General features: G+C 56.4%; 3 protein-coding genes across 17 annotated transcripts; 1 reads left to right on the top strand and 2 right to left on the bottom strand.

The window, feature by feature from the left end:
- Positions 1-12557: 12557 nt before the first annotated feature.
- On the top strand, positions 12558-19986 carry COMP (cartilage oligomeric matrix protein). 2 transcript variants are annotated; one of them, XM_081077184.1, is made up of 19 exons: positions 12558-12774; positions 13026-13117; positions 13487-13538; positions 13891-14060; positions 14728-14865; positions 15107-15181; positions 15285-15443; positions 15529-15633; positions 15737-15844; positions 16027-16186; positions 16679-16797; positions 16982-17034; positions 17137-17318; positions 17504-17682; positions 17807-17855; positions 18119-18315; positions 18978-19150; positions 19606-19745; positions 19825-19986. In XM_081077184.1, exons 1-19 carry the CDS (start codon positions 12696-12698, stop codon positions 19869-19871), a joined length of 2277 nt encoding a protein of 758 aa, XP_080933310.1. In that variant the 5' UTR covers positions 12558-12695; the 3' UTR covers positions 19872-19986. The 2 variants fall into 2 exon arrangements, with proteins under 2 accessions (XP_080933310.1, XP_080933309.1); XM_081077183.1 differs by having other exon boundaries at positions 12703-13117.
- CRTC1 (CREB regulated transcription coactivator 1) lies at positions 18918-77104 on the bottom strand. 11 transcript variants are annotated; one of them, XR_013995176.1, is made up of 17 exons: positions 76961-77104; positions 49998-50114; positions 48769-48816; positions 47227-47364; positions 46201-46262; positions 43816-43910; positions 41732-41817; positions 40001-40041; positions 39393-39610; positions 34459-34595; positions 32314-32625; positions 30525-30629; positions 27285-27371; positions 26562-26742; positions 25141-25379; positions 19110-19242; positions 18918-19022 (listed from the first exon to the last, which is right to left on the bottom strand). XR_013995176.1 is itself a non-coding variant. In XM_081077188.1 (16 exons), exons 1-15 carry the CDS (start codon positions 77084-77086, stop codon positions 25168-25170), a joined length of 1965 nt encoding a protein of 654 aa, XP_080933314.1. In that variant the 5' UTR covers positions 77087-77104; the 3' UTR covers positions 20355-22397; positions 25141-25167. The 11 variants fall into 11 exon arrangements, 10 of the variants coding, with proteins under 10 accessions (XP_080933314.1, XP_080933317.1, XP_080933311.1 ...); XM_081077188.1 differs by lacking the exons at positions 18918-19022; positions 19110-19242 and adding an exon at positions 20355-22397; XM_081077191.1 differs by lacking the exons at positions 18918-19022; positions 19110-19242 and having other exon boundaries at positions 20355-25379; positions 32314-32364; positions 32473-32625.
- An 8441-nt stretch (positions 77105-85545) lies between these two features.
- KLHL26 (kelch like family member 26) lies at positions 85546-112260 on the bottom strand. 4 transcript variants are annotated; one of them, XM_081076285.1, is made up of 3 exons: positions 112104-112260; positions 90625-90807; positions 85546-88412 (listed from the first exon to the last, which is right to left on the bottom strand). In XM_081076285.1, the coding sequence occupies exons 1-3, from the start codon at positions 112178-112180 to the stop codon at positions 86831-86833; spliced, it is 1842 nt and encodes a 613-aa protein (XP_080932411.1). In that variant the 5' UTR covers positions 112181-112260; the 3' UTR covers positions 85546-86830. The 4 variants fall into 4 exon arrangements, with proteins under 4 accessions (XP_080932411.1, XP_080932412.1, XP_080932413.1 ...); XM_081076286.1 differs by lacking the exon at positions 112104-112260 and adding an exon at positions 98280-98339; XM_081076287.1 differs by lacking the exon at positions 90625-90807 and having other exon boundaries at positions 112104-112259.
- Positions 112261-113907: the final 1647 nt, after the last annotated feature.

Below are 113907 nucleotides of genomic sequence, written 5' to 3'. Positions count from 1 at the left end.
CACCTGCTACAACCTGGATGAGCCATGAGGACATTATACTCAGTGAAATAAGCCAGACACAGTAGGACAGATGCTATGTGATTCCACTCATGTGAGGTCCCTAAAATCATCAAATTCATGGCGATAGAAAGTAGAATTATGGTTGTCAGGGGCTGGGGAAGGGAAATATGGGAGTTTGTGTTTAATGGGGACAGAGTTTCATTTTGGCAAGATGAAAGAATTCTGGACGTGGATGGTGGGATGGCTGCACAACAACGTGAATGTACTTACCACTGAACTGGACACTGACAATGGTGAAGATAGTAAACTTTATCTTATTTTACCACAATTTTTTTAAAAAAGAGAAAGGATAAAGAGAAAGTTAAGGGACATGATAACCAAATGGGGACTTCATTTGGAACCCGAGTCTAGCATACTGACTGTAAAAAGTCAACTTTTGAGACGGCTGGGAAAGTTAGAATATGGAAAATGTGTTGCAGTTATATATGAAAATCCACGTGGTTTTGGAACTGTGTAAGTTGCGAAGAAATAAAGAAATAACTTGAGGTCTGGGATTGCTTTAAAATATTTCAGCAAATAAAGAAAAAATAAAGAGGAGGACCTTGAAAATACCATATTCAGTGAAAGAAACTATACACAAAAGGCCACATATCACATGATCCCATTTATATGAAATGTCCAGAACAGGCCAATCCATAGAGACAGAAAGCAAATTAGTGGTTGTCAGGGTCTGGGGTAGGAGGTTGGGGAGTGATTGCTAATTGGGATGGGGTCTTCTTTTGAAGGTGATGGAAATGTTCTGGAATTATATAGAGGTGCTGGTTGCACAACATTGTAAATGAACTAAATGCCACTGAATTGTTCACGGCAAAATGGTGAGTTATACATTCTGTGCGTTTCATCTCGATTAGAAAAAAGAACACCCACTTTGGAATCGTTCTGCTTGTCCCTGAGCAGTCTTGGGCAGACTGCCATATTCCTTGGCCTCCCTCTGTTTTCAGCCTCGTGACATGGGGGCACTGTGGAGCCCCCACCCACCCGATGCTGATCCCCACCCAAGGGCAGGATGGATCCCCCTTGTTCTCTCTGTGTATCCAGCAGCTGACACAGAGACCTCCTCGTGGTGGGAGCGCAGCAGGTGTTTGTTGAGTGAATAAATGATGGAAAATGCATCAGCTCTGGGCTATAGCCCGAGCCTCTATTTTTCCAGGGGATTTCTCCTTAGTCTGGGGATGGGATTGAGGGGGACTTTGATTAGCTAGAAAGTCCCTGCAGAACCCGAGACTCCTAGGAGGGTGGGCCAGGTCTGAGCGGCTCTGTAGGAGGAACAGCCATGTGACGAGGCCTTTCTACTCTGCAGTGAGACTCCCAGCCCCTGAGAGCCATAAAACAGCCCTGCTTGGAGAGGAAACATTTTCCTTTATATGTTCCTGGAGACATTGGCAGGGCCAGTAAGGAAAATTCCAGGGGAATAAGGAGAGATCTTTGGCGTCCACTGAGGACCAGGATGAGGTCTTAGGAGAACCTGGCTGTTGTGAGGGAGACCGAGGGGCCCCAGCAGGGCCAGGTGGCTGTCAGCATGTTATATGGGTCTGGGAGGCTCCTACCGATGATGGACCTCGCTGAGCCCTGTGGTGGCAGGGATGGCGGGTGGCCTCCCTGTCCACTCCACAGGAATTTGTATAAAGCTGCTTCGAGATGCTCCTAGCCAGCATAAGCATGTTGAACCCACAAGCAGCTGAGGTCTGGGCAGGAAACTTCCCAGCGCCCAGCGCAGGCAATGGGATACAGGTCTGATGTGCCCTCGGCTCACACACCTCCGTGGCACCCCATCGCCCCAGGATGGAGTCGGACGCCACTGCTCCATCTCCCATCACCCTACATGAGCTGGGCCCCACCACATCGAGTTCCAGGAATGCTGCCTTGTTCTCCATCACCTCCCAACCCTGAGCACCCTTTGTGGCCTCTGACCTGGCTGATTGTTATCCTTTCTTCAGTTGGAAATTAGAGGTCCCTTATCCTGGCCCCCTCGGCTGCCTGTGAGCCCTCCCCCCAGCTTCAACCTCCCTAGTACGTACTGAGAACAAAGTTCTGGGTGCTAAATCCTGGGGTGTTGCTGGGGCACTCCTGGGGTTTCAGAGGGGTAGATGTTTCTCAAACTTTGGCATTGGGGCTGGTATATCCCTTCCTCCCCAAAAAGATACAACTCCATCTAGTATGTGCTAGGGATGATGGTAAGCAGTGGGGCTAACATACAATTTGTATTTATAGGAAGATACAAAGAAGATAATTTCAAAGAGTAAAGAGTGTTTGGAAGGAAGTTTGGTGAAGATATTTTTGCTCAGTGGTTGAAGGAGGCCTCCTGAGGTGGTGATCTTTAAGCTGAGACCCAAAGAACAGGAAAGTATCATATAAGTACGGAGGATGAGCATTCCAGACAGAAGGATGGTTCATGCAAATGTCCTGAGGTAGGGAAAGGGTTTGGCTGTTGGAGGAATAGCCAGGAGGCTGGTGTCACTGGAGCAGAGGGAGCCAAGGAGGAGACAGGCCGGGGAACAGGCTAAGGGGCCTTGCAGACCACAGGTAGGAGATAGATTTTATTCTGGAAGTAATAGGGAGCCATTGATGGTGTGTTAGCTGGACAGAAAAACAATCTGATTTATGATTTTGAGCCATCCCTTATGGCTCCCGTGGGGAAGAGATTGGGGCAGGCTGTAGGCAGGAGTTGGCAGAGCAGGGCTGCACAGAGGGGAGAAGTGTTTGCACTTGCATGTTTTGGAAGCTGAGAGAACAAGAGTCGCTGACGTACTGGATACGGGGGGCAGGGAGGAATCTCAGACACTTGCCAGGTCTCAGGCTCAGCCCTGAGTGGATGGTGGGGCCGTTGCCTAAGACGGAAAGCCTTAGAGAAGTGACGCTGGGGACCAACAGCTCCGCCTTGGCCATGAGCTCCAGTGTCTGGTCGAGTCCACATGTCTAGGCCAGGCTGGCCCCTTTCCAGATGGAACTGTGGACCTTTGACGTCTGGGCCTAGACGGGGTTTACGGGCAGAGGCAGGTAGGGGGCATGTGCCGAGCCCTTAACTCCCAACCTTTGTGCAAGCAGGTGGGGCCCACATTTTCCCCATCCCGGGCCCTCTTGCTCCAGCTGGAAACCAGGACCAAGTCGAAAAGTCCAGATGTGCAGTTGGATGTATCCCCATGACCGTGTGGCTTGGGGCGGCTCAGCAGCCAGGCATCCAGGGGGTCAGGCCTCCGTGTGGCCTCACTGGCCAGGCCTGGCCGGGGTGGGGGGTGGGGAGCGCGGCTTTGGCTTTGAGTCTCTGGCTGCAAAGGTTAAAAAAATAATCACCAGCAACGAGGTCTCGCCCCTCCTGTCATCAATTCCAGTGCTGGGAGGAAAAACAGGCCCTGGGACGGCCCCCCGCCCCCAGCGCACAAGCCCTGAGACCCACCCAGGGTCCTGTTCAGGTCAGAGGGCAAAAAGCTGGTCCCAGCATTTCTCTGGCCATGAGGGGTGACTCAGTTTCCCATACAGAAAATGTGCCATTGCTCTGGAATCACATCCACATTCAAGGTCTTATAAAGCACCTACTGTAGGCCAAGCCCTGGGCTGGGTGCTGGGACCCTTCTGTCCGACAAGCCCCGAGAGCCTCCCAGGCAAGTGGGATGAGGTGTGGGATTCCCCAAACAAGGACTGTCACATCCCTGGGCCTTGGTTTTTCCATCTCTACAATGGGAAGAAAAAGATCACCCACCTCAAGGAGCATCATTACTCCTATGAGAAGGATCCCTCGTTGGACCATCCACAACCCAGATTGGAGCACAAGGGAGAAGACCCAGGTGGCCCCAAATATTCCAGTCCAGAAGGGCAAGTTGGCTGTTTGAAATCAGAGCTGAAGCACTTTCCGGTCTTCTGATGATAGTCGCTAAGAGGAAATGGTTCAAGTGTGGATTGAGAAGATGGAGAGAGGGGGGTAGGGAGTTGTTTAATATGGATGGAGCTTTAGTTTTTCGAGATGAAGAGTTCTGGAGATGGATGTTGGTGATGGCTGGACAGTATGAACATAGCTAATGCTACTGAATGGCATATTTAATCATTAAGATGATAATTTTATGTTTTTGTTATGTATATGTTATATGTTTTTACCACAATGAAATGTAATTTTTTAAAAAAAGGGATGAAAGCAGGAGATCGGAATCAGATCTGCCTCTCATTTACTGTGTGGCCCTGAGCAAATGTCTTGCCTTCTCTGGGCTTCTGTTTGCTCCTTGCCTCTGCCTCCCCACTACCCCTCCCCCCCCCCGCCCAGCTCTGGGTCTTGGTTGCTGCCCAGATCTTGATGATTCCTACAATTCTGCATTTCCTCATTTCAACCCTTCAGGTGTGAAGCAGGGCTGGGAGCAGCTTTGGAACCAATGATGGGGTGAGGAGGCCCCTCCTATGGGCTTCTCCTCTGCCATCTGCCAGCCAGTTGGAAGTGACAGGCTGGCAGTAGCAGCTGTTTCAGGCCAAGCCTGTTTCCTTGTGATGTCCAAGGTTGCCTGGTTCTCCGGAGGCAGGTCAGGAGGCCAGCAGAGTAGGGAAGAGTTTCAGCCAGGCCTGGAGCTGCCCCCAGGGGCAGCCTTCCAGGGAGGCTGGACTGGAGCTTCTTGTGGGCAGAGGGCAGCAAGAAGTGCCTCAAACGTAGAGTTTGGAGATGGAGGCAGAGGATAGAGGCTTGGCACACTGCCAAAGTCACCCCCATTAAAAAGCAGGTTGGTCCCAACAGCCTGTGATCCAGAAAGTTCCTGAGGTAGGAGCCTGGGGTGGGAGATCCAGGCTCCGTCATACCTTCTTATTCAGCATCTGGTGCTGTCCGGGAAAGGCTGACCCCTCCTTCCTTTGGAGAGGCTAACTCAGGCCGCTGGTCTAATCAATCAAATTCCTCCATCTCCCTCCCCACTCCCCCACCACAGTGATTGGTTCCAGGGACATTGAGAGTCAGCCCTGAGATCTCTGCTGGGCCTATCAGGGGAAGAGGCTGAAGAAACATAAGCCTGGCCCATTTTGCCACCCCAAGCGGCAGGAAGAGAGATGCAAATCAGAGCCATCACAAGATACGACCTCACACCCACTAGGATGGCCATAATCAAAAACCTAAAAAACAAGTGTTGACAAAGATGTGGAGGAACTGCAACCCTCGGGCACTGTTGATGGGAATGTCCAGTGGTACAGCCACCATAGAAAACAGTGCGGCATTCCTCAGAAAGTTAAACATAGAGTTATCATATGACCCAGCAATGTCCCTCACAGGTGTATACCCAAGAAAACAGAAAACAGGTGTTCAAACAAAAACTTGCACACACATGTTCGTAGTAGCCATTAGTCACAATAGCTAAATGTGGAAACAACCCAAGTGTCCCTCAGCCAGTAATGGATAAACAAGATGTGGTCTGTGTATACAACGGAACGCTATGCAGGTATAAAACAGAATGAAGCACTGCTACACACTGCCACGTCGATGGACCTGGAAGACATGCTCAGTGAGAGAAGCCAGACACAAAAGGATGCCGGTTCTAGCATTCTGTCTATATGAAACGTCCAGAACAGGCAAGTCCATAGAGGCAGAAAATAGATTAATGGTTGCCAGGGGCTAGGGGCTGGGGGTGGAGGGGTGGGAAGCGACTGCTAATGGGACGGGGTTTCCTTTTGGAAGGAGATGAAAATATTCTGGAGCTGGACAGAGGTAATGATTGCATGATCTCATGAATGTACTAAAAACCACTGAACTGTATACTTTAAAATTGTTAAAATGATACCTTTTATATCATGTGTATTTTATTACCTTTTTGTTTTTTAAGGAAGAAGAATATATCTGGTGGAGAGACAGACCCTGAAGGAAGGCATCATTTGGGCTTCCGAATCCAGCCATGCCTGAAGGCAGCCCTGCGGCTGGGGTAAGGCAGCGAGGCATGGGCTTTCTCTCCCTATAACCTGGTTTCAGAAGATCAGCAGCATTTGTTCATGCTCCTGTCCCCATCGTGATGAGAACAGCCCTCACGGAAGGTGCTGGAGAATTCAGAAGGGTGAGAACCCCCGTCTCTGGTCCTCTGCGTTCCCATCTGTAAGATGGGAGGTGGACGAGTTCCTGCTATGCCAGCAACACCGGGTCCCAGTGTGCACTCACGATGATCACGTTTTGTACCCACAGCAGCCCTGTGGGCAAGACGTTCTGAGGTCAGTGAAGGGAAGACATCGCCGAGGCTCTCGCCCTGGCTTCCTCGCTGTGCCATGCCTGGAAGCCAATGGCTAGGGCCCAAGAAGACAGAGACTGGGGCCCCGAGAGGCAGCCTGGCTGGGTGCTGATGAGCTCATGCTTAGCATCCAACAGACCTGAGTTTGAGTCCTGGCTCCGACCCTCTGTGATCTTGAGCCTGTGGTCTCCACATCTGGGCCTCAGTTTCCCCTCTCCAAAACAGACTGGTTGTTCTGGGTGTCAGGTGTGGGGTCTGCTGCGAGAACAGTTGCTGTCCTGGGAGAGCTCATTAATACATGGATGTGTCTGATGGAATCCGAGCTGGGCTGTGAGTCCTGGCGTGGGCAGACGCAGGAGCTGGGTGGAGGGGCAGCTCATCAGCCTCCCATCCATGCCGTGTTGCTGTTGGCATTTCGAAGGACATGGGTGTAGAAGTAACTTGTTCATTATTTTTCCACTTGCTGCTGAGCATTCCGTGTCCCGGGGCACTTGGCCGGAGGCTGGCACTGTTTCCCGACATCTGGACAGACTCACTTGGCACAGGGATTCACTGAGTGGCGGATCGCTGGCTGCAGGCATTGGTGGTGGCGTGGCCCTTCTCTCTTGTCCCTAAGATAGGGGAGGAAGCACTTCACAGCTCCCATGGCCCCGGGGAACCTCCTTGGATAAGTGAGGGTATAATGAGAAGGTGGTTCTGTGGGGGTCAATTCTGAGAGTCCATCCTGTGGCACCTCAGATGTGGGATACTCCAGTGTCACGTCTCAGAGTCCCCTGGGGTCCTGGGGCTTCTACCATTTTACAGTTCTGCACTTCTGCTGACTGGTGGCCACATCACCCTGGGTCCGTAGCTCTCTATCACTGTGGTCCCGTGGCTCTAGGATCCCACAGTTCTGTGGCCTTAGCATGCTGTGGTCCTAGGATCCCATAGTCGTGTGGCTTTGGCACTCTATGGTCCCATGGTTCCATCAACCCATGACGTTATGACTCCGTCATTTCTTAGTTCTGTGGCTCCTTGCTCTGTGGTCTCGTGACTCTTGGATTCTTTGGAATGCCTTGGCTCTAGTAATTATTCAACCCAGTGGGAAACAGAGTCAGGAAGACTCCATGGGTAGGTGCCTACTATGTGCTTCACCTCCATTCTCTTATTGACTCCTCGCAGTGACCTCTGAATGGGGTCGCCACATAGCCAGAGAGGCTCCTGGGGAGAGTCCATCTGTCCATCTACCCCCCTACTCACCTATCCACTCATGCATGTGATCATCTGCTCACCCACTATCTGTCCATCCATCCACCCACTCAGCCATCCCATCTATCCATCCATCATCCATCCATCCATCCATCTTCTCACCCATCATACAACCATCCGTTCACCCACCTGTACATCCATCCATCATTCATTCATTCCATCATGTGTGCAGGCTGCTGGAGACACAGTGGGCACAAGATGGTGGGACTCATTTGACATAGCCATGTGGTCCACGTAACACAGCAGTGCCCAGGCTGTGTGACCAAGCTGTCATGGAGGAAGCTTAAGGCACTTTGGTGGCCAGAGGAGGCCACTAACCCAGCTGGGATGAGGAGGAGCGAGCCAAGTAAAGGGGCTGGAGGGCAGAAAGAGATGGGGCCGGAGAGGCTCATGAGCCCAAATATAGCTCCCAGTTCATGGCTTTGTCCCTGCGCAGGCTCCCATCCCCACACCCCTCCCTGTGGTCCCACCATCCTCTCCCTCTTCCTCCAGCGGTCACTGCTCCAGCTGCACCCGCCTCCTCACTGAACCTCCGACACATCAAGCACATTCCCCATGGCCTTTGGCCCTGCTGTGCCCTCTGCCTGGGGCACCCAGCACCAACACCCCCAGGTAGAGTGGCCTCCCTGACCCCTGGGCTCCTACATTCAGCCCCGTCAGCCCGACTGTGCAGGGAGCGCTCCATGCAGCTTGTGCGCACTTGGCCTTCCAGGCCATCCATCTCAGGGCTGAGAGGCCGAGATCGCCTCCAACCCACTGGCTGGGAGGGAAGCGGTCAGTATCTGTCCAGTGGATATGTTATTTAATTTCATCCCACTGATCGATAGTCACTTATTTGGCATCCGTTTTGTGCCAGTCTTCCCACTTTGGGACTGGGGTTCCTCCCTGCTTGGTAGCCTCCCTCCCCCACTGGCCTATGCCCCAGCCAGGCTCCTGTCAGCCAGGCAACCAGTGGGTAAACACACCCCGCCCTCAGCCTCAGCCCATCCATCACGGGGCTGAACAAGGGCCTCCTGTGAATGAACCAGGGTGGAGGCTAGAGAGGGGCCGGAGGAGGGGGCATGAGGAATTGGGGGCAGGGTTCTGTCCAGCCACCCACCCTCCCCAGACAGAGCTGCAGAAACCTGGGTGGGGGACCCTTTTCCTGTGGCCAGTCTGTGTGCCTTTATGAGGAGGGAAGGGATTATGTGAATTTCCCTCTCTGAGCATCCAGGGCCCAAATCAAAGAGACTGGCCAAACCTGCCTTGCTGAGCCTCAGTTTGCCTGCCTGGAGAGTGGGGACATTACCAACTGAGAACTCATCACTTTTCACGGACTAACTCATTCAGTTCTCCACGATGACCATAAGAGGAGGGGCCGTTACGGTCTCCATTTTCACCATGCTATTGGTACTATTATGGTGTGCAAATCTTTAGGCATTTCCATTTTTCACTTCATTAGATAGAGAGGCCCTGCTGCCTCCCACAATGACCAGTTCCTGCCTCCTGAAGCTGCAGAGGGTGGGAGTGAAACGGACGGAAAGGGAAAACCCACAAAAGTGATTGGCAAGGTTTTGAGCATTTGGTACTTTGCTGAATAAAATTGTGGCCACTGTATTTATTGTTTCCTTTTTTCCTTATCATCACCTTTCAGGGAGCCTGGGACGGAATGGGCACAGAGCTGGGGCAAATGGAGGGTGGGAGTGGGGGCAGGGCTTCCTGAAGATCATAGAGCAAGTCACGGTGAACCTACCCAGCTCCAGTGCCCTGATGGCACCCTGTCTCCCTGCCCCCCACCACTTGGTCCTTCCGGAGAGATGGGTTCAGTGGGGCTGTTAAGAGGCAGACTGGATTGGCTCCTTAGCCATGGCCTCTTTCTCTGCCCTGATGAATTCCCCAGACCCTGGGCCTGTGGCCGAGCCCGCCCAAGGCAGGGCGGCTGCCTTCCCGACATATTTTCCCTCTGGATTCACAAGGGGAGGCAGCTGGGCAAGCTAGGGGCGCCCACATGTCTCCTGGCCCAGCAGGCCTCTGCCAGGAGAGGCCTCGGGGGCCCCATCACACAGGCACCAACCTCATGGCCCCAGGCTGGCGGGGCTCCCAGAACTGCTGGGGCTGGCATGGTGGGAAGGGGAGCTGGCTGGGGTGCCAGCCAAAGGCTCAGGCCAGGAGGTCCAGGGCAGTGGAGGCTTCACAGCAAATGAGGGGTCTTGGCCAGCATCGCTCGTCTGGATTCTGTGGCCAAGGGAAGGCAGGAGGGTGTGAAGGCCTTAGGGGTCCTTCCTTCCCCAGTTCTAATCCCGGCTGTGTGACCTCGAGGTGTCTCGTCACCCTTCCCAGGAAAATGTGACTAAGAACTCTCTGAGGTGGAAGTGACGTATTGTATAATGAGGCCGACACTGGAGCCAGATGCTGCGCGCTGCTTCACTCATTCAACCCTATCATCAAGGATCTCCCCCATTTTACAGGTGAGGAAACTGAGGCACAGACAGGTCAAGCAACTGGCCTAGGTCACACGGCAAGGCTGTGCCTGACTGACATTCGAACCCAAGTGAGTCCTAAAGTACAGTGCTGGCAGGGGTTACTATTGTCGACAATGATGACGTCACAGTAATTATAAGGAATAATAACAACGTTACAGTAACAGATGCTGTCATGGCTCACCAAACCCTCCAACCTTCCCTCTCTATCCTCGGTCTTCAGGACCCCAAGGAGCCCACTGGAAAGGACAGAACTAAACACAGACACTCCCAGTCCTGGGGGTCAGGCCACCCTAACCTTCTCTGCCAAAAATACTCTGCTGTGGATCCCAGAGGACTGTCACACAAGCACTAGTTCCTAAGCCCTGCCCAGAAAGAACAGGGAGGACTTCCTGGAGGAGGGGGCAACACAGCCAGGACTAGAAGGATGGAGGAAAGTATTTAGAATGGCAGGGAACAGCAGGTACAAAGGCCGGGAAAGAGTGACTTATTCTGTAATGTGAGACTGGTGTGCTGTGCATGGGAGGAGGGGAACATTGCCTGGAAGGGGAATTTCAGGGCTGGTGGGATCCAGGAGGCAAGAGGATGAAACCAGAATGCCCATTTCCAGGCCTCTGTTGTCTGACCTACAAACGGGACATCCTCAGGGACTCTGCCTTTGACGTTCCTCTGCCTAGAGCATCCTTCCCCACTTCTCCCCATGGCCCAAACAAGGCCACGTGTGTCCAAGCCCCAGCCCCGTGCCCAGCTTGTAGTAGGGGCCTGGCTTCCATGTGCCTTTGCTCCAGCTGCATGAGGCACACACAAGCCCGGTGGCCCCACTGGAGCCATGGTTTTCCTAAGAATTCCAGCATCAGCCAGGAGCGGCCCCCAGGTGTGCAGGACGCCAAGGAAAACAGGAGGTGAGCTCATGGCCCGGCCACAGGCAGCAGGCAATGCAGGCACTTCACTGGAAATGTCCAGGCTGGGGCCAGCTGTTCCTACCCAGGCTCCCCTCCAGGCCCATCCTTTCTCACTCACCCTCTATAGCTCCCATTGCCCTCAGAAGACAGACTGAGCCCTGTACCACTGGCACTGCTTCTCCTGAGCCTCAAAATCCACCCTGAGATCAGTCCATCCACCTGACTCATTTCTGCCTCCGGGCCTTTGCACATGCTGTTCCTCTACCTGGAATGCTTTTCCACCATCTCTGCCTGGCCATGTCCTCCTCATCTTCCTGGTCCTAGTTTGGTGTTCCCTCCTTCTCTGGGGAGCCTGCCCAGACTCGCCCCCACCCCAGGCTGGGTCAGGTATCTCCTTGGAGCTCCCACTGCTGCCTGTGTGTCCCCCATCATAGTCCTGGCCGCTTTGGATGGTTAGATAGCTGCCTCGCGCTAACCTGGACTCCCCATGAGGAAGAGGCCTGATCGGGCTTGTTTACCCTGTGTCCCCAACATCTAGCACAGGACACGATACACCGTAAGTGCTTAGTGCAAACTTGTGGAATAAATGAATGTGACTGAAATTTCCCCACCTCCCAGCTCCACATACTTCCCTCTGCCAGAACTGTCTCCACCTTTTCCCTCTGCTCATCTGAGTCTCTCTTTCCTTGAGGTTTCCTTCCCATCTCCTCCAGGAAGCCTCCCTGACTTCTCAGCAGCCTCCCAGGAGAACAGATCTGGCTATGACTCTACCCTGGCTTCAGACCTCCCCTCCAAGTGGCCTTAGGCTAGTCACTTCTGCCATTTCCCTGTATTTAGAATAGAGGCTGTAAGTCTCCAGAGGGTAGGGGTGGAGAGGGTTAACTCTACAGACCCGAGGTGTTTTGCATCTCAAGAATGTGGCTAGGCTGGGGTTGGGGGCGATGATTTTACTGATTAGCAGTAATTTTTATTTTTATTACAGCCTGTTCCCACAGCAGTTGGAGCAGAACTTGGAAGGCATGGCGAAGGAAGTCCGGGGACTCCCTCAGACCTCCAGCAGGAGCCCTTTAATTTGTGTAACCCCCTGCAAGGAATGGACAGACGCACAGCCCATTGCATAGACTGGTAAACTGAGTGGGCTCTCGCCCATGGGCAACCAGGCTGGCCCCACTAGCACCCACCAGCCAGAGAACCGCAGAGAGGATAGACCAGAATGGGGTGGGAGTCACCTCAAACTCTCTGGGGTGAGGGGCCAGGAGCAGGACCCCATGGACCTGGGTAAGGAGATATAGGGTCCCCACTCTCATGCTACCCCTCATTTTCCTGTAATAATCATCATCACTAACAATGATACTTATTAGTGCCATTGTGTAGGGGGAAAACTGAGGCACAGAGAGACATCACTTGCCCTATTTTGAAATAAGTGAGGAGGGAATTCAAGGTCAATCAGCATGATCTAAAGCAGGGACAGGGGTGGAAGTGAGTCCTAACCTTTAGCCACTCTTGACTTCGTTTCCCCAAGTGAGAGTTGAGAAGGGCCGTCATGGGGTGGCTTTATTCCCAGTCGTGACCCAGGCTTGGCATAAAACAGGCACTCAAAAAATAAGTGAATGAGAGGTCTGGAGAGTGGGCCCCCCGTGAGTCAGTTTCCCCGCCAGGTCTTGGTTCAGACACAGCGGGTGGGGCATTGAACACAGAGCCAGTGCTGTCTGTTTACCCTGTGGCTGGACGCTGGGCAGGGCCGTGGTGGGCCGTCCCTGGGGCGGCTGCGCCGCGGGGGTAAATACGCTCTGCAGACCGACCTCGTGGGCGGCAGGGAGCAAGCTGCAGTCCCGCGCCCCTCCGCTGCCATGGTTCTCGCCGCCGCCGGCGTTCTCCTGCTCTCCCTGGCCGCCCTTGGCGCGTCGGGTCAGGGCCAGATCCGGATGGGTAAGCAGAGCCTTCCCCCATGCCGTGCCCTTATCCCCAAACGGATCTGAGGACGAGTGGGAGGCCTGGGGTCACGGCTCCCTGGAACTCGGGACGGTTCTCCGGAGCGTTCTTCGGGGTGAGGGAGAAAGCGGAGAGCTCGGTAGAGGCTCAAGGAATGGGGTGGTGTCCGGGGTCCCTATGGCCGTGTGAAGCAGCGGGAAGGGGGTCCCGGGGCCCCGACACCCCACCAGCACCCCCTGTCGGTGCAGGTGCAGGTCCAGAGCTGGGCGCGCAGATGCTGCACGAACTACAGGAGACAAATGCAGCGCTGCGGGACGTGCGGGAGCTGCTGCGGCAGCAGGTGGGAGCCAGGGTGGGCGGTACAGCAGTGCGAGGGAGAAGGAGGTCTGGAAGTGGGGGGCAGGGGTCTGTGAGGTAGGGGACAATGGGGGAGGGCTACGGGAGAAGAGGGCCCCGGTGGAGGTGGAGAGGGTCCCGGGTACCAAGATCCGGGAGGGAATTGTGGAAAAGGAACTGGGAAAGGGGGCTCCAGGGATAGGGGGTTCCGCAGGAGAGGGTAGGGGTCCGCGACGGGCGGGGGAAAGGGAGTCCCAGGGAAGGGGGAGAGGTGCTGGGAGGGTAGGGAGTCCGGGGGAGGAGAGGGGAGACCCGGGGTAGGAGAGGAGGGACGGAGCCCTACTGATTACACCTCGCTTCCCCCGCGCGGCAGGTCAAGGAGATCACGTTCCTGAAAAACACGGTGATGGAGTGTGATGCGTGCGGTGAGCGCAGCTGAGGACGCAAAGTCGCGGCGGCCAGAGATCAGAAGCTGTGGGGAGAGCAAAGGAGAAACGGGGAGGAAAAGAGAAAAGGAAGAGAATGAGGCTGACAGAGATAGATTGGACCGACGGGGGAGAAACAGAGACTATAGGAAGGGAACACACAAAAAGAGGCAGAGGCCGGGGGAGGTGCAAGGAGGTAGAAAGATGTGGAGGGAAGAGCTAACTAACAACGCAGGCGAGCTGAGAGCTGGAGACTGGAGAGACTGGTGGGGACGGCGTGAGCGATGCGGGGTGTGTTCCTGGGAGGCTCCGCCCAGGGGCGTGGCCCTGACTGCCCGCTCCTCCCCCGCAGGGATGCAGCCTGCGCATACCCCCGGCCTGAGCGTGCGGCCCCTGCCCCAGTGTGCGCCCGGCTACTGCTTTCCCGGCGTGGCTTGCACCATGACGCCGATGGGCGCTCGCTGCGGGCCCTGCCCCGCGGGTTTCACAGGCAACGGGACGCACTGCGCGGACATCAACGAGGTGCGCCCGCCCCCACTGCCCTTGTCGGGCACCTCCTGCCCCCACAACTCCCCACCTCCCCCACGACCTCCTCCTCCGGTAGGGGTGCTAGTCCCGGGGCCCCCTCACCGCCGGCGGCGCACGTCTAGGAGGGCACCCACCTCAACCACCGCCCTGACCACCGGGGACGCCCGCCCCGACGAACGCCTTCAAAGGCAGTGACAACTCCTCTACCGCCGGGAGTGGTCCGCCCCAACGAGCCCCCTTCACTTCCGGTGCTCGTCAGCCCCAACCATCGATCTTCCCACCACCGATCTTCCCACCACCACGGGGAGCCGGCCCCGATGACCCCCACGCCTCCACCGCCGGGCACGCACGCCCGACGACCACTTCCACCCTCTGCTGGGGACGCAGGCCCTCACGATTCCTTCCCCCGCCCATGACCACCAGCCCACGGGGTTCCTGGGACAGCCCCCTCCGGGCGCGCCCGGTCGCGCCTCTGCCCGCACCAAGGCAAAATCGCCTCTGACTCCTGGGACGATCGCCTCCGCCCACGCGGCACCCCCCTCCAAGTGTTGGCTGATGGTCCTTAGACTTTCTAACTCCAAGCCTAAGGAGCCATAAGGCGCTGCTTTGTGAGGGGCCCAGCTCCGCGTCCTCTGATCCTCCGTGGCCCTTCCTCCTCCAGTGTAATTCCCATCCCTGCTTTCCCCGTGTCCGCTGCATCAACACCAGCCCCGGCTTCCGCTGCGAGGCTTGCCCACCCGGGTACAGCGGCCCCCCACACGAGGGCGTGGGGCTGGCCTTCGCCAAGGCCAACAAGCAGGTGAGGGCTTTGAGGGGGAGCATTTTGTTGCGTAAAACTCCTCCAGCCTCGCTCCAGCGTGAGGGGGTAGGGACCAGCGTCTGGAGGGAGTCAGTGGGGAAGGGTCCGCGTCAAGGATGGTCGGGATTGGGGGCGGGATGGAGGGGAGAGGTAGTATGCAAAGTTGAGGAGAGGTAGCATGCAAAAGGAGACCTGGGGTGTCTGCGTGAAGGCGGTGATCTGTGCGCTTCCTCCCACCCAGGTCTGCACCGACATTAACGAGTGTGAGACCGGAAAACATAACTGCGTTCCCAACTCTGTGTGCGTCAACACCAGGGTAAGGCCCGGGAGAAGGAAAGGATGAAGAGGCCGGGCGGGGGAAGGGGCCGGGGGCGCGAAGTGGCAGCTCCCGGGGCTGACCAGCCGCGTCCCGCGTTCAGGGATCCTTCCAGTGCGGCCCGTGCCAGCCCGGCTTCGTGGGAGACCAGGCGTCCGGCTGCCGTCCACGCGCACAGCGCTCCTGCCCGGATGGCACACCAAGCTCGTGCCACGAGAAGGCCGACTGCGTCCTGGAACGCGATGGCTCGCGGTCTTGTGTAGTGAGTGCAGGCGCTCCGGAAGGGGTATGGGATGGGGAGGCGGGGACGGTGACGCCCGAAAATCTACTCACCACCCCACTCGCAGTGTGCCATCGGCTGGGCGGGCAACGGGCTCCTCTGCGGTCGCGACACCGACCTGGACGGCTTCCCAGACGAGAAGCTGCGCTGCGCAGAGCGCCACTGCCGTAAGGTGGGCGGGGCCAGGGCGTGGTCTGGGGGGTGAGCGTGAACGGAGGGCGTGGGGTGGGCGGGGCTCTGGTCACATCCCTCACGACCCCCCTGCCCTTTCCTAGGACAACTGTGTGACGGTGCCCAACTCAGGGCAGGAGGACGTGGATCGCGATGGTATAGGAGACGCCTGCGACCCTGATGCTGACGGAGACGGGATCGTAAACGAGGAGGTGGGGCCTAGGCGAGCTGGGCGGAGCGGGGCTTGGGCTAGGAGCACGGTCTCAGAGGTTGGATTCGCAGATCCAGGAGAGGCGACCTGCGGAGGAGGCGTGGCTTCGGAGATGGGCTGGTCTGGGGAGTGACTTTTGCCCCTCCTGGCCTGATCCCCACCTTAACCGGTCCTGTCTCCCAGGACAACTGCCCGCTGGTGCGGAACCCAGACCAGCGCAATTCGGACAACGACAAGTGGGGCGATGCGTGCGACAACTGTCGGAACCAGAAGAACGACGACCAGAAGGACACAGACCGGGACGGTCGAGGCGACGCCTGCGACGACGACATCGACGGTGACCGTGAGAGTGGCGGGGGGGAGGGGCGGGCGCCGAGGGACGGGGCTTGTCCGGGTGCGGGGCTTGCAAGCCAAGGGCGTGAGCTTACTCGAGGCGCCCGGGACCTTGGATCGTGCTCCGACTAGCAGGAAAACGCCAGGAAAATCCGATCCAGTTGTGTCGGATACTGCAGGGCAGTCTGGGGTTTAGGGCCGAAGAGGTGCCCTTTTTACACCTGGGGCATAGGAGCTCAGGCGGTGCATTCACAGGGCAAGGGGAAGTTCCGGATGAGCTGCCCACGAGTGAGGGCCAGTCCCTTCCCTGGCTGTCTCATTCATGAAGTCTCTTCGTGGCTGGACCCTGGACACGAGTACTTGGTTTAACCTTGTAGCAATTGGGAGCCAGGGGACGGGTGGGATTCTCCCAGGAAAGCTCCAGGCTTGCACCTGTCCTACTGAAGTCAGCCTGGCCCCTTCCCGATCTTGGGGTCCTGTCCTGTTCCCCTGCTTCCCGAAGGGATCCGAAATGCTGTGGACAACTGCCCCAGAGTGCCGAACTCAGACCAGAAGGACAGTGATGGTGATCGTGTAGGGGATGTCTGTGACAACTGTCCCCAGAAGAGCAACCCAGACCAGGTGAGGGCAGACGTCAGCTGGGTCGGCGCTTGGGCGTGAGCCCTTGGCTGGTTAACTGCAGACCAGTCAAAACAGCCTCAGAGATGTCCCTTGGGGTTAGGAAGACCTTGGCTCAAGAACCGGGTGTGGGTGGGAGGTTTCTGAGTCCCCCTGCCCTCATCATGGACACCTGCACCCCCCGCAGGGGGATGTGGACCACGACTTTGTGGGAGACGCTTGTGACAACGACCAAGACCAGTAAGGAGGCCTCCTGGGGTGGTGGTGGGGACCCAGGGTGGGCGGCCCTGACTGGACCCTCTGGGGATCTCACTGTCTCCATGTCTCACCCACCCACTCTAGGGACGGGGATGGACACCAGGACTCTCGGGACAACTGCCCCACAGTACCTAACAGCGCCCAGCAGGACTCCGACCGCGATGGACAGGGTGACGACTGCGACGAGGATGATGACAACGATGGAGTCCCAGACGGTCGGGACAACTGCCGCGTGGTGCCCAACCCCGGCCAGGAAGACTCAGACCGTAAGGCGGGGGCGGGGCCTGTAGTGGGGACGGGGCGTGTGATGACGCTGGGCGGGGTTTGGAGTGGGCGTGGCAGGGGCGGGGCGGGGCGGGCGAGGGCGTGACGTGGCTGGTGTGAGCGAGGCTAGGCTTGCAGCAGGTCCGTCGCTGACCTCACCGCCCGCGGGTCTCCCACCTCCTCTCAGGGGACGGTGTGGGCGACGCGTGCCAGGGCGACTTTGATGCGGACAAGGTGGTGGACAAGATCGATGTGTGTCCAGAGAACGCCGAGGTCACCCTCACCGACTTCCGTGCCTTCCAGACGGTCGTGCTGGACCCCGAAGGGGACGCGCAGATAGACCCCAACTGGGTGGTGCTCAACCAGGTGGGCGCGGGAACCAAGCGGAAGGTGGGGGGAGCCCAGGACACTCACTTAGGGTTCTAAGCGAGGGCCGGAGAGCCGAGGGCCCCACGGCCGGCCTGAGGCCCTTTTCCTTTGACGCCATCAGGGGATGGAGATCGTGCAGACGATGAACAGCGATCCTGGCCTGGCAGTGGGTGAGACGCAGGGAGGGGCAAGGTGGTGCAGGGGCCTGTTCAGGGGCGGGGCCAGAAGTGGGTGGGCGGGACCAGAGGGTGGACTGGGCGGAGTCAGGGCGGGGCTGTGTCTGGATTTAGGAGGTTGGGGTGGGGCGGGTCTACGGGGCATCAGGGCCCAGAAGGCAAGCTGGACTCTGGAGGGGCAGGGATGGGGGCAGACCCGGACCCGATTAAGGGTAGGGGCCGGCGTCCAGGACCCCACTGGTTTCCTACCTTCCCAGGTTACACGGCCTTCAACGGCGTGGACTTCGAAGGAACGTTCCATGTGAACACTGCCACCGATGACGACTACGCCGGTTTCATTTTTGGCTACCAAGACAGCTCAAGCTTCTATGTGGTCATGTGGAAGCAGATGGAGCAGACGTACTGGCAAGCCAACCCTTTCCGCGCTGTGGCTGAACCTGGCATCCAGCTCAAGGTGTGCAGGGGTGGGGGGGCCCCACCCGACCTCTTGTACCACTGCCTCTAGGAGGCCCCAAACCTTTCCCCAGACTCCCAAAGCCTATACAGCCCCCAGCATCATTCTATGGACCTCAAAGTCTTCCCACCCACTCCCAGCCCTTCCCTGAACTCCCACAGGCCCCAAATCCTTCCAATTTCTCCCACAGGCCCTCAAACTCTCCCCCAGAGCCCCTCAATCTTCCTTTGGGTCCTGAAATCCTCTCACCTGGCCCTAAGCTTTCCTTCAGGTTCCAAATCCCCTTGCCAACCTCCTAGACCACACTTGTCACAGAAACTCTCCAGCAAATTTCCCAAATTCTTTAGATCTCAGTTTATCCCACGGACACAACTTTCTACAGATCACTAAAGCCTCCTGCAGACCCCAAATCCTCCCAGACCTCAAACCTATCCAGACTCTCAAATCCTCATGAGCCCCCAGACCACCGCTGCCCCCATGACACACCTGTAAATCTCCATGTGGTCCCCAGGAAGGCATCCCCGTGGGTCTCCCATCCAGCCCCCCAGGGCCTCCATCACTCCTCCAGGACCTGCAGCTCCCACCAGGCGGGATCCTGGGGCGGGGGGCTCCAGTGCCCTGTGCATTCTCTCACCTGGTGACCCCGTCCCCGGGAATGTCAGGCTGTGAAGTCTTCTACGGGCCCTGGGGAGCACCTACGGAACGCTCTGTGGCACACGGGGGACACAGCGTCACAGGTGAGGCTGTTGTGGAAGGACCCCCGCAACGTGGGCTGGAAGGACAAGACATCCTACCGCTGGTTCCTGCAGCACCGGCCCCAAGTGGGCTACGTCAGGTGGGGTGTCTGCCTCTGCCAAGGGGCTGAGTCCCTGTTCTTCCCCGGCTGCCAGCGGAAGGGGGAGGTCCTGGGGGCCTTGATCCCCTTGTCTGTAAAGTGGGAACAATGTGGGCAGCTAGAATGAACTGTGATTGACCCTAAGGCACAATGCTGGTCCCAGAACCCAGCACCTAGAAGGTGGGGTCTCACCCACTCTCCGTTTTTCAATCCTCACTCTGCGCTGTCAGGAAGTCCACACACTCTGCTTAGTTAGCACCTACTGTGTGCAGGACCCTGATATCCATCTCGCACAGGGAAGCTGAGGCACAGGTCAGGAGCCCCACCTGCCCTGAGTGTGGCCCAGGCAGGAAGTCCCCACGGCCCCCACTCTGAGAGACGAGGGGGCCCATCTTCTAGGGCAGGTTGCTGAAGTTCTGAGGGTCTTCACTGTCCCGTTTAACTGTCCCCTGCAGAGTGCGGTTCTATGAGGGCCCTGAGCTGGTGGCTGACAGCAACGTGGTCTTGGACACGACCATGCGAGGTGGACGCCTGGGGGTTTTCTGCTTCTCCCAGGAGAACATCATCTGGGCCAACCTGCGTTACCGCTGCAATGGTAAGCGGAGGGACCACCAGGGAATGCGGGATCTGCCCCACCAGCCTCACCCCCTCACCCACCTGCCCTCTCCCTCCAGACACCATTCCAGAGGACTATGAGACCCAGCCGCTGCGGCAGGCCTAAGGACAGTGGGGACCTGCCACTAGATGACCATCCTCACGGGTGCAGCACCAAGGGCTGGCTAGCTTGGGGGAGAGGAAGGGGATCAGAGGCTGAAATAAAGCGTGTGTGGAGGGGCCGTGGCTGTTGTCTTTGCTTTGGGAAGATGGCGGGGTGTATGGCCTTGGAGAGTGGGGACTTGCAGCTGACTCCCCTCCTGGGAAGCCCCAGGCCTGCTGCTGCAGCCCACCCACTTGTGGTCATGGGCCTGGATCTCCACCCCTGGAATGTCCTCTCCAGGATCATGGGGGGGCGGGTTGCTCCCCTTCCAGGCATCAGAGCCAAGTAGCTGGCTGGTGGGGGGAGGTGGTGAGGAGCGCACCTCTTCATGTCCATGTTCACGCGTGTGTGTGTGTGTGTGTGTGTGTGTGTGGCTCTGCCTCGTGTACCTGCAGTCCCCATGTTTCATCTCTGTTGTGGGGCAGAGACAGGAAAAAGGGGAGGAGGCAGAGACGAAAACATTGGATTTTTATTCGGTTTCATTACAAAGGATGCCAAGGTACAAAGACAAAAGCGTCCGCGCCAGAGGACGGGCAGGGGCCGGCCAAGTGCACCCTGAGCCGCCTGCCCCCGCCCGACGCAGGCGTCCACACGCACAGCCCACAGGACATCCACAGCAGAGAGTACATGCTGGGGGGGCAGAGCCAGCCTGGGGCAGAGGGACACAGGCAGGGCAGGGCTCAGACTGTGGGTTTGCATATATTAGTGATGCCACCCAGCCCCGGGGGGGCAGTTTCCTGGGGAGGGCACGGCAGGGCCAATGGACCTCAGCTGCCAAAACCCTCCTGGTGGCAAAGGCCACAGCACTGTCCCCTTGTTCCCAATGGGCAAGAGGTCATAAGTGACTGAAAGGTTAGGATGGGCTGGCCATCATTTGCCCCCCAATTCCAGAACCCTGCGATATAGGGGCAGCCCCCACCCCGCAAGTGCCACATGTCCCTAGCTCCTCGGGATGGGGTGTTGGGGGCTGGCCATGACAGTGGAAGGCAGAGGAGCTCCCTGCAGCCAGTGTCACCCTGACATCCAGCCCCTGCCCCTCACCCTAATGGAGCAGTCTGGGGCCCTGCGACCCTGGGTCGGCCATTGACAGGAGAAAGACTGAGGCCGGGTCACAAGGATCTTGCTTCTACTCCCCATGGCCTCAGGAGCCCCCCAGTTCCCAGGCCTCTCCTGAAGTGGCCAGTTGCCTGTGGCACGAGGGTAATGAGAGGTGCCTGAGCTCCACCTAGCCAGCATCCCCGGAGGGGTGTTCCAAGGATCCTGTCACATACTATCAGACCCCCAGGAGGCGGGGGCCTGGGGTCCAAGGAGAACTGGGTTAGAAACAGACCAGGTGCCCAGTCACCCCAGACAGGCCTCGGAAGTGGGCAAGTCCTTCCCCCCGCTCTGCAGGCCATGTGGGGAGGGCTCAGGGAGCCACAGGCCCCTCGCCTGGAATGCCACCTGCAGGGGCGATGGGTCAGGACCAGGAGGCCCAGTTCCCTTGACCTTTCAGCCCCCACACTGCGCCCCAGGCAGCTTCTGACCACGGTTCCATCAGAACCCAGGAAGAGTGACAGGGGCTGCTGCTTTGTCAGCCCCCCAATACCTCCAGGCCTCACACACCCAGCCTGTATGGGGGTGGGGTACCTCCTCTGGAAATGCAGATAGCTCAGAGTCCTGTGGAGGGGGGTTTGGAAGAATGTTTAGTTATGAACCAACACAGGGTCCCCTAGAGGTGGTCTGGGGATGGGGCATGTTCCCACGTGACCTCAGCTCCGGGGCCCCTCTAGTGAGTCGCTCATGGGTACCCATCAGGTCCAGGACAGCAGACACAGTGAGGCCAATCCTGCTGCCCAGGCCCAGCCCTGCCTTGTCCCACCTGACAGGACGCAGGTGCAATATGACATCCATCGTCACTCAGCAGGACGCATGAATGGATGGACATGAGACCCTCCACGCAGGGTCTCCCTGTGGTGTAGGACAGAGCTGACCTCAGCACCCCACTCTGACACCTGGGCCTCCCATGGGGCGCCCTGCTGGGCGTCCTCCTGGGAGCTCAGCTGATAAAATTCAGGCCAAACACAGCAACCACGCAGAACCCTCCTTCCAGCCCTGAAAACCCATAAGCAGGTAACAGCACAGAGAGGTGGAAAAGTTCACCCTGCACACTGGGTGTGGGGTGTCACTAAGGAAGGGGCCATCAGTGCACACCCCCGCCCTGGACAGCTGGTCCCAGGAAGCCCTGTGGACCACAGTGAGGGTGGGGCTGAACCCAGCACAATTAAGCCCCTTCTGCTGTGGTTTGCCCCTGCAGGGGAGCCTGGCCAGCTTTGGGGCCGTTGGCTGTAGGGTCTCCAAATTTTGCTGAGGGGTCGACCTGCCCCCTGAGCTTCCCACTGAGGGCTTCAGGGCCCCCTTGCCCCAAGAGACTGGCATTCACCCTTCCTGCCTAGAGTGTCAAGGGGATGGGGACGCAGGACACTCCAAACAGCGTCGCCTGTCTTCCCCCTGTAAGGGCAAGCGGGGGGGGGGTCGGCATGGGCATCTGTACAGGGGACATGGTCCCAACAAGACCCTGCCTTCTCCAGGCAGCCCTGGGCACAACCCTCTTCTCGGGGGGACAGAGAGGGGCTGACCCCTGGCTCCAGCCTCTGCCCCGGAGCCACATGGGGGAACAAACTCACTGCCCTGGGGACTTGGAGGGCAGAGGGTAAAGCGAGGCAGGTGGGACAGGCCAGTCAGCTCAAGCTCCCAAGGGAAAGGTTTGCACAGCTGAGGGGGCTCGGCCAAAGCCAGGAGCACTGTGAGGTGTTGGGGGGACAGCATGGCCGGCCTCTGAGCCCGTGTGGGCCATGTGTCCAGGCCTGACATCCAGGCTGGCCTCGAGCATGTGAGCAGGACGAGGGTGGCAGGTCTATATACAAGATGCAGGCCCGGGCCCGCCCCTCACGGCGCAGCTCGCCTGAAATCACAGTATTTTCACTTCACAAGTCAAAGGACTGATTGATTCCCTTAAGCTGTCTTGCCTCAGAAAGTCTTGGCAACTCAAGAATATTTAGTAGAGAAGTGATATCTAAGAAAAAAACAAAGTTCCCTGTTGCAGACTCCATAAGCCGCCCCCGTCCCGGGCGGGATTCACCCCTTGGAAGACACGGGGACACCTGGCCACTGGCTCCTGGCGGTGGTGGGGGGAACCCTCCCAGAATAGCTCTGCACCTAAGCCCCTCACAGGCCGCGGCCATGTGTCAATACAATGTCACCTGTGCTCCTGGCCATGGGCCTCTCCTGCCTGTCTGCACTCAGAACCGGCACTGGGCAGATGGGAAGCGTGGGCTGACAAGGCTCCCTCACTGAGTTCCCAACGCCTTGTTTGAAAGTTGCATCCAGGAAGGTTGCTTGTAATTTTATTAAGGCCATTATTTAAAAAGTTCTACATACAAGTCTAATGATAACCAAACTCTTCTATATACATGTAGATTTTCTTTTAAAACAAAAATGTCCCCATCTCTATCCCCGCCTCTACTGCGGGGAGGGGACAGGCCCTGGACCTGGATGGACAGACACCATGTCCCCCAGCCCAAATGGTGGTGGGGACAAGTGACTGAGGGGGCCTTTCTTACCTGTGTGGCCGCCCGGCCACTTAGACACGTGCTAACAACCTAGCTGGGGAACAAGGAGGGATGGTTGCTAGGATTAAATCTGGTTCCCACAGAGGTGAGGGCTCCCAAGGTCCAGGCGGAGGGGTGGTCGAGACACCACAGAGAAATGCACCAGGCAGAAGTGTCAGCCTGAAGGCAGGTGAAGGAGCAAGTCGAGATGCAACTTGGAAGGGACTGAAACAGAGACCCCTACTAACGCAGCCCACAGAAAATAAAGCCAGTCTGCTGCCCCCTCACAGGGCCTGGAGGGCAGAGACAGCGCGGCTTCCTGAGGCACTTGGAGAAGCACCTGGAAACCTGCCACTAAAAGCACACTGCTCTTTGCCTCCAAACCCAGCCCTGCCAGGAGGAGCTACAAAAGAGGTGGCTGGAGGGGTGTCAGCTGGTTCTTGGGGTGGGGGTGAGAGACGTGCTTGTCTCTGGAGCATCTGGGAGCAGAGGGGCCAGGTGCTGGCAGCCTCCGGGTCTGGGAGGCACCCGCCCTGAGGATCGGCAGGTGCCTTCAGGAGGGCCCGGCAGAGCCCGGTCTTCTCTGGAGACCCTTAATAAAAACAATGACTCCTTCCCAGGAGTCTGTTATGTGGCCGGAGCAGAGGCACTTCCAACCACCTGAGCTTCTTCTGCCAGAGGCCCCACTTGGCACAACCGGCCTTCACTGGGCCAGCCGGGCAGCCGCTCGGCCCTTCTGTTTTGAGATAACTTGGGGTGAAACTGAAGAGGCCAGAGACAGCTCAGACAGTGGACTGCTTCCAGTTAGCCTAAAAAATGTATAACATAGGATTTCTGGAATAAAAACATGCTCTCAGGCAAGTGGCTTGGAGGAGTACACAGGTACTCGTCTACAGCCAAAATGTAAATACAAACCAAAAGAAACAAACAAAAAACACAACAAAAATGCCCTTGCCACCCTTCCCCCACCTATCTGTAAATAACAGTAACAACGAGCACAATACAGAGAAAGAAAGATGAAAACAAGTTCTAAAACCCCCAGAAATGACCCCTGGCAGCCCCCAGAGAGACCTGGCGGGGGGTGAGCAAGGCAGGAGGAGGCTGGGAAAATCTAGCTGCTCCGTTTACACCTTTGCCTTCACCCCCACAGGAAGGGCTCTAGCGTTCTGTGCGCTCAGGAATATAAAAGACAGCAGTCAAAATAGTGTTTATTTCGAGCTGGGTCTGCCCCTCTCTGGCGCCCTCTCCCTTTGGCGGGTGGGGCTGGCTCTCTACCTAACCAAGGGCTGGGGCTGGCAGGTGGGTGACTGGGGACGAAGGAAGGCAGTGAGAGCTGGACAACAGTCGGAAATACACGTCTGCCCACCATGTCGCAGACCCCGGTGACCCCAGGCCGGTGGCCCTGCCCAACACACTTTCTGCATCTTACAGGGATAGATGGCTCACGGCCTGGGATACGGGGTGAGAGCACGGGCAGAGGGCAGATCCGAGGGGTCAATGCTCAGCCTCCCAAGAGAGGTGGGTAGCTGGGGGGGGCGGGGGGTACTTGGCGGCATTGCAAGCTCAGAATCACAAGCTCGGCCGTTTGCGGGGACGGAGTGTGCAGTCCCCAGGCTCAGGGAGATGCCGTTGGGGCCACTGACCGGCGGGGTGATGGTGCCGGATGTCGCTCACAGGCGGTCCATTCGGAAGGTGTCCTCAGTGGCCGGGTCGGCCAGAACCATGTCAGGGTCGTTTAGCATGTGCAGTCCGTCCAGGGTCAGGGGGTCAATCTTGAGTTCATCCAGGGGAAACTGGCTGTCGGAGTCGAAGCTGACGTCGCCAACCCCAGCCAGTGTGCTGGTCAGTTCTTTAGAGAGGCTGGGAGGGGACTCTCCAGTCACTGGGGGGGGACACAAAAGTCTCAGCTTAGCTCTGCTCCCCACCTCATACTCTGGGAAGAGGAACTGGGCCACCCCAGGGGAGCTTACTGGGAGTCTGTGCTCCAGGGGACATGGCTATCGTCTGGGGCATTTTTAGTTGTCACAACTGAAAGAAGGGGTGCTACTGACACCGTGGGTGGAGACACCCCACAGTGCACAAGACGGCCCCTCCTAGAGAAAAATCCAGCCCCAGACATCAGCAGGGGCCTCTCCCTCTCTGCCAGCTGGTCTCCTCCGTTGGTGTCAGAGAAGCAGGCTGGAGCGTGTGCCTCGGGGGCCCTCCTTGTGGGCTGGAGGAAGTCTGGGTTCCCCCAGAGACCCAGGTTCAAACCTGAGCTCCCTCCTCTACTTGCAGGGAGGTCTTGGGCCTCAGTTTCCCCATCTGGGAACCAGTATGACAGTCCTGGTCTTTCTGGGCTATTGGGGAGATCATGGGGCCTGGTCCTCCTCGGGCTTCTAAAGCACCCTTGGGGCGGGGAGAAGCACCGAGTCAGCACTTGGGGTCCAGGCACGCTATCCCCACAACCGGGAGATGTCAGTGGGAACCGCCAGGGGGTGCCCCCCAACCCCACGACAGCCCCAGCTTACAAGGGAACTGTTTCCTTCTTCAACAAAACCCAGAATCTTCGGGGAGAAGCTAGGGGTGGGGAGGTCCTTAGGGGTCTGAGTTCTGTACTAGATGGAGTGGGACTTCCTCACACATGCCATGCACATCCTGGAGCACCTGAGCGCTGCGCTTAGGCCTCTTGGGGACATTTACTGCAGTGTGTAAAAGGTGTTACACGTCTGTCGGCTGCAAAAGACATACCCCATGAGTCAGGGCCCACCCCGTCCTGGGCACCTGCGTCCCCAGCACACTGACGGTTCAGGGGCCTGGGTGGAGGGTCTGGGGCTTGATGACTGACTAATGAGTTCTGGCTTTGAGCACAGGGTGCTGGATGGCTCGTTTAGGGACCAAGTGTGTGTCCCCCTGGCCTGTCTGCAGCCCAGCAGTGAATCAAGGTCGGAGGTCTAGCCGTATGGCATCTATGTCAAGGATGGGGATACCTCGGTCATGTCAGGACTCACCACGCAGGGCGGGGAGTGGGTTCCCTCCCCCTGGGACTGAGTCCTTGCCCAGGACCACATGCACAGGGCCTCACCTGTGAGGATGATGTTAGGAATACTGCTGTGGCCGGGGTAGCCCAGCTGCTGTGCGTCCGGCAGGCTCCCGTGGCTGCCTGTCAGGCCCATCATGGCTGCCTGCGAGTAGTTGAGTGTAGAGCCCGGGCTGTACAGACTGCTGGAGCTGATGGCAGTCTCCATCATGTTGAACTGCTCCAGCTGGGAGGAGACACAGGGCGTGAGGCTGGCCGCTAGCTCCAGCTGCTATGGGCTGGCCTTCCTGCGGCTGCTGGGACCACCTCCTCTATCGGAGGGCCAGTGCCACGCTCAGGTCCACCCTGGGGTGCCTGCACAGTCTCTCGGCCCCAGGGTCTCGCCCTCCCCAAACCCACTTGGGCCTGCCCGTACCCGCCCCCTCAGAGCTTGCTGCATGGATGGAGAAATGGATGGATGGGGAGTGAAGGAGCTCCGGGCACCAGCCAACCCTGCCTGTGTCTGCAGGCCTGACTCCAGCCTCCACAAAAAGCAAGCGTGACCTCCCGTAAACCCACATGCATAGCCCATGCCGAGTGCCACTGTGACAGCCACTGCCCACCCCTGCTGGCGTTCAATGCCTCAGAGGGCACAGACACCACGGAAAGCAAAGGCAGCCATGCACTCCACTGCCTGGAGACAGGAGGGGCCAGGAGTGGAGCTCACGCCCAAGGGCGGAGTCTGGGCGAGCGTCTGTTGGGGGCCCTGTGGCCCAGGCGCCCGCTCACCTGGTGGGACAGAGCATTGGCCTGTCTGGCCGCCATCTGCTGCTCATAGTACGAGTCCCCAAACACACTGCCCAGGGTGGAAGAGTGCTGCAGATAGAAGAGACGCCTGCTGTTGTCATGGTCCCTGAGACCAGGTTGAGGGCAGCTGGGGGGAGCTCTCACAGTCCTATTGAGGCTACAAGGAAGGCCCTGGGACCGCCTGGAGGATGCTCCGGATAAGGGAGGCTATCTCAGGGCTCCCAGGAAGGCCCACTCTGAGCCGGTGTCCCCCCTAATTTCAGGATGACTGCTTCTCTCCGCTGCCTGCTCCTGGGGGGCATCTGCACCTTGACACCTTCCAAAGCACCATCCCCTATCTCCTCTCCTTGAGCCCAGGTGGAGGTGACCTCCTTTCCATCACACAGAAGATGAGGGGGACACATGGAGATTGAGAACCCCATCTGATCGGCCCCACAGGAAAGTATGTGACTGGGACCCAGTGGGGAGGTGCCCTGAATGTTCAGGATGGGACGAGGACTTGGTGACCCTAGTCAGGCCCCTGGGGAGACATGGGACAGCACAGCAGGCCACCCACACAGGACAGGTGCAAAGCGAACAAAGGACAGGCACGTAGAAAGCCCCCTGCCCACCTATGGGCCCCTGGCTGCCTGCCCTCAAGACCCCAGGGCCCATGGGCAGGCATGCAGCTCCACCCATGCTTGTTCAAGGCTGGCTGGGGCAAGGGGGTGGGGGCTGCTCCCCTGGGAGAGGAGCGGGAGCCAGGAACTCAGAGGTGGTTGAGACACTAGAAAGAGGACCTTGGAGGTCCTGCTCATTGCTGAGATGCTGCCAGGGATGGCAGGATGGAGCGGTGGGGTGTGGGAGGGAGGAGAGGGGTGGACGGCGTGTGGCCAGACAGCACCTGACACAATAGGCCTGCGGAGAGCCATCCCTAGCCCAGACCCCAAGTCTGCCACTTCTGCAGGACAAGGTGGCTTGTGGAAGCTACTGCACCGTGGCCATTCTCGTGTCCCAGGCACGCCTCCTTTCAAATGTCTACACAAAGGCCCTGGATCTGGGCTCCCTATTCTAGAAAGGTCTCCACATGCTCTGACAACAGCCAAAGCTTGAGTCTTGGGCCTCCAACCCAGACGGGGTTGGCCAAAAATCTACTGGCTGCTCTGGGTGTTCAGTGGGCTGAGAGCAGAAAGGGACAGATGGCTACCCCAGCAGGCAGGGAGGCCCTTGAGGACAAACGTTCTATTCAAAAACCAGGGAAGAGTTAAAAATCACCAGCTTCAGGATTGGAAAAGGGGCTGAAGGTTTCAGCTGGGTTTGCTCATGAAGGAAGCGGGTTTGTTCTGGGGTACCTGTTCCTGTGCCCAGGGCCTTAGTCCCAGAGAGGCACAGCATGCCCAGCAGACCCCAGGCTACACAGTTTCTCTTGTGAGGGTGCCATGAAGGTTTGCTCACAATGGAAGGGGGAGGCAGCACTGGGACACTATTCCAGTTGCCTGAGGCCCAGGACATCTGCTCAAAGCCAAGTGGGGCCCCCACTGCCCCACAGATCCAGGGGGGATGATGGCTGTGCCATGGAGAGGTCTGGGCCCATGGGACTGATGAGCGTGTCCTGAAGGGCCCAAGCTGCAGTGGGAAGTCAGGGCTGCCCTCTGCCCGGGCCTGTTTGCCTCTGAACAGCCCCTTGTCCCTCTCAGCCGGTATGTCCCTTTGGGCTCTGACAGCCGGATAGCCCCGCCACACCTGAGTGAGTAGCCTGCCTTCCTCTCCAGCACATGATGGACAGACAGAACTGACACACAGGCATGGGCTTGATGAAACAGGAACACGCTCTGCCCGGAATGGACCATTTTTGGTTCAGGCAAATATCTGAGAGACATCTGCTCAACCCTTAAATTCCTGTCCTGCCTTGAATGAGAGGGTCAGGCCACCTGGTACAGGCCCCACCGGTGGCTTCTCCCACCCGCTGCATTCCACAGCACCACAAGATGAGACCAGACACCTGCCAGGAGCCAGGATAGCTCAGAACTGACGTGCATGGACCGAGAGTGTGCAGACACCAGGCTGAGCCTCGGCTTCTCCCAGGCGTACTGCCACCCTCCCCACCTGCCACCTCCTGATGGTCCCATCAGGGTCCCTGACAGCTGCAGGAGGAAGTGCCGTGGGAGAGCCCCTCCTGTGATAGATGGAGCCTCAAGGCCTCCTCCAGTGGGACACCCACTGTCCTGGGCTCATGGCTAGGCTCAAGAGTGCAAGGCTGAGAGCTGCAGAGATGGCGACAGTGGGGCATGTGTCCTGGGACAAAGGAGCCTCATGTCATTCCTGCCAGGTGCTGCTTGGAAGGGCAGCTCCACCCCCTGATCTATTCAAGAAGGAGACTCCTACCTCCCCTGGGTAGAGAAGGTTGGCCTCAGGGCCTGGGGCACTGCAGGGTTTCTCAGCCTGGTGACATTTCGGAGACAGAGGGGCGGGGTCCCGGGAAGGCTCCACTGCTAGAGTGAGATGTTTCAGGCCCCGATGTCAGCTTTGCCGGTGCCCCTTCTCCTCTGATGGAATGAGATGGATGGAATGTGGCCATGGCCAAGCCAGGCTAGGAGGAACCCTGAAGAACCTGGACAGGGTCTGTGCGTGTGTGCTAGCGATCGGGACTCAGCTGTGCTGGGTGTGGGGGGGAACCCGCGTCTGGTGGGCATGGTCAAGCCCTGTCTGTTGCCTGTGGCCGGACTCCGTCTCATCTGTGTGTGTGGGGGGGGCAAGGACCCAATAGGCTGCAGTGCTGCTCAGGGAAGCTTCCTGGGGAACATGACTTCCTGTGGGGCAGCGGGGCGGGGATTGAGGAGTCGGAGCTCCCACCACAGCTTGCAGTAACCTCAACTGTGCCCCTAAGCAAGGGGAGAAGCCTATTTCCAAAAGCCTCAGGGCGCCAAGCCTCGGGGCAAGCAGATGCAGGTGGGGCCATATGCACAGGCTGCTGGATGCGTGTTCGAGCAGCACGTGGTGTGTCCCCAGCCACTGGGCAAAGAGCCAGGGTGTGGCTAACACTGAGGTCAGTAAGACAAGTGAGGGCCCCCCCCCCCCAGCTGGGGCATCGCATAGACCACAGAAGTGCAGCACCCTCCTCTCCCCACCCCGTGGAGCGGACGAGAGGTGATGAACTGAGGCGTGAAGCACAGATGGTGGCAGGCGGGCGGGGGCACAGGGGTGTGAAGTGAGGCTGGGGCAGGGGGTGGCGGCGTCCCTTACTTGCGGGGAGCTCCCAGGGGAGAAGCCTTGATTGGAGACAGGTGAAGTGGGAGACTGGTTGGCCGGGGAGCCAGCACTAGTGCGATACTGCTGCAGAGCTGGGGCCTACAACGAGAGACAGGTCAGAACCCAGGGGCCCCCGCCTGACTCCCCACTGAGTCGCCCCCACACCTCAGTGAGCAGAGGACTTGGGGCACCTGCGAGAAGAATGGGCCCTTGAGCTCTGCCAGAGCCCGGGGCCTCACGGGGACCTACCACCAAAGCCAGCTCCCAGGTGTGGGGGCTGCGGATGGAGAACCTGGAACCCAGCCTGAGTCTCCCAAGAGGGCTGTGAGGGAAGGAGGGGTCCATTTCAACTCAGCAGGCCTCAGAGCACTCACACACACGCAGCCACATTTTTGGGCTGGAGGCTGAGCCTGGGCAGGGCACAGGGGCTCAATCAGCAGGGCATGGGTGGTACCAGCATGGTCACTTGCGAAGACCAGGAAAATATCCAGAGGGATGTTTTCCTTGCCTGGATGTATCTGCAGAAGCTCTGGAGGTGGCTGCCTGTGCTCCAAGGGAGCTAGCAGTCCCTGGGGGGGTTATACGGCTATACACACCCTAAGCTGGGGGCCTGACGAGGAGCAGTCTGTTCCTGGCCTAGCCACCCATACGCCAATGTCTGCCTGGCTCCAAAGGCAGGCCCCACTGCAGGAGAGCACCAGAGAACTGGGTGCCCAGGCCAGCCCTGGCATCAGAGCAGCCCCCACACCTGTGTTTCTGCCAAAGGAAAGCCTTAGGTGCTTTCCTGTGTGTGTGGGGGGAGGTTGGGTCTGCCCTCTGGGGGATTGAAGCAGCTTGGAAACATGGGTCTCTACTGTTAGGTCACTGCCTGCTCTGCCAGTTCAGGGGTTAGGGGTATGCTGTTCTTTGCAGATCACATGATGTTCTAATGGCATTTATCCTGTGGCTGGCTGCTGAAGGCTGAGTAGAAAGGGCGCACTGTGCCCCAAACATGGGTCTCTATTCCCCTGGATGTAGCCAAAGGTAGCTGTCACCACCCTCTTCCTACCAGGATAACCAGAGTCAAAGTCTGAACAATCAAGAAGCTTTGGGGTTGCAGAGTTAAAAACCAAGCACTCACCACCCTGAGCTCAGCCCAGATAAGGGGTCCCATGGTCTGGGCTGCAGCTCCCTACAGCTCCATAGCAGGGGGGTGCCGTGGTCTGAACTTAGCCCTTTGGGCCCCAGGTAGGGGGTCCCATCCTATAATTGAGCTGCAGCCCCCAACCTAGACAGGAGGTCCCAGGGTCTGAGCTGCAGCCCCCAGCCCCTTCCTCCCCTCCAAGTTCATCTCCATCCCTCTGGCTCCCAGAAGCCTGTTCCCCAGGTCCTGAGCTGTGCTCTCATTACCTCCAGCAAAGCCCTTTTTTGGATGGGAAGGGCAGAGGGGGAGGGACCAAACGCTATGGGGAAGGGCTTGGCAGCCAGACACAGGTGGTCCATCTTGGGTGAAGTGTGGGGCACTGACCCCCACTTGTGCCTCAGTTTCCATGTGTACATGGGATGAAAACCTTGGCTTGAGGATTCCAGGAAGAAACCTCGCTGTGTGCCCGGCCCCCAGCAGTGTCTGCTTTAGCCCTGAACACTGGCAAGCTGGCCTCCAAGTGGAGCCTTGAGGTGGCTGCAGAGTCAGCTGGGCACCAACTGTCCTTGGGCCCTGGGTGCCCAATGGGGCCTCCCACAGCCCCGGGCTCCTCCTGCACAACCTCCCAGCCAGGCCCTGCAGACCCCGTCCTGGGCTTACCGAAGTGATGTCGATCCCCATTGGTGGCTGGCCTGGGTTGTCTGGGGGGGACTGGGGGAGAGAGGACGGGACCGTGACCGAGAGCGGGGGCAGCTGGGGCCCCCGCGTCAGGCTGGTGCTCGGCATCAGGGGGCCGCCCAGGGGAAGGCCAACAGGCACCTGCGGAGGCGGTGGGGGTGGCTGCTGCTGGGATGCGGGCGGCGGAGGCGGTGGGGGCTGGGGCTGTGGTGGGGGTGGCTGCTGGGAGCCTGCCTGGGTGAAGAAGGCGTAGGGCAGCTGCTGCTCCAGAGCCAGGGCATCCATGGCCACAGCCTGCGGAGAGAAGAGGGCGTCAGGCAGAGCTGTGCTCAGCAGTGAGGGCCAGGCCATGGGCACCTGTGCCTGGGGGCCCAGCCGGCCCGGCAAGCTCAGCAATGATGTCATGGATGAACCTGGGCCCGGCAAGCTCAGCAATGATGTCATGGATGAACCTGGGAAGTGCAAGCCCAGGAGGGGCCTGGCCCAGGGCCGTGGAGGGTCAGGCTGCAGCTGCACAGGACCTGGGTGTCAAATCCATCTGGCTGCACCCTGCACTCAACCAGCCTTTCTTTCACCCTCACCACACACCGAGAGGCAATCACTGTCCTCTATACCTGCTCGAGCTCAGGAGGTCCCTGGCCTCTCTGAACTGGAGTTTCTCCACGGGGGGGGGGGGAGTTGGGGGTTGGGGGTAGCAGACACCAGGCACCACACTCCGGTAGCCCCACAGGTGGCCAGCGCTAAGCCCCTCTGTGGTCCTGGAGGGGAAGGGGCCCTCCACCACCACCCTATAGCCTGGCCCATGTGGGGAGGTTAGAGAGCGTGTGACTGTTGGAGGTACTGGTGTGGCCACGCCGTGATAACCAGTCCAGGCCTTCTCGGGAGCGGGAAGGAGGAACATCAGGAACATCATCAGAGGGAAGTTTTCAATGGTCATGAATCTGCAGACGGTCCCCGGGGCAGGCGGGACTCCTGCCCTGGGAGGGAGGTGGGACATGCCCCCGAGCTACTGGATGTAAACATTTAGCAGATACCCAGCCTCTAATAAGTGATGGGTAGTTAGTGATCACACAGGACTTTCCAGGAAGGCAAAGCAGGCCTCAGAGACTGGAGGTGGACAGAAAGGACAGGGGTCACAGATGGAGGGACTCGTGACACAGAACCACCGTGGCTCTGCTTGGACCCTGATCTGATAAGACCATCAACCATAAAAGCAGACAGAGACAAGAAAGGGAACCATGCCCAGGACAGGCATTGGAAGGAGTGCAGGAATAACTTAATTTTGTTATAAGTGGGTGACGCTATCCAGGTTATGTTAAAAAACAAACAGCAAAAATGTTATCTGTCAGGGATTTTTTTAAAGATAGACAAAATGGACAAATTCCTAGAAACATACAAACTACCAGAACTGACCCAAGAAGAAACAGAAAACCTGCGTAGACCTGTATCAAGTAAGGAGGTTGCATCAGTAATCAAAAACATCCCAGGGGAGATCAAAGCTCAGACCCGGGTGGCTTCACTCGTGAATTCTACCAAACGTCAATACTTAACATCAATGCGTCTCAAACTCTTCCCAAAAACAGAAGAGGAGGGAATGCTTCCTAACTCATCCTATGAGTCTCGACTAAGTAAACAAGAGAAGAATCAAATGACTGAAATCAGAAACAAAAGTGGGAACATACTAACTTTATAGAAATGAAAGAGTTAAGAGAGAGGACCGTTAGTTACCGTGAATAACCACACACCAACTTGCTGTGTAACCCAGACGAAATGGACCCACTGCTAGACACACAAAACTACCAGAAAAGTAGATGAAGTAAAATTACAGTAAATTAGAAAAAGAAAAAAATGATACGCTCTAAAATTCGATTTTGGAAAATTTCGACTAGATCCTAAAGAAGAAAACACCGTAATAAAGCAAGCCCACTCACACGGCATAAGCTAACATCAGACCTGTCTGGGACGGTACAAGGAGACTCCAGGCCACTGATTAACCTATTTCCCGTGTGTTTAAAAGTTGACAGAAAGCCAAAAATGCCGGGATGTTTCTGCAGCCCCCCGGAAGCAGTGGGAGGCCTCCCAGAGAGGCAGAGCTGGGCCACCCCCCATCCCACCTCGCCCTCACACCTGAGTAATGGGTGACAGCGGGGAGAGGGTGGGCGACACCTGCTGCTGGGCCTGCTGCCGTCGTGCCTCGGAGCTCAGGGACAGCGGGCTGACACCAGCTGGTCGGTGCTGCGGCGAGGAGCCTGGCGTGTTCATCCCTGGAAGGGAGGGTGGGTATGACTCTGGCCTCCAAAGGGCCACTCACACACCCACAGCCACTGCTGGAGACAGCTCAATCTCTCAGTCAGAAGCCAGTGAGCATGCCCTGATTGCCAAACCCAGGATACCCCCCCCTTCCAAGGCCCCAATACCTTGACATTGGGGCCCCCAGCTGTGTGGGCTGTTCTCCTTCCCTCCTCCCATGCTGACCAACACTCTCCACCTGACCCTGCCCCCTCTCTAGGAGGGGCATGTCCTGTGGGCCCTGCCAACCAGGCAGCACTTCCCTGCCTGTGGACCAACACGTGACTGGCCCCTAGTTGGACATGTGAGCAGGCTGATCGAATGAGTGCCTGCCCCAGGGCTTTCCATGCAAGTCCAGGAAGGGCGGTCTGGAGCTCTCTGTATGCTGGAGCCTCCTGTGGCTGGAAGGGGGAGGGCAGGCTGGAGAATGAGGAGGGAGAAGGAGCTCCTGAACCCTGGATACAGCCACACTGGCACTTCCTGTCTTTGGGAGACAATCAATCTCCTTTTTTTCCTAACCTGCCTTGAGTTTTGGTTAGTTTCAAGCAAGTCGATCCTCCCCAACACGGCGTTTCCTCTTGACCCTCCTGCTCTCCTCACCTTCCTCTGATGCACATCCCTTCCTGCAACCACTCCTGCAGCCAGATCTCTCAGCCCCAGACCTGTGTGACCTGGCAGCCCCTCCATCTCATGTCCACATTCTTCTCCCCCCACCTACCGTGCTTCCCCGAAAATAAGACCCAGCCAGACCATCAGCTCTCCTGTGTCTTTTGGGGCAAAAATTAACATATATATATATATATATATATATGTATATATGTATATATATATACATATATATATATATATAATTATATCATGTAAGACCCGGTCTTAAATTATAGTAAAATAAGACCAGGTCTTATATTAATTTTTGCTCCAAAAAATGCATGAGAGCTGATGGTCTGGCTAGGTCTTATTTTCGGGGAAGCACAGTAAGTCCTCTCCATGTTGGAGCAGCAGACTCATTGGGATGCCCAAACTAGAAACTGCTACTCTTTCTCTTCTTCCAAAACTGCTGTATCTGATGGAGCTCCTGCCACAGACTCCACGTTGCCCTGTCCTTCCCCTCAGCCCCCTCCCCCAGGGAGCTAATCCCTGAAGACACCCGTTGTGAAAGAGCTGAGTGAGGTCAAGTTCAGTGTGGCAGCAGTTGAGGCCTGCAGAGTTATCCTGCCAGGATGACAGACCCCCCTGTTGCCACGGGGAGCCCTGGGGGCCTGGCCTGATCCTCCAGACTCGGTTTCCTCATCACTGAGACGGAGATGATGACAGCTGCCCTTGTGAGGCCCTAATGCCCATGAGGCCCTAATGAGGTTGTGAGAAGCTCTGGTAAGTCTGGCCCACAGTCAAGGCCAGTGAAGGTGCCTGACTCACCCAGGAGAGCCAGGCCTATCCTGCCGAGGGCACCAGATCAACCTTGTTCCAGCGGGTAAAACAGCAGGTTCATGGGCCAGCGGGAATGCAGCCAACACATGCTACGGGAGATGACAGGCAGCCTTCTCTCTGCCCAGGGCAGCTGCTTGCAGGGGCTGTGTCATCCGTGCAAGGCGAGCCTGGTCACGCCTGCACTCCCCCTTGGACTCCCTTGGAGGCTCCTCCCAGCGCAGCACTGTGTGTGCGTGTGGGGGGGATATGGGGGGTGGGGACTGGCACTGTGGACTGCTTGCAAGGCAGGGCCCAGGGGTCCACTTTCTGCACAGACCTTGGGACCCAGAATCAGGCTGCTGTGGACACAGCCATGTCAAGTGAGGCACTGTCAAGGGGCCTGGGCAGGAGTCCTGGAGACACCTGCTCAGAGCACACAGTGGAGAGGGGACCCTGGGCCATTCCTGCATCTTCTCGGAGCGTCTACCACTTCATGTGTTCAGCAGATTGAGGAATACACGACGACATCCAGAGAGCAGATGTTGAGGTTCAGTAAGCAGCAGAGGCAGGTGCCAGAAATGAGAGGGACAGTGGGACCCCAAGGGCGGGGGGGGGCCTGTGGCAAACTGGAGCGCTCTGGCCCATCTCGAGGCACCAGGCCTCGGTCCACCGCTGCGAGGCCTTCTGATTTAAGAGAAGCCAGAAATCCAGATTTTTATATGCACTCTCCTGATGTGTAAGTGTCTATTCAGAGCGTCACGCACACATTCACAGGCCAGACAAAATACACCAGTGGGCTGGGTTTGGCCCTGGGCTGCCAGCCTCTAACATCTGCCCTGAAGACAAAGGCGTTTTTTAAGCCTTTGCTGGGCTGCAGCATGAGCTCCTGGCCTCACATGGGGGCTGGGAGGGTGGACAGACGCCTTGCTGTTGAATTCCTTTTGGCAACCTGGATCACCTTTGGGAAAAGGAGTGGGGCCAGCTGGAAGGGAAGTCTGGGCGGGCAGGGAGAGCTGCCAGGGGAGGGCGGGCCAGGTGGCAGGGGCCTGGCCTGAGGCACGTAAGCTCTGAGTGCCGGGAAGCTGGGCGCAGAGTACTGCTAGGAAGGAAGATGTGGGCCTGCTGTCCTTCCGGGTCCCAGTAGATAGCCAAGGAAACAACTTCAGCAAATGTGGAAGGGGACGGGAGAGGCCGCTGTTTCCCTAGTGGGGAGGCCTCTTCCTCCTTGGGGGCTCACGTTCTGACGGGCGGTGTGATGGGTATGGGGGCGATCTCCACATGTGCCAAGGGCCATGGCTCAGCTTGATTTAAAATGCGCCTGGAAAGCAGAGCCCCAGCCAGGCGAGTTGCTGGAGCGGCAGGTTCGCAAACAACCCAACACATGTCAGACATCACCGGCCGACACTGGAGCCAGGCAGCTCCCCCCGCCACCCCAGCTTGGGGTCTACTGCTTTCACATGTGCTATGTTTTCCTGAGCTTGTTTAGACTCTGCTCAGGCTGGAGGTGTACGGCTCCCGGCAGGCGCTGGGGGGCTGCCAAGGACCCTCGGGCGGAGCGGGTGGTGCTCCAGAGGCTGCAGCAAGATGTTGGAAAAACAGGGCCCAGGAAACGGCAGTGTCTGCACCAGCAGGGGGCCCAGTGGCCCCAGAGACAACCTTCCTTCCAATTGTTTTCTTTACACAGCCTGGTGTATGCGCTGCTGCCTACCCATCTCTGGGGGCTTTGGGTCTCAGGCTCCATGTGTCCTGTGTGCCTTCCCTGGGCGGGGGGTTGGGGCACGGCTGGGTGGATGCCCTCTGCCTGGTGGCTATGCCTTGGCAGGCATGGGGCCAGGCGTGTGGAAGAACAGTCTTGACACAATCAGGCCAGAGGCCCCACTCCACTCTGCACTGTCTGGCCTCCACCCCTGCTCTGAAAACCTAGGAACATGGCACCAGAGCCAGGGCTGACTCTCCTTTGCTCACCCCATCAGCCCAGCTCCCAGGCCGGACAACTGCCCCTGCAATCTCTCTGCAAAGTGTCCAATGGGGCCCTGCCCTGGTCCAGGGGCTGCCGCCCTCTCCAACAGCCTGTTCTTTCTGGGGGACCAGAGGGGCTGTGACAAACAGGACGCTAAACATGTGATTCTCTCAGAAAATGCTGTATGGCCCTGCCTACCGCACTCAGGGTAGACCGGTGAGTGTGGGCCATTCTGGGGCCCCTGGGCAGGATGGAGGGCAGATGATGTAGTGCTCTCACTGACCACCAGGTCCCAACACGTGTGGGCTCACAGAGGGGCCCCCTACCCCCGGGGCTGCTGGAGGCTGCTCCTTCTCCTGCAAACCCGCACATCCCACAGTCAACTTGATGCAGGGGTCACGACAGGGACACAGGAGAGTCAGGCCCAGCCCAGGGGACGAGAGAAAGCAAGGCAGTAATTCAACAGCAACAAGGCGAGGACAGAAAAGCAAGGCTGTGTGAGAGGCCCACGGAGGGCGACGAGGCCAGGAGGCCTCCCTTGAGGGGAGGAGGTGTGAGAGGAGATGGGGCAGGTGAGAAGCCCCCTGCCGCCTACACGAAGAACAGGACCATGGGGGCAAGAACAGCAGGTACAAAGGCCGCAAGGTGAGCTCATTGACTGGAGAGGAAAGGTATAGAGAAGAGGTATCAGAGGTAAGGGGCTAAGCAAGGTCCCGAGGAGAGGAAGGCCACGAGCTGACAGCTGTTCTGGGTGGAGAAGAGGCCAGGACTGGGAACGGGGTGGCGTGTGGAAGCTGGGAAGAGTGAGGAGGGTCTGAGTTGGGCTCAGGACATGCCAACAGGTCAGGGGGTGCAAAAGGACAGAGGGATCGAGGAGGACAACTCCAGGTCTCTGGCCCAAGCCACAGAGAAACAGTGCCACTGACCCCCAGAGAGAACGGGACTGGGGCAGTGCCAGGAGATACTGGGATGGGCAAGGGGCCCATGGGTCATCCCTCAGGACACGGCTGGGGAAAATGAGTGTGGAGCCTGGGGAAGGGTTCAGGCTGGAGTGTCCAAAGCAGGCAGCCACAGTCAGCTGGGGGGTCGGGAGAGCATGAAGGGCAGGGAAAGCCTAGTCTACCCCTCTCTCTGAAGCCCCCAGCACCCCTCGGACCACTGTCCCATCCCTGGGGGCACCATGAGCTTCCCACCGCCAGTCTTTGCTCAGGCAGTGCCCTCCGCCTGGACGCCCTTCTCCTTAGGGCAGCCTGGTAACGCTGAGCCCCTGCACTAGGCTCTGCCCCCTCCCAGGCTTGGCATTTGGGAGATGACCCTACTCAGTCACTGCTCATACACACATGCTGTCCTCACTAGGAGGAGAGCTCTGCTGGGGAAGGAAGTGTCCCCACCCACCCAGCCTTACCCTGGCCAGTGCCGATGCCCAGGTGTGTCAGGTTGGCAGCGAGATTGCCGGTGCTGCTGGAGCTGCTGAGAGCGGGGAAGGTGGGCTCCTCAGGGTCCAGCGGGGTGGGGAGCGGGGAGGGGAAGTGGATGTTGGTCAGGTCGGGCAGGGAGCCCCCGGTGTTGTGGGTGGCGGGGATCAGGGCTGTAGTGTTTTCCTGGTCAGCAGATGGAAAAATGCTGGGAAAAGGCCAGACATGGGGGGGTGAGCTCTTTCTTGGATGGTAGCTGCTATGTTCCCCCAGAAGCTGCAGCAGTGATGGGAAGGAGCTTGTGAAAAAAACTAACAGGTGAAAATGACACCCTGCTATTAGGTTCTACCATGCTCAAGAAACAACGATCCGCCTACACCTCCAATGGGACCTTAGGAAGCAACCTATCCCTGGAGGATGGGATGGGGTCAGGGTCCTCCCGCTGCCCGGGGACAGGGTGTGTCTGAGGCGTGAAAGCACTCCCCCCAGCCTTGCTGGGTGACCGCCAGCAGCTCTTCTTGCCGGGACTTGCAGCCTCGTGAGTATCCGGGGACTGGGGGCAGTCCGAGCATGCAGAGCGGGCCTCGCTGTCACTTACTTGATTCCAGGGACCTCGCAGGACTTGGGCCTGGACCCTGTCTGAAAGGAAAGACAGCAGAGGCTGAGCAGCCTCCTCATGCATGGCCCAGCTCCCCAGCAGGGCCGAGGGACGCTCAAGAAGAAGGTTTATGGGGTCCCAGGAAGTCCCACAGATGAAGAACAGGTGTTCCCGAGGGATTGAGGGCGCTGCCCCAGACATGCAACACCAAGAGTCTCGCTATGGCCCCTCCTGGCTTCGCTCCGTCTGCCCAGTTGAATGGCACAGTACAGTGGTGAGGTGGCACCTTGTCAGAGCCAGCTTCCCAGGGGAACGTGTTGCCTGCTCTTTACATCTCAACCCTCGAGGACTGCTGCCAGCTCTGTGGCGGGGCCACTGGAAAGCTGAGCACCTGAGGTTAACCTCCCATATATTCCTGGATCAGGGCAGGGGCCACCTGAGCAGGGGCTGCCCCTGCTCAGTGTTTCTCTGTCTACGCCAGGAAGGGCGTCACGTAAGGAAGCCTGAGGTAGCTTGGACAGGTTGCCCTGAATACACAGAGGCTGCCGCCCTGCCGCCAGCTGACCCACCTTCCCATGGTGCCACCGCTGGGACTCCCTTAGGAACCCTCGTGCCCCACTGTCTTAGGACAGGGATTCTGGCCACCAGGACTGGTGCTTAGGACAGACTGGCCTGAGAGAAACGATGCCAGGGAAACCCTATCAGCAGGAAGACCCTGGCTTCTTCTCTGGGAGCAGGGGACCTACGGCCACTCAAGAACTGCAGCCTCCAGGCCAGGCCACTAAACTCTCGTTCAAGGACAAAGCAGGGACCTCTCTTCCGATGGCAGCAGACATGACTGGACGGAGCCTGTGTGCTGATGGGGGTTCCACTGTGTCACGTGCCCTGATTCCTGTCCGCCCCTGAGGCCCTGGGGCAGACAGACACTCCTACTGGTGTGTTCTTTAGGGATTATCAGACAAGAACGTGGACCCACTGGGGAGGGCAGGGCCAGCGCGCCCACACACCCAGTGAGGGGAAAACACCCAACTGGCAGTGACTGTGTCACCTGAGGGGGGGCATGCGACCAGCAGACCTTGAGCCTCTGCAAGGAACAAGGGTGGAACGGGTTTCTACTTGGCCACTGGGCTCCTTAATTCTGGGAGTAAACATTCACTTCATTATCGGATTTTTGCAAAGCACCTTGACAATGACTTTCTAAACACTCTTTTCAAAAGCATTCCACATCAACAGTATTAAGAATTCACCCATCATTCCCCTGCCCTGCCCCCAACGAATCCAATGGAATCCCTTTACTGACATTCTCACAGACGCATAGTATCACACAGTAGGGAAAAGGAGCCTGCCCACGTGCTGGACTCTGGCATCCTCTTCTCACTCCCAGATGTCAGGGTGTTGCCCCAACACCTGCCATCTTCTCTTTATGGCAACACCACATTCGGTTGTCTTTGCGTCATCCTTGCACAGGGGCCATGCTAATCCCTAGTGTCCAATTTTAGTGTACGTGCTGCGGGCGTGAGTGCAGGTTTTACTTCTTTACATGCTTTTCACCAGTGTAACAGGCCTGTGTCCACGGTGAATCGGCCGACAAGAGTTGTCAAATCTGAGTGAGGGTCTTACTTCAGGGAGGGGGAAGCCGCCCCAGGGTGCTGTTTCCCCATTGTTACACGGCTAAGCTTACAAAAAAGATCAAAAGGGAAACCTCTTTCGCAAAAGCGTACAGGCTCTTACCTTCTTAGTGTCCCACGCTTGCTTGGAAAGGTTCTTGTCCGTCTCTGATGTGGTCTCCTCCATTCCTGGGACTGTTAGTAGTAAGACTGAGGTGGAGTGGAGGGAGAAGGTGAGTCAGAAAAGGCATCTCTGCAGCTACCTGGCAGCACCAGGAGAGCACTTCCCTGACCTAACAGTCACAACCGTGGTGGGAGCAGAACTGCCCCAACAGTGACTTCTGGGGAGTATACTAAAGGACAAATAGGGTTTCATTTAAAAACAGTAAGTCAGACAACACATGACTTAAAAATGAAAATGAAAGCTCTGGAGCTGAAGATATGCAATGATTCGGCCTCCCAACTGGACTGATTTGGGCTTTGGAGGCCTCGGGCGACAGAGAACTGCTAAGAACCTCTCCCCACCTCCTGTGAGTGGCCACCATCCTATGGACACCTGCTTCTCCCTCTTGGGCTGTCAGCACAGGGGCCCGGGACACATTATTCAATGTCAGCCAGGTTGGGTACATCCACCATTGTAGCTGTGGCCCCATGCATTAGTCACCATACCCGCCAGCCGTGAGGTGGGGAGGAGGGGAGGAGAGGAGGGCGGGTCTGACAGGCATCACTTGAGGCCCTGGCACCAGCTGCACCTGAAGGCCCCTTTCCTTGCATCTTCTGGTAAAGGGGATTAAACAGTTTCTAGATGAGACCCAATTTCTTAATGCCTATTGGAGGTTTAGTGTCTCACTGGCAGTAGAGCCATAATGCAGCCAGATGGGCCGACTACTCCATCTCACAACCTGGAGGAGCTGGGCTGTGGGGTGAAGGGCAGTCAGGCTAAGCCCTGACCCATCACCATCTGGGCCCTTCTTAGAGGAATGGGAACAGACGACATGTCTCCCCTACCCCTACCCCAAGGACAACTGGACTCTGAACTGCCAAGAGTCTGGGGCTGGCAGTCACCGGGAGTCCCAGGAGATGGTGATGCCTGCCCACCCGCTGACCCCAAAAGCCCCACCTTCCTGGGGGACCTGCCAGGGGGACGGCCACCTCAGAACTTGCCCTAACATAGGGAAAACGAGGGAAACACCAGTCACTGTGTCGTCACCACCCCTGGGCATTTGGAATCCTGGCTTTTATTTGGAGACAGTTCCTTCTGCAATCTCACCTTCACTGCCTGATGAGCTGGGGTGCCGGGAGGATGGAATGCAGAGAGCCACCCCACAAGGGGTGAAGTTCTGGTGAACAATCCTCCTGTCAACAGAATCTCCCTGGTGTGTTTACACGCTCGCACAGTGAACTGCTACCAGTGGTGAGTGGTTGGGCCTTAACTGCATGTGATTAATTCTCTAGTGTTAAAGTCTCAGGGCAGATCAGGTCCCAGTGGGGCTTCGGGAAACTGGCCTCACAGCATTGTGCACCCCTCTCTGGCTGATGCTGCCCCAGTTTTTAAGATGGCATATGCCCTCCTGGAAGGTCCTAGGGACTCTGCTTCTGTGTCCAGGTCTGAGGAGGGGTTGGGGGCCCGGGCACAGACCTGCCCAGCTACAAAGCCATGTGTATGGCCCAGATGGAGAGGAGCTCTGGGCACGAGTTGAGAAAGAACTGGTCTCTTTCCCACCCACCATGGCCAGGATAGGCCCAAGGGCTATGAACCGGGAGGGTTCTGAGTAGCAGAGCTGGGAAATGATGAAGTGTGAAGCCCTGGATCAAGCTGCACCTAAAGCTGAACATCTAGCTCTGGCCTGTTCAGTTACGAGCTGCTAGCTGCCCCTTTTGCCCTGAGCTGCTGCCCACTCCGTTTGAAAGAATCTGCAGGGCCCCTAGACTGTGTGGCCATGCCCTGAATCCATGAACAGAAGCCAATGGGTGTTCTCAGGGGCTGTTTTCTCTGCCGAGAAAACTCCTACACACGCTTCAGAACTCCAACTCAAATAGCACCATCTCTGAAAAGTTTCCCCAAGTTCCTCCCCTTGTCCTACAGCACCCACTGAGTCTTCCTTCACCCACAGGTCTGCCCACCATGAGCTTGTGACCTCTAGGAGCACAGGGGCCGCTGCTGGACTTGCCTGACCGAGCAAAGGGGCCCGCGCGCTCTGCTCATACCTCTTTTCTGGTGTGCCTCCTGGGACCCACCCATGAAAGGGTCTGGCTGGGTGGGTGTCATTGTGCTCTGGTGTAGGGCAGAATCAGAATTGGTCCTGGGAAAAGGAGAGAGACCATGATAAAGGGACTTGGTCCCCTGGGCCCCAAGGGTGATAAAGGGACAGTCCTGGTTCCACTCATCCCGGATGTCCTCGATGGGGCAGGGGAGCAGTCAGGGGTCATTTGTGTGAGCTGCAGCACCTGACCGTGGTCTTCCAAAGAACCACAGGGGTGACCACGGTTTTTGTCTGCAAAGCCTGTTAGCAGCAGGGATGTCCCTCTGTCCATCCTAACCCGACCCTGCCCATCCCTGACTCCTTCGTGTACTTCTCAGCTGTCGGTAAAGGACAGAGCCTTCCTGCTGAAACCCTCTCGAGAAGAGGCCAAATGGTCCCACAGTGGCCCAGCCTTGGGGGTTCGGGCCCCCCAGCCTATCACTGGGTCCCCATCTGTGACAAAAACCAATGGGCAACCCTGCCTTCTGGGACGCTCGGGTACAAACCAGGTGTGATGGGCAAGAAGGGGAGGCAGTGACATGAGGCTCAGAGAAGGCCCTAGAAGGAATGCAGCTCCTGGGGGAGAAGCCCGCGAGGGAATGTCATTGCTCTAATCAGCCCAAATGCTGCCAGGAGCTCCGCCCTCTGCCCCAGGGACAGGGTCACCCAATCTGCCCCCAGTGCAGGTGCCTGGAAGGTGGGTCCCCAGATCAGCCCTCAGCTGCCCAGGACACTGTGGGGCTCCCAATAGTGCAAAGCGTAGGTCCAGCTACTCGGCTGGCTCTGTGGGGATGAGAATAAGAGCTGCATGTACCCAGCCAGGATGTCTCAGCCACTGAAAGTGACATGGAGGAAACTTAGTTCAGGGAAAAGAATAGCTTACAAAGGACCAGGCCAGTCTCTGACCCCGGCGCCAGCCGAGCAGTTGAGGAGTCAGTCGGGGCCCTGTCCCCCACCACTTGTGTCTCTGAGCAAGTATTCTGACCGCTGTGTGCTCAATTTCCTTATGTCTACAATGGGGAAAACAACAGCATCTACTCCACAATGCTCTGCGTTTTATATCAGTTAATATATGTGAGGGTTAATAGAGCTTGATATATATATGATATGTCCTTAGTTGTTGAATTACTGAATATATTATATATATTATGTATTGTATTATATACACACATATATACCTATATACATATACATATATTTTTTAATAGTTTTCTATTACTTTTGGTGTTTTGTACTGAAATCACCTACACATGTACATACGAGGTCTGACAATTACGTTCACGAATTTGTTGCAACGCTGTTGCTAACCTTCTTTGGTATCAGAGGGATTATTCATTATGAATTTGTACCAACTGGACAAACAGCTAACCAAGTTTACTATTTGGAAGTGCTGAAAAGGCGGCGTGAAAAAGTTAAATGAGCTGAACTTTTCACCACCAATTCATGGCTCTTGCATCACGACAATGCCCCAGCTCACACGGCACTGTCTGTGAGGGAGGTTTTAGCCAGTAAACAAATAACTGCATTGGAACCCCTCCCTACTCACCTGATCTGGCCCCCAATGACTTCTTTCTTTACCCAAAGATAAAGGAAATATTGAAAGGAAGACACTTTGATGACATTCAGGACATCAAGGGTAATACGACGACAGCTCTGATGGCCATTCCAGAAAAAGAGTTCCGAAATTGCTTTGAAAGGTGACCTAGGCGCTGGCATCGGTGCAGAGCTTCCCAAGGGGAGTACTTCGAAGATGACCATAGTGAGATCCAGCAATGAGGTGTGTAGCACTTTTTCTAGGATGAGTTCGTGAACTTAATTGTCTGACCTCATATTTTCTGTGTGTGGTAAATTATGTGTAACATAAAATTTACCATTTTAACCATTTTATAGTGTATCCTTCTGTGGCATGAAGAGTATTCATACTGGTGTGCAGCCATCGCCTGTATTATTGTAGGTACTTATGTTAATTCTATTACTGTTATTTTAGACCTTTCTAGGTCTAATGATGGCATGGTGGGTGTTGTTTACCTCTCCTGGGAACATTTATGTATTTTCCTAATCTTGTAGTAATAAACGTATAATACTTTTATAATCACATTTTCATGACTGTTTAGCAATGTGGGAAACTACAACATCAAATGAAAAAAGCAAGCTACAACACTGAATAGCCAACATAATCCCAATTTTGCTTAAAAAACACAAGAAAAATAAAGCTGATTCCTAGAAACTTCCGGATGCTTCCTAGTTATGCCATTTGAAAGTGACTCCGTATTAGTTTTCCAAGCACGACCACGAGGAGTGTGGTTGTGTTTCCAATGGGAGGGCTGTGGGCAGGCTCTGGGTCACTGACCTTCTCCAGCTGGTGTCCGCGGGCGGCGAGAGGTACACGGTGCCATAAGGGCAGCTGTCCACTTGAGTGTGAGTTAAGGGGATGGCACTGTCGGCTCAGGCTCCACCCGAGCCCCAGAAACCTGGTGGCCAGGATGCTGGGAGCTTACAAACATCTGGGGCCACAAGACTGGAGGGGATGGGAGAGTGGGGCTTTCCTGCCTGGCTGCAAGCGGCCTTGCGGGAGGCCCCATCCACCTAGCACTCAGTACGCACCTCCTGCATGCGCACACGTGTGCTGTACCCCTTACAAGAATCTGGGGCCCATGGGGGTGGCGGGGAGTCTAGTTCAGCTGACCTGGTCTTGACTGAATTCTGGACTGATGAGGCAACTCCTGGGCTCCATCTGGGGTTCAGCTAGTCAGACTCCCTTTGCCATGGAAATCAGAACTGGGAAAGAACAGGCTTCTCTGTTCTAGAAAGCAAGGCGTCTCAGAGCAGTGCTCAGACTCGGGGGGATGGGGGGCGCTGGCCAAGCACTGAGAGGCGGCCGGGTTTGGGGGGAATCCTGATGATCTCCCTGCTTGGCCAAGGTATGGACTTGAGCTTTATGTCTTTAGATCTGTCCAGTTCTGGCTTGGACCCTCTCAACGCCACTGCCTCAGCTGGGCTGTCCTCTATATGGTCCCGAGAAGCTAGAGGGCTCCATCAACATGGCCCTGACGTGTGGGCACACGGCTCACAGCCTTCCTGGGCTCCACTGCCCAGCTGGGTGCCCAAGTGCAATATGACGTGGCGTCACCTGCCCCAACTCTCCCATCAGGCTGTGTACTCCAGCGGCTACCTCTGCATTCTTATTCCCCGTGCCCCCCAGTCCCTGCCTAGCGAAAGGCTCCTCCGCTTGCCTCACTGCCTCCTCTGGGGAGTCCACTGGGGAGGCCCTGCTCCATCCCCAGAGCTGGCAGTTCCATCAGCTAGATGAACTCAGGGTCCTGCAGTCACCAACAGGGCCCAGGCTCCCTGCCTGAGTCCTCTGGGGAAAGGATATCTGCCGTCCGTGTTTGTCCACCGACAGGGGCCGGCGGTGCGGGGAGCCGAGCCGGCCGCGCTCCCGGTACACTCTGTCCACCAGCCCATGGTGCCGGGTGGTCCGACTGGTGTCCAGGCCTGAGGACTGGAAGGGTGTCTGGATGTGGGGACAGGGCCAGGGAGGGGAGGAGAAGAAATGGGAAAAAACAAGAGAGAAACCCACAAAATGGTTATCAGCTGTGGCCTGCCCCCCAAGATCTGACCTTAGGGTCCCCCACTCCCAAGACACCCTTGGCCACCACCCTGCAGCCCAGACAGGCTTCCTCCTTCAGCTGGCCCCTGGCCTCCGAGCACTGCGGTGGTTGGGGCGAGCTGGGGACCCCGGGCGACAGGCGTGCAGTGTGGCCAGCATGCACGGGCCAGGCAGAATGGTACAAGCTCAGGGCTGGTGCTGGCTGGGGTGCCAGGGGTGCAGACAGCCGAGCACCCCCCAGCCTCACCAGGTACAGACAGGCTTCTGCCTTCTCTCTCGGGCCTGGCCGGCCTCCTCTCCCCACCTACGTCATTCCTGGAGGGGCTGCCAAGAGACAGCCCGGGGTTTCCAGCTGAGGACATTGAGGGGCCCACCTGGCCAAGTGCTGACTCCCCAGAGGCTCCTTGTTGAGCCCCAGGCTGGTCTTGACTAAGATGTGGCCCACGGCACCCTCCCCACCACATCCCAGAGTCACGTGCAGGCACATTTTGGAGCCCTTGGCCCATGGCGTGGCAGGACAGGGCTTCCTTCCAGCACCTGGGGCTGGCATGAGGCCCCCGGCCAGGCCCTGCTCCCTCTCCTGGCTCCATGCTTCTGAGGCCCCCAGGAGCCTGCTCTCTGCTGTCCCTGGCGCCAGGGGGCTCCTCGCCATCTGAATGGGGTGAGACTGACAGCCTTAGCCAGCTCTGGATGCAGCCTGTCCTGCTGCCCAGCCATCTGGTCCTCGGGCCCTTCTGTCTTCTCTGGGCAGCCAGGCAAAAAGCAATTTTCCTCCAGAAGATTGCCATGGCTGGAATCCTGCTCTTCCCACCCACACCAAATGCCTCAGCTGGTGTTCAGGGCTGACTGCTCTCCCAGGGTCGGGGACACCTCTCTCTCTGACTCAGCAAGGACCCTGCTGGTTTAGGGCCAGAAGACAGCCATGACTGAGAGAGGGAGGGAACCTCACAATCCGGCAGGGACACCAGAGGGCAGGGGCCGCTAACCTCCTCCCCAAGATGCCTGGAAGGCGGAGGGAAAACTGAGGCGGCTGAAGCAGAGTCAGAGACAGAGAGCAGCTTGCAGGCCACACCTTGGACCCGCGCACACGCACACGCACACGCGTACGCCTGGCACGGGACAACCATGCAGCGTGGGCGCACATGCTCAGACCCCCAGGCAGGGTCTCTCCACGCAATCGCACACACATCCCCAGACGGGGGGTGTAGATTGAATCCGTTTCCATTTGGTGGACAGGACACCTCCCACCAGGCCATAGGGGCAGCCACGCTGGGGACACCAAAGGCCTCAGCCCAGGGGCTCATTTACCAGAGAGACAGGAGCCGCTGCCAAGGCCTCCCCCAGAAATCCGCTGGGCTGGAAATGCAAAGAACCAAAACTCTGAGATGCTCTGGCCTCACCTGGTCCCCCAGGACCCTGACAGGCCCCTGCACTCTCAGCCCCAGGAGCTCCGTGCCAGCCCAGGCAGGGCAAGCTTGGAGTGCCCAAACAGTCTCCTCGAAGGAGAAGGGGACAGGAAGACCAGGCAACGGGAGAGCTGGGGAGGGCGGGAGGGGGAGAACCCCAACTCAGAAGTGCCCTGACAAAGAGGTTGGCTTTTGGTCACTGCGACGGCCCCAAGCATCTGCTCCCATGAGAAGGCTGTCTAAGGAGGGCCATGGCCCAGGCTCCCAGAGCTGACCCGGGTGGACCCTGGCTGGTGGCCGGCTGCATCGCAGCAGTAGCATCACGGGAGGAATAGGAGTTGGGGAGTGACTCAGGTGGCGGGTGGGGAATGAGCTCCCTGAGGAACAGGCCCGGCGCCACCTGGCCTATCAGCATGTGGACAGATGTGGCTGTTTCTGGGGCCCTGGCCCAGCAATGGGGCAGAAGTGTGGCCGTCCGTGGACCTGTCCCTGCAGAGCCAACACGGTGCTGGGGGTGGCCCACCAATCAGCCCCAGCTCCCCAGCCCACCTTGCCACCTGCAAACCAGGGTCGGGCACAGCCCAGGGGAAGAGGATGGCCCTGCGCCCAGGCGGTGGGCCTTATCTCTTGTTATTTATGATAAGGACGTGCACGGCGGCCCCGCGGCCTGCAGGAGCTGCACTGTGTGGGTCTCTGCCAAGAAACGTTTGCAGACAAGTGGGGTCAGGCTGAGGGGCCTCCTTCTGAGAACCGCTGGGCTTGCGGATTAGTGCGGCTGACGGAGCCAAGCCCCAGAGGCCCCAAGCGGTTCCCGCTGCCGCACAGCCGGCCAACAGGTGTAGCGGCTGCCGAAACACTTGTGGCCAGACTGGGGCCTTGCTGCAGGGTCTGCTGACAGGGGACTAGCGGGGGGGAGTGGGGGAGCGATCTGGGCGAGGCCTGGCCAAGCCATCCCATCCCAGGAGCAGGAAAGGAGTAGGCGGGGGTGGAGGGGAGGGTTGCGGCAATTGTCTGCTGACCCTAGCTGTCCACAGCAGCCGTCACACACACACGCCTGCCCAGAGTGGATGCAGCCCAGGTGGGAGGCTAGAGGAAGCTCCCTGAGAGAGGCAGTGGGGGAAGGGGCTTTACCTGGAAAGGCAGATCCACGGTGCCACTTCCGATCTGGTTCACATTGGGTAGGGAACCGCCGTAATACTGGCCGCGGCTTGGGCCCAGTTGTAGATACTGCGACTTCTGGAGCTGGAGCTGCAAGAGAAACTGGCAGCTACGGCAGCGGTTCAGGGGTCCTCCCAAGCACAAACTGCACAGTGCAGCCCCCAAGGGCCCAAGCAGTGGGGTCAGTGGTACCAGTCGCAAAAGGTGTGAGACCCCGTGATTACTCAGATTCTACAAGGAGCTGGAGTCTCATCACCCAAAACAGCAAAATCAAGGTGCCCTGGCAGGCCCTCCCGAGGACTCCGTGAACTTGGGGGGGCTTCCTTGCTGGCTGACATGTTTGTGAATGAGCAAGAGTATGGCGCAGGCCTGGAGCCTGCAGCCTGAGGAGGCGGCCCCTCACCCACCCAGGGGAGCCGTTTCTCATTGCAGCCAAAGGCTGCGTTCCAGCATGAGGGCCAGAGGCTGCGAATTGACGCCCGGACACAAGAGAAATCTTCTTTCCAATGGCCTGAATTGGAGGGGCTGGCTCAGCAGAGTAGCGCTGGCTTTCAAAGCGCAGGATGTGGATTTCTCCGGCAGCACACACAGGATGAGCAGGTCTGCCAGACCCCACCTGAGTTCAAGGGTCCTGCCCATGGCCCCAAACTCCTACCTGTTCCCCCACCACACAATAATGCCCTGGGCCCAGTGGATGGCCCTCATCCGGGCTGGCCGTATCCCTCATAGTCCTCCACCCATCACTTAAATAGGGACTCTTCCTGCCGGGGCAGGCCTCAGAAGCAGGAGCCTGGGGCTCTGTGACTGGCCACGGCTGCCTCATACCTGGCCTGGGATCTGTCTCTTCTCTCTCAAACAGCCAATTCCACTTTTTGGGAACAACGGCAGATGCCCTGACCCGTGCAGCACCACCCATAGTCCGTCACACCACTGTGGGAGGCAGGCGTCCTGACAGGGGTGGTGACCGGGCATGAGGGGAGGGGTGGCGTCCGCTCCCAGGGCTGGGGTGGTTGCTAGGGTCGGCGCTGTGTACACAACAAGGCCGCTCACGTTCCCTCACAAACAGCTCCTGGCAGCTTCCGCCAGCTGGCCGCCCATACCGCCTGTTCCCTCAAGCCGGCCCAGCTTCCTGGGGGGCCTCGGACACCGGAGGGGAAGTGAAGCCAGAGAACTGGCCGCCTGCCCACCGGGCGGAGCACCTCACCCAGGTAAACAGCTGTTTCCTGAGAGCTATGTGGAGCTGGGAGGGAGGTGGACCTTGATCCATTCCTTCCCGAGTGGTTCTCAGCATCTTCAGAGTCCAACCCAGGGTCTGTCTCTGACACGAATACTCCGCTGTGCCCCCCCCCCAGTCAGGAGGGACAAAACAGGCCAGGGCCCCCACCTCTGCCTGGACCCCAGACCCACCCCATGCCCTCTTTGTGCGTGAGCCACGTGGCAGGAATAGGTACTGCTTCTACCTCTCAGGTACCACGTGGCTCTAGAGGGCCACAGCCCCTTTCTGGCCCTCGGTTTTCACTGGCCCTCAGTTTCCCCTCCCATTTCCTTGCCCCACTCCTGGGACCCTCGTTTCCAGGCAGGGCCCCCCACCCCGACACATCCTATTCTAAGCCCTGTCATACATGAAGTCCTTTGCCCCAGTCCCCACCTGACACCTACTCCCCTGCGGAGCCCCGAGTAAATGGGGGCTTCCCTGGTCTCCCTCGGCCCCGCCCTGCTGACAGGACCCTGCAGGGGTGGGGTGGCCTGGCATAGCGCACGTCCCCAGCATGTCAGTGCCCAAGCTCCTGCTGGGCACATCCCCCCATCCTGACAGCATCCACGGGGCTGGGAGGGAGGAGTGGGGACTACAAGGCCAGGGAACGGTGGCCCTGGGAAGACGTGGTGTGATAGACACAGCCACTACTTCAGAGCAGCCCCCAGTTCTCAAGGACCCCAGCACGGGATGCGGTAACACCCTCACCCACCAGCCCCTCCCTGGCCTTACTCTCTAGAGGAGCCAGCCTTGGTCAGGCCAGTCAGCAATTGCCATGGCAACTGGCTGGCCTTCTAATGAGATTAAGGGGACCAGACGTGCTGAAGGCTGAGCTCTGTCCTGCAAAGCCAGGTCAGGCCAGGGGCCAGGAAGAAGCCCAGTGACTCAGGAGGGCCTTAGTTTCCCCCTCTCACCTTAGTTTCCCCCTCTCACCATGAAGGCCGCTTGGTCTGGCCCTCTGTTCTCCCTGACCACTGGGCTCCACCAGCTGAGAGGGTCCCTGTCCTAAGCCCTTTGCACTGCTGCCCCCTCCTCCAGGAGGCTCTGCACGCTGGGCTAGCCCAGCACTGCGCACCTCACCCCTTTGGAGTCACCTCCTCCGCAGCTCACTGTCCAAAACCACTCAACCGAGATCTGCCTGTCTTCTCCTGTCAGACTGCTGGCCCCACGAGGACTGTGGCACAATGGAAGAGCTTGGCACACACGGGTAACAAGTGACGAGTGACATGTAAGCGCAGGAACAAGAACTGGATGCACTCAGGACCCCAGACAGGGACATTTCTCCAGTGCCCACATGGGACCCCTGCCCCTGACCTAAGGGAAACTGAGGCCCCGTGAACACCCCGTGAACGGACAGCTATCCAAGTACAGAAGCAACATGTGTCCAGCCTGGGGCTCAACCTGAGAACCACCCATGAGAGGGAGGCAGAGAGCACAGGCTGCCCCCTCGCCAGCTTGAGCACACAATGCTTCCGGGACCAAGCACTGCTTGGGACATGAGCCCCCTTGGGGGTTTCCCTGGGAGGGAGAGGCTGGGGATTCGCTGGGGTCTTCAATTGTTCCAGCAGCTACGGGGGTATGTACAGGGAGCCCCCAAGAACCCCTGAAAGGATCTAATACTAAGTCTTGTGGAGCTGCCGTGGGTTTTCCAAGGCCACTCTCTCTGGGCATGCGTCCAGTTTGGCTGAGTCCCTCCAGATTCCCATCCAGGCTTGGCTCCAAGAGGACCCCTCGGTCTCAGCTCAGGCAGCAGATGGTGAGTCCGAGGGCACACAGCCCCTCCTGGGCTCCATTTCCCATACCGGGCCCCCTGCATTACTCAGTTGAAGTGACATGTGCATGACTGTGGACATTTAACTGAGGCCACGGAGGACAGCACTGACTACCCTGGGCAGAGTCATTCCAGGGACAAGAGGACCATGGCCATCAGCTCCGACTGGGGACTCCCCAACCCCCACCCATGGCTGCGACAGACAGCAGTGACAACCCATGCCACGTGTCCATGGACCATGCTGTCTTTCCTCACGCCTCCCCTACCCACTCTGGAAAAGACTGGAAACCCAGGCTTTGGGGGAGATGGCTGTGCCTGAAGGTGTCAGCTGGGAATGGCTTTTCTCTCTTTTAAAACTTGTCTTTTTTATCGAAGCAAAATTCACGTAATATAAAACGAACCATTGTAACATGTACAGGTCAGTGGAATCTACTAGTACATTCACAATGTTGTGCAATCATCACCTCCATCTAGTGCCAGAACATTTCTGTCGCCCCACAGGGAAAGCCCGTCCCCATGAGCAGATACTCTCTCCATCTTGCTTCTCCAGCCCGGCAGCCACTCATCTCCTTTGTCTCTATGGATTTGCCTGTTCTGCACATTTCAGACAGATGCAGGCACATACTCTCTGGCCTTTTTTGTCTGGCTTCTTTCACTGAGTGTCATGTTTCCGTGCTTCACTCCTTTTCAGGGCTGAATAATGTTCCACCGTGTGAATGGACCACGGAGTATTTATCCTTCATCTACTGATGGGACACTTGGGTTGTTTCCACCTCTTTGGCAATTGTGAACAGTAATGCTGTGGCTACAGGTGTACAAATCCCCGTGTGCAAATCTCTAGGTATGTCCCTAGGAGTGGAATGACCAGGTCATGTAACTTTACATTTAATTTTTTAAGGAATAGCCATACTCTTCCACAGCGGGCTGCACCATTTTATATTCCTACCGACAATACACGAGGGGTCCCATTTTCCCACATTCTCGCCCTCACTTGTTGGGTGCTGTTGTTTGATAGTAGCCATCCTGACGGGTGTGACCTGATCTCTCCTTATTTGCATTTTTCCCTGGCGACTAGTGATGGTAAGCACACTTTCATGGCTTCTTGGCCATTTGTGTATCATCTTTGGAGATGTGTCAGTGAAGTCCTCTGCGCATTTTTAAACTGGGTTGTCTGTCTTCTTTGTTGAGTCGTAAGAGTTCCTTATACAGTCTGGATGTTAATCACTTACTTATCAGCTATACGGTTTGCAAATATTTTCTCCCATTCTATGGGTTTTTATTTTCCCAATAGTCTCTGATGCACAAAGATTTGTAATGTGGATAGAGTCCAATTAATCTATTTTTCTTTTGTTGCTTGTGCTTTTAGCGCCTTATCTAAAAATCCATTGCCTAATCCAAGGCCAGGAAGAGTTACACCTAGGCTTCCTTCGGGGAGTTTTATCAATTTAGCTCCTCTGTTTAGATCTTTGGTCAGTTTTAAGTTAATTCTTATTAACATTGTTGCTGCTCCGGTCCTACCCCACGACCAGCCCCCCACACCGACGGAGGGCTCCACGGTGAGGGGAGCTCGGCTAAACCCCGGAAGCACGCTAGGGACACCGGAGCTTCTCATGACACAGCTGCCGAGCAAGGGAGGGAATAATGAATGAATGAGGGAATGAATGAAAGCGTCACAGGCGTGTGGCCGAGCACGGATTCCAGACTGAGTCACCCGGCCCCCCAGCTGACTGAGACACTCCCCAGCTGCCTCCTAGCTCGTTCCCAAAGTGTAAATACAGAACCAGATACACAAACACTGAGCGCGCCTTGGAATGCCTTTAATCAGGATCTGTGCTCGCTGCCAAGTTCCCGGCCCCGGCGGAATCAGAGGGTCTGCTGGGAGCACGTTTGTTTCCCTGTTGGTGCAGTTGTTGAGCACAAACCTTCTGGCTGGTATGTGTAAAGGGTCCCTCGGGGTCTGAGCGCAACACAGCTGGCTCACGGGGGCCTCTCTCCTGGAGAATGAGACCCCGGCCCTGCCAGCCAGCCAGACGCCCACCCTGAGTGGGGCCTCGCAGCAGCTCTGAGGGGGGAGACACGGCTTCACCTCTGCTTTACAAGTGGGGAAACTGAGGCACTGAGGCGAGACAGACTTGCCCTGAGGTCACCCAGGGATGGGAGGGGCCTTTTCTTGGCCAGACCCAACTTCCACTGGTAGCCCACAAGGCCCTTGCACCCACCCCACCCTTTTCCGGAACCTTCCATGGAGCTCCTCATCACTTGGGGTTCTGCTCATAGACTGCCTCCTCAGGAGGCCCTCCCTGAACCCTCCTTCCAAAATAGCGCTGTCTTAGCTCAGGATGCCGGAACAAAGTACCACAGACTGGGCGGCTTAAACAATAGACTTATTTCTCTTGGTTCTAGAGTCTGGGAGTCTGAGACCAGGGTGTTCGGCAGGGTGAGGTTCAGGTAAGGTTGCAGATGGCCGCCTTCTCGCCATGTCCTCACGTGGCCTTTCCTTGAGTGTGTGCAGAAAAAGCTCTCTCCTCTTCCTCTTCTCATCAAGGCTCCTGTGCTATCAGATCAGGACCCTCCCCCCACATAACCTCATTTCACCGTAATCACCTCCTCACAGGCCGCACCTCCACATACAGTCACAATGGGGGACTCCACATGTGAATTTAGGGGATACAATTCAGTTTACGGCACCCTCTCTGGGATATGTTGCCTGCCTGTGTCTGTCCAGTGGGCCAGCACAACCTGACGACCAGGGCAATGCTCATCGGGCCTCTGAGTGCACCTCTGGCACCAGTGCCCACCCCTGGAATTGACCATCCAGAGCTGTACCTAGAATTGGGAAGCTCAGAGTCGCATCACCGCCAGCCAGGACCAGGGACCCCTGGACTCACCCAGCAGGAGCCTGTGGGGAGGGGCTTTCTCTGGGCTTGGCCCTGGAGAGCCTGGGACTCAGTAAGGTGGGTGTGACAAGTGGTATGTGCTCCCCCGGGGCTTCTGGGCAGCCAAGACAAGATGGGGAGAAATCGTGGGCAGCATTTCCAGAATTAGTTCCCCAAATGTAAAGGGAGGAACCTACTCACTGGGGTCATGGGGCTGGGGGATGGGTGGGAGCTCCTGGAAAGCATCGCAGGCACTGCAAGGACAGAGCTTGCATAACTGTGCTGGTCTGACGAATGTCCCCCAAAATCCATGCCCACTCAGAACCTCAAAATGTGAACTTATGTGAAAATGTTTCTGCAGATGTAATTAGTTAAGGCTCTGGAAATGAGGTCATCCTGGATTTATGGACGTCCCCAAATCCAATGACTAGTGTCCTTATAAGAAGAGGACAGAGATAGACAGGGATGAAGGCAGAGATCAGGTGACGCAGTCACAAGACAAGGAGACCCAAGGGTGGCTAACAGCCCTCAGAAGCGAGGCGGGAGGCTGGGGACTAATTCTACCTCAGGGCCCCGGGAAGGACCCAACCCTGCCCACAGCCTGATCTCGTACTTCTGGTCTCCAGAACTGAGAGGGAAGAAATTTCTGTTGTTTTAAGACCCTGAGACTGGACAGTTGGGAACAGCTAACAACAGGGACCCTCAAGCCGACAGTCCAGGATGAAGAATGAGCTAGTAAGAGTCCAGGCATAAGTAGAGGCCCAGGAAAGAGGGAGGATGAGGCCAGGCCAGCTCTGATGGGCGATCACTGCAGAGTAGCAGGGAGGACGATGCTGGAGTCCAGACCAGGAATTGAACACCCAACCAGAGATCCAAGGGCTGGTGACCCCGCAGGGGACTCGCCAGGTGGGGCAGGAAGGTGGTGGTCTCGGTACACTAGGAGCCGCCAAAGGGCCTGTCCCCAAGACAAGTCTCCCTGAAGGTCCAGGGGGACCCCCTCCCCAATCCTACACCATCCCCACCCTAAGGTTCTGAATACACTGGGTGGAGCAACGGGAATATGGGGCCTCACTGGGCATGGAGCTCAGCCTGGCTGCGCACCTCCTTCTGGCCTGTCTCAGGGCACTGCACCCACAAGGCTGTGAGTGGCGCAACTTCCCCCTATCCCCTCATCCACACGCTGACCTTGGGGCCACAACATGTCACTGTCGGGTCCTCAGGAGACTATGCGGCAGGCCAGGAGGGTCCAGTGTTCGTTCCCCCACCCCTGTCCTGCACAAGCCCTGCAGGTATGAGAGAGGTGTGAGGGACCCCAAGTGGGAAGCAGGGGCCATGCTTTGCAGGGTCCACATGTGGCCTGAAGGCAAAGCCCAGAGACACCAGCAGGGCCAACTGGAGGCGCAGGCCACCTTCTCGCATCACTTGGTGGAGGTCGTAGACAGCCTTGGACTGATAGGTGGCTTTTTATATTTCAGCTCTCTGCGACCCCTGGTTCCACGTCCTGGCGTCCAAGGGAGACAACGCTGGCCACCCGGAATAGCACCGCGTGCCCGGCACATGGGCACCGCCCTTACTCCGTCTGCCTGAGCGCCAGGTTCCCGCAGCAGGGCTGCGCGTGCTCACTGCGGCCCAGTGTCACCAAGGCGGGCGGCCGACCCAGCACGATTGTCCAAATGACCACAGGCACCCCATTTCCTCTGAGACCTCAGGAAGCTCTCCTGGCCTCCTCAGGGGCTGCTGGCCCTGGCCTTGCGAGAGGTGCTGGGGAGGCCATGGGGCTGGAGGGCTTGCGGCCAGAGGGGCTTCTAAGAATGAGGCAAACAGAATCGAGTGAACTTCTAAAGAAGCTCAGACTTAAAGAAGGAACTTGGAGCTGCTTGTTTATACTACAACTACAGTCTCACGTTACTTGGCTTGGGGAGCTGGTAAGATTGAGACCTCTGATATTTTAAAGTCCAAACCCCTTGGACACTGCAGCTCACAATTTATTCTGTGTGGTTAATTAAGCTGAGGAAGCCTGGGACTAAAGTTTGGAACAAGGTTAATCAAGCTCCTTGCCTAGAAACAAAAAGAAACAAAAAGAAGTGATGGGGGGCAGAACCGTGCAGTCCCAACCCCTGGGTAGCCTCGAGGGTAGCGGGGCACTGGGGGAGAAGTGCTTCTCCAGCAACAGGGGGACCCTGACCCTGGAGCCCCTCTGTTCACCCCCCACTCTTCAGTACTGTGTGAGTATCCTGGGGCGATCAGAACAAACGACCACAAACCAGGGGGCTTAAAACAACAGAAATTTATTCTCTCACAGATTTGGGGGGCAGAAGTCTGAGGCCAGGGCGTGGGCAGGGCTGGTTCCTCTGGAGGTTCTGAGTGTGTCCCAGGCGTCTCTATCGGCTTCTGGTGGCTGCCAGCAGTCAGTCCGTGGTGTCCTGGGCTTGTAAACACATCACTGCCATCTCTGCCTATCTTCACTTGGCCTTCTCCTTGTGTGTCTCTGCTGTCTTCTTGTCAGGACACTAGGCCCTGGACCTAAGGCCCACCCTCCCACGGAATGACTACATGCTGACTTGATGACATCTGCAAAGACCCTATTTCCAAAGTCCCATTCGTAAGTACTGGCTGGACATGAATTGAGGGGTGGGGGGGCACTCTTCAACCCACCACGGTCACCCAATCCTGTGTCACTTCAAGTCCCACGCTAAGCACGGTCCTGCGGTGGCAACACCCCCAAACTCTAGTCCCAGCCTTCTCCCGGGCCCACCAGGCGGCGCTCTCCCCTCCCAAGCCTGTTTCCTCCGCTGTCACCCAGGGGCTGCGGGGTGATGCCTGGCCAGCACGTGGCCCTGCCCAGCATGCGTCAGCCTCGGCGGAAATGACCAGGACGCTAAGAGGCAGGTGGCCCACAGCATCCTCAGCACCACTGGACAATGTCCTTTGGGAGCCTGCCCTCTGCCCTGGTAATCCCACTTCTGGGAAACTCTCCTGAGGGAGACCGTCCAACACGCAGATGTATGTACCCAGACGTTCCTGCCTCATCAGGCAGCAGAGCGAGGAGCTGGAACCACTGCAGTGATCAGCCCCGGGTGGGGCCTCGGCTCCCGGAAGAGTGAGGCCGCCGCACACACGGTGGGCGGTGGGTGGAGGGAAGCTGCCCCACTGCGATTTCTGGACCACCTCCAAGATGGGTCTGTGCGGGCCGAGGCAGATCTCGGATAAGGCTGGGCTGCCCCTTTCTCCTGACGCCCCAAGTGGAGCTGGGCACTGGAATATGCGGGGGGGGCGGGACAGCGGGCGGGACAGACATTCTTTGGAACATAAGGGCCACATTACTGGGCTGACCAAGCTGCCTGGGCTCAGGGCTGAAACCAGACCCCCTGGTTTGTCCTCTCCAGGAGAGAGACCAATGTGAACCCCACAGCAGGCCATCCTGATGATGTGTACAGCGAGGGGTTCTGTGAGGATGGGGGACTCCCTGGAGGCCACGGAGAGGGACCCCAAGTGGAGAGAACTGGGGAAGGAGGGCAAGGCCTGAAGTGCAGAAGCCCCGCAGAGGTCAGAGAGGAGGGGCCTGGGGAGTGGGAGCTCACATACGGACAGTGGGTCACAGACGTCTGCCTGACACACTCAAGGGCATGGAGGGGCACCCCAGCTCTGGGTGGGCCCTCCAGAAGTGGGAGGTGGGCAGCAGCGACAGGGAGGGTGTGTCCGAGTGTTCTGTGCATGGGGAGAGGGCGAAACCTCAGAAACTTGTCATTGCTGCGCCTTCACTGAACGCACCCTCGGTGCACACATGGCTTCTCGGGCGTGTGAGATGGCGTGTGAGCACACGTCGACTTGGAGCCGAGGGAAAGCATCCTTTGCAGTTGCATTTTAAATCTCATCACAGTTGGGTAACAAACCACCAGCGAGGACGCCAGCCACGAGAAAGGGGAGGGCTGCCTCCCTCCCAGTAAGAGGCCCCTCAGCCAGGCCAGGAAGAGGTACCAGACTCTGCTTCTGGGAAGTTCTCCCGGCTTCCCTCGGCCCAGTCGCCTGGAGAACATCGGCCAAGTTTCTGACACCCGCCGGCCTCTGGGACCCGGGCACCGCACAGTGATTGCTCTGCCAGCCGCTGCCTCGGGCCAATGCCACACAAATGACTGAGGACCACGGCGCCCACAGGATGACACCCAGCCTTGCTTGGGTTCTGTGTTGAAACCACCTCCCAAGAGCAACTCCTTCAACACTAGCCACCCCCTCCCCGGATGGCAGGGGCCCCGGGAAGATAAGACAAAAGTGAGATGCCCTCATTACATCAAACCCAAAATAGCTTTTATGCTCCATTTTTTAGACATAGTTACATAATAACCCTGAAAGCAGTTTCGTAGTCAGGAAAGTAGGGTCCTGGGCCTGCCTGCCCCTGTCCTGAGCCCCCAAGACCCCACTGGGGCCTTGGATGGCAGCTGCCGCAGGCCTGGGGACGGGGCAGGTGGGCCCTCAGACTGCCTGGCTACCCTCAAACAACACTCTTAACCGGCGAGATGGGCCCTACATGGACCGTGGACATTTCCCCAGACATTTGCTCGCTGTGAAGGAACTGTTCCCAGCCAGAAGAGAAAGCAAGGACAGGGCCCCGAAAGGGGAATGCCATGGGCGTGTGGGGACGAGACCAATGACAGCACGGGTGGCTGGGCAGGTGGACACTGTGGGGAGACCACAGGGGGCCAGGACGGGCTGGAGGAGGGCCTGAGTGCAGCACCAAGGAGCGGAAGGGCAGGCAGGGGAGTGTCAGCCTCTGCACGGGCCCCCCTTTTCCCTCTCCCCCTTGTCGCTTCTGTGATCCAGTCCCAGAAGCTCAACCTGCAGGGCCCTGGTCCCAGCCTGTCACCTCACAGAGACGCCACTATACCCTCCCCCCCCCCATCTCCCTGTCCGAAGCCCTCTCTGCACACGGCTGCCAAGAGCTCCTTCCCCTCCTTTTCATGAAGTTCAATTCATGTCACGCTCCTATTTGACATCAGGAGAGTGACAGTTCCTGAACAAGTTAAACAGTTACCACAGGACACAGCAAGTCTACTCCTCAGATACACAGCCCATGGGATGAAGGCCTACGTCCACACCAACACTTGCACGTTTGTGTGCACAGCAGCCAAAAAAGTGGAAACAACCCAAATGTCCCTCGATGGACGAAGGATCAACACAGTGTGGTCCAGCCACACAATGAAGTATTACTCAGCCATGAAAGTAATGAGACTGCGACCCACGCTCCCCATGGATGAACCTCGGCAACATGAAGCTCATGAAAGAAGCCAGACACAAAAGCCCACATGGTGTGTGATTCATCCCACTGATATGAAATGCCCAGGACAGGCAAATCCACAGAGACAGGAAGCAGCTGAGTGGTTGCCAGGGGCCGGGGAAGGGGGTGGGGAGTGCCTGCTCACGGCACAAAGTCTCTTTTTGGGGAGATGGAAATGTTCTCGAACTAGATAGAGGTGATGCTTGTACAACACTGGGAATGTGCTACATATCACTGAAAAGTGCACTTTAAAACGATCAATTTATCTTTTATAAATTTTACACAGTAAAAAAAAAAATCTAATGAAAAGTATCTCGGAGGTTCTGGCCGAGGGCCAAGTGCACTGAGTGCGGAGGGGAGAGGTGAGTGGGCCCAGGGCACCCCTTCCCAAGGCCCCACAGGCGGGACAGCAGCGCGGGTGGGCGACGGTTACCCTCAGAACAGTGTCCTCTAACTGGGAAGCCACCACGGTGCCACAGGTGTCCACAGAAGTACAGGAACTGCCGACTGGAGCTCCTCAGCAACATGGCTTCTCAGCCATCGCGTGTCCCCCCGCGAGGCAACCCAGGGTGGACGGACCGGGCCAGCACGCATCCCAAGGGTGGCCCAGCTGTCTTTCCACTGTGACCCAGAGAGCCTGGCTTCCAGGGGCCCACGTCAAAGCCTACGACCTGGCAGGCGGGAGCGCGGTGGCCACAGCTGCAGCCGTCCCGAGGCCTGAGAGCGTTTCAAACAATGCGAACTGATGGCCAACTTTAAAATGTTCTTTTCTGAAATTAACTTAAACACCAGAATTGCTGGCTTCTCCTGAAACACTAGAAGTGCCAACAACTTGGGGCCTGGACTCCTGGCTGGCAACTTTTTATCAGCCAGTGCAGGGCCATGGCTCCCCTGCCCCCCAGGCATGGATGGGGATGGCAGGGGTCCCCTCAGACCCCAAGCTCAAGCCTGGGCTTGGAGAGGGTCGGCGTGCCCTGACATCATCCAGCTGACTACAGACCCAGGGCTGCCAAGCTCAGCTCGTCCCCGCTGCCCCTCACTCCAGCTCGGCAGCTGTGCAGCCTGACCAGAGGCCTGGAAGGATGAAGGCTCTACCCCACCCCCAGAAGCACGCCAACTGGGACAGGAAGGTGTAGAGCTAGCAGGCTGCATGTAGGCCAAGCAAAGTCCGGAATGCAGGTCTCACCCTGAGCCAAAACCCCAAAGAAATCCACTGCTGCCTATCCAGCATTTAACCATTAGCAGCCCCGGCCAGAGGAGACACCCCAACATGGAAAGGCCTGCAAAGTCCTGGGGAGGAGACAATGGCAAAGGCAGAGGGGTCAGCAGACAGGCTGGGGTCTCCTAGTAGGAAGCAGACTACACTACACCCCCACCGAGCCCCTGCAGGAGGGAATTGCTCAACACAGCCCAGAAGCCCAGCTGCTCACAATGGCTCCTGTCTTCGCCCTCAGCAGTCCCAGAAAAATCCTGCATGTCTGGCTCAGCCAGCCGAGCCCCTCCAGGGATGGTCCACTGGGCACTGCCCAGAAGAGCAGGACAGGAGGCCCGGGTGGGTACAGAGACACAAGGAGCCCTTCACCAGAGGCAGAAGGCAGCAGGGGAAGCCAGCAGGGCCGCACTGGCTAGGACAAGCTCTGCCAGCTCATGTGCTCGCCCATAGCATAAACAGGTACCGTTGCTCCAGGCTCCAGGATGGGCAGCTAACGAAGGTAAGAAGGCTGAGGATTCCTGAGTGAGAGGCTGTGCAGAAAACAAGCAAGAAGTGGGGAGCGTGAGGGGGGGCAGATGGCCAAGGAGGTGACACTGCAACTGGGAAAGCACTCCAGGCGGGAGGCCCAGCAAGTGCAAAGGCCCTGGGGTCAGAGTGAGCGTGCTGCGGGGACGACCAGCACGAAGGGGGACAGGGGGGCCAGGCCAGGCCATCCCCCAGTAACCAGTACGTGATGAGGGGAGAGGAGGACTCAGAGCCTCGCGGGACCTCACTCTGAGCGTGATGAGAAGCCCCTGGAAGGATTTAAGCTGTAAGTGACCTGAGCCAGCTTCCCTTTTCCTCCCACAGTGGGAGGAGCTGGACTGAGGGGCCAGCAGGGTGGCAGGCAATGGGCAAGCAGAGGGTCCATCCGTGGCAGGTGGGGACGAGACCCCTGAACCCAGTGCATTCAAGGATGGGGCCCGATGCAACACGTAGGTGGCTCAGTGGCCGTCCAGGCACAAGTAAGAACCACCCAGGGCAGACGCAACCTGGAGACTTCACCTGTGTCCCGGGCCTGGCACTCCTAGGTTACGAACACTCTGGGTACACTTACAGCACTCACCAGCTCACCCCAATTCCTGCCCATGGCCTCACGTGGACAGAGCCCCTAGCAGGCCCCCAGGCCCGTTCTGTGTGTCCCCCTCTCGTCCCCCTGTACGCACTGGACATCCCTCCTCCCAGCGTCTCCCGCCTCCGCGTCCAGTCCCTCCCTGGATGAGTCTGAAAGGTGCCGCAGCCGTCTGGGCTCCTTGGCCCCACCGGTCCCTTCACCAGCGGCTGTGTCCCCTCTGTGGGATTCCTACCGCCACCTTCAGAAAGAAATGCAGTATACCCACAGGAACACAAGGACACGCAGGGTTTCCCAGGATGCTGTGCCCTTGGGCATCGCTTTCTCAGTGCGTCACTCCCAGGCCAAGCCTTGGCAGTTGCGGTGCCCTCCGGGAGGAGGGTGCACTTCCTCCTGCCCCCTGGGCAGACGTCACTCGGCACCACTGGGCTCAGTGTGGACCCCCATGCTCCATCAGCACCCGCGGCTCCAGAAACAGCTGCAGCCCCTGCACTTCCCAGCACCGCGCAGGCTCAGAACAGGCACTGGTCAGACGTGTCAATGGGGCACCTCGCTAGCCTGGCACCCATGGCTGCCCTTGCCAGGGGATCCCCTCCCAGCTCCATGAAACACAGCTCTCTGGGAGGCCCCCAAATGACAAGCGAGCCACCAATCCCCGAGCGCCACCAGCCACCGTGGGAACGCATGCTGATGCACACAGGCCCCTCCTCCAGCCAGCAGCCCCCCCAGGCTCTCGTCCTCCGAACCCTCCACCCCGCAGCACTGGTCCTCCGGGCCCTGGCAGACGGCGCCCCATCTTCTCCATGTCGCAGCCAGAAACCGGGGGATGGCCCATTCCTCCCTCGGGCCTCCCCACTGTGGCTGGCCTAGCAGTCATGTCTCTGCCACAGCTCCTAAGCCCCCCAGACCCATACCTCCCACACCCAGTCCTGTCACCAACTCAAAACGAATCCCGTCTCCTCTTCCCCACCCCCACAGCTGGCTTCAGGGTCACATTCAAACTCCCCAGCTTGGCTCTTGGGGGCCCATCGGAATCTGGCTTCCACCCACCTCCCCCCTTCTCTCCTCTCTTGCCACCTGCCCCCACCCAGATTCACCCTGAACCACAGTCCTGCCCCAGACAATCCCCCTGCAGGCCTCTGTGCTCGCTAGTCCTCTCCTGCCACAGACCCTTCCCCTCCCTACTTACCTCCTGTCCCACCACACAACTCTCCTCCAGGCAGCCCTCTGGGCTTGGCCCCACCCTCCCAGAGCCTCTTCTCTAAGTCAGTAGCTCCTCAGGGACACCAATTAGCAGACATGACTCCCTCTGTAGAGCACCAACTTTGTGCAGGTCCAGTGCTCATGCACTGACACAGTTAACACCAAACTGAGAATTCTGGCCAGTTATGTGCTTGCCCAGGGTCACACATCTGGGAGGCGGAGCGCAGGACTTCATATGATTAAGATGGCAACACGACCCGAAGCTATCTACAGCGTCAATGCAACCCCTATGAAAATCCCAACATTTTTGCAGAAATAGAAAAAAACCACTATAAAATTCATATGGAATCTCAAGGGACCCTGCACAGCCAAGACAAACTTTAAAAAGAAGAACAACGTTGGAAGACTCACACTTCCTGATTTCTAAACTTACTACAAGGCTACAGAAATCAAGACACTGTGGTGCTGGCATAAAGACAGACATATAGACCGGTGGAATGGAACAGGGAGCCCAGAAATCAACCCTTGTGTATATGGCCAAGGGATTTTTGACAAGGGTGCCAAGACCGTTCAATAGGGAAAGGACAGTCTTTTCAACAAATGGTGCTGGGATTACTGGATCTCCACATGAAAAGACTGAAGTTGGACCAATACCTTACACCATATATAAAAATTAACTCAACATGGATCAAAGACCAAAAGCTAAAACTATAAAACTGTAACTAAAATTGTAAAAGCGAAAACTATAAAATACAGAAGAAAACAAAGAAAAGCTTCAGAACATGAGATTTGGCAATGATTTCTTGGCTATGACACCAAAAGCACAGTCAACAAAAGAAAAAATATGTAAATTGGACTTTGTCAAAATTAAAAACATTTGTGTATCAAAGGACACAATCAACAGAGTAAAAAGGTCCCGTTCCCAGGGAACGTGAGAAAATATTTGCAAATCATATATCTGATAAGGGATTAATATCCAGAATACATACAGAACTCCTAAAACTCCACAACAAAAATAAACAACCTGATTCAAAAATGGGCAAAGGACTTGAGTGAACATTTCTCATGTTCATGAAAAGATGCTCAACTTCACTCATTACCAGGGAAATGCAAGTCAACACCGTGAGATACCACCTCACACCCACTAGGATGGCTGTAATAGCAAAAAGCCATAAAATAACAAGTGTTGGCAAGGATGTGGAGGAATTGGAATCCTTGTGAACTATTATTGGTGGGAATGTAAAATGGTGCAGCCACTATGGAAAACAGTATGGAGATTCCTGGAAAAATTAAACATAGAACTACCATATGACCCAGCAATCCCAAATATACCCACCCAAAAATCCCAAAAATCCCAAAAATACCACAAAAAAAAAAAAAAAAAAAAAGAGAAGGGATTCAAACAGATGTTTGTACAACAGTCCCCAACTTAACAATTTTTGACTGACAGTGCAAAAGTAATATCCCCAAAATTACATGATTACACGTAATTACAAAAAAATTACATGAACTATTGAACACTTGATTATAAAATGGGCTTTGTGTTAAATGATTTTGCCCAACAGCAGGCCAATGGAAGTGTTCCGAGGATGTTCAAGGTAGGCTGGGCTCAGCTATGATGTTCGGTAAGTTAGGCGTATTAAATGCATTTTGACTTAGGGTATTTTCAACTTATAATGGGTTTATCAGGATGTAACCCCACTGTAAGTTGAAGAACATTCTGTACACCCATGTTCACAGCAGCGTTATTCACAATAACCAACAGGTAGAAGCAACTTAAGTTTCCATTGTAGGATGAAGAGATAAACAAAATGTGATACATACACGCAATGGAATATTATGTAGGAAATATTCTATATTTCCTTTAAAAAGAAAGGAAATTCTGACACCTGCTACAACACAGATGAACCTTGAGGACATGCTCAGTGAAATAAGCCAGACACAAAAGGACAAATACCGTATGATCTCACTTACATGAGACAGAAACTAGATGGTGGGCGCCAGGGGCTGGGGGAGGGGGATGGGTTAGTGCTTCCTGGGGACGGAGTTCCAGTTTTGCAAGATGAAAAGTTCTGGAGACGGACAGTGGGGATGGCTGTACCTTGTGAATGTACTTAATGCCACTTAAGTGTACACTGAAAAGTGGTTAAGATGGTATATTTTGTTATGTATACTTTGCGGCAATTTAAAAAAGGAAAAAATATACAGAAAATTAGCATTTCACTTCTGTGAGATTCCTGTCAAAAACACACCGCCTTAGCCCAACGGCAAGAAAACATTAGCCAAGCCACACCCTAGGTGACATTCTACAGAAAGACCCCGAGAAACCCTGAGCAAGGGTCACGGATCGGGGGTGACTGTGACACGACGACTAAATGCAGTGCGGGAGCCTGGATGCGGTCACGGGGAAACCCAAATGCCGTCTGGAGTCTCGTTAATAGAACTGCGACGACACCGGTGGCCGGGACGGGTCGGACCAGCTCACCTTGGTCACGTGAAAAATGTTCACCGTCAGGGGCTATGGGAACTGCCTGCTGTCTTTGTGCCTTTTCACTCCACCTAAATTTATCTCAAAAGAAAAAGGGAAAAGAAACAAATACAACGCTCTCCCCCAAAATGAAACTGAACAGACACTGACAGTCATGTCACAGCCTCCATCCCATGCCAAGCCAGGCACATGGGCATGAAGGGTAAGACCCTGCTCTCCCGGCTGCCCCATGGGTACCCGCATGCCCGCCAGGCACAGAACTAAGAGCTTTCGGAGGACACATCACCTAACTGGAACAACTCTATAGAGAGGAAACTGAAGCATCATTTAGGGAAAGCCAGCAGAGTCAGGGCCAAAGTGACAAGCCACTTGGCTAGGCGCAGGGGGGAGACAGGAAAGGGGGCTGACGGGGAGGGCACGGGGCAGGCACCAGTGGGCCCTACTCAGGACCCTCAGGGCTCCTCACTCTGCATTTGCTGAGCCAGAGGCAGGAATTAGCGGCTGACTGCCACTGTGGGCGTGACAGGCTGCTGGGCCCATAAATCACTCCTGAGGCTGCGCACTGATTCTACAACAATCTAATGAGCCACTCCTGTCGGAAACTACAACTACCAAACAAACCCCGCCTGCCTGAGGGGGCAGAGAGGTAGGCAGTGCGATGCTCACCGGTGTGAAAGGACCAGGAAGAGGCCACAGGAAGGGTCGGTCTCTTCAGTCACCTGAGAAACGTGAACTTGACCTCACGGCGAGAGGCTCTTTAGCCAAGGAGGCATGGACACCGTGGCCACTGCAAGCCTCCAGCAGGGTGAAGGGCTTTTGTATCTCTGTGGGGCATGCTCCACCTCCCCATGTCCCCAGCCCAAGAACTGGTGGCCCTGCACAGCCAGCCCCAGGCACTCTGCCTGGTGGGGACAACACTTCCTTCCAGACACTTCCAGGTGAGTGACCAGCTGGCATGCCTCCACCCACCTCCGCACCCAGGGAACCTGTGTCAAAGGCATGGAGGACACAGGAAGTGCTTTAAGTTTTGTTTTCAATTTTCATCAGTTTTGAGACATAAACAATTTCTTTTATTAAAAACAAGGCACGGCAGAGCACTTCCCTGTAACCCCAGCTGGCAGGGAGGGACAGCCCGCAAGCGCCCTCGGGCTTCTCCCCTTGACAGGGGACACCAGGTGTTGGACCCCTGGGAGACCAGCAAGCTCTGAGGCTGCACCGGAAACGGGACCCTGGGATCCTGGGACCCCGGAAGGATGACGAAAGAGAAAGTCTGTCCTTTTCCGCAGACCCACTCCTCAGGACAGAAGACCACACCCTGGCTTTGGGGTAAAAGACTAGTGGGGTATGGGGGTGGGACCCTGTTGGGGACGCCCCCTAAGTACCACCTGCTGTGTGCTCACAGGGCACAGGCGTCCAGAATCTCAGCAGTTAGCATTCATGTGCAGGGCGCCATTCTGGACACATGACACAGGTTAACCCATGCAAGTGTCACCACCGTCCAATGAGGCACAGCCCACTGTGACTCCCACGTCACGGAAAGGGACTGAGTCCAGAGGAGACGTCCAGGTCTAAACCCACCCCGGAGGGAGCAGGAAGCAGCCGGAAGGGTGGCCCCCACCGCGCCCTTCTGAGCACCCTGAGGGGGCGGCGGCCCCAACCATGCTTTGTTTCCTTTTGGCAAATAATAAATATTGACACTCCCCATGTCCTCGGACCAGGAGGCAGGCAGTGGCTTCCTTGTTTGCACACCTGGACCCCCATCAGGCCAGCAGCACCACAGCCACGCCCTGTCGGTGCAAGTACCCACCTCTGCCCTGGGGCCTGGCAGGACATGGTGGCAGCAGAGAGGGAAAAGAGGGGGTCAGAGACACCCCAGCCAGAAACAGAAGGCTGTTCCACCCTACAAGCTCCAAGGTGAGGTAGGACTCCTCCACCCCTGCCTTTCTCTCAGGTTCCCCCACTGCAGCCAGGGAGCCCCCACTTTGCGCTCCTTTCTCTCACCTCCAATAAACCCTGTCATTACCCCCTAAACGCCCCAAACTGGCCCTCCCTCTGTCCTCACCATGGGCCACCCCAAGCTGCCAGTGTCTGCTCCCTGTACCTGGCCACGTGCATGCAAAACACCAGAGACAACCACCAAGGTCCTCGACAGATGACTGTGAACCGAAACTCCTTGCACCCCGGGGTCCTCCACAGCAGTGCGAGGCAAAACGCAGGCCCAGGTTCAGACGCAGCTGCGCACCCAGCACCTTCACACACAGAGCCATGGGACCTCTCACGCCTCAGTTTCACATGTGGGCAACAGGAAAACCAACAAGCTCTTCCTCTGGGTCACTGCAACAGTCCACTGGGTACACGGCCAAGGGTTCCAGCACCACTGGGCATTCGTGTCACCATCCCGCTGGAACCCTCCATGGCTCCCATCACCCCCACACAGGGCGTAGCCCAGAGCCCTCCATCACACGCCCGCTTCTCTCTGCCCCGGCAGCCTGGGCTCCTCTGGCCGTTTCCTCCAAGCACAGGGTTCCAGTTGGAAGGCTGGCCAACTCCCAGAGCAGCATGGACAGGAGAAACACATATGGTCGCTGGCTTAGGCCCGTCGAGGTCCAACTGCAGCTCTCCCACCCTAATGCTCTCCAGGCTTCGGTCTCCTCCTCTGGAAACCAGCCGTCATCAGCTGCAGGGGCTGTTGTGACGTGTCATGGCATCAGGGCCTCCACCCACCTTTCTGCACCTGCATAAGCCCAGCACATCAAGGAGCACACAGTAGGACTTCTGAGGCTGGCTCATTCTCTGGAGTGGGGCCATCCTGGGCACTGCAAGATGTTTAGCAGCACCCCCAGTCACCATCTGCACCCCCAAATCATGACAACCAAAAATGTCCCTGAATGTTGCCAAGAGTTTCCCAAGGGAGAATGGGCTGGGGAGCACCCTCACCACCCATTTATGATGGTCCCCTAGAACTACACTCAGCAGTAGCCCCCAGGCCAGACCCCACCCGAGTCCACGTGGCATTTCCCAGAGGGTCCTGTTTAAAAAAACTACCCCAGCACCAAGAACTCTAAATCCCAGCGCCTCAGGCCATTTCCTCGCCTCACGGGAGTCACCCCGAAGAGAGCCCCAGCCCCTGAGCTGAAACCAGAAACCCCATGGTGCAGACAGCAGCAGACCAAGGCCAACGCAGCCGTCCCCAGTGCCCCGCACCATAACCTAATTAACCTGACCAGGACCGGAAGGCCCACTGCACAGACAAGAGTCACCTGGCACTGTCCTGCCCCCCCACCCCCACCAGCCTTACAGGTAGTGAGGGCAAACCCCCTTTCTGGCTATACTGACCAACAACGACCACTATGCCACCAACCAAGGGCCACACAGTCTGATCAGCCCCTGACTGAGGCTGAGCCCCTCTCCCTCCACCTGGCACCGCCTCCACCCGACCCCAGAACCCACGCCTCCCAGTAAGGCCTGCATGGCAGGGTCCTCAGACCCCCACTCAGAATTCACATCCCCACACCAGCCCTGCAGAAGCAGATTCTTGGGGGAGCCCAGGAGTCTGCATCCTTCAGCCACCAGGTGGTTCAGAGGCCCCTGAACGTGGGAGAACCGACTCCTACCATCCTCCCTCCAAGCACCCACCACTGCCTGCTCTTCTTTGTTGCTCTAGGTCAGCGGGTCTCCAACTGCAGGTGAGACCCATGTGCCCAAAGCGGCAAACTCCTTCTGTAAAGGGCCAGAAGGTGAATATGTTTGCCTCTTCAGGCCACACGGTCTGTCACAATGATGCAACTCTGCCATTCGCCTCTGGCATGGCTGTGTCCTAATAAAACTTTATTTACAAGGACAGGCCCAAGCAGACTCTGAGAGCAACAGGACGCTCTCGTTTGTGCTTTTACTTCCTTGTTTCTGGCCCATCCTGGGTGTGCTCATGGCGGGGCTGAACACCAGCTCTGCCTCTTCCCAGCTGGGCTGCTACTCTGGGCATCGAGTTTCCCATGTGCACAGGGCAGGGGTAGCAAGGAGACATCTCTGGCTGAGGGGAGTGAACAAGAATGGGGGTTGAGTGAAAGCCACATGGTACCATGCAGGGAGCAGGAGCAGAGAGTGGAGAGGTCGATCTTTACCCCCCACTCTAGGATTACAACCCCACAGCCGAGCCCCGCGACCGCCCCACGCTCCACCATACTCGGGGCCTGCTCCCACTGCTCACCCTCATTGCTGGACCCAGGACTAAATGAGGTCCCTAGTGCCTGGTGGTGCCTAAATGGTCCACTGTAGGCCTCGACGGGCAACACTGCGCGACCTGTGAGCCGGCCAGGGAAGGACAGACACACAGCTACAGAACAGCCCCGGGCCCACTGTCACAAGGCAGTTTCCACAAGGTACCTGGACGCGGGAGGCTCTGTCTCGGCCCAGGGCAGAGTGTTCTGAGGTGTGTGGGAACCAGCAAGTGGGGAGGGGGGTGTCAAACAACAGGAATCTTCTCTCTCACCGCTACAGGCATCTATTCTCTCAGCTCTGGAAGCCAGATCTCTGAAATCCCCCCGTGAGCAGGGCGACACGTGCTCTGGGCTCTAGAGGAGGAGCTTTCCTGTGTGCTCCCGCTTCCGGGGCTCCAGCCATCCTTGGCTCATGGCTGCTTCACCACAATTTCTACCACTGTCATCCTATGGCCTTCTCCCTATGTGTCTGTGGCCTCTCCTCTTTTCACCATGTCGCCAGTCCTTGGATTTAGGACCTTAAATCCAGAATGATCACATCTTGAGATCTTTATCCTAATTCCATCTGCAGAGATCTCTTTTCCAAACACGGCCACAGTCACGGGTCTGGTGGTCAGGCGGTGGGCAAATCTTTTTAGGGGTCAGGGTGTAACGCTCCCACCCATGAGAGCACTGAGGCCGCTGGGGTTTTCTGGGCGTGGAGGATTGGCTCCCCATCCTCTCAGCAGAGCAGCTGAGGGAGTTCTGCACGCGTGCGTGCATGGCGACTACAGATGGCAGCAGCCACACGGAGCAGCCGGCACAGAGGCAGACGGTGCCAAAGCCAGGACTGGGGCCAGGACCGGGGGCGGCCTCCACACTCAACTCACCCCAGCCACCGCTGCGCTTTCCTCCAGCTTGTGCAGAGCCACCCCCGTCACAGGGTAGGGCCCTTCCTTCGGTGCAGCCAGAGCTGCAGCCGGGCCGGGCCACGTGGACTGCTTTGCAGGCAGGCTTTTCCTGGCCCCAGGGCTGCTCCCTGGGATGCTCGGGGATCAGTCACACACAGGGCCTCCTGGGTCCCAAGCCCCTGGCAAGCAGGTGACATGTCTCACATGCAATCCACAGGCACGTCCCAGGGGCTCTGCTGCCGAAAGATCACCGAAATCCACGGATCCTGCTCAAGCCCCTCCCCTCCGCAATCTGGACGCTACAGTGGCCTCTCACTGTCTGCTGCCTTCCCCTCTCACTCCCTTGCTGGTTCAGCTCACAGCCACCTTTCAGGATAAAAAGCCACCTCAAATGATTAAATGGAGAGTTACTATGTGACCCCGTAACTCCACTCCTCCGTGTACACCCAAGGGAGAGGAAGACCTGTGTCCACACAGGCACTTGGCCATGAATGTCCATGGTAGCCCTAGTCACAAGGGCCAAAAAGTGGAAACGACACACATGCCCACTAACTGATGAAGGATAAACAAAATGTGGTCCACACAATGGAATATTGCTCAGCCATTAAAAGGAGCGAAGCACTGACACATACTACAAGCAAAAGAGGTCAGACACAAAAGCCCACACACGGTATATAACTCCATTGATATGAAATGTCCACAACAGGCAAATCCATAGAGACAGAAAGCAGATTAGTGGTTGCCAGGGGCTGGGGGAGGGGGAGTACGACTCATGGGGACATGGTTTCCTTTTGGGGTGATGGAAATTGTTCTGGAACTAGACAGAGGTTGATAGCTGTACAACATGGTGAATGTGCTAACCACTGAATGGTACGCTCTAAATGGGTGGGTTGAATATATTGGGAATCGTATCTCAATAAAGCTGTTACAAAAACAAGCAATGGCTCAGACTTCTCAGCATCACAAACCACCCAGGGCCCCTCCCTCAGGTGGAATCCAGGGCTCCCCAAGCCGCTCCAGCCTCACCTCTTCTCTCTCGCTCTCCACAAGCTGGCCTCGTCTGACCTGTGCTCAGCTTTGCCAAGCCCTCCCCACCTTAGGACCCCGCCCCTGCCTGCCCCATACCTGAGGTGCTCTTGCCTGGCATGAGGGTCTCGGTCTCCCTGTCCCGGTGTCAGCCCCCCCGCCCCCCGCCCAGCCAGGCCATCACCCTGTTTCTTCTCTCCGAGAGCCTCTGCTTCATTTGTTTGCAGCGATTCTCTCGAGCCCCCTAAAACCACGCCTGCTCCCCAAAAGCACAACCCTCATATGCTCTGTATGTTGCTGGGTGCCCAGCACCCAACATTGTCCCGGGGACATGATGAACAATCAAAAATGCCATTGTGTTGAATGAACAAGCTACCCCAAATTTATAGGTCAGGATTCTGAGGCCCAGAGAAGTTAAGAAACCTGCCCAAAGTCACACAGCAGAGCACCACAGCCTCTCCCTGCATATCATGCCACCTAAGTCTAAGGATGGGAAAGAAATGCTTGTACACCCATCCCTGCACCCCACAACTCAAAAGCTGTCTGCCCAACATCACACCCTGTCCCCCCATCGAAACTGACCTTGTGTCCTTGCCCCCCAGGACTGTGACAGTGGGGATTTGCTTATTACACTGAACGTTTGCTGACTGGCCTTTCAGGTGGGAAGGTATTTTGGGCGTGTCCAACACCATCCAAGACCATGAGTGAACACACAGGAGCACGAGTGGCCCTACTCGCTCCAGGAGTGGGCAAGCTGTCCTACAGAACGCACTGGAGAGGAGCAGCTACCCACTGGGCCACGGCCCATCTGTTCGAAGGTGCGAGCAAAACCCTGGTGTTTGCAGCGGGAGGCAGCACGGGAAGCCTGCAGCCACAGAGGGAAGGCAGGAGAGGAGCCTGCCTCAGGTGGGTTCACTCACCTGCACCAGGCACTGCAGACGTGCCACTCGCTACGGACAACGGTCAAAGGGGTTGAATACAGCTTGTCCATCCTGGTCCCGGGTGCAGGAAAAGCCATCATCCTCCCCAGGTGGAATGGCCATGAGGGCAGGGGCAGAGCTTTGAACTCTACCTGCCCTGGTGCAAAGTCTCCTGACAGGAGTGCGGAGTTCCCTCCAAAGTGCCATCTGGGGCCGACCATTCTCTGTGCTGGGGGGCCGTCCGTGCAGTATGGCGTGCTGAGCTACAGCCCTGTCTCTACCCACCAGATGCCAGTGCAATCCCCTTCCCCCGCCAAGAAGACCAAAAATGTCTCTAGCATGGCCATATGCCCCCTGAGGGGCAGAACTGCCCTCTGCAGAGAACACTGCTGTGTCTCTAAAACCCAGTGAAAGCTCACCTCTACCCGGGTGAGTCCACCCCCGTGCCCACCCTACCTCCCCAAATCCTGAAGTAAAGGAAAGCAACAGAGGGAGGAAGGAGATGGGAAATGGTTACCAGGCCAAGAGAACTGCTGTCGGTGTATCTTAAACATCTGTTCGAAACCCATCAATGGGTGAATGGATAAACAAAATGTGGTCCATCCATACAATGGAATATTATTCAGCCATCAAAAGGAATGAAGTTTTCTGATTTATGCTACAACATGGATGAACCTTGAAAAAATCATGCTGAATGAAAGAGACCAGTGACAAATGGTCACACAATGTATGATCCCATTTACATGAAAAGTCCAGAACAAGTAAATCCATAGGGACAGAAAGCAGATTGGTGGCTGCCAGGAGCTGGGGGCTGGGGGGGACTGCTCATCAGTACTGGGTTTCTTTTAGGGGTAATGAAAATGTTCTGGAATTAGATAGTGGTGATTGTTACACAACTCTGGAAATACACTAAAAACCACTGAATTGGACACTTGAAACAAGTGAATTACATGGTACGTGAACTGTATCGCAATAAAGCTGTTGTTTTAAAGAAATCTTTTCAACAATAATCCATTTCCAACCCCAAGGCAGAAACAAGACCTCAAATCATGAAGACAGCCATGAACTTAGTGCGACCCCCTTCTTCCTGTCACACTACATACATGCGACACCTACTGTATGCTAGCACATGTTACGGGTTGGAGACAAATGACATGGACACTCCTGGACTCAGAAGCCCTGACTTATGGGGGACACTCCAGCTGCATTTTCATTCATTCACCAACCATCTCTTCCTCTACATCCTGAGGGAAAACAGGAACTACGGGAGCAGGAACAGGCAGTACCTGGCTGACAGTGAGCAAAGGACCCGTATATGCTGCATAAATGCACGGAGATAGACACACATTCTAGTCTATAAGGTCACAATCTCGCAGAGAAACAAGCAACTCATTCGAAAATAAAGTGACCCGAACATTCCACCTAAGGAATCAGACTGAGGCTGGAGTCACAAAGGAAGGTCTCCCAGGGATGCTCAGACCAGTGGCCAAATCCAGAAACCAGCAATGTGGGGGTCCCACCCCTCTGCAGGAACACAGCAAACGTTACCAATGCCTGTGCAATGCGTGCTTGGCTCCTGCCCGACCAGGAAGGGTTGCTAGACACATATTCACCAGGGAGGACAGGAGGCCCGAGGAACTCAGTACTTTGCCTCGGTAACGTGGCCAGAGAATTGAACAGCCAGGCCATCGACCCCAGCCTTGACCAAGCCTCTGCGCTGGGCCCAGAGCAGTTTCGCAGGTGAAGTTAGCAGGTAACCCAGATGGACGCTGCACACCAAATGCATCCAGCCTCCGGGAGAAACCTGTCCCTCCACCCTGTTCCTGAAGGGTCAAGGTTCATCTGTGGGCAGCTGTCCCTTGTCCCAGGGGTAAGAACCTCACCTGGTCCGCACCAGATGGGCCTCACAGGGAAGGGGCAGCGGTCAGCACTCCGAGCTCCAGGACGGAGCACATCTGCCTCCCTGATCGCCTCAGGTCCCTACAGGTGCCCCAAAGAGAGAGGTACCTTTCCCACCTCAGACCTACAAGTGAAGGCACGTGTCCTTCCCGGGACATGCAGCGAGTGAGGGCACAGGCGCTAACCATGTAGAGACAGCTGTCCCTTCAAGTAGCAGTGATGGGGGAGTCACTTGTCCCCTCCAATAGCAATGATGGGGAAGGACCTGTCCTCCGTCCCTAGGTACCAGGGATGCTTGCAAGCAGCACCCACTTCATGCACCCGAGTCCTCCTGACTGTCCCAGGAAGCCGTGATACAGGGGCATTCGTCCCCCTCAGGTAGCAACGATGTAAACACCTGCCCTCCATGAGGTTACAACGATGTAGTGGCACCTGTCCCTCCACGTAGTAATGATACACAGTCCCCTGCCCCTCTAGGTAACAATGGTGTGAGGGCACGGAGCCCCCACCGCGTACAAGTAGCAACGATGTGGGGCCACCTACAGCCCTTCAGGTGCTGATAATATAGCGACACCTGTCCCTCCAGGTAGCAACGATGTGGGGGCACCTGCACCCCTCAGGTACCGATGATGCAGGGCACTTGTCCCGCCCACGACGCCTGGGGCGTGGGGACACCTGTCCCCTCGGGCCGGGCCAAGCCCCGCCCCCGCCGCGCGCCCCCACCCCGTGCACGCGCTGGACACGCGCCTCCTCCTCCCTCCCGGCCCTGAGGGGTCGGCGCGGCAGCCCCCTCACCCGCGCGGCCCGCGTCAGGCTCAGGTCCTTCATGACCTCCTCGAAGGCCGCCGTCTCCTCCGCCTGCTTCTGATTGTGCAGCGCGATCTTCTCGCTGAATTTCCGCGGATTGTTCGAAGTCGCCATCTTCTCGCCGCCGCCTCCTCCTCCTCCTCCTCCACCTCCTCACCCCCCCACCACTCGCCGAAGCCACCGCGCAGGCGCCGGCCGGGCCCGCGGGCGGCGGGCGGTGCGCAGGCGCGTCGGCAATCCGGAGAGCGGCGCAGGCGCACGGTAGCGGCGCGCATCGCGGGGGCGACAGCGCATGCGCGCTCCCCGCCCTGATCGTAGGGGCTGGCGGGGGGGGGGGAGTGGGAGGGAGAGAAGAGGGATTTCGGCGCAGGCGCACTGAGGTGTCTCCTGGCCCGCTGGACAGCGGCCGTCTGGCTATTGGGCAAGGTCCGCTAACTGGCCGGGGCGCTGGATCCCCAAGAGGGAGACAGCCGGACACAAACCCTTCCAGTTTACAAGGATGGGGCCAGCACACCCCAAAGAGGCAGCACCCCGAGGCTGAGCCTGGGCTCCGGCCAGTTCAGCTTTGAGACCTGTTTAGGACGTTGCTCATTCGTGCATTCATTCACTCAAAGAGTGTTTATTGAGCGCCTAATATGTGGCAGGCAGACGTGGTCCCTGCCCTCATGGGGTGCACAGTTGGGGAAGGTCAGTCATAACCCACAAACAAATGACCCAAGAACGTTTCAAATGGAGATAATGTGACGTGGAAAATAATTCAGTGATGGCATGGGGGTTGGAAGGGGATGGGTGAAAAAGTGAAAGGAATTAAATACAAATTACCAGTTATAAAATAGTCATGGGGATGTAAAGTGCAGATTGGGAATATAGTCAATAATATTGTAATAACTGTATGGTATCAAATGTAGGTACTAGACTTATCGGGTGGTCACTTTATAAGGTATATACATTTCTAATCGCTATGTTGTACACCTGAACCTAATGTAATAATTGTATGTCAAATATAATTGATAAATAAATTTAAAAAAAAAAATTCAGTGATGGGCTGAGAGGAGAGTTATGTCAGGGAGGGAGGCTACCACTTGGGCCACCACCGTCCGGGAAGGGGGTGCATTTGAGCTGAGGCCTGACCCTTATGAGCAGGTCCTAGCTCAAAACCTGGGCATCATCCTTAATACCTTTCTTCCCCTATCACCTCACATTGTATCAGTTCCTATTCTCTGTATCCTCAAGCCCAAAAAACAAGAACTACAGAGCTTCAGACTCCTCTGTGAATTTCTCCAGTTCAATCTTGCTCAAGGATAGGAGCTTTGCCATGGGGTGCTAAAGATACAGAAATCCCACTCAGATCCTGCAGTGAATGGGATAGTAGCGTCTCCCGGATGTGGGGGGGGCGGAGAGGGGGACCCAGGGATACAAGACTGGTTCTGACACTTCCGGAGCAGAGGGGCCCCAACCACCAATATCAAAGGACACTCCAGGGATTCTAGGACAGAAGGGAAATTTTAGGGAGAAGCCAGGAGGGGTCGCCAGGGGATGTGGGGCAGCTGTATTTGCACAAAAAGCACCCTTTTCACTAGGACCAGGGATGGCTATGAGGCGGGGGGAACACCAGTGGAGACCATAGGTGAGCACCAAATCTTCCAAATATGCTTTTAGTCACACTTTCCAACAGTTTAATGAAATGTCCTTAACACATATATGTACGTGTGTGTATATATATATATATATACTTTTATAAAATATATATACTTCAAATATATATATAGTGTGTATATACATATACTTTTTAATATATATATATTTAAAAATATATATATATATATATACTATTTTTAAAATTTTTTTGAGTGTCCTGGGCATTTGGAGTGTTTTGTCACTGCTCTGTTTTGTCCTTCTTTTTCATGTGGTTTTGAGAACTTTCATGGATTTTAATGGTTTTGCCTAACAAGCATCTGCCCCCCTTTTGGGCATCAACAACCAACTGCCCTTCAGGGAACGCTCATTCCTACTTTCAATCCATGAGATGTGGATCAGGCTGGGCTCACCACCCCCTCTTCCCAATAAACATTTCTTCTCAAGTTGGAAGTCTTAGCCAGTCAGCAGAGCACATTGCTGTGACCACCAGAATGGGTCCAGAGCAGGCATGTGACCTAATTTGTCCAACAAGATGCAATTCTGGAATCTTTGCTTGACCCATGGGAAAGGGAAACACGCTGTTTGATTGGGCAGCTGATTTGAAAGCTAACACAAGGGTGCAATGCCAGAGTTCACCACTTGAAGAGAGATGGCCCCAGAGAATGAACCCACACAGAGGAAAACAGAGCCAAAGGTAGAGACACTGCCTGAGCTCCTGGATCCAGCCTTGCCTGAAGATGGTCACCCCTGACTTTTCAGTTACATGAGCCAATAATTTATTCTCTTTTTTTATTGAAGTCAATTTCAAGTCCATTTTCTATCCCTGGCACTGAGTGTGACCACAGCTTTTGCGAGTCAAATGCGGGGCTGGCCATTCTACGGAAGTGGCTTCTCATTCCTGCCACCATCCTGTGAGATTGGAGAGAAAATAGAGACAGAGAGCATGGATGGCAGCTGCCTGTTACAAGTTAAGCGCCAGAGCCAGGACTAGAACTCAGGCCTAACAGCAGAGCTCAGCTTCCTTCTCTGCACCGGGTTTTGTAAGGTTTAAATGAGGTTAACATGAGAGTCAAATGCCTGGCTCATGAAGTGCTCAAAAACTGCTGGTTATACTGATCACTTACAGAAGCCTGCACTAAGCTGGTTTCTAGGCACAGAAAGACGATAAAAGATTTTGGGGGTAGCAGGGGTTATCAAGTCACAAAAAGGGGCCATGCCCCCAGGGAAGAGGTGAAGGAGGGACCAGTTCTCGCCCTACTCACCCCCATTCACCCCACACACCAGCCGTAACTTAATCCATCCTAAACCCTGGTGATGAGTCAGAGGAAGCCGAGAGCATGCTTATTGCGCAATGGCCGGTTCATGACCCAAGACTTCCTCCCACTCCACTGACCCCCAGTCCTGAGGAGGGTGAGGATGAGGTGTCTGGTAACCCGGGCAGAGCCCAGCCTTGAGGTTTTCACTTTCTATTCATCAAGAAAAGCTGCTGCCACCCAGCGTGGCCCGGGCAGGGCTTCTGGGAGCAGACCATGGTCTTTGTAAACTGGGGTGGATCTCATGGTCCCTCTCTCACTTAGGAAAAACTCCACCCTTCTCCTGGTGGCCCATGAGCCCCGTGCTCCCCTTCCTGGCCCCTCACTCCAGCCACTCTGGCCTCTTTGCTCTTCTACCTCCAGATTTTTACATGTGCTGCTGCCTCTGCCCAATTGCTTTCCCTCCAGATCTTTTCATGGTTGGCACCTTCTCATCTTTCAGGCCTCTCTTCTGAGAGACCCGCCCTAAGGGACCTACCTGAAGTGTGCCCCTGTGTGTGTCCCACAACCCAGGAACATTCCACTCTGAACAGCAGCTATTTCTAGGGTCCTGTCTGTTCCCCCATTAGACTGAGCTGAGATCAAAAACTGAATGTATGTTCACCCTTCCCAACACTTTGGGGTTAGATTTCCCTGTGTGATACAGAAAGGACACAAACACAAGCAACTCCCTACTCTTAAGACTGTTCTCTATCCCTTGAAGGCTCTGAGGACTTTAGGTCTAATTTTATACTTATCTATTCATTCTGTTTTCCTGGGTCCCCATAGCTAACATAAGGCTAGGAACAAAAGGGGAATTAGGAAGTGCTTGTTAAGTAAATAATTTTCTGCCTGGGAAACTCCTATTCATCCCTCAAAACCCATCTCAAATGTCCTCTCCTCCAGAAAGCCCATCCTGATCCGAAGGAGAGCTGTGTTTCTCACTCTAGTCTCACCCAGCCGGGAATCCTTCTTCAACCAGTCCTGACCTGAAACGACTGGGAGTATCCAATTGTTGAATAACTTCACTTTAGTTACAAAGCACCTCCAAGTGTAAGCTAAGAGGCAAGTCCTTATCAACTACTTCCTGCTGCCTCCAGGATTTAGCTTTCTCTCCTCTGCTCCGTAGATCTGTCTGGTTCCATTTTTTCCTCACCAGCTTCCCTAGCATCATCTCCCACCCTCCCATGTCTCATGTCCTCCACTCCAGCCTTGCTGCATCCTGCCTCAGGGCCTTTGCACAGGCTATCTCCCTGCCTAGAATGCCTTTTCCCCTGCATCCAGGCCATAGCACTCCTCAAAACAAAGCCTTTAAATACAAGCTAACTGAAAACGTAAACTGCTGAGTGTTTCTGCATGGCCCAGCCCTTGCTGACTCGCCAGCTGGATGACAACAGGAAAGTGACTTCACCTCTCTGAGCCTCGCTGTCCTCCTGTGCTAAATGTGGACAGTGGCATTCCTCATAGCAGGCTCTTGGGAAGATTAAATAGATAATACACGTAAAGCACTTAGCTCAGCTCCTGCCTCCTTGCCAGCACTCAGTAACTGTTAGGGAAGCAAACCCTACCTCGAGATACGAGTTTTCATGCCTTGCTTTTCTGCACTGCCTTATATGGAGTCTTAGTCAATCTGGGGTACCCACATCATGTGGAGGTAAATTCAGGCCATCAGAGCGGTGAGGCAAAGAGGAAAGCCATCCAGGGCCCGTCTTCGACTTCCAAATCAGGCCCTCATCAGACAGAGTTTTGAAAGGCAAAGCAAGAGTCAGGTTTGATTATGATAAGGGGAGAGACGCGTCAGAAGCCAGAAATGCCAGACGCAGAACTTACCTCTTATAGTTGAACAGGAAGAGGTCCCTGGGCCTCCTACTCTGGGCTGAGTGTGGGGTGGAAGGTGCAACAGGGTGGGACCGCCAAGGAAAGGAGCAAGAGGCTGGAGCTGAGGGGGCAGGAACACAGGGGGATGGCTCTAGGGAACAGCAGTCCAGGGACAGCCAGCAGTCCAATTCCTCCCCCGCAACCACCATGCAAAAGGGACGTCCAATGATACTACAATGCCAAGACTTGGCTGAGCTGCAGCTTAACTCCCTGACACAGGCCCCCGACCCCCACAAACTCCCCCACTGTCCGCAAGTCCAGGACACTTACAGTCCCAACCTACATGACAAAAAAAGGGATTCCTGACCTCCAGGGGGCAGTGGTTTCAGGAGAGATATAGCAGGCGTTTCTTTTTTGGTGGCCCAGCAGCTGAACCCCAATTCAAGTCTGGGGAGTCCCCACCATGAGATGTCAGCCCCCCACTGACAACAGAAGCCCCAGAGCCAACAGTGTGACAGATCAAACTGTGGGCCTCAGTTCCTCACCAGTTCCTGTGTCCTGCCGTTTGCCACACTACTGTGCATTCATCCTTTGTGAGGAGGAAGCTATTCCCCAGCCCTGATTTTGTGCTTAGCCATGTCATTTGCTTTGGCCAAAGGCACACGGGCAAAAGTGACAGCCTACAAGTGTCCAATCTGGACCTTAGGAGGCCTCATGTGACTCCACTTGTCCTCTGGCACCATTGTGGGAAAATGTCGTGTTGGCTGGCTGCTGGTTTGAGGGTGAAGATAGGCGGGACTGAGCACCCCCCAATCCGTAGCCTGGCACCTGGAAGCAGAGCTGCCCAGCTGAGGGCAGCATAGAACGGGTACCCCGAGCTGAGTGACAGATACATGAAAACACCCATTTATTTTTGCATGCCTTTGAGACTTGGGTTGTTTGTTACATGGTGGCAGCAGCTGACTAGCACACTGACACACTCACTTTCCTAAGGACACAAACAGCTGGGGATTTGGCACAGGACATGGGCTGGGTCAAAACAAAGTTTCCACTTGGGAACAAGCAATGCAAAGAAACAGCATCGGGGCAGGAGCATCGTTTTTGGGGGCGGCTATGGCTGAGTGCCAAGGGCTGATGGCAGTGCCAGTTGAGGCATCTGGATTGTGTGGTGGTGGCAGAAGTATCCTCACCAGTCAGTTCCCTGGCATAATTTCAGCTGATCACCCTGGCTGCCTTGCCGCCTTGATTCCTACTGTTTGTTTTCCAGTCTTCCTGCCACTTCTATGAGCAACCTAACAGCCCTCCAATGCACGGTTTTGCTATTTAAATTGGGCCACTCAGTTTCTGTTGTTTGCAAATAAAAACCCTGACTTACATAAGATGGGGAAACCCCAGCAGGTTACATTTATAATTTTGGAACTGGTTGGGTTACAAGTATCAGCACAGCTGACCACTAGTGTCTTAAAGTACTAAGTATGGTAAGCAGCAGACACTATGATTTCTCATAAAAAGGAGTCTGGAGGTCGGAGGTTCCAGGGTGGGACTAGTGGCCTCATGATTTCAGGGCTCTGGGAGGCGGCATCTCTGTGCCTCTCTTAACTTGCTCCTCATGGCCACAAGATGGCTGCAGAAGCTCCTGGCATTGTGTCCTCCTAGGAAGCAGTAAGGGAAGGAAGGGGGCAATAAGGCCTTTCCCATGTCCAGAAACGCCCACCCCAGACCTCCCCTTAAAGCTCGCTGGCCAGAGCTGGGAAATTCGCCCAGATCGAAAACAACTCCTGCAAAAGGCATTGCCAAGAAAGGCTGAGCCAAATCCTAAATTAACCCCCACCCGAGGCTGGGCACACTGCTGCTGGCTCCAAATCAGGCCTCTGTGGGTGAGGAGGGCGCGATGGCTGCCAGGATGGCAGCAGCAGGGTCAGCCACAGGAACTAAGCTGGGGCCTTGTTGAGGGGCAAAGCACGGCCTCGTGGGCCTCCTGCCCTTGGGGTCTGCAGGCATTTGGTGCCCACAGACGCCAGAGTGGATGAGGCTCTGCTCCCACCTCCCCATCCAGAACCTCTCATTTGTGCAACACACATTCCCCGTGCCTCCCGGGACACACAGCCAGGTGCCCCTAATAAAACCCGTGCGCAGAGGCTCCACCATGAGAAGTGAAATCTCCGGGGCCTGTGAGAACAGAGGAGCTAAAGCTGCGTTCCCGGACAGGAAGCCAGGGGCAGGTTTCCAAGCTGGCCAGGTCCAGGGCTGATTCCCACCTCACACGGTTCCCCGGAGGCCCCCTTGGCCCTTGAACGCTGCGAGGCCCCAGAAGTCACACTTGGCCTCCCTCTCACGGGCCTGCATCCCAGTGTCCCGGGAGACGGCGTTTTCCCACAGCCCGGGCCCAGGTGCAGAGGGAGGCTCCCGCAGCCACATCCAGGGCCTCAGTGGGGAAGCAGGCCATCTGGAAGGAGATGGGCTTTCCCCAAGCTCAGTCCCCACGCACAGTGCATGGCCATTCGAGGCCGGAGCTGCCCTGGGCAAAAGGTGAAGGGAGGTGACAAGGTGACGAGCTGCAGAGCCTTGCAGGATACCACAAAGAAAGGGACAGCCTGGCCCAGAGGCGTGTGCGCGAGCATGTGTTCAACTATATGAGTGAGCACGTGTATGCAGGTGTGCCTGAGTGTGAGCATGTGTGTGTGTGTGTGCAAGCCTGTGTGTGTGTGTGTGTGTGCATGTTCCGTCTTTCTCTGAAGGACACAAACGTTCACAAAGTGAAGATTCAAGCCAGTTTCTGCTAAATTAAAAACAGCTTTTTCGTGTTTAAAGTTTACAATACGAAAAATAATTTTCCTTTCTTCCGGGGGGGGGGTGGAAAGGGAGGGGCAGGGGGGCCCCGAGAACATTCCATGAACCAGCCCAGACGGTTACGCACAATCGACTGGTTAGATACAGCAGCACCCCCTCCGCCCCACGCCGGCACCCCTGCCAGCTCATTGGGGACAAGATGTTCTGAGGTGTGAGCTGATCTGGGGGACTTGCAGCTGGCAAAGGCTTCTCACTGCCCCCCTGAAGGGGCCATGCCTCCAGCAGGAAAGAGTTCTCTTGAGGGAGCTCAGGTTGGGGGTGTGAGAAGGCTGGAATGTTCTAGTAAGTCCCCAACGGCGGCTGCTTCCCTTCCGATACCCCTGGCAGCACGAGCTCCTTCCTGGTTCCCCACCAAGTTCTCATTTCAGCACTGCCCCCCAACCTGGACTCATCCCAGGGGCCCCATGGCCACTGCACGGGAGCTGCAGGCCTGTGCTATGTTTTGAGGGTTACCTGGAAATATTCCCTCTCCGAAGGTTGCCCGTGAACGGCAGGCATTCTCCACCAATGTGCAGGCCAGTTCACAGCGAGGCTGCCATGAAAGCGGGATCTGGGGGCAACTCTTAGAGCTCTTGGGCCCCTGTGGAAGCGCAGTGATATCAGGCTTCCCTGAGGCCTGCCCTGCATCTCCCACATCGCAGCCTCTCAGGAGAAGGGCTCCCTGGCCACCCAATGTCGCATCTTGGGACTGAGCAGAAGGAGACATAACTTGCTGGGGTTGGGGGCCGACTGGTGGCAGGGGGCCAGAGCGCCAGGCACAGGGAACAGTCTGGAGAGTCTTGCCAAAGGCCGCCTGGCCAGGCTGGGTTTGCCCTGTCTTCCCAGCACCCAGCGGAAGTTCCAGCCACACTTCCCACTGCCCCCACACTCTTGAGCTAAAGGCCGCCCCCCCACCTCCCCGCTTCCAGCTCCTCTGCAAGGATGGAAAAGGTGAGGGAGGGAAAGGGGCCCCCAAACACACACAGGACATGAGAATCTGTGACCCATCAGGCCTCACACGCTTGGTGCGGGGCCTGCTCCATCTTTTCACCATAACATTTTTATTAAATACAATGAAAATATTAGGAGACAATGTCTACTAAGGTATGAGGTTAATTCTTTACACGGCAAGTGGCTCCCAGAGACACAACATCAATCGTCTGTTAGCAGCAGAAGAGACACTTTAAGGCGCCCCAAGGGTCCAAATCCCATTTATAAGACAGTGGTGCTGGCCTCTTAAAATAAGCAAAACGGAACCAAAGAATATATATATGGTTTAGAGATTTAGACGCCAAAACAAATGTGTGGCCAGATATGCTTCGAAGCCCTTGGAGAGAGGCTCCTGCCCCCCCGACTTCCCACAGCAGTGGCCCCAGGCTGGGTGGTGTGTCAACCTGCACACAGGACAAGTGGGGAGCAGAGGGCTGCAGAGAGAATGAGAACTAAAAATCCCTGGACAGACCTGTGGAATGCAGATGCCCTGGGATTCTAAAGCAGCGTCTCCCTTCACCACGGGACAAGGACATGTTGGCCCGGTTCTCCTTAGGGCCCCACCCATGGCCCAGTGTTCTGTGGACGGTCCGAGGCCTGTAAGGACCATCTCTGGAAGCTGGCTGTGGATTTTTCCTCCTGAAAGTGAATGAGCAAATACTCTGAGGTGCTCAGACCAAGGACAGGAATGGGGACAAGTGTCAGACCACCTTCTGTGGCCCCCCCTTCCACCCAGCAGCACAGGCTTAACTGGGGAGACAGAACCATCCTCTGGTTATCACCCCAAGTTGGGTGATTCTGAGCCCCTCCTATTCTGGGGGGGTCCAAATGTGACAGAGGTTTGGGGTGCATTCATTTTAAAACACGTGTGGAAGAAACCAGGGAGAGGGGAGTGGCACACCATGGATTTGGGATGAAATTAATGAGCTCGCATCCGAACATCTAAGACCGCTGGGCTGAGGGATGAGAGATACCAGGACACAACACCCCAAAGAGACCCCAATTCCCACCCATAAGTGAGAACCCCCTGCGGGCGAGGAAACTCCCTCAGGCTCAAGTTTTCTGCCACCGCACGTCAATCCCCTTGCTGGCAGGCTCCCTGGGCAGGCAAGGAAGCCAAGATCTGCTTTGGGAAGGAAGGACCCTGGGGAGGAGGTTTATCAACATGGCAGGCCTATGTGGCCAGCCCAGGGAAGTGGGGTCCTCCTCAGAACGTGCGCTCACCAAACCCCTGGCAAGCCCAGCACACAGCCAGGCCTGGGGGCGGGGAGGGGGCTGGAAGTCCTAGGAGCTACCTCCTGGGCCCGGCCCGGGGCAGGAGCACTGGAGCGCAGGCGATGCCCGCGAAGGACTCAGGGAAGTGCAGGTCGCGCTCCCACTCGTCTGTCTCAGTGTTGTACACCTGCACGATGCCCGTCACGTTGTTGAGGCGCCAGTTGTAGCCCCCGACCACGTAGATCTTCCTGTCCAGCAGGCAGCAGCCTGCCTCTGACTGGCCGGCCCGCATGGGGCTCACACTGGTCCACTGGTCTGTCTCGGGTACATAGTACTCCACGGCCAGCACGTCAAAGCAGCGGTCCACGTGGTCCATGCGGCCTCCCAGGGCGTAGATGCGGCCTCCGGCACCCACCATGGCATGCAGCACGCGGGGCTCACTCATGGGCGCCTTGAACTCCCACTGGTCGGCCGCAGGGTCATAGCAGTGCAGCGCCTTCTTGTCCTCCACCGAGATGCCGTAGCCACCCGAGATATAGAGGCGGCCGCCGGCCGAGGCACCTGCGTGGCCCCAGGTTCGGCGCTTCAGCGAGCAGGCGTAGCCCCACTCGTTGCGTCGCGGGCAGTACCGCTCGACGGAGGCAAGGCTGCCGGCGCGGTTGCGACCCCCCGTGGCATAAACCATGCCACATAGCACGTTCAGCTGGAACTGGATGCGGCTCTCCTGCATGGCCTGGAGGCGCAGCCAGCGGTTCAGGTGCGGGTCATAGCGGTAGCAGGCGTCGACCGCGCCCTCGCCACTGCGGTACTGCAGGTGCTGACCCCCAGCCACATACACAAAGTTGTCCAGCACCGCCACACACGTGTGGCTGCAGCCCACCTCCATCTCTGTGAGCTCACGGAAGTGGCGGGCGCCTGGCTCAGGCAGCTGGTACACCTTGCTGCTGACGGCGCGGTCACTGTCAGTGTAGGGTGTGCCCCCGAAGGCCACCAGAGAGGGCACGTCGGAGCGCACCACCGTGCGTGGGGACTGCATCTCATGCTGCCGGAACGGCAGCACCTGGTAGTTGAAGGCCTCCAGCAGGTACTGGCGGCACAGCACGTCCTCCACCATGAGGTCCAGGGTCTGCACACTGTCCACCAGCTCCGAGGAGCGCATGAGCGGGAAGCGGATATGGCAGAGCACGTGGCTGGCACGCGGCCGCCGGGCGGGGTCATGCTGCAGCCAGCGGACGGCAGCTCGAAACAGGTCAATCTCAGCGCAGCTCTGCAGCCGGTTGCTCTGCAGGAAGAAGACCAGGCGCTCCAGGGGCAGTTGCAGGAAGTCGTCCTCTGCGGCAATCTGCAGGAAGTGCTGGAAGGTGAAGGTGTCCACTGACTCCTTGAGGGAGGCCAAGCTGAAGGTGGTGGCCATGTGGCCGATGTGCAGGCAGGTCTCCACGCTCATGGCGGCCTTGAGGAACTCCTCACACAGTTCCACCACCGGCAGCATCTGCAGGAACACAGCTGCGCCCAATACGTCCTGCACACAGCCCAGGTCCAGCGTCACCTCAGCACTGTAGGCAAAATCGATGATGTGCCGCAGGCCTCGGGCCGACACGCCCTTCAGCTCGATGACATCCTGGCTCGCCTCCCTCATGCCGCCTGTGAACATGGCCCTGAGGGTCATAAACACAGCATGTGGGTTCAGGGAGCCAAGGGGCGTCGTGGTCACCTGGACGGCCTGGCCCCGGGACACTGCAGGCAAGGCTTGGCCAGCCAGGGAAAGCTGGCCAGGTGTGCATTCAAGACACCCACAAAAGAAAAGGAAGAGTTTTAATCCACCTGAAGCCATGCATCTTCCTACCAACAGCAGCTCCACACTCTGCCCCTTGAGTGGGGCCCGCCCAGCCTCACCCAGACGTGCGCAGCACCTGGGGCCAGCTGATTCAGAGGTTGGGAAGCAGGGCCGCTCACAGCAGGGCAGGTGTGTGTGTGGCTGTGCAGGGAGACCAAACCTTAGCTTTGGCTCTGGAGCTAGAGCTCCAGCCCCACCTCAGTGCCCAGCCGTGAAAAACAGTCTGTGGCAAGCTCAGAAACCAAGACAGGGAGCCCAGAGGAATACACGTCATAGTTCACAGAGTCTAGTCCGTCTCCAGCACGCTCACCTGGCAGGTGGCTACACGGTCCCCTGCCTGAGTCTTAGCCGCTGTCACATAGGGATGGCAAGGGAATAAGGGCCTCAGGTGGGAGCACCCATTGGGGGACCCCAGTGGGGTCACTGACGTATCCAGAGAGTGACTAGGTGGTGGTTAGGGACGCCCCTGGGAACGGCCCGCAGGAGTGCTAACCCACCATAAGCTCCCCAGTGAGTGACCCCAGCTCTGTCAGCCGTGCTATCCTGCTCTGGGACACAGGACCTAGGTCGCAGCTCCCCACAGCCTTCAGGGGAACCCCACCAGGAACAGGGGTAAGAATCCCAGCACCAGCTCAGAGTTCCTGAAGGTTCTAGAAGATGGTGCATGCGAGGCTCCTCTCAGGGGGCGAGCTGGCATTCCACCTTAACTGTGATTGCTATCAGCACACATTGGCACGGCTGACTGAGGGGAGGGAATTTCCCATGTCCATTCGCCCATTTGCCCAACAGATGCCTGCTGCCCAGGCACACCCCAGTGTGGACCAGCCGTGGGCCCCAGAGCGGGGACAGCTGAGCTTGACACTGCCTCGGGGCCACTAACAAACAAGTGCCCAGCTCTCCACAAGGCAGTGCCATGGTCCTTCCAGGAGCAGGGCTCTGCCCTTTCCAGGGCCCTGCCCCTGATGTGCGCAGCGAGTCCCTGCGAGTCCCATCGCCGGTTGGAAGCAGAGACAGGCACGGCGACCAGAGGAGCTTTGCCTTTTAAGGGCTTGCCGGCTGCAGTGCCAGCGCAAAGGAGCCTTTAAAGGGCATTTCTGCCTGGGCTGGCCCGCCCATCCCCAAATCCAGAATAAAAATAGAAGCGGCGCCCCAGATGGCTTGGTGTCTCCAGCTCCCCGGAAGGGTCTCGTTGAGTCTGAGGGGTGGGTAGCCAGGGGGCACACTGGGCAGGGCACCCTGGCCTCGGGAAGTATGCGGCCCATGTGGTGTGGACCTGGGCTGGTGCTGTCTGAGATGCTGGCAGGGCACCTTGGCCACCACTGGCAAAGCAGGGTAGGAGAACGATCCCCAGGACAACACCCAAGCTCTGTCGGGGTCACAGCCTGGCAGGAAGAAGCGTGCCAGCTGATCACCAAGGGAATGAGGAGAATGTCTGCAGCCCATGACAGCCCCCAGCTGGTGAGGAAAATGGGCCCAGGCCCTGCTCCATGGGGGCCTCCATCCTCCACCCAGCCCATCACAGGGAAGGTGCTTTTAGGAAAAGGCCTTCGTGGCAGACTGACCCGTACACCCAGCAAGGCCTTGCCTGTCATGTGGGAACTGGGACAGAGCCTGGTGCACGCAGGTAGGCATCCCTCCTGTTCCTCGGCCTGAATACAATTGTCACAAGGGCAGGCACTTGTGCCAGGCTTCTCCCTGCTGGATCCTGAGACCAGCACAGCACCTGGCACATACGAGTGTCAAATAAAGCCAGAGTGAAACCTTGGCCAAGCTCTGCCAGCATCCCCACAGGGTGGAAGCTGCTGATTGGGTGCTCACGGGCCACCTCTATCCTCCAGGCATGTTCTGCTTGCTTGTTCCATGTCCCCAAAAAGTTTGAATAAGTTGCAAACCTGAGAAAAACGGCAGGTTTACAGGATGTTGGGCCAACACTAGCCACCTTCCCTCAGAGCTGTCGCGTCCTGGCTGGCACTGAGCTGGCCCCTCTTAGAAGGGCGGGTGCTCTCTGGCCCATCCCCAGGGCCTGCGCTCACCTGAAGTAGTCGCTGCAGGCAGCCAGGACCACCTTGTGTGCGGGGAATGTCTCTCCGTTGACAGTCAGTACAATGTCCAGGAGCTGACCCTGCGAGCGGAGGGCAGCTAGGCCCTGCAGGAGGCCGGTGCTATGGCTGGGCGCAGAGAAGGTGCATTTGAGGGCTCCATTTTTGTCAGCCATGCTGCAGGAGAGCAGGATGGGGAGAGGATAAGAGGCCTCAGGGCCGGCTGGTCTCAGCAAGGGCACCCTGGGCAGCTCACCCAGGCTCTGAAGCTTCCCCAGGCACAGGCAAAATCTCCAGAACCACGCAAGGAGAAGTGGAAACGACCTGGATCCCAACTGTGTCTGCCACCTGCCCACCAACTGGCCTTGGCTGGATGCCATTTGCTGCCTGTGAAACGGGCAGGGTTTCCCCCAGGACCTGAAGACGTCCCTTGTTTTTTGGTTTTTAATTGAGCTGAGAGTCACCTAACATAAAATTCACCATTTAATGTGTATAATTCAATGGCATTTAGTACATTCACGATGTTGAACAACCACCACCTCTATCGAGTTCCAGAACATTTCCATCTCCCCCAAAAAGAAACCCTGTCCCCCTGGGCAGGCACTCCCCATTCCCCCTCCCTCAGACCCTGGCAACCACTCATCTGCTTTCTGTCTCTATGGATTTGCCTGTTCCAGCCATTTCACATCAATGGAATCCTACCACATGTGGCCTTCTGTGGCTTTTGTGTCTGGCTTTTCTCATTCCGCATCGTGGTTTTCAAGGTTCATCCACACTGTGGCAGGTGGCAGTGTTCCACTCCTTTTTATGGCTGGGTAATATTCCGCTGTGTGAATGCACTCCAATTTCTTCACCCATCTGTTGATATTTGGGAGGCTTCCAACCCTCTCCTTGTTACAACTTTATTCCATTATTTTGTATTCTGAACGTGCCTCCTGAGTGCTCATTTTGAGGTGCAGCCCTCTCCATGTCACATCGCTGTCCCCCGGGCCCTAGAGAGCCACCCTCATGGGTAAACCCATCTTCTCTCCCATGCAGAGGATGCCGTGCAATTAAGGTGCTGGCACAGTGTTCCAGCGTGGTGTGGAGGAGGGACTCGACCTACAGCTGCCTAGGAGCGCTGGGCCCTGGGGACAGCGGTCCCTCGGGCCAGCCTCTTACTGGGGGTGGGGAGAGGGAGTGCCACCTCCAGGAGGGGCTGACCTTCAAGGCCCAGCCATTCCAACACCTGCCTAGCATGTCTTTTGTGCCCAACACCCTGAGGGAGGACAGCCACATAAGCACAAAGTCACTCCGACCATTTTCAGAAGAATCTGGCTCTGGGCTGCACTCGGTGGCCACCTAATCAAGGGAAAAGGCCCATCGGTTCCACCTGCCAGAGACGGGACAGGCTGAGCAGCTTGTCCATGGCCCCAGAACTGTAAGAAGATACGGTAGCCTCTGAACCTGAACCGAGGAAGCAGCAGCCTGTGTAGGGAGCTTGCTGTCACCCCCTTCCCTGACCAGTGTAGGGGCAAACAGCAAGTTGTGGGGAAGCCACAAAAGCAAGAATATCTGTTATAAGAAGACGGGTTTAGGAGTGGCCAGTTAGCTCAGTTGGTTAGAGCATGGTGCTGGTAGCACCAAAGTTGCCGGTTCAATCCCGCATGGGCCACTATGAGCTGCGCCCTCCTTAAAATAAAAAATAGAAGACGGGTTTATGTGGGGGGATGGGGACAGGGAGGAGAGATGCCTGTACCTCCAAATGAGGATTCAGGAGGCAAAGATCTCTTTAGAATAAAAAATAAAGTTTGAAAAAATAAAAAATAAATAAATAAAGTTTTAAAAAGGAGAATGGTGGAAACAACCCAAATGTCCATCAATAGATGAGTGGATAAACAAAATGTGGTGTGTATACACAATGGAATATTAGTCAGCCATAAGAAGGAATGAAGCTGATTCATGCTACAACATGGTTGAATGTGAAAAGCATCATGCTGAGTAAAAGGAGCCAGACACAAAAGGCCACATGGTGTATGAGCCCATCTATAGGAAATGTCCAGAACAGGCAAATCCACAGAGACAGAAAGCAGATTAGGAGTTGTCAGGGGATAGGGAGGAGGAATGGGGAGTGACTGCTCATGGGGACAGGGCTCCCTTTAGGGTGATGAAAGTGTTCTGGAACCAGATGGAGGTGATGGTTGCGTAACCTTGTGACTGTGCTAAATGCTATTGAATAGTTCACTTTAAAATGGTGGGTTTCGGGGGCCGACCCGGTGGCTCAGGCGGTTAGAGCTCCATGCTCCTAACTCCGAAGGCTGCGGGTTCGATTCCCACATGGGCCAGTGGGCTCTCAACCACAAGGTTGCCAGTTCAATTCCTTGAGTCCCGCAAGGAATGGTGGGCTCCACCCCCTGTAACTAAGATTGAACACAGCACCTTGAGCTGAGCTGCCTCCCGGATGGCCCAGTTGGTTGGAGTGCGGGCTCTCAACCACAAGGTTGCCAGTTCTACTCCCGCAAGGGATGGTGGACTGCGCCCCCTGCAACTAGCAACTGCAACTGGACCTGGAGCTGAGCTGCGCCCTTCACAACTAAGACTGAAAGGACAACAAATTGAAGCTGAACGGCACCCTCCACAACTAAGATTGAAAGGACAACAACTTGACTTGGAAAAAAGTCCTGGAAGTACACACTGTTCCCCAATAAAGTCCTGTTCCCTTTCCCCCAATAAAATCTTTAAAAAAAAAATTTAAGGGGAAAATTAAAAAAAAAAAAAAAAAGGTGGGTTTCATATTATGTGACTTTCACCTGAGAAAGAAACAACACAAAACAAAACAAAAAACAGGATGAAAGGACACCTAAGCTTTCTCAGGTCCTGCATAAAACCCTGCATGACCTCCAGCACCTCACAGGGTATGAGGCCTCCTCTATCGCCCCCATGTCCTTTGCTGTTTCGTCTCAAAAACCTTAGTAGAATGCATCAGGGAATGAATGGTTTGGACGCCCCAGTACATCACTCCATCCTCCAGATACAACAGGAGAGGACAGTGCTGTCAGCTCGAGGGTCAGGCCCCAGTGGGGCAAGAACACCTCGGGACTCTCCCAGCCCGTGCCACGGGTACCACCATCCCAGCACCCTGCTGTCTCTCCAGCCTCAGGCTCTCTGGAATTCGCTTTCCCATTCCTGGGACCTACGCCTGAGCACAAGTGAGGGCCAGGAATGTGGGCGCCAGCCTTCCCAAGAAAGCAGGAGAAAGAAGTCCCTTTGGCCCCATTGCCCATCAGCTCCCCAAACACTGCCAGTGGTACACGGGCTGACGCCACACACACAGGGCATGTGGGCAGTGTTGGATCCATGCGGCAGCTGCCACCCTGAGGTCCCTGACCTTGCACAGGCCACCCACCTCAGCATCCTTCCAGAGAGCCTTGGGAAAGGGGGAGGGCCAACTAAGGGGTAGGGTTGCAAGGTGCTCAGGGTCCTGACGGTGTGGGGACATGGCAAGGGGACACAGCCTGTGCTTGGCGCAAAGGCTTCCCGTCCCCGTAAGGCAGAAACACACGTGATTCGGAGCCCAGCGCCATGGTTACTTGGGCTGGCAATGCTGGGGGACCTGGCGTGCCCGGGAGTCCACATTTGCAGAAGGCCATAGAGTGAGGGAAGGAAAGGGGCTCAGGAGAACCCCGAGTCTCTAGCTTGGTCTGGTCGCCTCTCCTACCAGGTGGGACGCCCACCTCACATGTCCCCTCCTCTCCCCTGCACCGAGCAGCAGGAGCCGCTGCAACCAGCCCACCCTTTCTGACCAGCCACTGTTATAAGCTGAGTCCCTGCTGTCAGTTTCCCAAGACCCTACAACAGGCCCAGGTTCTGAAGATCATGAACAGAACGTCATTGGTTTATAGACCCTCGGGAATCAAAGGACCTTAAAGTGTGCTCCCGCTCTGGACAGGGCTGCCCTGTACTGTATAGCCCCTCCCAGGACACCTCCAGGGGTGGGGTCTCACTGTGTCCTCTTGCTGACATCCTTCAACAGGCCCTCGGCCAAGGCCACGGCCCGCATGAGCCTCCAAGGACCCTTAAGGCACGCAGGTCCATGCCACCCTCCACGGGCCTTGTTAGCCCCTTGTCCCTTTCCCATGGGGGAAGGACACAGCATGAACAAGGAGCAGCCCTGTCCTCATCCCCTGGGAACTGGGGACCCATGCGGTCAAACCACCAGAATCAGCTTCACACTGCAGCTGTGGATGCCCCGGGGAGAGGGGACAGGAGCGGGGCAGAAAGATGCAGAGGCCAGAAAGTGGGGGTGTCCTGGCTTCTCCTCCCAGCCCCTACTACCCCGGGGATTAGATAATAACACCCACAGGTCTCTCCCTCAGAGCGGAGGGTTTGGCTGCGTCCTGGGTGCTGGGCCTTGGGCCCAGCTTCCACAGAGGGCCTAGCCTGCACGGAAGGCGTGTGGAGCTGCCTCCCGTCACTTCCATAGCCCCTCCTGCCTGGGCCAGTATACCACCTTCTCTGTGCAGATGACCCCTTGGAGTTTCCCTCCCAGAAGCAGACTGGGACTCGGCAGGTCCAAGCACCAGCAAGCTGCCTTTATCACCAGGATCCCCTAGAGTAGCCCAAACCCAGAGCTTGAGCGGAGTATCTGGGGGTTGGGCCAGTACCCAAAGACTGGAAGATAAAGCTGAGACCCGCTCCTCCAGGAAGCCTGCCAGGGCTGTACCACAGGCCTCATGTTCTCTGGCGTCTGGTGTGAGAAGCAAAGGGAGGATTCTGATCCCTACCCTGATGTTAGCCAGCTGTGTGATTCAGGCATGTTCCCTCATCTCTGGGTCTTCATAGGCTGTCAAGTGGGGCAGACAGGAGCACAGGTGTCACAGGGCTCCCCAGCCCCCATCACCTCCTGGAAAGTGATGGATCACAGACCACCTAACTTTCCCCAGCTTCCCTTTGGGCTAGGGAGGTGGCAAGGCCCAGTGGGGGATTGCACCCTGTCACTATCCATACAAGCCACCCATGGGCCATCAAACGGGGCCAGGCACTTGGGAACCCGAAGCCTGGAACCACCCACAGAGTACTGTCACATGGCAGGTGCCCAGTGCACCAGGCTGGCCTCTTTGTGGACACCTCACCTCACAGATTCTATGCATTTTGCCATTTTGCTTTCAGCTGCCTCATTTTTTCTTACAAGTTCCTTGAAGACTTCAGGGAAGGGCAGGAGGACTTCCTGTGCTTTCCCTAAGCCCATGGACTGGCATGCATGTGCACATTTTCATGAGAAGAAAGACACCACACCAGAATCAACTTGATCATGGAGCTGCTCAGTCCCTGAACATATATTTACTGTGGTCCTCCATATATAAAGAGTACCAAGAAATCAATACAAAGGCAGCAACCTCAGAAAAATACATGGGCTGATGGTTCCTAGGAAAGGAAGCATAGCTAGGTAGAGAGACCTGAGAGTAAGCCTCTTCCAAATATGGGAAGTTTGCTGGCCAAGAGACTGGCTTCACCCCTCAGGTGGGCAGAGTTGTCAGGCTGTCTCATACACAGTAGACACTCACACCCGTTCCCAGTGGGAGTGTGAAGTGGTTACAATCCCAGTTAGGCAGTTCTGCAGATCTAGCAAAATTCAAAGAACTCACGTCCTTGACCCAGCAAGTCTACTTCTGGGATTTACCTGAGATACAGTCACATGTGCAAGAGAGATGCGTGAGGATATTCCCCAAATATCGTGTCTGGGGGCCAAAGATGGGAAAAGAGCTAAATGCCATTCAATGGGATACAAAGAATTTTGATGCCTTCCAACAGGAGCTGCCCTTCACTAAGCACAGAGGTAGTTAAAATGTTCCTATGCAGGAATTAGAATACCCTGGCTGGAACCCCAACCAAGCTGCTGCCTACAGGGTAGGAGCTGAGCTACACTGAGTGGGTGGGAAGCAGCCCCTTTCAGCGCCCATCTCCTTGTGTCACGCAAGGCTCCCGGTGCCCCATAAACTGTTTCCTTTCTCGCATCTCACAGATGGGACAACTATCCCCGAAGGCCCAGTCCTACCACACACCTCACGGTCTCTGGGAGAGCTCAGAGAGAGAAGGAGAAAGCAGACAGGGACCAGAGGCCCAGCCTGGACAGAGAGGCAGGCGTGGCTGGGCGGAGGTGGGCAGGAGGAAGAGGGAGGGCTAAGGCCTGGGACTGATGACTAAGGCAAGGACCCATTACTCAGGCAGGCCAGACAGGGGGCGGCCAGTGCGGCGGGGCCCTGGGCCCCCAGGAAGGCGGCAGCAGCAGCCTTGGGCCGGTCCAAGCCTCCAGACCGCCATCCGAGCCATGGTCACCCGTACTGAGTCATCGGAGCCAGTGTGTCAGCAGTTGGTCAGGGTGTCTCTGGAGGCCACTCACTGCCACCCAGGCTGCACCCTCTGGCTGGATCTGGGCTCCGAGGGGCCCCATGCGCCCCTGGAGGTCTGGCCTGGGCTCAGGACTGTCCCCCATCCCCGTGCTACATCTCCCTAGCGCTGTCATTGGGAACCCCTGTGCTGGACACAGGGACACAGCCTCTGCCTCCCCTGGGGTTTCCCCTACACAGTGGCTGATGGCCTGTGGGACTAGATGGGGTAAATACCCCCAGAGAGACCACCCGTAACAGGATCCCGACAACCTCCCAGGGAAGCCCAGCCACCAAGCCCATTGCCCAAGCTGTCACCAGCTCCCTGCTGGTGCTACCTACATGGGCTCCTTCCCCGCCCCAGTCCTGGGGTCACCTCCCCAAACATACCACAGGCTGGAGCCCTTGCCTTAGGTTCGGCTTTGGGAGGACCCAGCTCAAGGCAGGAATAGCCTCATAGAGGGAAGCCACAGGAAGTGCAGAGCCACAGGGGTGACAGGACCCCATAGTGGAGTTGGGGGCTCCCCTCTCCTGTCCTCACCCAACGCTGGCCATAGTCTCCATGCTCAGTTTCCCAACCCTACAGGAGAGCTCCAAAGCCCCAGAACAATTCTTTTCTTTGGAATGTAAAAAAAAAAAAAAAAAGGAAAAAAAAAAAAGGAAAAGGCAAGAACAACAGAGAATTTCATGGAAACATTTCTTTGGGGTTTTGTAAAATCCTTTCCCACCCCCACATGGAGCCCAAAACTCAGGCCAGAACAGAGTCTGCCGGTATTGCCCCTTTAACATACTGTTCTGACATGCAAATTCCCTCACTTCCCCTCAAAACGGAGAGCACTTCCACTTTCAAAGCCAATTTTGGTTTTATTGTCCATGTGGCTCCAAGGAGCACAGCAGCGCAGCACAGCTGGTTGGCTCACACCCCGGCTGACGCTGTACCAGGGAGCTTGGCCGCTCCACCCAGGGTCCTGGGAGCAGCCGCGGGGAAGACACTGCACTTCAGGCGACAGAGTCCAGAGAGGGGGACACCAACCCAGAGAGAGGGGGACACCAACCCAGAGAGGGACAGAGACCCAGATGGGGGGAGGTCAGAGACCCAGAGAGGGGCGACTCGGGCTTTAGAGCTCAGATGAAGCTCTGGCAGCCCATTGGGCCACCCCTCTGCCCTATTTCACACATTTCCCTCCCCCTCCTCCTGTCCGGCCACGCTGGAAACTTCTGTGCCTTCCCCCTCCCGCCCCCTCCGACCTTTCACAAGGCAGGCCCACTGATGGAGCACCTGACCTGAGTGGTTCTTCACAGACAACCTCATGAATCCCCTGCCAGCCCACGAGGTCAGGGCAGCGGGTGTCCCCTTCAATCTGGGAGACCCAGGCGCAGCACGGCCGGCACAGCTGCTCACTACACTGCAGCCTGCGGGCTCTGCCAAGGCCATGGCTGGCTCCTGGGCGCGCGGCGCTGTGGGTAAGAAGTGCACCAGAGCCAGGGTCCCACACGCTCCCCAGAAGCAGATACCCTAGCCACTGTTGCCATGGTTACAGTATTTCACAGCTCTGAGGACTGTGCTCACAACCCAAAGATAGTCTCCATGATTTGGCACCTTGCACTGGCCCGTGGCCCCCATGGTCACCTCTCTCTCCTGGGAACGCTCTGTCCCCCTCCCCCCCAGAAGGCAGCAGGCCCATTCGAGGGCCATCCCTACAGATAAGGGGCAGCTCCTTCAGAGACGCCTGCAGTTCTCTCGCAGAACTTGATCCCTGGGCTCCCAGGGGAGCAGAGGAAAGCTCAGGGCTTCTGGGTGGACAAGCATGACGCCTAGATGCAGAAGAATGTCCCCACAGCAGCGCCCCAGCAGGCTAGGACTCCAATCCACTGACAGAGGCCCAGACGGAACAGAGACCCAGAGAGAAGGGGAACAGACATCCAGAGGGAGGGGGACAGAGGCCCAGGTGGGGGACAGAGACCCAAAAAGGGAGGACAGAGACCTAGAGAAAAGGTGACAGAGACCCGGAGAAGGGACAGAGACTCAGAGAGAAGGGGACAGAGAGACCCAAAGAGGTAGACAGAGACCCAGAGAGAGAGAGAGAAGAAACCCCAGTCAGGGCCCCACACCCCATGTCCCCCAAGCTTGGGCTCTCTCCACAGCATCAGCAATTAAGTTGTTTATTTCTCCCTCCTGGTCATCATGCTGGTTACTCTCTGACATCTGCAATAATTTAACAGTCTGCCCAGCGCCATGCCAGTCTGTGAACCCTGGGGTGGATGGTGTGTGTCCTGGGAGGGCAGGTGTGCCAGGCCTCTAGGTGGGCACAGAGCCTCATCTGCTCCCTCCCGCTCGCCCTGGCTCCTCCAAGAGTCACAGGCTATTGACACGGCCAGGCCCACGGGGAGCCCTCTCCAGAAGCACGGTGCCTAAAGAGGCCGCTCTCTGAGCCCTGTAAAGGAGCCCCAGGCCACACTCCCCTCCGCCCCGTGTCATCTTCTTCATAGCACCACCTTCCAGAGCCACCACCCATATGTACAGGCTTTCCTTCTACTTGTCTGTGCACGCCAGGCAGTGACAGGGTGACAGAAGAGAGGGGGTATTAGGGAGTGCCCGGCAGGAAATACTGTGCAATCTTCCAGTATGTGGGGCTGACACCTCCTGAGAGTCTCCACTTGACAGCCAGGGAGGCTGAGGAGGGCAGTGGGGTTTGCAGGCAGGTTCTGGAACTCTCATTCACTTCGAAAGAACCTTCATGAATCCTCTCGAGGATTCTCGAGATGAGAAGCCGCTCCCATTCTGCCAGGCCCTATATGTCACCAGCGCCACTGTGAGACCCTGCCCTGAGGCCAGGCTAAGATCCCTCGTGCACAGAGCTGGCTCAGGGTGGCCGCTCTCAGTGCCAGCTCCACTCAGGACAGGCCCTGCCAACTCGGTCATCCTGCCCTTCTATAAGTGTGATGGAGCCAAACGGCAGAATCCCCACACTCCAATTCTCCCTGGGTCACAGTGAAGTCCGCCCTCCCCGTGGCTCGCCACAGCCTCACTCCTCATTGGTCCCTAGGAGCCTGATGCCCCTCAAGCTGGGTTGTGACTTCCTGTCAGGGCTCTGTGCCCTCACCTCAGCCTCTGACCGATGCCCCTGGGAGCCTAGCACGCATGGGGTCTGGTCTCTACTGATAGACAGGAGGGCGCTGTGGGCTACAACCCCGGTTCCCAGACCCACCCCACTCTGGCTACTTCTCAAGGCCAGGAAGAAGGGACAACCAGACTCCACCTCCCCTGCCAGTGGTAATCTCTCTGCCTCCACCCCTCCCCAGCCTGATAAGTGAACACACACTCCATGCGGGGCTATGGGCCAGTGGTGCAGACCTGGCTCCCAGCTCACCTCTCGGTGGGCAGCCTGGACAGGTTGACACCAGTACCATTGAAGCACGGAGAGGTTCAGGCACAGACAGGTCCAAGGCCACACAACACACAAGAGGCCGGGCCAGTGTCGGCCTCTCTGTAGCCCCAGGTGGGGAGATCCCATGACACCCCTGGCCAGGAAACCAAACCAGGAGGTGACTGTGGGGCTGGACACAGGGAGGGCAGGACGCAGTTCCTCGGTGCCAGCCAGGGCCAGGGTGTGGATTAGCCCACTAATCTTCCAGTCGCTATGAGGGAGGTCACCCCACCCTACCAGGTCACACTGCGGAGAGCTCCACCCAGGACCCTCAGACCCCAGCCCGGCTCTAGTCGTCTTCCCAGCCCATCCCTCCATCTGGCACACCATTCATCTGTTCCCAGCCTGTCTCCCTGAGGCTGAAACAGGAGCTTAACCAGGGCAGGGCAGGGTGGGTTCTGTCTCCTGTTCTGTTCGCTGCCTGGCACCATTCCCAGAATGTACTCAGAGCTCAGTCACGCTTGCTGATTGGATGGCTGGGTGGGTGGGTGGACGGACAGATAGATGGATGGATACATGAATGATGGATGGATGGATGGATGAGTGGGTAGATAGACGGACAGGTGGATGGATGGATGGATGGATGGATGGATAGATAGATGGATAGGTGAATGGATGGGGATTGATGGATGGATGGATGGACAGACGGACAGACGAATGGACAGATGGACGACGGACAAATGGGTAGGTGAATAGACGGATGGACAGATGGGTGGGTGGGTGGATGGGTGAGGTGGCAGGTGGACGGCTGCTAGGTGGCAGCATTGACTAGCGCCTGACTCACATCTCTGCTTGCTGCAGATCTCTGCTGCACATACCTGCTCTCTTCACCTCCCCCCTGCACCTTTCTGGTCCAAGTCCTGCGACTGGGTATATTATCCTTTGCCTGGGCTCAACCAGGAAGCCCTCAGCAGGATTGTCTCTGTAATGTCTGGCCTCCACACTTTGTTCATGCTATTCCCGCGTTAAAGGGCCAACTCCATGCCACACCCCGTCTCCCGGCTCTTCCATGTTCCTCCATGCCTTCACCTCCAAGCCTTCTCGAAGCAGGTTCCCCCACGGCCTCCCTTGCCCTTCAAAGCCCAGCTTGGGTCCCCATGCCAGGGGCAGTAGGGGCAGACTAGTGAGCACATCTCAGACCCAGGCTTCACCTGTTCCATTCCTACCCACTGACTCCAGTTTGATCCCAGTTCAAAGCCCATCCCCTCACGTATCCCTACTGCACTGGGCTTGGAAACAGAGCCACCGGAATGAGAAAAACCCCTTCACTCTACAGATCAGGCAAGTATGTGCATGACTACACGGCCCAGAGCACCACTCAGAAACCCAGCGACATTCCAGCACTGCCAAATTCCCGTGTCTCAGGGCCCAGCCCAGAGGCCTCTCCTGACAGGGCAGGTATTGAGGCCCTGAAAGGGACGATTCTGCCAAATGGCACGCGTTCGTGCCCAGGGGTGCCAAGCCGGACACAGCAGACACAGCCATGAGGACAGTTTAGCCAGGCCTTTCTAACAGCAGCACAAATTTAGGCATGAAAGGGGGCCTGTCATGAATGTCTTCATTTTAGGGGATGCCAACATCTCTCCCCTCTTCTGATGAGGGCCCTATTTTCCTCAAATAACCTGCTATTCTTCACTCTCAGCCCCTTTGGTGGGAATCAGGAGACCCTGTTGCTGGGCTAAAAAGGGAGACTCATGACCCAGCCTGGCTAACCAGAGCCTCCCAGGCTCCCAGCCACATTGATTGGTCCCAGATGTGGGTGTGACCCATATGATCCAATCATAGCCTTCCCTGGGACTTTTGCTAGACTCACAAGAATGTAAATTTGCCCTCTCCCTAGGGATGCTGGGATGGTGGAGAGCAAGGTGGGGTCACCTTGCCAAGTTAAGAGGGAAGGCAGAGCTAAGAAGCAGGAGTCAGTTTTCAGGAGACTCATCTGAGCCTTGGATCTCAATGGACCTAAAATTGGAACTCTCCCTAAACATTTTTTTTAATGTGAACAATGAATTTTAATTTTTAACTGAAGGCAGTGAGTTGAGTTTCTCACTCTCATAATCAAACTTCCAACATTGAGGCCGTCAATGGAAGCCTCAGATCCTGGCCTCCTGTCCACTACATTCCAGATGAGCCTCTGGAAAACCCACTGTGGAGTTAATACTTCTCCAGCTGCCACCTCTCCCTGCACTGCACACAGGCTTCCTACCCCAGGGATGGGGGGGTGGGAAGGGTGATGGGCAATCTCTGGGTGAGTAGGTGGTGGTCATACTCAGCCTGAGCCCCGCCTGCCTGCCTGCAATGAGACAGCAGGCTCCCCAGAAAAGGTCAGCAAGCTACCCGCGCCCCCCACTGCTAAAGTTCAGCAACTCTAAATGCTAAAATGCTGGAAGGATGCCTAAGGCTGGAGCTGCAAAGCAACTCATGCTATCAGCCATGGCAAGGAAAACACCACCCATGGCTTCTGCAAGTGACTCACATAGAGCATAAACATTTGTGTGCTCCCAACAGCCCTGCCTTAGGGGCAGGCGGCCCGATTATCTCCTCAAGTGACAAGGAGAGAGAGAGAGAGCAAGAAACACTCTCCTGGGAATCCCTGGCCCCCAGACCTCACCAAGGCAAGCACACAGTTATGACTTTTAGTCCTCGAAGCTTTCCACATGGAAGCTGCCTCAGGGTCCACAGGGGGGCTCCCTTACATGCCTGTCAACTCATGGGCACCTTGCTATCCCCTGAACAACCAGCTCCAGTTACGGAAGCTTACAGGTGATCATGGCTCGGTTCCTGCTTCCTTCAGTAGACTCCCTCAACTCCTAACACCCAACTGAGAGGAGAGCTCTCTGGAAATCCAGCCCAGCCCACTCCCACCCAATCCATCTGTGACCCCTGTGGAATTTCAGTTGTGGAGTCAGGAAACATCTTGGGCCTTGATCCTCAGGTGACTGACCTTGAGACCTTTAAAAGCCCCAAGGTCCACGCCTCAAGGTTTCCTCCAAGATGAGCATGTTCAATTCCGGAAGCTGCTTCACTCACAGAAAGCTCTGAGATTCCCCACAGGTGCTGGTTACTTCCTCTTGAATCACAATATTTTCATGTGTGGCGAGGTGGTGCACTGGGGGCGATCAGCCCTGGGCTGCTTGGTGAGGGGTCTGAAATCAGCCTGGAGGTACCCCAAACCTGCTCTGCAGGGAAGGAATACTAGGGGGACACATCCTGTGCAGCCTGAGCAGGCCTGTCTACGGAGACCCGGGACAGGATGGGTGAGAAGGGACTGGAGCCCCAGGGTTAAGAAGTGTTAAGAGCTGTCTGCACAGCTGTGGAGCTGCTACCACAGGAGGAGGGGGGTCTGCTGGTGGGGAACTGGAGGAGAGTCCCCACTTCCCACTGCAGGCAGCTGGACAGGGAGAGAAGCCGGCTGTTTCCATCTTCAACACACAGCGTTAAGATCCTATCCCTTAACTCCACAAAGCACACACCCACCAAAGGGTACTTGTTCAGTGGCTCCTCTCAAAGGGTACTGACTCACTGATAACATGCCTGAAAGTCTGTTCCTCTCCCCAGAGTCTGCCATGAAATAAAGGGAGGAGGGGGGTGATTCTCACCCTGCTGGGCCATGGAGGACTGTTCCAGAAGCCTCTCGGTCAGGTCAACTTCCCTGGCAAACCCATCGCAGACCACGTGGGGAGTATTCACTGGATAGAATCAGAACCTCCACAGTAAAACCCCGCCCTCAGGGAGCACACATTCTCAAGTGCACAGGTCCGAAGCACAAAGAATATTCTGTGAATACAGGGCAGAGGGTGAGCCGTGGGCTGTGGTGGGCAGAGTGGCCAGGCCCCAAGGAGGCAACTGAGGCTGTGCGAAGCACTGGGACGGGACAGTCCAGGGGGAGCCGGGTGAAAGGTCCAGGAGAGGTACTGGCCCAGGAGGAGGGAAGGGCGGTAGAGGCTGGGAGGCCCAGCAAGTGGGTTGATGGGGTCACGTGGGATGTGGATTTTGTTCTGAGAGCAAGAAAGCGCCTGGCTGGTGTTGGGCAGGGAAGTGACAACAGTTGATGCCTACCTTGGAAGGGTCCCGTTGGCTGGAGTCGGGGAACAAAGGCACAGAGGTGGGAGGAGGAAGAGGAAGGAGCCAGCCTGGGACGTGACTCCAAGGTAGAACCAACATGCGTGCCAACAGATGAGAGAAGCAGAGAGCAAATAATTGTGCGTTGGGGGCATGCTCTCAAGGAGAAGCTCAGAGCTGATGAGTGAGTGGAATCAAACTGGAGAGACCTCCTGGAGTGGTTACAACTAGACCAAGGCCTTTTCCTGGGAGAAGCGACATTCCGAGGAGCAGGACATGCTGGCTGGAAGACCTAAGGCCCTGGAGCCAGGGGAGGCATGAAGGCTTTCCGAAATATCAGCAGCCAGCCAGCCTTCCCGGCGGGACGTCCACCACTGCCCTGCCCCGGTCTCTATGGGACGCTGGCCGGCAGTGTAGGCGCTCAGGCTACGTGGGCCTGACCCACCCCCGCCTGCCCGCCTCACCGCAGACCCTGCCTGTCACGCAGGCCTCGGTCCATAGCAGAAACCTGACAGCTGGTGATACCCTGCCCGGCCCCCATGATTGGTCAGCACATCGCATAAGTTCAACCTTGAATCGACCCCAAACCCATGCCCGCCTCACCCTCTCCACAGCCCCCACCTTGGTCCTGGTCCCTCCTCTCTAGCCAGAGAGATCCTTCCAAAACACAAATCTGACTCACGTGCCTCCTCACCCAAACCCTGCACCCCCAGTCTCCTACCTCACCCCTCCCACCCCCTCCAGCTCCTCAGCCTCCCACTCCCGGAAAAACTTGGCTCCTCCACCTTCAGAACCTGCACACACCACTTACCTGAACCCAGAGAAGAGTCCACCTCCCTTGACACCCTTCCCCTGAGCTGATGACACTAACTTCAGGCTCAGCTCAACCTCATTCCTGAGGAGGCTCTCAGAACCTTCCAGAGAAAGTGGGAATCTTGAACTTGGCCATGGGATCACTTATGGCAATCGTGGAGCACGACTGTACCCCTGTTTTGCCAACTAACTCCCTGCTGGCACATAGGTGACCCAAAAGCAAGGCCCAGCTATCTCGGCATCCCAGCATGCCCAGCACCAAACACAGCGGCAAGCACACAGGAGGTATGTGACAGCCACCAGGGGAGGAGCAAGGTGCCAAATGAGTTCCATCCACGTCGATGAATTGTTTCTGTCTAGACCTTTCCCCCTTGCCCTCCTTCTCCCACTTCTGTCCTTCTTCTCCAGGGTCTTCAACACCAAGTCTGAAACATGCCAAAGACTAAAGGGCAGGCATGCAGAGAAAGCCCCACTTTTAAAATGTCTGGGGTCTCGGGGGGGGGGTGCAGAAGCAAAAGCTCCATCCTGGCCTTGCGGAACTCTCCCCTACGGACTGGCTATCAAAAATAACCACAGTTAAGGAAAGTGGATGACACACTGTGGGATCCCTGGAGATGGCCTGATGATAGCAGAGACTAATAAAACCTTTCTACCCCAGGAACTATAGTCAACGACAAGAAGGAGTCCCCAGGGGCTCGCAGCTACCAGATGGAAGCGGTCCAGCTGTGAAACAATCACACTGCTCAGTTCAGGGCCATGTGTATACTTTTCAGAGCAATTTCACGTCATGAGCTTGCGGGACCCGCCAGTGCAGAGGTGAGGAACGTGGCACCTCACTGCCCAAGGAGGGCTGAGTTGTATGGCCTGCCCCCCCCCAGCACCTCCAGCCCAGCCCCTCCAGCTCACCCCAGGATCAATGGCCCCCAACCCAATACGCTGCCAAGACCCACCCAGCTCGCACCCGGCTCCCATGGCAGCATCTGCTCTTATGTTGCAGAAGCAGCTTAGACTTGACATGTTCCATTCTCCCACTGGCCCACCACTGGCCCTCTCATGGCCACGAACAAACGGGGCCACTGTCCTCCCAACTGCTCAGGCAAATTGCCACAGACGCAAAGTTTGTGTCTCCCCAAAACTCTCATTTTGAAACCTAACCTCTAATGTGACGATGTTAGGCAGTGGGGCCTTTGGGAGCTGATTAAATCGTGAGGGTGGCACCCTGGATGAGTGCCCTCGTACGAGGCACTGCCGAGAGCTCCCCAGCTCCTCCCACCACGAGAGGAGACAGTGAGAATACACTATCTATGAAGCAGCAGGAAGCAGCCTCACCAGACACCTTAATCTTGAACTTCCAGCGTCTGAACTTCAAGAAAGAAATGTCTGTTGGTCACAAGCCACCCCGTCTATGATATTCTGTTACAGCCGCCGCATTGACGAAGATGCCAACGTTCTCCTTTCCCCACCTGACAGTGACCTGCCAACGCCCCGTGACCCCTCACAACCCACACGAGCATAGAGGACAGAACATGGACAGCATTAGGACCGCAAGGTGACACTGCCACTTCTGCACGAACACTCACACACACACACACACAGGATGTGCTGGGCAGCCTCTGAGCACAGCCTCCCCCTCCCAGCTACCCTGCCCAGGGGGTCTGGGGTACCAGTTGCCCCATGAGGACTCCAACGCATAGAAGCATGCAAATGTGCCCCAGGTGCATGCGTATATGCGGCTGCCCTGCTCATTGAAGGAGGGAACCATAGACAGTGTGGGTGCGACAAGGCCCTAGAGCCACCAGATCCCCCAGAATTCCCAAGAGGAGGAATGGAGCTCCCATCTCTGAATGGCAAAATTCCCACCTCTCCCTCCCTGCTGAAAAGAGGCTGAGGGCAAAGCAACAAAACCTTCTCAGGAGGCAAGTCAGTTGACCCCCAGTCTTTTGCACAGGGGTTGGGGGGGCTGGACTCTTCCAGAGCCTTGAGGCTTTGTGGACACAATCTAGAGCAAAGCCAGACAGGGCTTGTGAGGAAAGTTTAAATAAGCAGAGGTCACCAAGCCAGGAGCAGACACCTCAGCTGAACTGTGCCCAAACCACTCACACGTTGTTCTGGCCACAACTCGCCATGGAAACAGCTGTGGTCGGCATGTCCGTCACCCAGATACCGCCACCTCACCCCCCAGGAGCACCGTGAGTCACTGAGCCTGGGACCCATCCAGACACCTTTAGGGAACATGAGCCAAGGAGTGAAGACGCCAAAGGCCCAACGTTTGAAAAGAACTCCATGACGAGAAGGCTCCTCTGGCGCTCAGCCGGTGGGGTACCTCACAGCGATGGAATTTTAGCTGGGGGGGTGCAACTCCCTGGAGAGGACCTCCTCCGCTCACAATACCCCACGTGGCCACAAACCTCCTCTCCCTCCCGGAGCCTGGACCCGGGGGAGGGCCCGCTGGAGGACAACAGTGCTTTGTGTGCGTCACCCTGCAGGAAGTCCCCCACCTCCCGCCACCATCCTCAGATAAGGCCACCACACTCTGGACGCTCCTCTCCATCCATCGAAGAGGTGCGGCTGGATCACTAACGACCATCTCTCTACTCGGCAACAGGTTTTTTGTTGCTCCCTCGAGATAGGAAGGAAGGAGAATCAGTTTTTCTCTGTCTTTCTTCCCCCACCTTGGTTTCCGAAAAAAGAAGTTGGAACAAACAAGTTATATAATGCTGGGGGCAGTGGGGGGGGGCACTGTCCCTGGAGGACAGTTTCTCAAGTCGTGGGACCGCTGGAAGGGCCAAGGGGAAGACAGGAACCACCTCCACCCCCGGCCAAAGGGCAAAACCCTTCATGGGACCAAAAAAAGCAGATGCAGACACCCCCTGACAGGCTGGAAAACCAGCTTCCCAGACAAGGCCAGCCTCCCCCCCCCCCCACCTCAGCAGCCCCACAAGTCTCGCTGAGAAGGCCAGGGACTGACTTGTGCACAGATGGGACTTCCCACCTGCCAGACTACAAGCCCTAGAGAGCTTTTCCATACTCCATCCCTTCCTCCCTCTCGGCCATATTTCTCGAACAATTCTTCTGTACAACCTATGCTCTAGGCATGCTCTCCACCCATATAAGACACGCTCTCCACCCTCAAAGCATTTCCACTAATACACACACCAAGCAGTACTGGTGCTGATAGCTTGATCAAGGCTACATAACCGCCCTATGACGCAGCAATTCTGCTCCTCGTAGAGAGCCCAAAAAACAGAACACAGAACTTCCCACAAAAACGTATTATGTTCATAGCAGCACTACCCCAAATAGCCAAAAGGTGGAACCAAGCCCTATGTCCATCAGCTGGTGAATGGATAAACAAAATGTGGTACGTTCACACAATAGAATATCACACAACCATAAACATGAATGAAGGACTTACATACACTACAATGTGGATGAACCCTCCAAAACATTACACGGAGTGAAAGAAGCCAGACAAAAAGGTCAAGTATTGTGTGATTCTATTTATAAAACAGGTAAATTTATAGAGACAGAAAGTAGAGGAGTAGTTGTAAGGGGCTGGGGGAGAGGGGAAATGGGGCGTGACTGCTAATGGGAACAGGATTTCCTCTTGGGGTGATGGAAATGTTCTGTAACTAGATGTGACGGATACACAACGATAAGAATGTACTAAATGCAACCAAACTGTATGCTTTAAATAGGTGAGTTTTATGTTATATAAATTTTACACAAAAATACCACACAACAAAGTGACCAGAGAAACTGCTTCCGGGATTGGTTGAACTCAGGTGATCAGGCAGATGGCTCTGAGAGGCCATGACCTTGGAACGAGCCATGGGCAGGTCATGCACCAGGCGTGGCTGGCCTGTTTGGAAGTCATGAAGGAACAAATAAATTAACAATGCTACAAAGGCCTCTACATCTCAGAAGATTCTTGGGAGACTATTGTGTGCCACAATCTCCTTCAAAACCTGGTTCTCTTTCTGTATGCTCCATCTTACCATATTAGGGCTTCTTGCCCCTCTCCCCACACTAGCACCACAGGTATACCACACACAAACACACACACGCCCCACCATCAGTTGCTCCAGACAACAGTGACTTTTCACTAGGATAGAGGAAAGGGGGCAAATGGGCATCTCAGATGGGGGAGCTGTCTTTTAAAAAAGTGCCTCCAGAAGGCTACCGTTTAGATTCCCACATGGGCCAGTGAGCTGCGCCCTCCACAACTAGATTGAAAACAACAACTTGACTCGGAGCTGACGCGTCCTGGAAAAACACAGTTTCCCAATATCCCCCAATTAAAAAAAAAAAAAAAAGCAAATCATTAAAAAAAAAAGAAGAAAGTGCCTCCATCTAGAAAAAATTTCTTAGCTATGACACTGAAAGCATGATCCATAAAAGAAAGACCTTAATCAATTGCTCTCCATCAAAATGATAAACATTTGCCCTGTGAAAGACATCATTAAGCAAATGAAAAGATAAGCCACAGACTGGGAGAAAATATTTGCAAATCATGTATCTGATAAAGAACTTTTATCCAGAATACATAAAGAACTCTTACAAGTCACTAAGGAGAAGACAACCCAACAAAGAAATGGGCAAAAGATTTAAAAAGACACTTTACCAAAGAGATGAAGAGCCAGTGACTAGCCACGTGAGACCATAAAAAAATGCCCAACATCATTAGGGAGATGCAAATTAAAACCAAAATCAGATACCAGCATACACTTAGAATCACTTAAAGACTGGTCACCTCAGTGTAGGCCTGGATATGGAGCAGCTGGAACTCTCATATATTGCTGGAAGGAATGCAAAATGGTACGGCCACTCTGGAAAACAGCTTGGCAGTTTCTTAAAAAGTTAAACCTATACCTACTGTAGGACCCCGTCATTCCACTCCTCGGTTTTTATTTACCAAGGAGGATAATATATGTCCACACAAAGAGGCATACCTATATCTTGACAGCAACCTTATTTGTAATTGTCAAAATGAAAACAACCCCACTGGTTGTTTTCAACCAGTAAATGGGTAAACAAACTATATCCATCCATACAATGAAATACTATGCAGCAGTGAAAAAAGAACAAACTTCTAATACTTGTGACAACATAGATGACTTGCAAACATATTCTGTTAAAAGAAAGAAGACTGACACAAGAAGCTACATAATGTATGATCCCATTCCTATAAAATTTCTAAAAAGGCAAAATTAGAGGAATGAAAGCAGATCAGGGTGTACCTGGGGCCGGGGGTGGGAGCAGATTTCACTGCAATGGGCTTGAGGGAACTCTTTGGCATGATGGACATATTCTAAAAAATTGGATTGTGTTAAAGGGTGCATACTCATACTCTTTAAATTTATTAAAACTCATCAAACTGTTCAGCTAAAATAAGTGAACTGTATGGTATATACGTAATTAATTATACCTCGTCTTTGCCCCAGGTTATCCCACCCCAGGGCTCAAGGCAGGGACCCAGGGCTCACTGTCCCCTCGTCTGTTCCTTGCATGCTACCTCAACCTGGTCACCAAGTACTGCCCAGTCTACCCTCTGAATGTCTTCTCAAATCCTCTGAATCTCTCTTGCTCCCCACTGGAGGCCTCCAAAACCCAACTCATTCATCTGGGCCATCAGGCTTTTTCAGCCAGCACCAGCCCAGGTCCCCACAATGAGGAATGACTCCACAGCACACAAGTATGTACCGACCAACTTCATCATTCATCACGTTGACTGAAATGATTTGCTCCCATCCGCTCACCAGCAAGAAAGAGCCGAATTTCCTCCTTGGTCAGCCAGGGCTGGCAGGCTGTTCTGGAAGGCCCAGATGGGAGGGTAGATGGGAGGGTCTGGGCCATGCTGGCCCTCTTCAATGGAAAGGAGGAGGGAGGTCATGCACCCTAAGGCTGGTGTTCTTTTCCTCTGAGAACCCAGAACAACACATTTAAAAACCTTCAAGTTTTACACCAATTCAGGGCAAGTCTCAGGATTTGGCCAAAGAGAAATGGGGCCTCCCTCTGACCGAAGGGGGTGAATTCTGCTCCCTTGGTCTGACAGCAAGACCTTGCTTCAAGTCCTTTAGCCTGAGGGGGGGTGGGGGTGGTGAAGGCACACCAAGGATAGACCCTCCTCATATTTTCTTTAGACCTTCAGGACTCTCTCACCATCCTCAGGCTCCCCAAGACCCATTCCAGTCCTCAGAACCCCTGGGGCCCCCAGACCCCTCTCTGTCCACCAGGACTCACTGGGACCCTCAGAGCCCCTCAGTTTCCCCTCTCAGGTTCTCCCAGGTCCTCAGATTCACTTAAACCCCCTACCCCCAACCTTTCACAGTCCTCACCCATCCCAGGTGCCCTCAGCATTGAGGGTGGTCCCCTCAAGACCACCTTTGGACCCCTCAGGGTACTTTCGCACCCTCCAGGAAGCCTTGGGCCTCAGCCCCTGCAGGCTCCTTTCCGTCCTCTCCTCGGAGTTTCCAAGACAACCTCAAGAGTACCCATGGCCCCTGTCCAGGCCCTCTGCCTCCCAGACCCCTTAGCCTTCCCAGTCGGGAACCCCTGCGTTTCCCTTCAGACCTCGCAGCGCCCCAACGCCCCTCAGGCCCCTAGAGCCGCATGTAGACGCCTCGTGGTCCTAGGCCCCCAACCCGCCTTCAGCTGCCCCCCAAGCAGCCCCTAAAGCCTACAGTCCCCCGGGAAGACCCTGGGGCCGGCCCGGGCCGCTCTCCAGTTCCTCACGATCGCCAGGATTCCCCACAGGTCACCCGGGCTCTGGAGCAGGTGCAGGCCCACCCTGCCCGCCGGGTCTCACCTGCTCGCGCGCTCGGGGCCCGGGCCCGTGCCGAAGCCGCCGCCACCCCCACCGCCGCTACCGCCGGACTCCGCCATCTTTCCGCCGCCGCCGCCGCCGCCGCCGCAGCAGCGCGATCGAGTGACCGGAGCCGGGCGCCTGTCCACTACACCGAGACGCGGGGGACGGGGGCGGGGCGTGTTCTGCGGAGGGGCGGGGCCTGGCGAGACCGGGATGAGGGGCGGGCCAGGTCTACAGAGAGGCGGGGCCTGGTGTGGGATGGGGCGGGGCAAAGGAGACAGTGCGGGGGGTAAAGGCGTGGCCAGCGGCGAGGCTCGAGACGAGGGTGGGATGGGTGAGTAAGGGCATGGAGGGGTACGGGGAGGGGGCTAGGAAAGGGGTCCTGCCGGATGGTGAGGTGCGGCAGGCCTGGGGCGGGGTCTGCTCCGGAAAGGGGGAGGGGCGGGGCCTAGATGGGAGGAGGCAGTTGGGGAAAATGGTCCCAGAGCTCTGAGAGCCACCCCTCTCCTCCCAGTCACTCCCTCCCCAAGGCCTCAGACGCCAGAACTCATTCTGTCCCCAGTCCTCCAACTTCCAACCCGTTTGTGGGTCCTAGCCCTCCCCTGACCTACCCTCCAAGAACCTCCACCCCCCAGGCCCCAACCATCTGCCCTCAAATCCCCACATCTCCTGCTTCACCCACAATTCTGGTTCTCACCCCAAAACCCCTGCCCTCAGATTATCTCCCTAGCCTTTGTTCAAACCCAAATCCCGCTCTCCCAATCCTTGACCCCAGACCCTTCAAACCCATGCTTACACCCACCCCAAAGTCCATTCCACCACACCCAAGCCACTTGAATCCCCAAGCTCCAGCTCCCAAACACCCCAATCTTTAGCCAGGGCTCAAAGTCCCACACCTGTGTCCTTTCTTTTTATCTTTGTTCACATCTCCCTTCCTTCAGTTCCTCCCCTCCCTTCTTTCATTCCCTCCCTGCTCTGGACACCATAGAACCCAGGGCCAACAGAGCCACTGTAAAGCCCTCAGAACTTTGAAGGGCACCCCCACCCCCAACCCATGGAAAGCCTAGAACCTCGGCCCTAGCAGGGTTCAGGGTCCAAGGATCCTCTCTTCAGCCTGGAGCCCATTTATTCTCTCATCCTTTGAATCAGAAAACCCTCCCTTGTGCAACCTCAAGCAAGGCCCAGGGTTCCAGATGGAGCTCAGAGCCCTTGCTGTAGTCAGCGCTAGGAGAAGGGGATGGACACGGGCTGGAGGCCCCAGAGGAGAAAGCAAGGGACCTCCTGGGTGGGCTCCTGCAGGTAGAACCAGACCCAAGTGATCCATGTCCAGCAGAAGGTCGGTGTATAGTAGGCACTCCATCATTTGTGTAGAATGCTCAGGACTTGATTTTGTGCAAGTTGACAGATACCAGGTGATGCAGGGTGCTGCTGACCTCTCCAGCACACAATAAGCACTCAGTACATGCTGAATGCATGCACGCATGAGCAGCGTGCATTCTGGCAAGCTCTGTACACACACCCTCTCCCGCCCGTGGTCGGCTGCCACTCAAGCCTTTGTTCCAGATGAACCACATGCAGGCATCAAACCCTGCTCAGCCAAGACCTACAGCTCACACGCTCACCACACATACAGCTGCAGTCAATGGCATCCATATGCACGCACACTTCATAAACACCCAGATTCAACCCACATGTCAGACACACAGACACACAGCCCAAGATCACTGGGCCCCTGGCTGTGTGCACTCGTGTAGCATGCTGCAGACTCACGGTGCTGTGGACACACTAGGTACTCCAAGGTCAT

Source organism: Rhinolophus hipposideros, assembly GCF_964194185.1.
Source record: "Rhinolophus hipposideros genome assembly, chromosome: 16".
NCBI lineage: Eukaryota > Metazoa > Chordata > Mammalia > Chiroptera > Rhinolophidae > Rhinolophus > Rhinolophus hipposideros.
This window is presented reverse-complemented; position numbering and strand designations above follow the sequence as displayed.

Bases quoted from the DNA above. Each gene is read 5' to 3' on its own strand.
- KLHL26 (XM_081076285.1), bottom strand. From the start codon at position 112,180: ATGGCGGAGTCCGGCGGTAGCGGCGGTGGGGGTGGCGGCGGCTTCGGC. The intron at 90,808-112,103 runs GTGAGACCCGGC...GCTCTCCTGCAG, and splicing joins GGCCCCGAGCGCGCGAGCAG to CATGGCTGACAAAAATGGAG. The intron at 88,413-90,624 runs GTGAGCGCAGGC...TATGACCCTCAG, and splicing joins GCCTGCAGCGACTACTTCAG to GGCCATGTTCACAGGCGGCA.
- CRTC1 (XM_081077185.1), bottom strand. From the start codon at position 77,086: ATGGCGACTTCGAACAATCCGCGGAAATTCAGCGAGAAGATCGCGCTG. The intron at 34,596-39,392 runs GTAAGGCTGGGT...CCTCCCTTCCAG, and splicing joins GGGCATCGGCACTGGCCAGG to GGATGAACACGCCAGGCTCC. The intron at 30,630-32,313 runs GTAAGCCCAGGA...CTCTCGTTGTAG, and splicing joins TGGGGATCGACATCACTTCG to GCCCCAGCTCTGCAGCAGTA.
- COMP (XM_081077183.1), top strand. From the start codon at position 12,794: ATGCCGTGCCCTTATCCCCAAACGGATCTGAGGACGAGTGGGAGGCCT. The intron at 15,634-15,736 runs GTGGGCGGGGCC...GCCCTTTCCTAG, and splicing joins CAGAGCGCCACTGCCGTAAG to GACAACTGTGTGACGGTGCC. The intron at 17,035-17,136 runs GTAAGGAGGCCT...CACCCACTCTAG, and splicing joins TGTGACAACGACCAAGACCA to GGACGGGGATGGACACCAGG.